The following is a 144,179-nucleotide window of genomic DNA, read 5'->3' on the forward strand; positions in this document are numbered from 1 at the left end:
AACAGCTCAAAGTTGCCTTAAATTGTGGCTTTATGCATATACTAACAAACTCCATGCAATAGAGACGGTTAGAGAAAAAGTCTGTCTGTCTGTCTGTCTGTCTGACTGTCTGTCCGTGTGAGAGTGTGTCACATGTTTTTGATGTACTGTTTTAGGTAGTTAAAATCAAACTACCTAAATAAGTTACAGTCTCATAGTGATGTTTGATTTTCATAAATAATCACTTTTGATAATTAGATAATGCAATGTCAGAATGCAGACTTTTAATTACATGTCATGATGTGTCCTTTAAAGCTTGTTGATGTAGCTTATAATTTTGATGGTTAATTTACATAATTAATTATTTTTCGATAATTATGCAATATGTTAACTATGCAATCTCCAAATTTAATTTCATATCGTTTATAATTAATTTTTCAAATTAAGGTGCATCATGTATAATACCCATTGCTCCGATTTTTGCATTTCAACATTGTGTGTAAGACCAAACATCTCTGGCTTTGTCCTTCCGGGAAGCAGCTTACCTCCCATAAGGGGAAGTTATGTTATGCTTATGTCTGTCTGTCTGTCTGTCTGTCTGTCTGTCTGTCTGTCTGTCTGTCTGTCTGTCTGTCTGTCTGTCTGTCTGTCTGTCTGTCTGTCTGTCTGTGGACACGATATCTCAAAAGCTACAGCATCGATTCTAATGAAACTTGCTCCACTTCTTCCACAAGATAATGAAAAGAACTGATTGGATTTTGGTAAACACCCAATGAACATTAATTAGTCGTTAGCATAATTAATATGTTTTAGTAATTAGGCTATATCTTTGAAACCCATACTTTAAATCCAATGCAATTTAATACATACATTAACCATAACAAAGGGCATATGTCCTGTAAAGTATGTTGATCTAGCTTGCAGTTTTAATGAACAACATGCATAATTAATGATTTTCGGTAATTAGGCTATATCTTAATAATGCATTACTTCAATTTCAATATAATTTAGTACATACGTTAACCATAACACAGCGCATATGTTCTATAAGATTTGTTGATCTAGCTTACAGATTTAATGAATAATTAGCGTAATTAATGATTAGGTTGCGTCTTAGGATTGCAAGCTTCAAATTTCATATAACTTGATGTAGTACATATTTCAACGATAATAATGCACACATGTCCTTTGAACTTTGCTGATATAACTTTAGATTTTAATGAATAATTTAAATATTTAATGATTTTCAGTAATTAAGCTATGCACCCATCAAATTCCATATAATTTGGCACATACATTAACCATAACAAAGCAGACATATCCAAGAAAGCATAGTTTTTTAGTTTTAATTAGTAATTTGCATAATCAATGATTTCTAGTAATTAGACTATATCTTAAGAATACAAACTTCAAAGTTCATTTAACTTGGTGCATCCATCAACCATAACAAATCGCACATGTGTGATGAGTTGTTTATGTAGTTTCTAATGATGATGTGTAATTTGCATAAATAGTCATTTTGATAATTAGGCAATATCTTTAGAATGCAAGCTTTAAATTTCAGATAATTTAGTACATGCATTTATGGTATAGACGTGCTCCCAATATACATGTATGAGAATGATATGCAAATAAGTATATGGTCGTTCCTTTTACCATGCTTGCGTCTGGCTTAATATATTTTCTGTAGATGTGCTTGAACTCAAGAATTTTGACATGATTGACAATACATACATCATTGCAGAAACTGGACAAGACACAGCAGCTAGCAAGTCAATCAGTAAGTATAAAATATTATATTTTCTTTGACGTGTTTCCCTTTTTAATGTCCCCAATGAAAGAGAGAATAATAGTATCAAAGTACAAGAAACAAGCCATCGTAGATGATATAATCCCACTGTTTGGCTGTTGATCCCTGTTTGGATTGTAACACTTCTTGTCTATGATAGGTGCAATCACAAATTGACGTGCATATGTACCTAAAAGTACGCTGCCCGTAAGACTGAAATTGATCATAGCAGAATGCTCAGCAATGACTAGTACACACGCGCATCGTATATACTCTGCGATAAAAAATTGGTGGTCCGCCCAAGGATGCATTGCGGCACAGTGACTATAATATAATAGCGTGCGACTCAGACTTACGCTATTTTAGCCAAACTGGCGACTCCAAATTTTGAATCCAACCATCCTCAACGAACGACAAACTAGTGAAAGTGTCAGAATTATTCAATGGTTAGGAGTTATCTCAGAGGTCGCCCCTATATACTCCATTAATACTCAACTATTTACAAAGATTAAATGTGAACTGACCACAACTAAACTAGCTATATAGCTGTGAATTACATGCCAAACATTATGTTGTAGACTTTCGACTAGCATTCTTCAACGACATCAAAAAATATAACAGCCTCATATACATTTGATAAATGGTGACGTTGTGTCCGATCATTAGTTTTCTGTTCAATCTTACTCTGTAAACACTTCTAAATAGTTAGTGGTTTGACATCGTGATTGAGGATGAAAACATCTATTTTCCAAAATGGCGGGCAGTGACATCACAAACTATCGCGAGGTTTTAGAGTCCTCAACAGTAAGGTACAGCAAGTCTCATGCATTATGATATTTCGTTTTTGAAACTGTACTAATTTTTTGATATTTAATTTGAAACAATTTTATTTTTCCTGAGAAAACTAATCAAAAACTGTGATTGTGCAAAGATTGAGTTTAGAGAGATTAAGAGATTTAGACAAGGGTTACAATAAAGAACTGTGAACAACAGTCTCATTCTAGTTATACTAATATTAAGGCAAGATATTGGACTTTTGCTAACAGAAAGTCCACACATATCAACTTATTGCATGATTTATGATGATGAAGTAAAAGGGTCACCAAATACAGCCATTTCAATTCTAAAATCGTCAACTTCAACCCAACAGCCCCTCCCCCTGGACTAGTGACTTTCATTTTGGCTAACCATTATTGTTGTGTCATTTATAGCTAGAGTAACTAACCCCCATACATATATCTAGAGCTAACCCTGTATATATAATCATTGTGAGGCAGCCGGTCACAAATGAATCTACCCTGTGTGAGCTTATGGGCTGTGCCTAGTTATGATATTAGAACTTTGTCCTTTACAACTTTGATTGAGAGCTGTTCAGGCATGTCTGCGTAATGGCTTTGGACATGAAAAATTGATAACAAAATGGTCGTCTGGCGGCCATATTGGATCGTATCACAAAGGAAATTGCATATGTATGCCATAGTGTGTTGTCCTTGTACCAATTTTGAGAGAAATCGGTCCAGTCATTTCCGAGAAATGACTCCGGACGCACGCACGCACACACGCACAGGCGGAGCCCAGTCTATAAGTCAACCCTCCCCCCCCCCCCCGGATTTCGTCCGGCGGAGATTAATAAACTATACAATTCCACGCCAATTCTGTATAATGAAGAATCTTCTGAGCCAGACATACATCTAATTTAGAGAAGTCACGCAGAGAGCTGCAAAATTAGTAAAAGTGACTTTTGTTGGTCCCTAAGCGTAACCATAATGAAATGCAACATTAGCCTATTAAGAGTCCTACCCGTATTTCACTTTAAATGATCTCTTTAAATTGTATTGTTTCACTTTCAGATGACAGCATACCTTTTAGTAATACCCCTATTGATTTGGATACAATCAGTTTAAGTGATCTTGGTAAGTGATGAACAATATTTATGTATCATAACAGTATTTTTGTTGTGTTCACTTACAAACTATGATCTAAATGTCGGTACTTACAAATCTATACGAGCTCAATATGACATGGACAGTACAATATATTCACTAATTAATTACAATACGGCACAAACCAACTGTAAACTGAAAAATCAACATGAAACAAACATTGACTAAGTCTCAATTGGTAACTCAATACACTGAAAAAAGGCTACAATATTTGTCAAACGTTTGTTCTTATTAACATTTTACACATTTATTAATCTGCTAAATTTATTGAGTTGCAAACAAGGACTTGCCATATGTTGTTTCATACTGATTTCTCAAGTAGAAAGCCATGAGAAAATTGTTTTATAAATTAAAAATCCGAAATAAATATCCAATCCTCATAGATATGGTAATTCTAATGATTCATTAATAGTCACATCATATTTATCAAAAGCTAATCAGTTCTTTTATAAATACACAGACAGACAGACAGACAGACAGACAGACAGACAGACAGACAGACAGACAGACAGAGACAGGCAGGCAGGCAGGCGGACGGACGGACGGACGGACGGACGGACGGACGGACAGACAGACAGACAGACAGACAGACAGACAGACAGACAGACAGACAGACAGACAGATAGACAGATAGATAGATAGATAGATAGATAGATAGATAGATAGATAGATAGATAGATAGATAGATGGACGTAAGTTAAGGTGATCAGAATAAATAAAAGAAATAAGGCATATGAATTCACCAACAGAGTACCTTACATAAGCCAATATTGTAGTCTAGCACACATTGAAGTATCCTAGCAGACACTTCTTAAAATTCATTTATTTTGAACTTACGAACTGTAACAAATGCACCTGTATTTATTATAGTCAATTTTGATGTACAATTAAATACACTGGATTCATCAGTAGTTGGACCAGTAGCTCCGTCTAGATCCCAATCATCACAGCGAAATGATACAGGCAAGAAACTCAGAAGATCTACAGATACTGGCCATGGTAAAAGGACGAATGATGGTCAGTTTTGCGCTGTTTTCAGTGTATTGATTCTTTCAGAGATTCTCCACCCAATGAAGGGTCTATGATTCTTTCTACAACAAAAACTAACTTTAACTTTATTATTATTATTATTATTATTATTATTATTATTATTATTATTATTATTATTATTATTATTATTATTATTATTATTGTTGTTATTGAACTTTATGTTAAATATTCCAAAACAAGAGTCCCCTATATAAGAAAAATAACAACAATTATAAAGCAGAAGCCGTGTTGCTTGGGTTCATCAAGGAGAGTTCAATCGTGTAAGAAATCTCTAGCTGGCATATGGTAATTTAAGTGGTTGTATTGGATGTGAACTGAGTATGGAATTTAATCACTGTGGTGTTTTTACCTGAACGAAAAACAATATGAAACAACAAATCCAAGTCCACATGTGTAACTCAGTCAATAAATAACACACAATTGAATATAAAAAGGTTTGCTATCGTAAGTACAGAAGTTGGTTACTAAACAAACTGGGAAAACGAGTCACTTAAATCACAATTAAACACACCATTAATCAAACCCTGATCAAACCATTCATACACATTGATGTAAAATCAAATCATTCATACACACAGTGACGTAAAATCAAACTATTCATACACATTGACGTAAAATCAAACTATTCATACACATTGACGTAAAATCAAACTATTCATATCCAGTGACGTAAAATCAAACTATTCATACACAGTGATGTAAAATCAAACTATTCATACACATTGACGTAAAATCAAACTATTCATATCCAGTGACGTAAAATCAAACTATTCATACACAGTGATGTAAAATCAAACTATTCATACACATTGACGTAAAATCAAACTATTCATATCCAGTGACGTAAAATCAAACTATTCACACACAGTGACGTAAAATCAAACTATTCATACACAGTGACGTAAAATCAAACTATTCATACACAGTGATGTAAAATCAAACCATTCATACACAGTGACGTAGAATCAAACTATTCACACACAGTGACGTAAAATCAAACTATTCACACACAGTGACGTAAAATCAAACTATTCATACACAGTGATGTAAAATCAAACCATTCATACACAGTGACGTAGAATCAAACTATTCACACACAGTGACGTAAAATCAAACTATTCACACACAGTGACGTAAAATCAAACTATTCATACACAGTGACGTAAAATCAAACTATTCATACACAGTGACGTAGAATCAAACTATTCACACACAGTGACGTAAAATCAAACTATTCATACACAGTGACGTAAAATCAAACTATTCACACACAGTGACGTAAAATCAAACTATTCACACACAGTGATGTAAAATCAAACCATTCATACACAGTGGCGTAAAATCAAACTATTCACACACAGTGACGTAAAATCAAACTATTCACACACAGTGATGTAAAATCAAACCATTCATACACAGTGGCGTAAAATCAAACTATTCATACACAGTGATGTAAAATCAAACCATTCATACACAGTGGCGTAAAATCAAACTATTCATACACAGTGATGTAATCAAACTATTTATATACAGTGACATAAAATCAAACCATTCATACACAGTGACGTAAAATCAAACTATTCATACACAGTGACGTAATCAAACTATTCATTTACAGTGACGTAATCATACTATTAATATCGTGACGAAATCAAATTATCCATATACAGTGACGTAATCAAACCATTCATATGCAGTGACGTAATCAAACCATTCATACACAGTGACGTAAGCAAACCATTTGTACTCAGTGACGTAATCAAATTATGCATATACAGTGACGTAATCAAATTATGCAGTGACGTAATCAAACTATTCATAAAGTGATTTGATCAAATCATTCGTGTAAAGTGGAGTATTCTAACTATTCATATACAGTGGCATAATCAAACTATTCATATACAGAGACATAATCAAACCATTCAGACAGACAGACAGACAGACAGACAGACAGACAGACAGACAGACAGACAGACAGACAGGCGGGCGGGCAGGCAGGCAGACACACACACACACACACACACACAGACAGCCTTGTAACACATCCAAAATAAATAGCCAGTAAATACCCAACACTTATCCACACGATCACTTATAGACTAGCATGAATAGAAACAGATATATTAGAATTATGTATTTGTGTTTGCAAAGCCCGTTGCTAAATGTGCAAAGTTGCTTGAGTCTGTGGCCGGCCATTGCAAATAGATGTAAATGGCCAATCGAGAACTTAGTGATTGGATGTAATTATTATCTCTTTTAGGTCTCGTGGTACTACATGAAGACAGAGTAAATAAGAGAGTAAAACGCAGACATGCCCGTACAAAGTTGCAGTGACATTTGTAACAATTTCAATAGATATTAACCCATGCAAACACACAGTATCAATGTATTCAAATACAGCAGATAACGATTACTAAGACATTATAGGAAAACAATGATGTACCTTACTTGAGCTTAATTACAGTATTACATTTGTTAGGCTAGCACATCTGTGGAACGTGACACCATGGATACATTTCTTTGATGTAATGTCATAATAATATGATTTCTATTGCACCAGTATGTAGCCATCGTACAATATTTGATAATCTCGTTCGAACTACCATCTTGGAAACTTGTTTGTTCGAACTTGCTTGAAAATTAGACAATATAATCGGAACCTAACTCTAGCCGTGGTGGTATTGAGTAACGTGTCCTATGGTAGGATACATGTCTTTACTTCATAAAGTTAGAAATTCAAGTTCAATCTCGCTCTTCTTAGGGATAGGCTAGCTAGGGTATATAAAGTGACATTTAGACGATGTTCGAGGTTGATTGGTCGATGATGCCCTGGTCGCGGACAATTGAAGTCGTGATGTTTGAAGATCCATGGAATGATGGCGTGCTGTAGAACTGTTCAACCCGATACTGTAACTTAGGTATGAATTAGTATTCTAGTAATTTTAATATATCTAGATGTATTAAGGTCAGTTCTCCCATAGACAATAGAGAGGTCCCTCTCTATTGTCTATGGTTCTCCTTAGGCATTAAATTCATGATCAACGTAACCTCAAACCCTGACCAAGTGTGAGTTTATCCAGTGTGTGCCAACTTACTATTCTGTGTACCTCGACCTGCCAAATTGAGTGCTTCCCTCTACCACAAGCTATGACCCCGAATGAGTTTATTCCGCTCGACAACCTAATACTTTTACAGACTACAGTAGTGTCTAATTTACAAGATGTTGTGTTTATGGACGGTCATTGTAATGGGCAGGCGAGGGGTGTCTGTGTTTTGAACATGAACTATGGTTTACCAAAGTGACATCAATGTATATCATTTGTCAATACACATCCTAAATCAATGTGTGGTGTATATCATTTGTCAATACACATCATAATTCAATGTGTGGTGTATATCATTTGTCAATACACAGCATAATTCAATGTATGATGTATATCATTTGTCAATACACATCCTAAATCAATGTGTGGTGTATATCATTTGTCAATACACATCATAATTCAATGTGTGGTGTATATCATTTGTCAATACACATCATAATTCAATGTGTGGTGTATATCATTTGTCAATACACAGCATAATTCAAGTTATGATGTATATCATTTGTCAATACACAGCATAATTCAATGTGTGGTGTATATCATTTGTCAATACACAGCATAATTCAATGTATGATGTATATCATTTGTCAATACACAGCATAATTCAATGTATGATGTATATCATTTGTCAATACACATCATTATTCAATGTGTGGTGTATATCATTTGTCAATACACAGCATAATTCAATGTGTGGTGTATATCATTTGTCAATACACAGCATAATTCAATGTATGATGTATATCATTTGTCAATACACAGCATAATTTAATGTGTGGTGTATATCATTTGTCAATACACGGCATAATTCAATGTGCGGTGTATATCATTTGTCAATACACAGCATAATTCAATGTGTGGTGTATATCATTTGTCAATACACAGCATAATTCAATGTGTGGTGTATATCATTTGTCAATACAGCATAATTCAATGTGTGGTGTATATCATTTGTCAATACACAGCATAATTCAATGTGTGGTGTATATCATTTGTCAATACACAGCACAATTCAATGTGTGGTGTATATCATTTGTCAATACACAGCATAATTCAATGTGTGGTGTATATCATTTGTCAATACACAGCATAATTCAATGTGTGGTGTATATCATTTGTCAATACACAGCATAATTCAATGTGTGGTGTATATCATTTGTCAATACACAGCATAATTCAATGTGTGGTGTATATCATTTGTCAATACACAGCATAATTCAATGTGTGGTGTATATCATTTGTCAATACACAGCATAATTCAATGTGTGGTGTATATCATTTGTCAATACACAGCACAATTCAATGTATGATGTATATCATTTGTCAATACACAGCATAATTCAATGTGTGGTGTATATCATTTGTCAATACACAGCATAATTCAATGTGTGGTGTATATCATTTGTCAGTACACAGCATAATCCAATGTGTGGTGTATATCATTTGTCAATACACAGCATAATTCAATGTGTGGTGTATATCATTTGTCAATACACATCATAATTCAATGTGTGGTGTATATCATTTGTCAATACACAGCATAATTCAATGTGTGGTGTGGTGTGGTGTATATCATTTGTCAATACACAACATAATACATTGTGTGGTGTATATCATTTGTCAATACACATCATAATTCAATGTGCGATGTATATCATTTGTCAATACACAGCATAATTCAATGTGTGGTGTATATCATTTGTCAATACACAGCATAATTCAATGTGTGGTGTATATCATTTGTCAATACACAGCATAATTCAATGTGTGGTGTATATCATTTGTCAATACACAGCACAATTCAATGTGTGGTGTATATCATTTGTCAATACACAGCACAATTCAATATGTGGTGTATATCATTTGTCAATACACAGCATAATTCAATGTGTGGTGTATATCATTTGTCAATACACAGCATAATTCAATGTGTGGTGTATATCATTTGTCAATACACAGCATAATTCAATGTATGATGTATATCATTTGTCAATACACAGCACAATTCAATGTGTGGTGTATATCATTTGTCAATACACAGCTAAATTCAATGTGTGGTGTATATCATTTGTCAATACACAGCATAATTCAATGTGTGGTGTATATCATTTGTCAATACACAGCATAATTCAATGTGTGGTGTATATCATTTGTCAATACACAGCATAATTCAATGTATGATGTATATCATTTGTCAGTACACAACATAATTCAATGTGTGGTGTATATCATTTGTCAGTACACAGCATAATTCAATGTGTGGTGTATATCATTTGTCAGTACACAGCATATTTCAATGTGTGGTGTATATCATTTGTCAATACACAGCATAATTCAATGTGTGATGTATATCATTTGTCAATACACAGCATAATTCAATGTGTGGTGTATATCATTTGTCAATACACAGCATAATTCAATGTGTGGTGTATATCATTTGTCAATACACAGCATAATTCAATGTATGATGTATATCATTTGTCAGTACACAACATAATTCAATGTGTGGTGTATATCATTTGTCAATACACAGCATAATTCAATGTATGATGTATATCATTTGTCAGTACACAGCATATTTCAATGTGTGGTGTATATCATTTGTCAATACACAGCATAATTCAATGTGTGATGTATATCATTTGTCAATACACAGCATAATTCAATGTGTGGTGTATATCATTTGTCAATACACAGCATAATTCAATGTATGATGTATATCATTTGTCAATACACAGCATAATTCAATGTGTGGTGTGGTGTGGTGTGGTGTATATCATTTGTCAATACACAGCACAATTCAATGTATGATGTATATCATTTGTCAAGATACAGCATAATTCAATGTGTGGTGTGGTGTGGTGTATATCATTTGTCAATACACAGCATAATTCAATGTGTGGCGTATATCCTTTGTCAATACACAACACAATTCAATGTATGATGTATATCATTTGTCAATACACAGCATAATTCAATGTGTGGTGTATATCATTTGTCAATACACAGCATAATTCAATGTATGATGTATATCATTTGTCAATACACAGCATAATTCAATGTGTGGTGTATATCATTTGTCAATACACAGCATAATTCAATGTATGATGTATATCATTTGTCAATACACAGCATAATTCAATGTGTGGTGTATATCATTTGTCAATACACAGCATAATTCAATGTGTGGTGTATATCATTTGTCAATACACAGCATAATTCAATGTGTGGTGTATATCATTTGTCAATACACAGCATAATTCAATGTGTGGTGTATATCATTTGTCAATACACAGCATAATTCAATGTATGATGTATATCATTTGTCAATACACAGCATAATTCAATGTATGATGTATATCATTTGTCAATACACAGCATAATTCAATGTATGATGTATATCATTTGTCAGTACACAGCATAATTCAATGTGTGGTGTATATCATTTATTATATTATACCAGTATATTGATGGCGCAAATCGATCTGATTGGTCTAGACAAAAACTGACACGTCTAAAATAGTGATAATACACAGTTAGCGCAACTTTACCTTGGTCTACATTGGTTTACCTTGGTTTTGACCTGTTGACTCCATATACGCATTCGCTGACGCTCATGCTTATATGTCGTGAACTGGTCAAAACCTCGGGGTTTATCCCATCCCGGAGGGGGGGGGGGGTTATTGCTTAATCAAAACACAACAATATTCAATGTGTGATGTATATCATTTGTCAATGCACAACAATATTCAATACTGTACCGTTATTTGTGAAACCTTTTTGGGGGGAGAGGGCTAAGGGAAATCTTGGGTTCCTGAGGGCATGTAATTGTTTGATGTCGCGAATGGGGAGGGGATGCGGAAATTGTTTTGACCAAAATGTTTTCTCTTCGCTCCGCCCCCACCACCACAACCACCCGACGACCCAGCGTAAGTCTGCTCATTCCTTTTGAACACGATTAAAGATAAAATTTGCACTGAAGACCTTACTTACTTTGTAAATATCAAATAAAATGCTAGCTTTAATGTTTATGACTTTGTGAAGGAATGCGATTAAATTTGTCGATCCCTTTTCCCAACTTGTCTTATTGAGCCTTCAGTATTTACAGGAGGGGGGGCGGAGGAAATCACACATGGTATGTTAAGTAAAACATGACCCTCCCCATTTTCTATTTGTTGACGAATGAGTAAATACTCACAACAAAAGTTTCTCCTTCTAATATATACGTATTGACAGTTGTCAATTGACATTAGGTTGTGCTGCAATCTCAATGCACTGCCTCGCCAGTTTCGATGATACACATGGTCAACACTTAATTATTGTATTACACAATTAATTTATATCTTGTGAATATTGTAAAAAGAAAGGTAAAATTTGTTCACTAACTTCCAGAAAAAATATCGAAAACTACCCGCTTTGCCCACTGCCTTCCCCTTTCCCCATATCTTACAGCTGAAATACAAGTTGCCCGCTGAAATACCGAACCATTTTTCCCATCCCTCGAGCAAAGTTCGTATTTTCAGTGGGCGGGCAATTTCCAAGCTTGGTCGGAGGAGAAGAAGGAGAAACTGTTTTGTTGTAAGTATATCAAATAGCATCCTGAGTAAATTTAACATTAGGGCTTCAACGAATATTGGACAGAGGCAATATGTCTGGTAGCGGGTAGCGGAGAGAGGGGAAACCTTGGCGAAAATTGCGGGCAGTGGGCAGACAAATCTGGCGGGAGGACAGGTCGTGTAATATCACAGTGGGAGGGCAGATACGAACAGCTTTCACTTTCCCCTCCAATTTTGATTCAAACGTAAAATTATGTAAAAAGGGTTTATTAGCTATGTTTTAACATTCTGTAATCGGACTCATTGGCTGCACCTGACTTGTGAAGGTACAGAGGGTAAAACTCTAGTTGTGACGGTACAGAGGGTTACTCTATTTCTGAGGGTATAGAGGGTAATTCTACTTTCGAGAGTACAGAGGGTTACTCTACTTCTGAGGGTACAGAGGGTAATTCTAGTTTCGAGGGTACAGAGGGTAACTCTAGTTGTGAGGGTATATACAGAAGGTAACTTTGAGTTGTGACGGTACAGAGGGTAATTCTAGTTGTGACGATACAGAGGGTAACTCTAGTATTGGAGGTACAGAGGGTAATTCTAGTTGTGACGATACAGAGGGTAACGCTACTCTAGTACGCTGCAATCCTTCTTCTAACTTTAATATCGATCTAGTTGGAGGCTAGGTGATCGGCTGCGCATGATTGTTTTCACACAAAGCCTCTGTTTGTCTGCATTGGCACACGAGAAGCCATCCGATGTTAACGTGTCATGTGACAAATTGCTTCATGAATTAGTAATGAGGTCATTTTCAGCCAGTTAAACAAGAGAGTTGTGTTGTTAGGGACATTCTATTACCTATGTGTACGGTGTGTCCACCGTCTGACTCGTCAACACATTTACCAGGACGAAAACCAAACACACAGTAAATACACGTAAGTATGTTAAGTCTTGGCTAAATGAACGCTGAGCGATATTTTAAGACTGTTCCCGTGTGAGACCATTGTTGTGAACACTTTAGCGTTTGGCGTAACACCTGTTGACTTCCATTACACTGTCACAGTTTACCGTGTATGTGTATGTGTAGTAACGGTATATGTACAAATGAAACGAATTGCATACTGTTGTGTATTGAAAGGTAGATTTGCCTCGATAGGTATGTCATATCAATCCATGGTTTAAAGGTTGACCTAGCGAACGGCTTGAAAATATAGTCAACGTTTTATAGTGCGATAAAATAGGACGCTACCCTTACTAAATTGGCTCATGGCAACAACAGCAACGCTGTCAACGTACATTCAACTCGCGCCTTGTCTGTTCAACACTAATCTGTGTTAAGCCGAAGTCTATATATAAACAGCGTACAGCAGAACAGGAATTTCATAAACGTTACAAGAATTAATAACAATTTGAAGTGTATATAACTGTTAGAGATTAGATTGAGTTCAAGAGTAAAATATTGGTTTTCATATCTGATTCAACGAATTGAATAGCACATGACATTTAAGGACACGTAAACAATATACGTGTACAAAGGACACACTCGGGATGTATAGAATAATACAACAGAAAAGGCAGTGTCTCCAGTATGACGTTCCCTGCTGTTCTTTTAATATCATTCTCTCGATCTTTGTTGTGTTATGGTTGCTATTAAGTGTATGTGTGTGTGTGTGTGTGTGTGTGTGTGTGTGTGTGTGTGTGTGTGTGTGTGACAGACAGACAGACAGACAGACAGACAGACGTGTACACACACAGAGAAAAGTGATTGTGGTCCATAAATACCCCTATTTGTATTAAATTGAATATAAAGTCTATCAATATCGTCACTCAAAATTTGCCATACCAAGAGAATAAATGAGCTTTGATACACTTGACAGTACAGGTCGTATACCTATTTAGTACCTTGTTAATCATGCTAATTGAGTGAGAGGAGGAACATAGGAGGGGAAGGGGGGGGGGTCTAGGTAAAATGACAATTTATCGGCAACCCAGGTATATTTACCCACTCACCACCTCAACGCAAAAACACTGGCATTGAATAATAGAATTTACACTTGAAAGCCTTTACATCGATATTACATGTCGACTGACACACATCAACATAGAGATATAACATGTCGACTGACATACATCAACATAGAGATATAACATGTCGACTGACATACATCAACATAGAGATATTACATGTCGACTGACATACATCAACATAGAGATATAACATGTCGACTGACATACATCAACATAGAGATATTACATGTCGACTGACATACATCAACATAGAGATATTACATGTCGACTGACATACATCAACATAGAGATATTACATATCGACTGACATACATCAACATAGAGATATTACATGTCGACTGACATACATCAACATAGAGATATTACATGTCGACTGACATACATCAACATAGAGATATTACATGTCGACTGACATACATCAACATAGAGATATTACATATCGACTGACATACATCAACATAGAGATATTACATGTCGACTGACATACATCAACATAGAGATATTACATGTCGACTGACATACATCAACATAGAGATATTACATGTCGACTGACATACATCAACATAGAGATATTACATGTCGACTGACATACATCAACATAGAGATATTACATGTCGACTGACATACATCAACATAGAGATATTACATGTCGACTGACACACATCAACATAGAGATATTACATGTCGACTGACATACATCAACATAGAGATATTACATGTCGACTGACATACATCAACATAGAGATATTACATGTCGACTGACATACATCAACATAGAGATATTACATATCGACTGACATATATCAACATAGAGATATTACATATCGACTGACACACATCAACATAGAGATATTACATGTCGACTGACATATATCAACATAGAGATATTACATATCGACTGACACACATCAACATAGAGATATTACATGTCGACTGACATACATCAACATAGAGATATTACATGTCGACTGACATACATCAACATAGAGATATTACATATCGACTGACATACATCAACATAGAGATATTACATGTCGACTGACATACATCAACATAGAGATATTACATGTCGACTGACATACATCAACATAGAGATATTACATATCGACTGACATACATCAACATAGAGATATTACATGTCGACTGACATACATCAACATAGAGATATTACATATCGACTGACATACATCAACATAGAGATATTACATGTCGACTGACATATATCAACATAGAGATATTACATGTCGACTGACATACATCAACATAGAGATATTACATATCGACTGACACACATCAACATAGAGATATTACATATCGACTGACATACATCAACATAGAGATATTACATATCGACTGACACACATCAACATAGAGATATTACATGTCGACTGACATACATCAACATAGAGATATTACATGTCGACTGACATACATCAACATAGAGATATTACATGTCGACTGACATACATCAACATAGAGATATTACATGTCGACTGACATACATCAACATAGAGATATTACATATCGACTGACATATATCAACATAGAGATATTACATGTCGACTGACATATATCAACATAGAGATATTACATATCGACTGACATACATCAACATAGAGATATTACATGTCGACTGACATACATCAACATAGAGATATTACATATCGACTGACATACATCAACATAGAGATATTACATATCGACTGACATACATCAACATAGAGATATTACATGTCGACTGACATACATCAACATAGAGATATTACATATCGACTGACACACATCAACAAAGAGATATTACATATCGACTGACATACATCAACATAGAGATATTACATATCGACTGACATACATCAACATAGAGATATTACATATCGACTGACATACATCAACATAGAGATATTACATGTCGACTGACATACATCAACATAGAGATATTACATATCGACTGACATACATCAACATAGAGATATTACATATCGACTGACATACATCAACATAGAGATATTACATGTCGACTGACATACATCAACATAGAGATATTACATGTCGACTGATGTCGACTGACACACATCAACATAGAGATATTACATGTCGACTGACACACATCAACATAGAGATATTACATATTGACTGACACACATCAACATAGAGATATTACATGTCGACTGACATACATCAACATAGAGATATTACATATCGACTGACACACATCAACATAGAGATATTACATATCGACTGACATATATCAACATAGAGATATTACATATCGACTGACATACATCAACATAGAGATATTACATGTCGACTGACATATATCAACATAGAGGTATTACATGTCGACTGACACACATCAACATAGAGATATTACATATCGACTGACACACATCAACATAGAGATATTACATATCGACTGACACACATCAACATAGAGATATTACATGTCGACTGACACACATCAACATAGAGATATTACATATCGACTGACACACATCAACATAGAGATATTACATGTCGACTGACATACATCAACATTGAGATATTACATATCGACTGACATACATCAACATAGAGATATTACATATCGACTGACATACATCAACATAGAGATATTACATGTCGACTGACATACATCAACATAGAGATATTACATATCGACTGACATACATCAACATAGAGATATTACATATCGACTGACATACATCAACATAGAGATATTACATGTCGACTGACATACATCAACATAGAGATATTACATATCGACTGACACACATCAACATAGAGATATAACATGTCGACTGATGTCGACTGACATACATCAACATAGAGATATTACATATCGACTGACATACATCAACATAGAGATATTACATATCGACTGACATACATCAACATAGAGATATTACATGTCGACTGACATACATCAACATAGAGATATTACATATCGACTGACACACATCAACATAGAGATATTACATATCGACTGACATATATCAACATAGAGATATTACATATCGACTGACATACATCAACATTGAGATATTACATGTCGACTGACATATATCAACATAGAGGTATTACATGTCGACTGACACACATCAACATAGAGATATTACATATCGACTGACACACATCAACATAGAGATATTACATATCGACTGACACACATCAACATAGAGATATTACATGTCGACTGACATACATCAACATAGAGATATTACATATCGACTGACATACATCAACATAGAGATATTACATATCGACTGACATATATCAACATAGAGATATTACATGTCGACTGACATACATCAACATAGAGATATTACATATCGACTGACATATATCAACATAGAGATATTACATATCGACTGACATACATCAACATAGAGATATTACATGTCGACTGATGTCGACTGACACACATCAACATAGAGATATAACATGTCGACTGATGTCGACTGACACACATCAACATAGAGATATTACATATCGACTGACACACATCAACATAGAGATATTACATGTCGACTGACATACATCAACATAGAGATATTACATGTCGACTGACATACATCAACATAGAATACTACTTCGACATATTAAAATAGCACCAGAAAGTATTCTTTTATTCCTTGAAATTCAAAAATCTCCCGTACCCTCCCCCACTTGAATTTTTTACAAGCTGCAACCATTGTTAAAATTGCTGTCTCGATGTTCTCGAAAAGAAATTGCTGCCATGGTGGTTGAAAAATGTTGTTGGACCCGAATCATCCAGCAATCAAATGGTTTACCCCTTAAGTGTATAAACACTTGTCTCCTAAAGAACTCCAATCTCTTATATGCGATCAGTGTTAATGCAGGAGGAAACCGGATTTCCCTTGGAGAACCTGCGTTGTTTGGTAGAGTCAAGCTGACAGCTTGGTAAATTTAATCTTAGACCACTTCAATTAGTGGTCTGAGAATTAATCAAACCCTGACAGGTTCGAACCTCGATCGCAGTCACGTGGTAAGAGGCACTCGGTCATGCACCGACAACCCTATACATTTGTTTCTATGTCAGAAGTGAACTTTGTTTTAAGGTCACTAGTCGTCATACTAAGTAATTACATGACTGTACTGATGAATCATTATATAATGTACAGGATGTTAATGACGTCACATTGTAGACGTTTGGTGCCCGTCTATGGTTTAATAATGAACTCAATATGTGAAGTGGTGTTTTGTTTATGGCGTCATCTTTGTGTACATTACATTTTATTGGACTTATTTAACTCCATCCATCCCCCCTCTCTCCCTCCCTTCCTCCCTCCCTCCCTCCCTCTACCCCCCCCCTCTCTCTCTCTCTCTCTCTCTCTCTCTCTCTCTCTCTCTCTCTCTCTCTCTCTCTCTCTCTCTCTCTCTCTCTCTCTCTCTCTCTCTCTCTCTCTCTCTCTCTCTCTCTCTCTCTCTCTCTCCGTACAGACGTAGGTAGTGGTGATGTGATAAATAAAAAACGAGCAAACATTTTTGAGGGGGCTGAGGAGAAAACAAATATATCAAAGAGTAACAGACCAAGAGCAAATATTTCAATGTCCCTAGATTTTCAAGCTCCTCCCTCCCGCATTTCGCACCCCAAATTGTTTCAACCCCCACCCCACTTATTCTATATGATAAGTAGCGAGGTCAGTTTCAGCTTTCGATCAAGCATGGATGTATTGGACCCCCTAATACATCCATGGTTCAGGCCAGTGCGTATTAATGGACGTACTGTGTGTTTCCATTACACATATTCCCATGGGTGCAATAAACAATAATCAATTCAAAACTGAATTATTCTGTGTTATTCACCATCACAACTAGGTGACGTACTTGTACATGTAGATGTATATCACTTGAAAGCGACCATAGTAACATACCCTTGTTACATACTTAGCATGGGTTCTAGTCACTAGTCCACCACATCACAATACTTTTGTCATCGACATGGATATAACAATACCTTGATCGCCAAGCTGTGTGATACTTGTCATTCTCTCTCCCCTTTTGCGCAGAAGTATAAACAACACAATGTATACTGTGAAATCACTCCAATCTTTTGTCTGTTGCGTGCTTTGGACAAATATCTAGAGGCGAGCCAAAACAAAGTGTCTCAAGCATCATGAACATGTTATTTGTGTTTACAACAAATACAACCTTGTTCCAACGTAGCAGCATCGTGGGTAACCCAGTTACTCTGTTCTAGTCTAGTTCCTGACGACCGCATTCCGATTTTACACTACGTTATATTCATACATTATCATTACAATGTATAGCTTTGATAAGTAACGTTAATTTGACCCTGGAGTCATATCGTGACAGGTGTGTGTGTGTGTGTGTGTGTGTGTGTGTGTGTGTGTGTGTGTGTGTAGGGGGGGGGGCAATTACCCTAGAACCATGACTTATACTAACTATATACTAATATATACTAATAGCTAACTTTATTACACAACTGTATCGTCAGTGAATACAGTATGGTAAACAACAACAACAATAACAATAATAATAATAATAATAATAATGATGATGATGATGATGATGATAACAACAACAAAACAATTCTCTTTCTCTAACACTAACACATTAATAACTTTACAAGTTTTTTCAAAAATTTGGCAAGAGGAAGATGGTATTGCAGAATTTTTTAAAAAGATAAATTTCTATTAATACTACTGATTGTTATATCACATTCTTCAAACAATTGTTTTCTTTGTAAACTGAAAATTGTAGTCTAAATAAAATAAAATGTATCTCATCATCTACTAAATTTAACTTACATGTTCTACTAAATCTTAAATCAAACACGACCTATTCAAAATAAACATAATTTGAATATGTAAGCAAATGATTGAAAAGACCGTGATGTGATAACAATCACTTGTATTAAAGCCAAGATTCAAATTCAAGTATGATCTGAGCAAAAACATTGGTGTCATTAGACAATTACGAACATTGACAAATCATCGCCCAGGGTGGAGGGTCTATGGACAACTATAGAGTCATCGTCATATGTTACTCTGACAACTATAGAGTCATCGTCACATGTGCCTATGACAACTATAGAGTCATCGTCACATGTTACTCTGACAACTATAGTCATCGTCATATGTTACTATAACAACTAAAGTCATCGCCATATGTTACTATGACAACTATAGAGTCATCGTCATATGTTACTATGACAACTATAGAGTCATCGACATGTTACTATGACAACTATAGAGTCATCGTCATATGTTACTATGATAACTGACAAGTAACAGTTTACCTTGGTATGTATTATCATTATAATTAATGTTTATATCGTGACAGTAACCATGGTAACTGGTGGCAATGCTTTCATGTCAGTTATGTTTACGAAAACAAAACAAACAAACAATAACAAAAACAACACATAAATACTGACAAATATGAACGACAGCGTAAATACATATCAATATCAGCAATGTTTCTATGACAACAAGAATTACAATATGTTTTCCTATCCGTGAACTGGTCACAATGGACATCCCACTAAAAGGACGATCCCTACCGAATGCCAGTACTATATTTTTCAAGTCGTAAAAAAGTACCAATTTGACTTCCGTCATGACAGTAAAACTCCGTCTTTGCTAGAACAAACATGCTAAGAACTCCCTTAAACTGTGTCTGGATCACAACATAACATATTCTCCATCGGGTAAAGGCCGGCCACGTTGTGTGCCCGTACAACTTCTGTCGCATTCAGGACAAGCATCAGATTAAATCTACAGCCTTCGAAATAATAAAAGGTGTTTTAATATGTCCAGTTTATCGTCTGAATAAACTGAAATGCTTTGATAGCCCAATGCTTTGTGTCCATAAATTATACACACTGTCTTTTCGCAATCAAACGAAACTTTGACATAAAAAAAACTGATAGGCTAGCTATAAATCATAATACTAGTATTACCCCCCAAGGTACTTGGACTATAGTTAAATTATTATTGGTAGTATATTTCACTGTTACAAATCACCGTACGCCGGTACATTAAAACCTGGAGAAAAGCCAGAACGAGATAAAAACAAAACAAACCGTTATGTGATGTGTTTCATGATTTAACGATCTAATATTTGTAGTATATATTGTGTGCACATGACATACTGTATATGTGTAGTATATATTATGTGAACATGACATACTGTATATGTGTGTAGTATATATTATGTGAACGTGACATACTGTATATGTGTAGTATATATTATGTGAACATGACATACTGTATATGTGTAGTATATATTATATGAACGTGACATACTGTATATGTGTGTAGTATATGTGAACATGACATACTGTATATATTTGTTGTATATATTATGTGAACGTGACATACTGTATATGTGTGTAGTATATATTATGTGAACATGACATACTGTATATATTTGTAGTATATATTATATGAACGTGACATACTGTATATGTGTGTAGTATATATTATGTGAACGTGACATACTGTATATGTGTGTAGTATATATTATGTGAACATGACATACTGTATATGTGTAGTATATATTATATGAACATGACATACTGTATATGTGTAGTATATATTATATGAACATGATATACTGTATATGTGTGTAGTATATATTATGTGAACGTGACATACTGTACATGTGTGTAGTATATATTATGTGAACATGACATACTGTATATATTTGTAGTATATATTATGTGAACATGACATACTGTATATGTGTAGTATATATTATATGAACATGACATACTGTATATGTGTAGTATATATTATGTGAACGTGACATACTATATATTTGTAGTATATATTATGTGAACGTGACATACTGTATATGTGTGTAGTATATATTATGTGAACATGACATACTGTATATGTGTAGTATATATTATATGAACGTGACATACTGTATATGTGTGTAGTATATATTATGTGAACATGACATACTGTATATATTTGTAGTATATATTATGTGAACATGACATACTGTATATGTGTAGTATATATTATGTGAACGTGACATACTGTATATGTGTAGTATATATTATGTGAACATGACATACTGTATATGTGTAGTATATATTATGTGAACATGACATACTGTATATGTGTAGTATATATTATGTGAACATGACATACTGTATATGTGTAGTATATATTATATGAACGTGACATACTGTATATGTGTAGTATATATTATGTGAACGTGACATACTGTATATATGTGTAGTATATATTATGTGAACGTGACATACTGTATATATTTGTAGTATATATTATGTGAACATGACATACTGTATATGTGTAGTATATATTATGTGAACGTGACATACTGTATATGTGTGTAGTATATATTATGTGAACTTGACATACTGTATATTTGTCCACCACATTCAGTTATACAACTGAAGCGTTATGCTGTGTGACGTCACTATAGAAATTCCTGAATCGACACAACGATATGGCGTTACGGTTCGACAGTTACTGCCAAGATGTTTATTGTGCATTTAAACAGATAGTGGCAGGGGATAGGATTATAAGTGTTTTGTACCCATAGCAACGGTTTCTCTCACCTCAACTATTTGTACTGCCAAAGTCGTGTGTGTTGACGACAAACAATACATGTACTTTATTCACGATAAGCTGGGATCTTTTCCAACAAACGAGTAAACCTATTTTCTCTGATCGTTAAAATTGTTTTCTTGTTTCAGGAGCTGCTCTATTGGTCAGAATGACGTGAAATTTCAGAATGCATTTTAATATTCAAGGAGTGATTTCTGCTGATGAATCTCGTGAAGGTGGTCATAGTCCCATGAAATGTCACCCTCAGTCGAATAGTAACATGAATATAATGGACAGTAATGGACAAGTGCCGTCCGATGATGGCGGCGAGATGTTTGACGGCAGGAGGAAAGCTTGGGGAGCACAAGACATCCCTAATGGCGAACTAACTCCTGACGATCAATCCATTAGTGATGATACAATACAACAATACGAAAGAGAGAACGGTTTCTATGGAGATAACCAATATGATGCAGACGACGAAGAGGACACGTTTTCTGAACATGAACATGATATGTTACTTGAAAGATACCAGAAATTCTTCGATGAGAAACCTCCCTATCAGCTGAAAACCATCCTACTAACTGAATCTAGTTATCTGGGTGACTCCGACTGCCTCGTAGAGGCGTCTGAAAACGTTGATGTTGATGTCATGTTCGTCTTGGACAATATTGCATTCACCGAGGAACAACAGGAAGATGTTTTCCTTGAAATCAGTGAGGATTTTCCAGGTTTTGCTCAAATCCAAGTTAGAAAGCACAAGGTGGCGCAGTGGAAAGATTTCGTGGTATACCTCACTGATGATGATAGGAATTCTTTCTACTTATCGTCGGCTAAATTACAGAAACGTCTTTTGGATGTGTATCAATCTGAATCAGCTACATCTCGACTTGATCCCGACGCTCTATCCGCATTCATCTCCAGTCATTCGGGGTTCCGAATGCCCGACGATTCATCCGAAGTACATGCCGACCTTGTACTGGGCATCCCATGCGAAGGTTGGCCGACAAGTGCAAACGACTGGTTTAGACGGAAACGAAACTGGCCATCACGTCGATCGTTGGAACGCCTTCATAAGGTTGGATATCATCTTACAGCTAAAGGTCTATCCGAAGATCACGACGAACACGGTATTCAGTTCCGTATATCCATGGCGCATGTTGAGAAAGAATTAATGCGCCTACTTAATGACACGCAAATGTATGTTTACCAGTGTCTGAAGTCGATTATTCGTAAAATATCTGACAGCAACAAAACCATACGACTAGCACTACATCCATACCATCTGAAAGCCATATTTCTGTGGGCATGTGAGAAACACAAAGCTGTATATTGGCGTGAAACACCAGGAGCTCTCTGCGTTCTTCATCTTCTGGAAGATTTACTGAACTGTCTACTGAAAGGTTTCTGTCCCAATTTCTTTATCCCATCGTATAATTTGTATAGCCATGTAAGTAGAGAGTGCCGATACGAAGCAGCCAGAGAAATCCAGTGCTTTAGACAACATCCAGAAATTCTACGCGATTGCTTGTCAAGTTATGGCTTCTTAAACAAAGATATGGATGAGATGCTTGAGCTACATCGTCCCCGGGGAACGCTACGATTGTCAGAGTTTCTCCTTTCACTCGATCCACTACTCGTCATCGAAAGTTCAACAGGGTCAGATATGACGACAGAAAGCACGGAACGACTTGACGACGACTCATTTGACAAATCACTGGTCGATCAACAAATGGAGGAGACAGTTCAACCTGACCCAACTTTTCAAGAGACAGAGCAAGAATGGAAGAGGTTGTTCCAAAAACAATATCAAAGACCACGCCCGCCATCTCCTGGCTTGATTTGTCAACCTAACCGTCCGCTATCAAACTACAGTACTCGTAGTCAGTTGTCGCACACTGAAAGTATCACAACCCGAGACGATTGGGCTATGATATACAGAACGTTTAATCCTTACAAAAAACACCCAATACAATTGTGTCGACCAACAGCAACTAGCCGAATTTTCCAACCACCGACGAAAGCACAGGTGTACGAACAACTGCGGAAGGAACTTCATAGGAACACCACAGTGTTTCTTGGCAGAAAACCAAGTAAATTCACAAATCCTTCTCCTGATCGATGCCAGTCACAAATGTACGACTTGCACAAATCATCCACGTTCAAGTTAGGAAACATGAATGACTCTATGTCGTCAATCCGAAGTTTAAACTTTGATGTCTCTAGAGGGCGCCATAGTCGTACCAGTATCACATCGGCACCTCCTCCTCGTATAGATCCAATGACGGGCAGAGCGATGTTTCCAACACTGCGGCCAAATTCAGCACCAGCTAAAACACGATGGTCCAGAGTTCTGATCGGCACACAAAGTCATTCCATAAACCGATCAATAACTTTCTTGCCAGAGAGGCCGACATCGTCTCTGGACTACGGGTTTACTCTAAGTAAAACAGATAAGGATTGGTAGATAGATAGATAGATAGATAGATACACTGATGTTGGTTCAAATGTACACTGTATTGGCTAAAGTATCTATTAGTCCTTGGTGTAAACTAGCATGATGTCCATATGTAAACAGGAACGAGGATCGGACCGTTTACTCATTCGTCAACAAATGATACATTTCTGAAATGTAGATAGTATTTGATCAACATGAGACCACACATTTAGTAAATCAAGTACAACACAAATGGAAAATATAGTGTGTACCAGCTAGTCAGACTGTAAAGTTGCTATAGTGTGTACCAGCTAGTCAGACTGTATAGTTGCTATAGTTGTACCAGCTAGTCAGACTGTATAGTTGCTATAGTTGTACCATCAAGTCAGACTGTATAGTTGCTATAGTTGTACCATCAAGTCAGACTGTATAGTTGCTATAGTTGTACCATCAAGTCAGACTGTATAGTTGCTATAGTTGTACCATCTAGTCAGACTGTAAAACTATCAAAGTGTCCCCCTACACTGTTATCAGCAATATTGTTAGGGTGAAAATTTTCGTATATATAATTATCAAAATGAAAGTGCCATAATAGTAGAGAAATTGAAGTTCTCATCCACACAAGACAAAGTACTACTTTTTTATCTTTTCACTCCCTAACTTTAACTAACTGTGCAATTTTAAGACAAGATTTGTCAATCTCCATAATTATATGGATTGTTATTAAATATGTTCTAGAATAAGGAGGGGGTGTGATTGCGGGATGGGAGGGGGTGTTGGTGGTGCAAATTCTGGGTTTTCAACTATAACATTACAAATTGAGCTCATACTATAAAGTCATGGTATACTAGTAAATTTAGTCATCAAGAAAGCACCAGCCTCTTACCAAATCTCTTTGTACATATTTAACCAGGGTTTTCTTTAATAACATTTTTTTTCAAAAGTATGAGTTTCAATAAATAGCTTGTTTTCCACTAACTTGTTTAAATGATTCAACAAACTTGCCAAAACAAACATCTCTTTAATTGTAATCAATCTATACTGTACCATAATGAGAAAGATTACATTGTCCAATTTTCTCTAACAAAATTAACCATCCTTTTATTCAGAGCTGATAAAATTAACATTTATTTGTATATATTTTGATAAAATGATAGTAAAATGAGACATTAGTTTACATACACAGGTCAACTTTGTACACACCAAATTATGTATGTTGAAGATTAAAGATAAGATGTATGAAGCACCAAGTCAAATCATAATATAATGAAATATTCACCTCTATTTTCCATTTGATATTACATGTATAATACACAATGCTATACAATGGAATTACCCACCTACTTAAACTTGAATTTAAAATGATTTATCTAAATGTTGAAGCATTTACAGTATATAATCTATAGTTGTTGGATTGTAGGTGTGTTCTAGCTGTCATTTCCTTTACTTTTAATAGAGCAAAGTGTCACATTTATTAAGATTTTATATAATAGCGCTCGAAAACTAGTGAAGTCTTTACGTACAAGGCAAGAGTCAGTGTCCTCACTAAGTTCAATGTCATCTCTGGCTAGTCTTTCCATCCGACTCAACTCGGTCTCAATGTCAGATGTCTTGTTTTTGGTTGGTGTAGCAGATCATAACAATTTCGATCCCCCTTCCACGCCGACTTCTTGTCATCCGAGTACTCATCATAACAGATCATTGAACAGCTAGAAAAACTAACACTTCACATCCAAGTTTGTTTCAAAAACTGCCACTTGATCACGTAACTGAAAAAGTGCATGACATCATGAATAATAATGAGCTCATTATAATACTATAAGCTTGGCTTACATTACCCAATAGTACACCATGACTGTTTTACAAATATTCTGATTGGCTGAATAAATCATGAATTAAGAAACAGCCAATTGATGGAATGTGTATTGATTGGTTGAGGCAAACCTCCAATCGATGACATAGCCTTCAAGGTGTATTTTATGGTGAAGTTATTGTGCAAATTTGAATGGTGTCTCTAGATACAAAACGTAATAATTTATTGACCAATTTGCTATTTGACCTTGAATATGGTAGTCAAAGTCAAAGGTCAAGGTATAAAAAGAAAGCTGACCATTGGGTTATCGACATTTAAATGGTGTCTTTGTTTATTCAACTCCTTGAATTAACATAAATAGGAACATTTAGGTCATTTCACCTTGAAAATGTGTCAAGGTCAAAGGTCATGGTCTCATTAGAAGAGTCCTGATTGATAATGTGATAGTAGTAGACACTTGAATGGTGTCCATAGGTATCAGAACCTTTGGAGATAACAGGCAAAATGTGATTTTTTATCACAAACATGGTTGCCATTTTGCTATGCAGGTCAAGATCACAAAATTAAGTGACTTGCATAATTTATGCCTCAGTCAAATGCAAGTCATGATTAAAATATTGTCACTTGAAAGTTTTATTCAAAAAGCTATGAAGATAGCCAAAATTTGATTATTTGACCTTGAAGAAGACGTTAAAGATCAAAGTCTTAAAAGAAAGCTCACGTTTCATAATATAGGTGTAGACACTTGAATAGAGTATTACACCTACAAAGCATATTGTGAAAGTTAACAACAAATATGGCCGCCATTCAGCCATATTTGATTCAGTCGTAAAACAAAGAGTCAGGCATATGTCTCACATAGTACATGTATGTGACCTTTATGCCAGGTTTGGTTGAATCAGTTGGTGCATGCCAGAGATGAGGGTGAATGCACACACATACATGCATGGGGGGGGGGGGGGACGCTAAAACATGCTTTCTGAAGGCTATTCCATATTAATACCAGACAAATTGGCAAGTGGACTGATACACCAATCAGTACACAGATACCATACAAATTGGCAGACTGATACACCAATCGGTACACAGTGGACTGATACACCAATCAGTACACAGATACCATACAAATTGGCAGACTGATACACCAATCGGTACACAGTGGACTGATACACCAATCAGTACACAGATACCATACAAATTGGCAAATTGATAAACCAACCAATCAGTACACAGATACCATACAAATTGGCAGACTGATACACCAATCAGTACACAGTGGATTGATAAACCAATCAGTACACAGATACCATACAAATTGGCAAATTGATAAACCAACCAATCAGTACACAGATACCATACAAATTGGCAGACTGATACACCAATCAGTACACAGTGGATTGATAAACCAATCAGTACACAGATACCATACAAATTGGCAAATTGATAAACCAACCTATCAGTACACAGATACCGTACAAATTGGCAAGTGGACTAATACACCAATCAGTACACAGATACCATACAAATTGGCAAGTGGACTAATACACCAATCAGTACACAGATACCGTACAAATTGGCAAGTGGACTAATACACCAATCAGTACACAGATACCATACAAATTGGCAAGTGGACTAATACACCAATCAGTACACAGATACCATACAAATTGGCAAGTGGACTAATACACCAATCAGTACACAGATACCATACAAATTGGCAAGTGGACTAATACACCAATCAGTACACAGATACCATACAAATTGGCAAGTGGACTAATACACCAATCAGTACACAGATACCATACAAATTGGCAAGTGGACTAATACACCAATCAGTACACAGATACCATACAAATTGGCAAGTGGACTAATACACCAATCAGTACACAGATACCATACAAATTGGCAAGTGGACTAATACACCAATCAGTACACAGATACCGTACAAATTGGCAAGTGGACTAATACACCAATCAGTACACAGATACCATACAAATTGGCAAGTGGACTAATACACCAAATGCCAAAAGCTGTTGAAGAGTACATTTTGTGTTTTGTGTGATATTCTGTTGTATTCGGCAGTAGTTTTCTCTTTCTTACATTCACACACTGTATAAATATAGCAATAAAGCAGCACTTTTAATCTACTTTCTTTCTGTATCAAGTGTATTATTTCAAATTGTATCAAAATCAAGAACAAGTCTAATTTATTTATTTTATAGTTTTACTTTATTGACAATGAGTCCCATGCTTACAGCTGTACAGAAGACAACTACCACTAGTAGTAGTAGTAGTAGTAGTGGTGGTGGTGGTAGTAGTAGTAGTGGTGGTGGTGGTAGTAGTGGTAGTAGTAGTAATGGTGGTGGTAGTAGTAGTAGTGGTAGTAGTAGTAGTAGTAGTAGTAGTAGTGGTAGTAGTAGTGGTGGTGGTGGTAGTGGTAGTAGTAGTAGTGGTAGTAGTAGTAGTTGTGGTGGTAGTAATAGTGGTGGTGGTAGTAGTAGTAGTAGTGGTAGTAGTAGTGGTGGTGGTGGTGGTGGTAGTGGTAGTAGTAGCAGTAATGGTGGTGGTGGTGGTGGTAGTAGTGGTGGTGGTGGTGGTAGTAGTAGTAGTGGTGGTGGTGGTGGTGGTAGTAGTAGTAGTAGTGGTGGTGGTAGTGGTAGTAGTGGTAGTAGTAGTAGTAGTGGTGGTGGTGGTGGTAGTAGTAGTAGTGATAGTAGTAGTAGTAGTGGTGGTGGTGGTGGTGGTAGTAGTAGTAGTGGTGGTGGTAGTAGTAGTAGTGGTGGTGGTGGTGGTAGTAGTAGTAGTAGTAGTGGTAGTAGTAGTAGTGGTGGTGGTGGTGGTGGTGGTAGTAGTAGTAGTAGTGGTAGTAGTAGTAGTAGTAGTAGGTGTGATTTCAGTCATTTGCAATTGCAAGTGGTGGTTAGGTGTGCTTCAGTAGGTACAATACTGTGAGAACCTTTTTCAATATACAGCAAAAACTAAGTCTACAAACATATACACTCAGTTTGTGCACCTTTAAAACAATGTACATGTATTATTGATGACACTGTAGTTACATTACTAATAAACTCAATACAATGTAATGTAATTTGATGACACTGTAACTGTTTGACAAGTCTTCATAAGATACACATCTCCTCAAACACTTTACTTCTGTGTTATTAAAACTGAAGGTCAGGGTCAAGGTCAAATATACTACCAGATAGGTCATATCATACCTGAAAACATCATATGGACAGGTACTTGTATTAAGTGTAACTATTGTATACATGGTCTTATTTTACATCAAATATGCCCTATCCCCCCTATCACCCCCCACCCCACCCCCACCCCCACCCCATTAAGAATAGAAAATTGTAGCAAAAGGACTAGCAAGATTTCTATTGGTAGATATATTGTGGTCAAAAGGGTGCTAACCTGAAAGTGCAGTATAGATCTGATCTATTTAAATGTCAGTCAGTTTCAGAAAATGCTTTAAAAACTAGATGGTTGACTGCAAGCATAACTACTGCCACATGATAGTGTGGTGAGGCTTGTGTACACAGTGGGTGGCTTACATTCACAGTCACTTTGGTGATACCATTTCAAAACGTATGTACTTGTACAGTGTTATGAATTTACAATCATAAATAGTATCATTTGGATATGGATATTTTCGTCAACATTTCTTTGTTTTGAAAATTTCTTAGTGTTGTGACCATAAGCAATATCCCTAACTTCAACATCAAAGATCACCCACCATTTTGTTTAAAGTTTCTTTATATTCTGAACATGTTTTTTGTCCAATCAGAGGGGTGTTTTCTGATGATGTTTAACATGAATATCATGACGTTTAACATGTCATGTCAAAAGTTATATTTCACATTAAACATCGTCAAGAATGATTGATCTGGGCATAGGTACATGATAAGAGGTCTGTATCTATGGCTTCACTGTACAAGTCCAATGTCTATAGTTGCAATAATAAAGAAGTCTGTATCTATGCTTCACTTTATAAGTCCCATATCAAGTCTGTATCTATGGCAACTTCACAATAACTCCTATCTTATAATGGCTCCTTTTAGACTTTTCACTTTGATAATACCAAGTTTTGTCATAAATGGTGACCCCTTCCACTCTGCAACAAGCTCTGATGTGGTTCTGAAATCCACCTACAAATAAAGCAAATTACAGACATTTAACAAGTGAAATCCACCTACAAATAAAGCAAACAAGTCTTTGTCAATGACAAAGCTCCCAAACACTAAATGTCCTTTAATGGTTTTCTGAAATGGTCCTACAAGTGGCTCAAGTCTACTCATGAGTGATGTTATTTGACCCAGACAAACGACAAGAGATAATGAACATCTAGTTGATAAAGACTTTCTTATATGATTCAAAGGTCAGTCTGACAAGATTGGGTTAAATACTGGCTAGATTAAAAAACTTTCAACATTATTTAGCAAATCAGTATTTGAGTTACAAGATCAATGGTCAAGGTCATAGGTCAGAATGCTCGTCTCTACAGTATGGATGTATAAAACTGACTTGTGTCTATACATAGAATACTTCAAATGTATGGAGTAAATTGCTAATTGACCTTGAATATGGAGGTCAAAGCTTAGTGTCTAGCTTGAAAAACCAAAGTGCAGACATGTGTCTCTTGATATGAATCTTCATCAATAATTTGCTGTTTGACCTCAAACCTGGAGGTCAAGGTTATAGGTCAAGATATAAAAAGAAATTTATTTAGGTGTATATGCTTCTCTGTGTATTGAACTTCAAGAGTAATGGAAGAAAAGAAATTTATAGGCCGTTTGACCTTGAACATGTCAGTGGAGGTCAAGGTCAATGTTCATTAGAAAGCTTACTATTGATAATGTGGGAGTACACACTCACATGGTGAGACATGTAATGACACCCAAATGACAATGACACCCAAACCTCTGCTATATTCACAGTACACCACATTGACAACCAAACCTCTGTTATATAGACTCACCTGTACTTTTTCAAATACTTTCTTCTTTGGTTTGAGTTCTGCATCTGGTGTGCCATTCTCGTACCCTTCTATAAATACCTTGTCACCTGGAGCACTGCCCTCTGGTGGCTCAAGTGGTTCTACAATAGAAGCATCTTCACTGCAGAAAGAAAGAAAGGAAGTGTTGTAGAAGGGTTGCTATAGAAGAAACAGGGTTGCTGCAGGAGAAATGTATACACTGAATACATGCTTACAACATTTTTAACTATTTTATGAACCTTTTTTAATAGTGAGTGGATCACTGTACTGGTATACTAAATAGTGAATGGATCACTGTATATTAAATAGTGAGTGGATCACTGTATATTAAATAGTGAGTGGCTCACTGTGGATCACTGTATATTAAATAGTGAATGGATCAATGTATATTAAATAGTGAGTGGATCATTGTATATGAAATATTGAGTGGATCACTGTATATTAAATAGTGAGTGGATCACTGTATATTAAATAGTGAGTGGATCACTGTATATTAAATAGTGAGTGGATCACTGTATATTAAATAGTGAATGGATCACTGTATATTAAATAGTGAGAGGATCATTGTATATTAAATAGTAAGTGGATCACTGTATATTAAATAGTGAGTGGATCACTGTATATTAAATAGTGAGTGGATCACTGTATATTAAATAGTAAGTGGATCATTGTATATTAAATAGTAAGTGGATCATTGTATATTAAATAGTGAATGGATCAATGTATATTAAATAGTAAGTGGATCACTGTATATTAAATAGTAAGTGGATCATTGTATATTAAATAGTGAATGGATCAATGTATATTAAATAGTGAGTGGATCACTGTATATTAAATAGTGAATGGATCATTGTATATTAAATAGTAAGTGGATCACTGTATATTAAATAGTAAGTGGATCATTGTATATTAAATAGTAAGTGGATCATTGTATATTAAATAGTGAATGGATCACTGTATATTAAATAGTAAGTGGATCACTGTATATTAAATAGTAAGTGGATCATTGTATATTAAATAGTGAATGGATCAATGTATATTAAATAGTAAGTGGATCACTGTATATTAAATAGTAAGTGGATCACTGTATATTAAATAGTGAGTGGATCACTGTATATTAAATAGTGAATGGATCAATGTATATTAAATAGTAAGTGGATCACTGTATATTAAATAGTAAGTGGATCATTGTATATTAAATAGTAAGTGGATCATTGTATATTAAATAGTGAATGGATCACTGTATATTAAATAGTAAGTGGATCACTGTATATTAAATAGTAAGTGGATCATTGTATATTAAATAGTGAATGGATCAATGTATATTAAATAGTGAGTGGATCACTGTATATTAAATAGTGAGGGGATCACTGTATATTAAATAGTGAGTGGATCATTGTATATTAAATAGTGAGTGGATCACTGTATATTAAATAGTGAGTGGATCACTGTATATTAAATAGTAAGTGGATCATTGTATATTAAATAGTGAATGGATCAATGTATATTAAATAGTGAGTGGATCACTGTATATTAAATAGTGAATGGATCATTGTATATTAAATAGTGAATGGATCATTGTATATGAAATAGTGAGTGGATCATTGTATATTAAATAGTGAATGGATCATTGTATATTAAATAGTGAGTGGATCATTGTATATTAAATAGTGAATGGATCATTGTATATTAAATAGTGAGTGGATCATTGTATATGAAATAGTGAGTGGATCATTGTATATTAAATAGTGAATGGATCAATGTATATTAAATAGTGAATGGATCAATGTATATTAAATAGTGAATGGATCAATGTATATTAAATAGTGAATGGATCATTGTATATTAAATAGTGAGTGGATCACTGTATATTAAATAGTGAGTGGATCACTGTATATTAAATATTGAGTGGATCAATGTATATTAAATAGTGAATGGATCAATGTATATTAAATAGTGAGTGGATCATTGTATATGAAATAGTGAGTGGATCACTGTATATTAAATATTGAGTGGATCAATGTATATTAAATAGTGAGTGGATCAATGTATATTAAATAGTGAGTGGATCACTGTATATTAAATAGTGAATGGATCAATGTATATTAAATAGTGAATGGATCATTGTATATGAAATAGTGAGTGGATCACTGTATATTAAATAGTGAGTGGATCACTGTATATTAAATAGTGAATGGATCATTGTATATTAAATAGTGAGTGGATCACTGTATATTAAATAGTGAGTGGATCATTGTATATTAAATAGTGAATGGATCAATGTATATTAAATAGTGAATGGATCATTGTATATGAAATAGTGAGTGGATCACTGTATATTAAATAGTGAATGGATCATTGTATATGAAATAGTGAGTGGATCACTATTTGAAATAGTGAGTGGATCACTGTATATTAAATAGTGAGTGGATCACTGTATATTAAATAGTGAGTGGATAAATGTATATTAAATAGTGAGTGGATCACTGTATATTAAATAGTGAATGGATCAATGTATATTAAATAGTGAGTGGATCATTGTATATGAAATAGTGAGTGGATCACTGTATATTAAATATTGAGTGGATCAATGTATATTAAATAGTGAATGGATCACTGTATATTAAATAGTGAATGGATCAATGTATATTAAATAGTGAGTGGATCATTGTATATGAAATAGTGAGTGGATCAATGTATATTAAATAGTGAATGGATCACTGTATATTAAATAGTGAATGGATCACTGTATATTAAATAGTGAGTGGATCACTGTATATTAAATAGTGAGTGGATCACTGTATATTAAATAGTGAGTGGATCACTGTATATTAAATAGTGAGTGGATCAATGTATATTAAATAGTGAGTGGATCACTGTATATTAAATAGTGAATGGATCATTGTATATTAAATAGTGAGTGGCTCACTGTATATGAAATATTGAGTGGATCAATGTATATTAAATAGTGAGTGGATCACTGTATATTAAATAGTGAATGGATCATTGTATATTAAATAGTGAGTGGATCATTGTATATGAAATATTGAGTGGATCACTGTATATTAAATAGTGAGTGGCTCACTGTATATGAAATATTGAGTGGATCACTGTATATTAAATAGTGAGTGGATCACTGTATATTAAATAGTTAGTGGATCATTGTATATGAAATATTGAGTGGCTCACTGTATATGAAATATTGAGTGGATCACTGTATATGAAATAGTGAGTGGATCACTGTATATGAAATAGTGAGTGGATCACTGTATATTAAATAGTGAGTGGATCACTGTATATTAAATATTGAGTGGATCACTGTATATGAAATATTGAGTGGCTCACTGTACAAAATGTATATGAAATATTGAGTGGATCACTGTATATGAAATAGTGAGTGGATCACTATTTGAAATAGTGAGTGGATCACTGTATATGAAATAGTGAGTGGATCACTGTATATCAAATAGTGAGTGGATCACTGTATATGAAATATTGAGTGGATCACTGTATATTAAATAGTGAGTGGATCACTGTATATTAAATAGTGAGTGGATCACTATATATTAAATAGTGAGTGGATCATTGTATATGAAATAGTGAGTGGCTCACTGTATATTAAATAGTGAGTGGATCACTGTATATTAAATATTGAGTGGATCACTGTATATTAAATAGTGAGTGGATCACTGTATATTAAATAGTGAGTGGATCACTGTATATTAAATAGTGAGTGGATCATTGTATATTAAATAGTGAGTGGCTCACTGTATATTAAATAGTGAGTGGATCACTGTATATTAAATAGTGAGTGGATCACTGTATATTAAATAGTGAGTGGATCACTATATGAAATAGTGAGTGGATCACTGAATATAAAATAGTGAGTGGATCAATGTATATTAAATAGTGAGTGGATCATTGTATATTAAATATTGAGTGGATCACTATTTGAAATAGTGAGTGGATCACTGTATATTAAATAGTGAGTGGATCACTGTATATTAAATAGTGAGTGGATCATTGTATATTAAATAGTGAGTGGATCATTGTATATGAAATAGTGAGTGGATCACTGTATATTAAATAGTGAGTGGATCACTGTATATTAAATAGTGAGTGGATCACTGTATATTAAATAGTGAGTGGATCATTGTATATTAAATAGTGAGTGGATCACTGTATATTAAATAGTGAGTGGATCACTATAATATATTTTAATGTCTATCTACTACACAATTGTAAAGTTAGTATTTCATACACACTGTATTTTAAAGTAGAAATGTTGGTATTAGGATCAGATAAGGATTCTTATCAATATCATAAACACTTGTTACAAGGGTACCTATCTAGATAAGGATTCTTATCAATATCATAAACACTTGTTACAGGGGTACCTATCTAGATAAGGATTCTTATCAATATCATAAACACTTGTTACAAGGGTACCTATCTAGATAAGGATTCTTATCAATATCATAAACACTTGTTACAAGGGTACCTATCTAGATAAGGATTCTTATCAATATTGTAAACACTTGTTACAGGGGTACCTATCTAGATAAGGATTCTTATCAATATCATAAACACTTGTTACAGGGGTACCTATCTAGATAAGGATTCTTATCAATATCGTAAACACTTGTTACAGGGGTACCTATCTAGATAAGGATTCTTATCAATATCGTAAACACTTGTTACAGGGGTACCTATCTAGATAAGGATTCTTATCAATATCATAAACACTTGTTACAGGGGTACCTATCTAGATAAGGATTCTTATCAATATCATAAACACTTGTTACAGGGGTACCTATCTAGATAAGGATTCTTACGAGATTTCTAAGCACTTGTTCCAGGCGTTCAACGAAGAAATAACTATGTATATTGTATACCATATAATAATAATAATAATAAATATAATTTAGAACTTACTTTGAAGCACACATTAACATAGCCTTAGACTCTATTCCTCTCATTTTCACTGGTTTCAGATTACACAGTAAAACTACTATTTTATCTTGAAGTTCTTCCATTGGTACAATACCAGCCAAGCCACTAACCACTGTCCTACTTTCTCCCCCGATATCTATCTCTTCAATGTATAATGTATCTGCATCTGGATGCTATAAAAGATAGAATTGACATCAATATCTTGCACACGTGTTACTGTATATTTTAAATTACTACATATATTAATTATATCTACAAATAATAAAAGACACATTAACCCCTCTCTTTCTCTCCCTCCCTCACATTTTAAAAGTGCTTTTTGTTCCCTGCATACCCCTAGTCACATTAACCCCTCTTTCTCTCCCTCCCTCATATCTTAAAAGTGCTTTTTGTTCCCTGCATACCCCTAGTCACATTAACCCCTCTCTTTCTCTCCCTCCCTCATATCTTAAAAGTGCTTTTTGTTCCCTGCATACTCCTAGTCACATTAACCCCTCTCTTTCTCTCCCTCCCTCACATCTTAAGTCTTTTTGTTCCCTACATACCCCTAGTCACATTAACCCCTCTCTTTCTCTCCCTCCCTCACATCTTAAAAGTGCTTTTTGTTCCCTGCATACCCCTAGTCACATTAACCCCTTTCTCTCCCTCCCTCACATCTTAAAAGTACTTTTTGTTCCCTACATACCCCTAGTCACATTAACCCCTCTTTCTCTCCCTCCCTCATATCTTAAAAGTACTATTTGTTCCCTGCATACCCCTAGTCACATTAACCTCTCTCTTTCTCTCCCTCCCTCATATCTTAAAAGTGCTTTTTGTTCCCTGCAGACCCCGTCACATTAACCCCTCTCTTTCTCTCCTTCCCTCACATCTTAAAAGTGTTTTTTGTTCCCTGCATACCCCTAGTCACATTAACCCCTCTCTTTCTCTCCCTTCCTCATATCTTAAAAGTGCTTTTTGTTCCCTGCATACCCCTAGTCACATTCACCCCTCTCTTTCTCTCCCTTCCTCATATCTTAAAAGTGCTTTTTGTTCCCTGCATACCCCTAGTCACATTCACCCCTCTCTTTCTCTCCCTTCCTCACATCTTAAAAGTGCTATTTGTTCCCTGCATACCCCTTGACACATTCACCCCTCTCTTTCTCTCCTTCCCTCATATCTTAAAAGTACTATTTGTTCCCTGCATACCCCTAGTCACATTAACCCCTCTCTTTCTCTCCCTTCCTCATATCTTAAAAGTGCTTTTTGTTCCCTGCATATCCCTTGACACATTCACCCCTCTCTTTCTCTCCCTCCCTCATATCTTAAAAGTACTATTTGTTCCCTGCATACCCCTAGTCACATTAACCCCTCTCTTTTTGTCTCCCTTCCTCATATCTTAAAAGTGCTTTTTGTTCCCTGCATACCCCTAGTCACATTAACCCCTCTCTTTCTCTCCCTTCCTCATATCTTAAAAGTGCTTTTTGTTCCCTGCATACCCCTAGTCACATTAACCCCTCTCTTTCTCTCCCTCCCTAATATCTTAAAAGTGCTTTTTGTTCCCTGCAGACCCCGTCACATTAACCCCTCTCTTTCTCTCCCTTCCTCATATCTTAAAAGTGCTTTTTGTTCCCTGCATACCCCTAGTCACATTCACCTCTCTCTTTCTCTCCCTTCCTCATATCTTAAAAGTACTATTTGTTCCCTGCATACCCCTAGTCACATTCACCCCTCTCTTTCTCTCCCTTCCTCATATCTTAAAAGTACTATTTGTTCCCTGCATACCCCTAGTCACATTCACCTCTCTCTTTCTCTCCCTTCCTCATATCTTAAAAGTACTATTTGTTCCCTGCATACCCCTAGTCACATTCACCCCTCTCTTTCTCTCCTTCCCTCATATCTTAAAAGTACTATTTGTTCCCTGCATACCCCTAGTCACATTCACCTCTCTCTTTCTCTCCCTTCCTCATATCTTAAAAGTACTATTTGTTCCCTGCATACCCCTAGTCACATTAACCCCTCTCTTTTTGTCTCCCTTCCTCATATCTTAAAAGTGCTTTTTGTTCCCTGCATACCCCTAGTCACATTAACCCCTCTCTTTCTCTCCCTTCCTCATATCTTAAAAGTGCTTTTTGTTCCCTGCATACCCCTTGACACATTCACCCCTCTCTTTCTCTCCCTCCCTCATATCTTAAAAGTGCTTTTTGTTCCCTGCATACCCCTAGTCACATTAACCCCTCTCTTTCTCTCCCTCCCTCATATCTTAAAAGTGCTTTTTGTTCCCTGCATACCCCTAGTCACATTGACCCCTCTCTTTCTCTCCCTTCCTCATATCTTAAAAGTGCTTTTTGTTCCCTGCATACCCCTAGTCACATTCACCCCTCTCTTTCTCTCCCTCCCTCATATCTTAAAAGTACTATTTGTTCCATGCATACCCTTTGTCACATTCAAGCCCTAAAATATTCACTAACTTGTTCTGCATTTCTCTCAGCTTCCCAGACGTAACTCTCAATCTCTCTAGTTATTTACCTTTTTCACTGACATAATTTTACCAACTCTGAGGTCAAGTCTAGCTGGTGTGACATCAGCCTCTGTAGCAGCTGCACCACCTTTGCCTGGTTCTGTGTAGCAAATGAAAAAGATTTCAATTCTTTAGGAGGGGGGGGGGGTATCAGAAAAGATATGAGGCACTAAAACTGTAGCAAGCCATCAACGAGATTGCATGTGTGTTGGAAATAATTAAAGATAACATCAGTGAGTCTATAAGAGTATTCAACATAATTTATTGCTACCAATTGGGTCAGAAAATCATTGACAATAACCTCCAACAGTACTGTCAGGGTACATTTCAATAGGATGACATCACATGTCTCACCAGGCAGTATTTGGGTCATTTGACCATACACTGTCTATTTGACCCATACACTATCTATACATTGACCCATACACTATCTATACATTTGACCATACACTATCTATACATTTGACCCATACACTATCTATACATTTGACCCATACACTATCTATACATTTGACCCATACACTATCTATACATTTGACCATACACTATTTATACATTTGACCCATACACTATCTATACATTGACCCATACACTGTATATATACATTTGACCCATACACTATCTATACATTTGACCCATACACTGTCTATACATTTGACCCATACACTATCTATACATTTGACCATACACTATTTATACATTTGACCCATACACTATCTATACATTGACCCATACACTGTATATATACATTTGACCCATACACTATCTATACATTTGACCCATACACTGTCTATACATTTGACCCATACACTATCTATACATTTGACCCATACACTGTCTATACACTGACCCATACACTGTCTATTCATTTGACCCATTCACTGTCTATTTGACCCATACAGTACTGTCTATTCATTTGACCCATTCACTGTCTATTTGACCCATACACTGTCTATTCATTTGACCCATACACTAGCTGTTTACAACATGTTGCTATCCACAATATTTATCTTACTTGTCTTTGGTGGTGGTGGATAGGCTGAGCTGGACAGTTTTTTCATCTCTTTGTCATCAAACTTCTTTCTGATTGGGTCTAATAATCTATTAAGGTATATTTCAGCAGCTGCTTTCAGATCGCCAGGGTGGATTTCTTCTTTTGCAAATGCCTGCTGAAGGGATTCAAAGTCACCATACTCTACATCTCCTCCAAACTTTTCATCTCTTTTGATAACGAACTCTACCAAAATAAAAACAAACATTACAAAATTAAAATACAAGACTTTAAGTGTATTTCTATTTGGTCATTATAAGTTGGTAGATCTAGTAGAAATATTGGGCGACATATACAAATTAGTCAAATACACAGTGTCAGTCTATGTTTATCCAGAGATTATGGCTATTTGACCTTGAAGGTAGAGGTCAAGGTCAAAGCTTCATTAGAAAACTCATAAATAATATGCGTCATACTTTGTACAATTATATAGATTGCCATACTGTGTATTATTACATACTAGATTGCCATACTGTGTATTATTACATACTAGATTGCCATACTGTGTATTATTACATACTAGATTGCCATACTGTGTATTATTACATACTAGATTGCCATACTGTGTACCATTACATACTAGATTGCCATACTGTGTATTATTACATAGATTGCCATACTGTGTATTATTACATACTAGATTGCCATACTGTGTATTATTACATACTAGATTGCCATACTGTGTATTATTACATACTAGATTGCCATACTGTGTATTATTACATAGATCGCCACACTGTGTATTATTACATAGATTGCCATACTGTGTATTACATAGATTGCCACACTATGTTTTATTACATAGATCGCCACACTGTGTATTATTACATAGATCGCCACACTGTGTATTATTACATAGATCGCCACACTGTGTATTATTACTTAGATTGCCACACTGTGTATTATTACTTAGATTGCCACACTGTGTATTATTACATAGATCGCCACACTGTGTATTATTACATAGATCGCCACACTGTGTATTATTACATAGATCGCCACACTGTGTATTATTACATAGATCGCCACACTGTGTATTATTACTTAGATTGCCACACTGTGTACCCTTACATAGATTGCCATACCTGTGTACCCTTACATAGATTGCCATACCTGTGTACCCTTACATAGATTGCCATACTGTGTACCCTTACATAGATTGCCACACTGTGTACCCTTACATAGATTGCCATACTGTGTACCCTTACATAGATTGCCATACTGTGTACCCTTACATAGATTGCCATACCTGTGTACCCTTACATAGATTGCCACACTGTGTACCCTTACATAGATTGCCATACCTGTGTACCCTTACATAGATTGCCATACCTGTGTACCCTTACATAGATTGCCATACTGTGTACCCTTACATAGATTGCCATACTGTGTACCCTTACATAGATTGCCATACCTGTGTACCCTTACATAGATTGCCACACTGTGTACCCTTACATAGATTGCCATACTGTGTACCCTTACATAGATTGCCATACCTGTGTACCCTTACATAGATTGCCATACCTGTGTACCCTTACATAGATTGCCATACTGTGTACCCTTACATAGATTGCCATACCTGTGTACCCTTACATAGATTGCCATACTGTGTACCCTTACATAGATTGCCACACTGTGTACCCTTACATAGATTGCCATACTGTGTACCCTTACATAGATTGCCATACCTGTGTACCCTTACATAGATTGCCATACCTGTGTACCCTTACATAGATTGCCATACTGTGTACCCTTACATAGATTGCCACACTGTGTACCCTTACATAGATTGCCATACTGTGTACCCTTACATAGATTGCCATACCTGTGTACCCTTACATAGATTGCCATACCTGTGTACCCTTACATAGATTGCCATACTGTGTACCCTTACATAGATTGCCATACCTGTGTACCCTTACATAGATTGCCATACCTGTGTACCCTTACATAGATTGCCATACTGTGTACCCTTACATAGATTGCCACACTGTGTACCCTTACATAGATTGCCATACTGTGTACCCTTACATAGATTGCCATACCTGTGTACCCTTACATAGATTGCCATACCTGTGTACCCTTACATAGATTGCCATACCTGTGTACCCTTACATAGATTGCCATACCTGTGTACCCTTACATAGATTGCCATACCTGTGTACCCTTACATAGATTGCCATACCTGTGTACCCTTACATAGATTGCCATACTGTGTACCCTTACATAGATTGCCATACCTGTGTACCCTTACATAGATTGCCATACCTGTGTACCCTTACATAGATTGCCATACCTGTGTACCCTTACATAGATTGCCATACCTGTGTACCCTTACATAGATTGCCACACTGTGTACCCTTACATAGATTGCCATACCTGTGTACCATTACATAGATTGCCAAACACTGTGTACCCTTACATAGATTGCCATACAATGTACTTTATTTTTTGTATCATACTTTTGATTGACCCTGGCTGGTAAAATAACTTACCAAACACAGGTATAATTTACTAACTTGTACTGCTCTTAACAAAATACATTTATATACCCAAAGCATTAATTTTGCTATTACACTTACTTTCATCTTCTTTGAATAAGGGATATATCACATGTTTAGCAAATGCCAGTACACCATTTTCTTGTATATTGCCAGGTTCACAAAAAGCTTTCTTTAATTTCTTCTTCACTAAAGCAGGATAGTCTAACAAGTCAATCTTGGATTCCTAAGAAGAAGAAAATAAATACAATACAATAATAACATATCAACAATATTTAAGATAACGGTTAAGATGTCTATTTATACATGTACATAGAGTTAAGGTGTCTATCTATACATGTACATAGAGTTAAGGTATCTATCTATACATGTACATAGAGTTAAGGTGTCTATCTATACATGTACATAGAGTTAAGGTGTCTATCTATACATGTACATAGAGTTAAGATGTCTATCTATACATGTACATAGAGTTAAGGTGTCTATCTATACGTGTACATAGAGTTAAGGTGTCTATCTATACATGTACATAGAGTTAAGGTGTCTATCTATACATGTACATAGAGTTAAGGTGTCTATCTATACATGTACATAGAGTTAAGGTGTCTATCTATACATGTACATAGAGTTAAGGTGTCTATCTATACATGTACATAGAGTTAAGGTGTCTATCTATACATGTACATAGAGTTAAGGTGTCTATCTATACAAAGTCATGTACATAGAGTTAAGGTGTCTATCTATACAAAGTCATGTACATAGAGTTAAGGTGTCTATCTAATAATATGCAGTTTACTTAAAATCTCTGATTTACAAGCACATACCTCATCTGATGAGCTCATTTTGCCTCCAGTTAAACCAGGGACTACAAAAGAGAAGTCAAGTCAATGTGTTACTCTCAATAAATCACTTCATACATTTATTTTCTGACTTTTTAGACATACAATAAATCATTGAACTCAGCCAGGGTTGTTCAATAAAAGTAAACTCTGCTAGGGTTGTTTAATAAAGTAAACTCTGCCAGTGTTGTTCAGTAAAGTAAACTCTGCTAGGATTGTTCAATAAAGTAAACTCTGCTAGGGTTGTTCATAAAGTAAACTCTGCTAGGGGTGTTCATAAAGTAAACTCTGCTAGGGTTGTTCATAAAGTAAACTCTGCTAGGGTTGTTCAATAAAATAAACTCTGCCAGGGTTGTTCAAAGTAAACTCTGCTAGGGTTGTTCAGTAAAGTAAACTCTGCTAGGGTTGTTCAGTAAAGTAAACTCTGCTAGGGTTGTTTAATAAAGTAAACTCTGCCAGTGTTGTTCAGTAAAGTAAACTCTGCTAGGGTTGTTCAATAAAGTAAACTCTACTAGGGTTGTTCAATAAAGTAAACTCTGCCAGGGTTGTTCAATAAAGTAAACTCTGCTAGGGTTGTTCAGTAAAGTACAATACTAACAATTTCAAGACTTACCCATTGGATTCATTAGATGAATTCTCTTTGCATAGCCTAACTGTGGTAGATACTGTAAATGAAAATTTGACAGACATTTAATGAACAAGTCTTTTGTATTCAGCCATAGTTCACTGTACAAGATTTTACCCACAACTCTCCCTGATTTGTACTGTTGGACATCAGCTCATTGAAGTCAGACAAATCTCACCTGTGTACAGGATTTTGTATGAATATTTTTGCCATTTTCAAAACGTAGAATTGACACTGATGAGTTTCTGAATATATATTTTCATTGGTTTTGGTATCAATGATTTATTGTATAAGGAGTAGCAATTTTAGAAATTTGTCAACAGATTTTCTTGAAAGACATGCAAAATATTTTCCACAAAACTAAGGAAAATATATGCACCTGTTATGACTTTGCCAAAGATATAGATTTATTTGAATAGGTATGACAAAAGAAATTTACATAAATTACTAAAACACATCATACACACTGTCTACCCAAGTTATTGATACTTTGACATTGAAAAGTGTTTTATTTACAGTACATGTTTCATTTACTTGTTAGCACATTTTATGCAAAATTTAGAACTTTATTTTTGATTCCCCAAACGTACTTTTGTTACATATTAATTAAACGTAATTACTATGCTTAAAATGTTGGCAAATATGGGTTATTGAAGAAGTTATAAAATAAGGAACTTCCAAGCATACCAATCAGAGAGAGTTGTGGGTAAGATATTGCACAGTGTAGTTGCCCAACATAACATGTATTGTGAAATATGGAATTACAATCTTATCAGAAAGGTTACCCCTCATCATATTAGCATAGACAATTTATACAGGGATCCTATAAACAAACTGTCAAAATGATATAAATTTGACCTTGAGATGAAGGTCAAGGTCAGAAGACTGTCAGAAGAGTAAGCTTCAATTAATCTCTAACAATGAGAGAGTACACATTTCAATCATGTCTCTATGTATAAAACTTCCAAGTTTACAGATCTATACCTACCATTGCTATGGGCGAGATCCTGGGGGAACCGGTTCTAACATTTACACCACCTTAGGTTTGAGGTCATGACCTTTTTTTTATGTCACTGCCTCATTCCGAGATGAAGATGACTGTCAGTCATTGAAATATTAGTATAACACTCTGATATTTTGTTGCACTGTTGATTGATGAAATTATGTTTTGTTTTGTTCTACACAGTGACTGAAACTATTTGAGCAAGTTATTGAAGAATTTGCTACTTGACTTTGAAGATGAAGGTCAACGTTAAAGAAGCTTAGTGTTCAGCTTGAAAGCTTACTTTGATAAACATGGGTGTAGACACATGAATGATGCATCTGGATACAAAACATCTTTACATTATTGAGCAATTTGCTATATGACCTTGAATATAGTGGTCAAGGTCAAAGTTTATGATAGAAAAAGAAACTTTAACTTTGATAATAAAGGTGTAAACACTTAAATTGAGTTTCTCTGTAGTCAACTTGAGTTATGGTAGAAAACAAAATTTATTGCAGCTATTTGACCTTGAAGTGTTGATCTTGCTATCGATACTATTGGGTAGACACTTGAAAGGCTTCCTTAGGCAGTTTACTATCGACGCTATTGGGTACCCATTGGAAGCTAATAACATGGAGGAGGACAGGTGCATTATGAATACACTTTATTAGCACTATTGTAGTAATAGTAGAGCTTTTGTTCATTACTAAAATACACAATATAATAAGTAGTTGGAAAAACTGAAAGCCATACATATGAATGTTCTCGTCCACCTTCCCAATATACATATAACAAATTGTTTATTACTTATCATACAATTTCAACTCATACCACCAACATACACATACCCCCCACCCCCACATACATACCCCCCACCCCCACATACTATGTAAATAGTGTTATAGAACCATAAGTTCAATTGTGCTGAAGTAACAATCTACCATTTCTCAATCCAAACCTCATTACATTACCTTCTCTGCAAATGTAAAAATCTTTCTTTGATCCACACCACCAAACTGACAGTCTACTTTGAGGTATTCTTCATCTAATGCTTGTAACCCTGGATACAGGAGACCACTTAGCAACGGATGCTCTACTTGTTTGACAACTTCAGCTCCAGCTTTCCTGGCATCATGCTTTGGAGAAATTGTATTGAGTCAGATTGAAGTCATACAGTAACTATAAATCAATTTCAAACAGAACAGGTTCACCATACTGAGGTATTTGTATACTTTTTATATGTCTTGAATTACATAGTGCATCATTCTATAAATCTACTGTGCAGTTTCAAAGTAATGACTGACAATGCATGATCGCATACACTTCTCTATTAGACATTAGAAATGTGTTCCTGGATAGCCATGGTAACTATTTAATAGCCATGGTAACTATTTAATAGCCATGGTAACTATTTAATAGCTACGGTAACTATTTAATAGCCATGGTAACTATTTAATAGCCATGGTAACTATTTAATAGCTACGGTAACTATTTCATAGCCATGGTAACTATTTAATAGCCATGGTAACTATTTAATAGCCATGGTAACTATTTAATAGCCACGGTAACTATTTAATAGCCATGGTAACTATTTAATAGCCATGGTAACTATTTAATAGCCACGGTAATTATTTAATAGCTACGGTAACTATTGAATAGCCATGGTAACTATTTAATAGCCATGGTAACTATTTAATAGCTACGGTAACAATTTAATAGCCATGGTAACTATTTAATAGCTATGGTAACTATTTAATAGCCATGGTAACTATTTAATAGCCATGGTAACTATTTAATAGCCATGGTAACTATTTAATAGCTACGGTAACTATTTAATAGCCATGGTAACTATTTAATAGCCATGGTAACTATTTAATAGCTACGGTAACTATTTAATAGCCTCGGTAACTATTTAATAGCCATGGTAACTATTTAATAGCCATGGTAACTATTTAATAGCCATGGCAACTATTCAATAGCTACGGTAACTATTTAATAGCCACGGTAACTATTTAATAGCTACGGTAACTATTTAATAGCCATGGTAACTATTTAATAGCCATGGTAACTATTTAATAGCCATGTAACTATTTAATAGCCAAGGTAACTATTTAAAAGCCACGGTAACTATTTAATAGCCATGGTAACTATTTAATAGCTACGGTAACTACATGTATTTAATAGCCATGGAAACTATTTAATAACCATGGTAACTATTTAATAGCCATGGTAACTATTTAATAGCCATGGTAACTATTTAATAGCCATGGTAACAATTTAATAGCCATGGTAACTATTTAATAGCCAAGGTAACTATTTAATCATTTTGTGTAAAGTGGACTAAAACTAGAGAAATGACAATTACCTGTGTTACTAGGGAAGAGAGTCTATATACATCTAGTGTGTACTCCCTGGAACAAATAGTAATAATGGTAATGATCACATTCATCAGTGTCGCTATTCAGTGGGCTTTAATAGTCACATAGTATCACACCAAGTAGTCACATTGTATCACACCAAGTAGTCACATTGTATCACACCAAGTCGTCACATTGTATCACACCAAGTAGTCACATTGTATCACACCAAGTAGTCACATAGTATCACACCAAGTAGTCACATAGTATCACACCAAGTAGTCACATTGTATCACAGCATTGAAGTAGTCACATTGTATCACACCAAGTAGTCATATTGTATCACAGCATTGAAGTCGTCACATAGTATCACACCAAGTAGTCACATTGTATCACAGCATTGACGTCGTCACATTGTATCACACCAAGTAGTCACATTGTATCACACCAAGTAGTCATATTGTATCACAGCATTGAAGTAGTCACATAGTATCACACCAAGTAGTCACATTGTATCACAGCATTGAAGTCGTCACATTGTATCACACCAAGTAGTCACATTGTATCACACCATGTAGTCATACTGTATCACACCAAGTAGTCACATTGTATCACACCAAGTAGTCACATTGTATCACGTACACCAAGTAGTAAACAGTTCATACAAGTATAGCACCCCTCTTGTTATATACTATGGCTAGACTGACTTGGCCAATCAGAGGCCTTGATTTCGGTTGGTTATATGGAGCCATAACTCACTCTTTCTAAGGGGTGTGACCTATGTTACGCTCAGCACTCAACTTGCATGCAACAAATTACACAAAATTTTGAAAAAGATCCGTTTGAGCCAATCACACCTAGTATAAGTAAGATAGACAATTCGTTCGGTAGGGTTATGTGCCAAAAACTTGGGGGTTACACCCCCTCGTTTATTGGCACATAACCCTCCCAAACGAGTTGACTATCTATTACTTAATCCTCTTGAGTCTTTCTCCCAACTAGTTATAAGGGATATTCTGGTCATGGCGAGACCACCTAGCAATGGTGGCTAACCACGTTGGCCGACAGGTGTCATTTAAACACTTGAAAACACTGTGGAAGCCCACAAATAATACCCCCTTGGGAGAAAGAGGATTAATTAGAATAAAGATTACACAGCGCCATCTAGTGGTAGTCACATAACACCACCTCCTTCTCCTCTCCCCTGCCTCCAAACCTACTAAATAATACTTATGAAAGTAAAGATTACACAGCACCATCCCCCATCTACCTAATAATACTTATGAAAGTAAAGATTACACAGCGCCATCTAGAGTCACATAACACTACCCCCATCCCCACCAACCAAATAATACTTATGACAGTAAAGATTACACAGCGCCATCTAGAGTCACATAACACCACACCCATCCCCACCAACCAAATAATACTTATGAAAGTAAAGATTACACAGCGCCATCTAGAGTCACATAACACCACCCCCATCCCCACCAACCAAATAATACTTATGAAAGTAAAGATTACACAGCGCCATCTAGTCACATAACACTACCCCCATTCCAGTCCAGCCTGAAGATTTGGCGGCCCTGCTGAAACAGCTCTTCTTAAAGTCCATGACATCTGCACTTCACTTGATGCTGGCAATAGTGTTCTTCTGGTTCTCCTCGATCTCTCAGCTGCCTTCGACACAATTGACCATGACATATCACCATCCAGATTATCTGACATTGGCATCACAGGTATTCAAATCGTCACCAATCCATAACAGTCAATGGCATTCTTTCTGCATCTCAACTTCTTCAGTCAGGTGTTCCACAAGGATCCGTACCAGGTCCTTTGCTTTTCTCCATCTACATCTCTCCAATTGGTCAGCTTATCCGACTATACCTAGCCTTTTCTCAGTCACACATCTTTCTTTCTGTCAGCATTATGGAAACTGCGGTTTGCAACATCAAATTGTGGATGACCAAGACTAAGTTAATGTAGCTTTAACGATGACAAAACGGAAGTGTTTAAGTTATATATCAGATCTAAATTCAGTCACCTTCCATGTCCAATTGATAACATCACTATTGGCTCAAGTACCATTCAACTGACACAATCAGCATGTAATATTGGAGTCATATTTGATAGCCACCACTCATTTCGGAAACACATATCCACTACACGTTGGTCAATCTATCATCATCTTCGCAAAATTGGCTACATTCCTCATTATCTCACCAAATCTACCTGTCAGAAACTGGTTCAAGCAATACCCTCTTCCAAACTCGACTACGGAAATGCATTATTTCATGGCCTACCAAATCATAAATGAATATTTAAAACCACTACAAGACACACAAAACACTGTAGCAAGGATCATCATGCAGGCCAAGATGTGTGACCATATAACACCAATCCTTAAAGAGCTCAACACACTACCAGTACAGGATAGAATTAAATTTAATCCATTATTGATCACCTACAAATCTCTGAATGGACTATCACCAACCTACATATCTGACCTAATGCATGAAGCCAACAGGCCATTCACACACAGGTCATTCCTATTGGTCTGTGGGCCCCTCTAGACACTCAGACACATCATTCCTATTGGTCTGTAGGCCCCACTAGACACTCAGACACAGGTCATTCCTATTGGTCTGTAGGCCCCTCTAGACACTCAGACACATCATTCCTATTGGTCTGTGGGCCCCACTAGACACTCAGACACATCATTCCTATTGGTCTGTGGGCCCCTCTAGACACTCAGACACATCATTCCTATTGGTCTGTAGGCCCCTCTAGACACTCAGACACAGGTCATTCCTATTGGTCTGTAGGCCCCTCTAGACACTCAGACACCTCATTCCTATTGGTCTGTAGGCCCCTCTAGACACTCAGACACATCATTCCTATTGGTCTGTGGGCCCCTCTAGACACTCAGACACATCATTCCTATTGGTCTGTAGGCCCCTCTAGACACTCAGACACATCATTCCTATTGGTCTGTAGGCCCCTCTAGACACTCAGACACATCATTCCTATTGGTCTGTAGGCCCCTCTAGACACTCAGACACATCATTCCTATTGGTCTGTAGGCCCCTCTAGACACTCAGACACATCATTCCTATTGGTCTGTGGGCCCCTCTAGACACTCAGACACATCATTCCTATTGGTCTGTAGGCCCCTCTAGACACTCAGACACATCATTCCTATTGGTCTGTAGGCCCCTCTAGACACTCAGACACATCATTCCTATTGGTCTGTAGGCCCCTCTAGACACTCAGACACATCATTCCTATTGGTCTGTGGGCCCCTCTAGACACTCAGACACAGGTCATTGCTATTGATCTGTGGACCCCTCTAGACACTCAGACACAGGTCATTGCTATTGATCTGTAGGATCCTCTAGGCTGTGCCTATTAGAAGCTGACTGATCTACTTACTTGCTTAGTTGGTAGTCAGTACCTTGAATAAACCTGAGTTTTTCTAAAGGTACACCAATGGATTCCAGCATTCCTTTGATCACTACTTCATAATATTTAGTTCTAAGTTGTAATAATTCCCATGGTGCTTTCATATTGTCAAGATAAGCATGCAAATCAGCAAACAAGATTGTCACCTGTAAAAATAAACAACAAATTATACTACAACATGTACTTTTGTCCAGGCTTGGAAACCCTGTAAAGTGGGGACACCATACATATTGTAAAACTTGTAGAGATTTCTGTATGATCATGTACTATTATTTTGCTGGGAACCTCGCGCTTTGTCTACTTTATGTTATTCTAAATTAAAAACATGACATAAGTTATTCTGTAGTATTGTCGAATTCAATGTGTAGCACAGGGTTTACACACAAGCACAAACATAAACACAAACACAGACAAACACAAACAAAAACAAAAACAAAAACAAAAACAAACACAAACATACAAACAAACACAAACACAGACAAACACAAACAAACAAGCACAGACAGACACAAACACAAACACACACAATCACAAACAAACACAATCACAAACAAACAAACAAACAAACACAAACATACACAAACATACACAAACACACACAAACAAACAAACACAAACAAACAAACACAAACACACATACATACATACATACATACATACATACATACATACATACATACATACATACATACATACATACATACATACATACATACATACAAACAAACAAACATAAACAAACACAAACGTATACATACAAACAAACACATACAAACAAACAAACACAAACACAAACACAAACACATGATACACTTAAAAGTAGAGTATCTATGACAAAAATGAGAATTACTTACATGACATCCTGCCCTTAGAAAGTCAGCTATCTTACTCATAGGAACAAAGTAAGCTACATGTGGTTTACCAGTAGTAGCTGTACCCCAGTATATATTTATATCTTTACCATCTTTCAATAACTGCAGAAGACGATCATCACCAAGAACTTCCTACAAGGTGATCAAAATGACAGAATGGAATTCACAAAATGTCAACTCCTATATGTTTACTACCTACAGATGACAGAATGGAATTCACAGAATAACAACTCCTATATGTTTACTGCCTACAGATGACAGAATGGAATTCACAAAATGTCAACTCCTATATGTTTACTGCCTACAGATGACAGAATGGAATTCACAGAATAACAACTCCTATATGTTTACTGCCTACAGATGACAGAATGGAATTCACAAAATGTCAACTCCTATATGTTTACTGCCTACAGATGACAGAATGGAATTCACAAAATGTCAACTCCTATATGTTTACTACCTACAGATGACAAAATGGAATTCACAAAATGTCAACTCCTATGTGTTTACTGCCTACAGATGACAGAATGGAATTCACAAAATAACAACTCCTATATGTTTACTGCCTACAGATGACAGAATGGAATTCACAAAATGTCAACTCCTATGTGTTTACTGCCTACAGGTGACAGAATGGAATTCACAGAATAACAACTCCTATATGTTTACTGCCTACAGATGACAGAATGGAATTCACAAAATGTCAACTCCTATGTGTTTACTGCCTACAGATGACAAAATGGAATTCACAGAATATCAACTCCTATGTGTTTACTGCCTACAGATGACAGAATGGAATTCACAAAATGTCAACTCCTACATGTTTACTATCTACAGATGACAGAATGGAATTCACAGAATAACAACTCCTATGTGTTTACTACCTACAGATGACAGAATACAACTCCTATGTGTTTACTACCTACAGATGGTCATAAATAAATATTATTCATCTAATGCATATGCAAGTCTATTGAATCCATCCTCGCAAGCCAGAGCACACATTTCTGCTGAAGCAATGAAATACGTACTCTGGTATCTTTCAGTGCCCTTGTCGGATGAAATAAGTACTCTGGCATCTTTCAGTGCCCTTGTCGGATGAAATACGTACTCTGGCATCTTTCAGTGCACTTTTCGGATTTCATTGAAATTATAAATATTCATGAGCAATGACATCATGACGATCCAACTAATCGAAGAACCTATATATTCAAAACACAATTCCCCCATATGTACCCAATGCAATGACATCATGATGATCCAACCAATCTATGTACCCAATGCAATGACATCATGATGATCCAACCAATCTATGTACCCGATGCAATGACATCATGATGATCCAACCAATCTATGTACCTGATGCAATGACATCATGATTATCCAACCAATCTATGTACCCAATGCAATGACATCATGATGATCCAACCAATCTATGTACCCGATGCAATGACATCATGATGATCCAACCAATCTATGTACCCGATGCAATGACATCATGATGATCCAACCAATCTATGTACCCGATGCAATGACATGATGATGATCCAACCAATCTATGTACCGGATGCAATGACATGATGATGATCCAACCAATCTATGTACCCAGTGCAATAACATCATGATGATCCAACCAATCTATGTACCCGATGCAATGACATGATGATGATCCAACCAATCTATGTACCCGATGCAATGACATCATGATGATCCAACCAATCTATGTACCCGATGCAATGACATGATGATGATCCAACCAATCTATGTACCCAGTGCAATGACATCATGATGATCCAACCAATCTATGTACCCAGTGCAATGACATGATGATGATCCAACCAATCTATGTACCCAGTGCAATGACATCATGATGATCCACCAATCTATGTACCCGATGCAATAACATGATGATGATCCAACCAATCTATGTACCCAGTGCAATGACATGATGATAATCCAACCAATCTATGTACCCAGTGCAATGACATCATGATGATCCACCAATCTATGTACCCGATGCAATAACATGATGATGATCCAACCAATCTATGTACCCAGTGCAATGACATGATGATGATCCAACCAATCTATGTACCCAGTGCAATAACATCATGATGATCCAACCAATCTATGTACCCGATGCAATGACATCATGATGATCCAACCAATCTATGTACCCAGTGCAATGACATCATGATGATCCACCAATCTATGTACCCGATGCAATAACATGATGATCCAACCAATCTATGTACCCGATGCAATGACATGATGATGATCCAACCAATCTATGTACCCGATGCAATGACATCATGATGATCCAACCAATCTATGTACCCGATGCAATAACATGATGATGATCCAACCAATCTATGTACCCAGTGCAATGACATGATGATGATCCAACCAATCTATGTACCCAGTGCAATAACATCATGATGATCCAACCAATCTATGTACCCGATGCAATGACATCATGATGATCCAACCAATCTATGTACCCGATGCAATGACATCATGATGATCCAACCAATCTATGTACCCGATGCAATGACATGATGATGATCCAACCAATCTATGTACCCGATGCAATGACATGATGATGATCCAACCAATCTATGTACCCAGTGCAATAACATCATGATGATCCAACCAATCTATGTACCCGATGCAATGACATGATGATGATCCAACCAATCTATGTACCCGATGCAATGACATCATGATGATCCAACCAATCTATGTACCCGATGCAATGACATGATGATGATCCAACCAATCTATGTACCCAGTGCAATGACATCATGATGATCCAACCAATCTATGTACCCAGTGCAATGACATGATGATGATCCAACCAATCTATGTACCCAGTGCAATGACATCATGATGATCCACCAATCTATGTACCCGATGCAATAACATGATGATGATCCAACCAATCTATGTACCCAGTGCAATAACATGATGATGATCCAACCAATCTATGTACCCAGTGCAATGACATGATGATGATCCAACCAATCTATGTACCCAGTGCAATAACATCATGATGATCCAACCAATCTATGTACCCGATGCAATGACATCATGATGATCCAACCAATCTATGTACCCAGTGCAATGACATCATGATGATCCACCAATCTATGTACCCGATGCAATAACATGATGATCCAACCAATCTATGTACCCGATGCAATGACATGATGATGATCCAACCAATCTATGTACCCGATGCAATGACATCATGATGATCCAACCAATCTATGTACCCGATGCAATAACATGATGATGATCCAACCAATCTATGTACCCAGTGCAATGACATGATGATGATCCAACCAATCTATGTACCCAGTGCAATAACATCATGATGATCCAACCAATCTATGTACCCGATGCAATGACATCATGATGATCCAACCAATCTATGTACCCAGTGCAATGACATGATGATGATCCAACCAATCTATGTACCCAGTGCAATAACATCATGATGATCCAACCAATCTATGTACCCGATGCAATGACATCATGATGATCCAACCAATCTATGTACCCAGTGCAATGACATCATGATGATCCAACCAATCTATGTACCCAGTGCAATGACATCATGATGATCCAACCAATCTATGTACCCGATGCAATGACATCATGATGATCCAACCAATCTATGTACCCAGTGCAATGACATCATGATGATCCAACCAATCTATGTACCCGATGCAATGACATCATGATGATCCAACCAATCTATGTACCCGATGCAATGACATCATGATGATCCAACCAATCTATGTACCCAGTGCAATAACATCATGATGATCCAACCAATCTATGTACCCGATGCAATGACATCATGATGATCCAACCAATCTATGTACCCAGTGCAATGACATCATGATGATCCAACCAATCTATGTACCCAGTGCAATGACATCATGATGATCCAACCAATCTATGTACCCGATGCAATGACATCATGATGATCCAACCAATCTATGTACCCGATGCAATGACATCATGATGATCCAACCAATCTATGTACCCGATGCAATGACATCATGATGATCCAACCAATCTATGTACCCGATGCAATGACATCATGATTATCCAACCAATCTATGTACCCGATGCAATGACATCATGATGATCCAACCAATCTATGTACCCGATGCAATGACATCATGATGATCCAACCAATCTATGTACCCGATGCAATGACATCATGATGATCCAACCAATCTATGTACCCAGTGCAATGACATCATGATAATCCAACCAATCTATGTACCCGATGCAATGACATCATGATAATCCAACCAATCTATGTACCCGATGCAATGACATCATGATAATCCAACCAATCTATGTACCCGATGCAATGACATCATGATAATCCAACCAATCTATGTACCCGATGCAATGACATCATGATGATCCAACCAATCTACCGTATGTACCCGATACAATGACATCATGATTATCCAACCAATCTATGTACCCGATGCAATGACATCATGTTTGTGAGGCTTATGGTGTCCATATGCATAAAACTTTTGCAGGTAACAGGTAAAATGTGCTTGTTTATCACAAACATGGCCGCCATTTGTTATTCAGGGCAAGGTCATGAAATTAAGTGACATACATATGCCTCACATAGTAAAAACCAAGACATGATTAAAATATCACCATCACTTTAAATATTTGATTTAAAAAAGCTATGAAGATAGCACAAATTTGGCTATTTGACATTCAAAAGATTTTCAAGGTCAAAGGTCACATCTTAAAAGAAAGCTCATATTTGATAATATGGGTGTAGACACTTGAATGAAGTCACTACATATTAGACATTCAAAGTTATGATGCATATTGTGAAATTTAACCACAACTATGCTATATGGCTGCCATTTGGCTTTATTTGATTTGATCATAAAACAAAGTGATATGCATATGTCTCGCATGCCATGCCAGGTTTGATTGAAATCAGTTGGTGCATGCCAGAAATATAAGGGTGAATGCATGCACTCATGGATGGACGAACGGACAGATGGACCCCAATGTATAAGTGCCCATTGGAGACTGAAAACTTTTCCAAAATGTTGAATTTACCTGTAAGTTCCTTGTTATCATAGCATGTTTCCTTTTAACATCCTCTTCATTTGCCATGGTGATCAAATAGTTATATTGGATACTGTAATTTAACAAATGAAAATATGACGTCAGAACATGCCTGTAAAGACTTCCAACATCTATGGCAAACTATTATGTTTCTAGAGAATGACCAAAAGTTAAATATACTATAAAGTTTTATTTTCAACTCTTCAATCCACAGAATGATCCGGAATACTTCGTCCAGTAGCACATTGGCAATTTGGAAGTGATCCTTGTTGTTTGTTTGTATGTATGTATGTATGTATGTATGTATGTATGTATGTATGTATGTATGTATGTATGTATGTATGTATGTATGTATGTATGTATGTGTGTATGTATGTATGTGTGTATGTATGTATGTATGTATGTATGTATGATGTATGTATGTATGTATGTATGTATGTATGTATGTATGTATGTATGTATGTATGTATGTATGTATGTATGTATGTATGATGTATGTATGTATGTATGTATGTATGTATGTATGTATGTATGTATGTATGTATGTATGTAATCACTATGTATGTATGTATGTATGTATGTATGTATGTATGTATGTATGTATGTATGTATGTATGTATGATGTATGTATGTATGTATGTATGTATGTATGTATGTATGTATGTATGTATGTAATCACTATGTATGTATGTATGTATGTATGTATGTATGTATGTATGTATGTATGTATGTATGTATGTATGTATGTATGTATGTATGTATGATGTATGTATGTATGTATGTATGTATGTATGTATGTATGTATGTATGTATGTAATCACTATGTATGTATGTATGTATGTATGTATGTATGTATGTATGTATGTATGTATGTATGTATGTATGTATGTATGTATGTATGTATGTATGTATGATGTATGTATGTATGTATGTATGTATGTATGTATGTATGTATGTATGTATGTATGTATGTAATCACTATGTATGTATGTATGTATGTATGTATGTATGTATGTATGTATGTATGTATGTATGTATGTATGTATGTTTGTTCTCTGTCTGGGAAAACTCTCTGAAGACATCTAATTATGTATGCAGTATGTGACCTGATTGCATAAATTAAATCTGTAATTATGTATTTGTCCAATCACGCTCTATATAGGAATGCCTTTTAAATACTAGCAATATATGATTATCAGAGTAGACGGTAACAGAGCCAAAATTCAAAAATTGAAATGCAGAATAGTGTAGCAATAGCTGTTCTCAAGTCTACTAGGTAGGCTACATGTATATGTGCTCTGACTTGCGAGAAAGATAACATTTCTGGATCCTATCAGGTGTTGCATAAGGCCCAGAAAGTTTTGACCTAGTCCTGTTTGCAGATGGTGGACATGTTTCACTCAACACAAGCCAGCCCTACAATTAGTATGTTGAGTGTGCCAGCAAAATGCTTTGTCACAATTACAAAAGAATTACATTTCCAGCAATCAAAGATTAGCAATCTATCGAATAATAGTAGTCGCTGGTAAGATCACAAATAGTGTCCAAATCAGAACTTTTCCAGTTCAAACTGTAACTTCAAATGTCCCACCTTACAAACGGCACCATATTTCATCGTGACATACGATATGGCATCTTATGTAAGGAGGAAGCCCTGAAATTACGAGGATTTTGTGATTTGGGGATTTTTGGTCATCCAAACTGGGACTTTTCTAGCTCTGGATGTATACGCTACACGGTTCAATACGTCTTCCCTCTCCACTATGGTTCCTCCCTTTCTGTAACAACAAGACTGCAAGCACATTTCATTTGCACGGATTTTGGGAATAAAAGCAACTCATACCCTCACTAATGACTATATAAAATGCAGAAATGAACCTTAAATCACTAAATCCATGCGACTGAAATCTGTTGACAGTCTCATTGGTAGAGATTGGAAGGAACCATAGTGGAGAGAGAGGACGTGTCGAACCCCATAGCGTATACATCCAGAGCTACAGCTTTTTAGCCAATTATTTTTCCCTGTCTTTGGCTGTCGACTAGCTGCACTAATTGTAGCATTTGTTGTGGTTTAGTTGGTATTTTCTGCTTTGTGCTTTTTGTCGTTCCAATGTTTATCTGGAACAGTTAACATCGGAACAAAAAAGCACAAAACAGCAGAAAAGACCCTCAAAACCACAACATATGCTACAACTACTGCAGCTAGCTGGCGACAACTTTTTTTCTAGAAAATCCTCAAGGCCCCCCCCCCCCCCCCCCTATTACATCCATGTGCTCACTAATAACTAGCAGTCCTTGATCACACAATCATAAACCGTGTCAACAGAACAAATTGTCCTTCTCGGTTGAAAATATTTATATATTTGATATGTTATGCTGTCGGGCCTAAAAAAAAATCGTTTGGTTCTGGCTCAGACCACTAACAACCACTATTTTTAGTGGTCTGAGGTAGTGGTTACCCGACCCCCACCTAGTTTTTCACACTGATCCCAAACTCTTCTTTTTTTTTTACATATTCAAGAAAAAATTGTAAAATCGAAATAATTGTGAAGTCTCGCAAGGGCTAGTGGATCCGGAAACTGACATCAACTTAAAAGACAATATAAAACTCTTCTTCCAATCTGTAGTGGCTGTACATCTAATGAGAAGAAACCAATAATACAGAGACCATATGGAAAACAACGAAAAACATAACTACCTGAACTAGAAACTCACATATTAAATACATATAAATATAGGAATAAAAAAAATAATCTACCTATCCCACATATTCTAAAATTTAATGTAACCGGAACCACACAATTTATTTTTATTAGGCGTTACCAGAAATATTGATGGGGGTTGTTGACCTGTCAATCACTGGTTTCAAGCGTTTGTACCAAGGCCTAAAAAAATAATTGTTTAGTTCCGGTTACCGGACCCCCACCTAGCTTTTCACTGCCGACCCTTAACTTTTTTTACGTATTCGAGAAAAAAAATCGGAAAAATAGTGAAGTTTCACGATCGCGAGAAATACATAGTGGATGCGGAAACTGATATACAAAATAAACTGTTCTTGAACATCTTCCAATCTGTAAATAATGAATGACTAAGTAACAGGCTGTACATTTGGTAAGGAATACACAACACAGACCATTTGGAAAACAGTGGAAAACCTGCACTTGACACTCACACAGAAAAAATATATATAATAAAATTAAATACAAAATCCACTTACCCAACCTATTCTAATCGAACCACACAATTTTGTTTATTAGGCCTAATGGGTCGAACAGCAACACTCGTGTCTTGCATCAGAAAAAAGACGCCTTAGGGTGTTGAAAATAAGTCATACAAGTTCTATGGAAAGATAAACGTGGTGTAGGCAAGAAATTCCATATAGTTGTGTGTATCTACAAGGCGTCATTTCAATAAATCGTTGTTTTGATTCTATCAACAACAACAACAACAACAAATAAAAACGATTTTAAAAAATCAAATATACAGCCATATGAAAACCAAAAATGTAAGTAGGTAGCCATAATATGATGACACTTTCTTGCGGCTGTCGCAAAACTATTTTTGCGACAAAAACAGAACTTTGAAATACTTACACATTGATTGAAATCAGTTGGTCATATCATGGATCTATTATTGAGATCATAATAGTTCCATTGTCATATGTAAATGGCCATATCCATCGTGATGATATGGTCTATAAATATTAGTATAGTACAGTAGGACGTCGATGTTAATGTTGTCGCTACTCACGTCACGTGACTTTATTCGACCTTTGACCGGCCGACAACTTACAACAAGGTTAACTGTGCGATGGAACAGCGTCCATACATCATTTGAAATATTGCGATCATTTGGCTTTTGACAGCCGGTAAGTAGCGTTGTTTTCCACGCAAAACATGTTTGGTTTTCTATCGTAATTTGAGCGTAATATACCTTCAGTAAAGCACAGAATTCACAATGTAAGAGATCTGTTAGTGTTAGTACACTCTCGTGTTTTAGTGTTACTGTTAGGAATTTTTTGGCAGGGACGCGACGATACCGACTGTCCCTCAAAAAGAAGGGAGGGACGATCGTTAGAATAGAGTCCCTAATAAGGAAACCCTTCTGAAACATTTCTCATGAAATATCACACGAAATGACCACCAGTCCAGTAGGATTACTCCGACTCGTGTTGTATTTCATTGCCCGTCTCTTCCCAATGTTTTATCATACTGAATATGATACGTGTACTGTACGGACCATATGAACAGTGACCGAGGAAAAATTACATTTATGATATGATTTGAATAGTAAATTATTAAAAACCAGGGTACCGTGTTTACAGTGTAAACGAAAATAGATTCCGACATCCACACATGTGTACATGGAAATCTATGTGGCACTTAACGAATTAAATAGTAGATCATTGATCCACCTTTATAGGAAATCTTCGTGGCACACTTATCAAAGTACTAGTAGATCATTGATCAGTTCAGAATTCAAAACTTTGGAGAGTAACTGTTTTATCATTGCAAAACACAATGGTAACACCATGGTAACACGTTTTACCTTATTTCTCAATATGTTGTATTACTCTGAACTACAGTCTGTAGTCAGCCAGTCGTGTATAGGGACTATCCTACATGTGCAATGCATTAATGTAGCTATCATTTTAAGCTGTTGTTTCATCTTACACACAATGTGGTTACTGATAATATCTGTGAACAGGGTAACTGAACTTTGAGGTACCTCTTTCCATGAACCCATTTCAATATACACAAATTGTGTTATTAAAACTTGAATGACTAACATGTCTACATGGTGTTGTAGGTATAAATCAGTAATGTAACAGTATGTAGGTCATTGGATGTATTCATTTGCCTTGTAAATGTGGGATTAATATTTTTAATCATTCTTCAATGACAAAAGCCATGATACCTGTAACCGTTCAAAGTTCAAAGTTCACTGTAGTGGATCTTCCATTCTGTACAGGTCAACATGGTAAAATGATCACGATATACATCCTTGCATAAATTTCTCAGTGATACATGTCAGACTAAGTGGCAGTCACAGTCTATTCAAGCATAGACAGTGGAGGGGCCCCTCCACTGTCTATGATTCAAGGATGGTCATAATACAAAATAATGCCATTATTTTGTATTTAGGAATATGAAGAAAAAAAAACGTCACCAGTGCAAAAAACTAAAGGCTGGAAAACCTGTACAAGTTCATTTCAAAAATGATCAGTTTTACATGTAATTCCAAAATCAGCAAATATCACCAAAACATAACCACCCAATGGCATTGCAAGAAATCATTTATCCATACCTAACAACTAATCTACAGCGATTGCGATTCACTTCGTCCCATTTTCAACTCGTCCCATTTCAACTCGCCCCAACAACACTAGGAAACGTTTATAAATCTAAACAATACATGGACTCGAAGTACGGGGACCGAACAATTTACATGATTTTACCTACATAGCCAGTTGAAGCGTAGCAAATGTAACATTTCGTAGCAGAAAGTGGTGTGGGTTTTGGCTAAGTGTTTGCTAGATCTATAACATATACTAGCACAACAACTTTCCTCAGTCATGGAATATCACTTTTCACACTTTTAGGACTTAGTGTTTACAAGCCAAATAAGAAATAATAATGATAATAACCAGGGAGAATATTAGTGACTGACATGCTTACGACTTACCTATGATAACAATGCAATCATATTCAAAAAATAGAGTGATATATATTTGTTAATTCCATCTTTTAAAGAAATGAATATCAGCTTGTTTTTTATTGCAATTGTTTGTGATTCTTAAACAATTTTTCAACCATGTTCCCAAATATTACATTTCTCTAGCGGTGCAATAAATTATTATTATTATTGATTGTATTATTTACTTACTATAATTACATTTGTATTACATTCATTGTGTAACTTTGCCATGAATATTGTATGATTTTATCAGGAGTACGTACATTCATAGTAACAAAGTGGCATTGACATCCTCAGGAATTTTTTCAAGTTATCCAATTGAATTTCAGTATCCATGTAACTTTTGGAAACACTTGGGTGATTGTCATCAGTGTGCTAGAGGAATTATCATTTTTACATGTCATTGGTTGAAAATCATTACTTCTATGAAAGATATTCTTCAGCCAAATGATCACAGATATTGCTAAGATAAGAGAGATTAGTAGACAATTGAATAAACATTCAAAAAATGTATGTAAATGTGCCTAGCAACAAGACCACGCCCATAGCAACAGCTAAATGATCGCACATATTGCAAAGATAAAAACCAGGATTAATAGAGAAATGAATAAACATTCAAAAAATGTATGCAAATATACCTAGCAACAAGACCACGCCCATAGCAACAGCCAAGTGATCATGTATATTGCAAAGATAACATCAGGGATTCATAGACAAGTGAATGAACATTCAAAAAATATATGCAGTTATGTCTAGCAATGTGACCACACCCATAGCAACAACCAAATTATCACGTTTATTGCATAGATAACAACAGGGTTGGATAGGCAACTGGATAATCATTCAGCAAATGAACACCTATTAAAATAGCATGGATCAGCATGTAGTTAAACATTTTTAAAAACTGTACAGATGTGCTACAACACCATTGGCGCTATTTTTATATCTTGACCTTTGTCCTTGACCTCCATATTCAAGGTCAAATAGCAAATTGGTCAATAAATTATGAAGTTTTTATCTAGAGACACCATTCAAATTTGCACAATTACTTCTCCATAAAACACAAGTTGGCCACTATGTGTTTGATTGACAGCTTGAAATACATATAGAAAGTATCAATATTAAAATTCTTTCATTCTGTTCTCTCGAGTAAAGTTTCGTAATAAATCAAAATGTACATGTCTATCTGTTGTATTGTTTTTACAGATTCAATACGTATCCTGTGACCAACCAGTACATAGTCATGATTTTGGGTGTGTTAAAGACCATAGTTCTGTGCTCTGGTCTTCTTCTCTTTGGCTATACATTTATTGTGAGTGGTATCGTCATAAACCTACTGCAATGCTGTTCATTGGTACTATGGCCATTTAATAAAGACTTGTATCGGCGTATTAATTGTACCTTGGCACACTACCATTGGTCCCGTAAGTTCAGTCTATTCTTTGCATGGAACAATGTTGGTTGTGAATGAATTATACATGTTAGTCTAATATTTACACTTTTTGTGGCTTGTGAGGTAGCAAGGTAAATATGACAATTCAATACTGCCCTCTATCATGCCTTGGAAGTGTCAGGATGCTTTCGATATGAATTGCGCCCTCTATGGTTAAATCCTAATTTGTACTGGCAATGCATAGAGTAATATTTAGTAGCATGCATGGCAGGTATGCTTCATAAGAGTTTTAGACACATTGCTCCTAAGTAACTTTTGCTGTATATGATATCTAACCTTATGGTCTTTTTGTCTAATCTGTGACTTCACAAGGTGCATCAGAGAAAGTCCCACATACATGTACAGGATTTCTCTGATCCACCCAACAACATGTATGGTTGCCCCTTGCATTGCCTGCCGAGTTGCTAGTATAACCAATGTGTTGCTAAGGAGCACAAGCTGAGTTTACATGTGTTTGGGCATATACATGTATTTGTACATGTAGTTCATGCTGCATTTTTATGAGGCACTCACAGTATTGTACTTTAATACTGGAGCATGCTTTGCCACATGCTTTGCAATTGATTGAACTCCAACCTGGTAAACTATTAAGATATAATTTATAAATGATCAAATGACGTAATTTATCATACATATCAAAAATGTTTTTGAAGTCCCAACTTACTGTATGCCATCAACTGTTTTAACAATGCCAGATGACAAGCATGCATCAACATTAAACTTTAATAGAGGTTATCATGCAAATATTTTCACTTGAGTTCAAAGTTTCTAAACTCAGCTTGTGCCACTAAAGCAACTGCCAAATTTTGACCCATAGCCACACAATACTCATAGCCACACAATACCCATAGCCACACAATACCCATAGCCACACAATACCCATAGCCACACAATACTCATAGCCACACAATACTCATAGCAACACAATACCCATAGCCACTCAATACCCATAGCAACACAATACTCATAGCCACACAATACTCACAGCAACTCAATACCCATAGCCACACAATACCCATAGCCACACAATACCCATAGCCACACAATACCCATAGCCACACAATACTCATAGCCACACAATACCCATAGCCACACAATACTCATAGCCACACAATACTCACAGCAACTCAATACTCATAGCCACACAATACCCATAGCCACACAATACTCATAGCCACACAATGCCCATAGTCACACAATACCCATAGCCACACAATACTCACAGCAACTCAATACCCATAGCCACACAATACCCATAGCCACACAATACCCATAGCCACACAATACTCACAGCAACTCAATACTCATAGCCACACAATACCCATAGCAACACAATACCCATAGCAACACAGTACTCATAGCCACACAATACCCATAGCCACACAATATCCATAGCCACACAATACTCACAGCAACTCAATACTCATAGCCACACAATACCCATAGCCATACTACATTGTCTACCCATGCCCGAAAACAACAGTTTTTCAATTATTGACACAAATGTCAATGTACATGTAAAGTGTAAATATGATCATGATTTTTTGAATCACTGTACATAGACATAATTTGATGTGTATGTACATGTAGGGTCTATGGTTTGAGTGGTTTTAGTATTGTACATAGACATAATTTGATGTGTATGTAGGGTCTATGCTTTGAGTGGTTTTAGTATTGTACATATACATAATTTGATGTGTATGTAGGGTCTATGCTTTGAGTGGCTTTAGTATTGTACATATACATAATTTGATGTGTATGTAGGGTCTATGCTTTGAGTGGCTTTAGTATTGTGCATAGACATAATTTGATGTGTATGTAGGGTCTATGCTTTGAGTGGCTTTAGTATTGTACATAGACATAATTTGATGTGTATGTAGGGTCTATGCTTTGAGTGGCTTTAGTATTGTAAATGTAAATGTAAACATACTTGTCATTTTATATAAAGGTGTTACAACTTACATAAATGTGTATTACTATGTTACAACTTACATAAATGTGTATTACTATGTTACATGATTTCAATCATTAGGTTGTAACTTGTATTAATATTGAAGTAAAGTTTAACCCCCATCCTTTTGTAATGTAATCACTTCATTCAATTAATTAATTAGAATCAAAGTTATTGCATTCACTATTTCATTATTTTAAATCTAATCATTATTAACTCAGTAGTATTAATTTATAATTTTATTACATGTTTATGATGTAGCCCTAAATGGGCACAGCCCAAGAAGGGCAATCTAAAAGATTGCTATACATGTACATTGTTTATGTACATGTGACAAGTTCATTTACCAGTTGTAGTACAACACCATTGGCAGTATTAGGTACAGGTTGTTGACTGTCAATTAAATGTACATAGCTGACTAGATTTTTTAGTTTTGTCACCAGTTAACAGTACATTAGTACATTAGTGATGGGATCTATGTCTTTGTTGTATCCTACCATTGTCATGTCGTATATGTAATTTTATTCAGTTTGGATTAAAGATAATTTGTTCTTTTGTTGAGCCCAATCATTATAATAAGTATTATTTCATTTACAAATAAATTACAAGTTTGTACTGCACTAAAATACTTTGATAAATCCTAGCTTTCAACAAATATAAAACTACATTGTTTATGTATGCGTGACTTTAGAATATTGTCCAAGACAGGTGGTATAGTGTAGTGGCCCATGGCCTATCTCTAGTATTTAGAGATGGTTGCAATGTTCTGATATATGTATACATATGACTTCTTTGATTCCCCTAACAAACCAGTCTAGTCCCAAATCCAGGATGGAAACATTCTCCTTGTCAATTTTCTGTCCGGGACCCTCTCTGTGGGTATCTTTGGAAACATTCTCCATGTCAATTATGCCGTGAGTGTAAACATCCACTGATCCCACTATTATAAATGGAGGTAACAAGTGTACTACCATTAGTTGGATCAGTAGATGTTTACACTCACGGCATAATGCGTTAATTTGGGCAAATTGTGAGTTTGTTCTAGCAAGCTACTAATTAATTGGATGATGCCATAAAAGAGGATACCATGGTTTACGTTGATGTCCAATAGCACAAGGAGTTGTTGATAATACGTTCCATTGAAAATGGATGTGTAAACTTCACATCCTTGAAGAGGTGGAATCAGGTTGAAAGCTCGGGTGTATCTGTAGACCCTCCATTCACTAGTATTTATCTATAGACCCTCCATTCACTAGTATTTATCTATAGACCCTCCATTCACTAGTATTTATCCATAGACCCTCCATTCACTAGTATTTATCTATAGACCCTCCATTCACTAGTATTTATCCATAGACCCTCCATTCACTAGTATTTATCTAGTGAATTATCCATAGACCCTCCATTCACTAAACCCTCCACTCACTAGTATTTATCCATAAACCCTCCTCTCACTAGGAATTATCCATAGACCCTCCATTCACTAAACCCTCCACTCACTAGTATTTATCCATAGACCCTCCACTCACTAGGAATTATCCATAGACCCTCCATTCACTAGGAATTATCCATAGACCCTCCACTCACTAGGAATTATCCATAGACCCTCCACTCACTAAACCCTCCACTCACTAGGAATTATCCATAGACCCTCCATTCACTAAACCCTCCACTCACTAGGAATTATCCATAAACCCTCCACTCACTAGGAATTATCCATAGACCCTCCATTCACTAAACCCTCCACTCACTAGTATTTATCCATAAACCCTCCACTCACTAGGAATTATCCATAGACCCTCCATTCACTAAACCCTCCACTCACTAGTATTTATCCATAGACCCTCCACTCACTAGGAATTATCCATAGACCCTCCATTCACTAAACCCTCCCCTCACTAGGATTTATCCATAGACCCTCCATTCACTAAACCCTCCACTCACTAGGATTTATCCATAGACCCTCCACTCACTAGGAATTATCCATAGACCCTACATTCACTAAACCCTCCACTCACTAGGAATTATCCATAGACCCTCCATTCACTAAACCCTCCACTCACTAGGAATTATCCATAGACCCTCCACTCACTAGGAATTATCCATTCATATTTTGGTGAAGTACAAAGTTTAAATTTATTTGTAACTATTCACCTGCATAGATGAGTTTTCATAATGATTATTTCTGAATCATTAGTTGGAATTAATGATAATTTGTTTAATACCATCGTTGTTCATTCCATCAAGAGTTGGTATTCACAGCTGAATATTGGTCAGGATCAGACTGCATTATCTATGAAGAAGATGAAGATTGCAAATTGTGGGGTACAGAAAAAGCCTTGTGTATTGTAAACCACCATGCGGAAGTCGACTGGCTTTTCTGTTGGGTTTTGTGTCAGAGATTTGGTGTACTTGGTGTAAGTATATGATTGCACACACATTGTGTAGTGTGGGATATATACACATGTAGGTGTGTAGGTACTCTATGTCTTCAGGCATTGTTTTCTTGCATGTAAGGTATGGAAGTTGTGTAAAAACACATGTACATGTACATATCAGTAGTTAATGAAGGCCAGCACATTGTGAAACCTAACAATACATAACAGTTGTGTACCATCAATACAGATATACACTAGAAATGTACAGATAGCAAAAATCAAATTTTAGTCACTTTTAAATCGTACTAGCTACATGTACCTTCAGGTAGTGTGTTCCTCACATTGTTTTAAAGCCAAAATCCAAAAAGTTATCTTCACCTAGGATTGCATTTTTCCACAAAACTACAAAATGTTATAAGAAATAGAATTGATGGAAAGTGTAGACCAAATTTGAACAGCAGTTATCCCCAAACATATCTTATATTCAAATTATCATAAGTAGTGACCAAAAAAGAAACTTTATTGTTGCCATAGTTGTTGACATGGCAACCATACCTTACATTCTGAAAAAGAAGGCCTGTAAAAAGTTGTAGTTTTGATAATGAGAAATGTGACTGTTTTCCTTGTTGTTTAATAGAAATGGTATACTTAGCTGAGTTTTGGTCGGGGAGTGATTGTATTCTGTATTGTGAGCCAAGTTTCTTTGACTACTTGGGTAAAGAAAGCAGTCTGGTGATCTTAAACCATAAATGTGACGTAGACTGGTTAATGGGTTGGATTATATGTCTACGATACAACATTCTAGGGGTGAGTACATCTCATCAAAATACATTCAAATACTCATCAAGCAAACTTAGTCCTTATGGGTGTTTCTCCGTCAAAGTAAGGCATACATATCTTCTTGTGTGATAATACAGATATTTTGGACCTGACGATTTTTTCATACAACTGTACACTTTACAAGCAGTCATACACTGTATGTGCAGTCCAGATTTGTAAGCATTAAAAAAAAAACATCATTATCAGAGAGTGTCATAAGCATCCATACATGTACATGCATGGTTTAAGTTCACCATTGTAGTACCAATAGTTTGTAACCTTTGCCAATTTCAAATAACGATGAAATGAATCAAGTGCCAGCATATCAGTATGATCAAACTATAATGAATACATCCTAACTCACAAAGTTATTAGTATTACCATATTACTAATTAAAGACACTGTGTATTTGGCTTTTTTTGTATTTTTTATGCAAATTTGATTTTAGCTATAGTTAAATGAGCTATGATGAATTGCCATGTTCCGTTACGTTCTGTTATGTTATATTATGTCATGATACGTTCTGTTATGTTATTTTCTGTTCATTTGGTTTTCTTTTCCTTGGTTGTAATTTTTACAAAAATCAGCCTTTGTGATAAAGTTCATTCTAAAAGAAGTATGGAGTAATGGTACCTTGCAGTGTAATTTTTGTAATATCACCAAAAATCCATTTATGTCACTCATTTTCTGTTCAAAATAAACTATAGAAATATCCCCCATGTTAATTCACACCATACAAAAGTCATAACCACTATTATAAGTATATTTAACATTTGAATAAAAATTAATAGTACATGCAAAGGTTGATAATTAATTTAAACATACACAGACAGACAGGCAGGCTAGGCAGACAGACATACATACATACATACATACATACATACATACATACATACATACATACATACATACATACATACATACATACATACATACACAGACAGGCAGGCAGGCAGACATACATACACAGACAGACCAACAGGAAGACATACACAGACAGACAGGCAGACATGCATGCATGCAGACAGACAGACAGACAGACACACACACACACACACACACACACTCACTCACTGACACACACACACACACACACACACACACACAATGAATGGTTGATACATCTCATGCAATGTGTATCCTTGTTGCAGCACATTTTATCAGCTTTGAATAACAATATGCCATTATATTCCCAGTACTTTTCACAACTTTTACACTTTTCATAAATCTTAAAGAACAATATTGTCAAGAAGGAAAGGTCCAACAGCACTGATATGATTTTCAGATTATTAAAGTGAGAAGCACACACATTGCACCATAAAAAGAAAAAAAAATACTTACATGGAGAAATACTTAGAAGGATTAATATTATTGTTTTTGCTTCTGTTACATAAACATCCTTTTGGTTACTGCAAACTTATCATCTAATGTAGGTAATGTCACAATGTACCCAGTAATAATAGTTAAATGTAGGTAATGTCACAATGTACCCAGTAATAATAGTTAAATTGTAGGTAGTGTCACAATGTACCCAGTAATAATAGTTAAATTGTAGGTAGTGTCACAATGTACTCAGTAATAATAGTTAAATTGTAGGTAATGTCACAATGTACCCAGTAATAATAGTTAAATGTAGGTAATGTCACAATGTACCCAGTAATAATAGTTAAATTGTAGGTAATGTCACAATGTACTCAGTAATAATAGTTAAATTGTAGGTAATGTCACAATGTACCCAGTAATAATAGTTAAATTGTAGGTAGTGTCACAATGTACCCAGTAATAATAGTTAAATTGTAGGTAATGTTACAATGTACCCAGTAATAATAGTTAAATTGTAGGTAATGTCACAATGTACCCAGTAATAATAGTTAAATTGTAGGTAGTGTCACAATGTACCCAGTAATAATAGTTAAATTGTAGGTAATGTTACAATGTACTCAGTAATAATAGTTAAATTGTAGGTAATGTCACAATGTACCCAGTAATAATAGTTAAATGTAGGTAATGTCACAGTGTACCCAGTAATAATAGTTAAATTGTAGGTAGTGTCACAATGTACCCAGTAATAATAGTTAAATTGTAGGTAGTGTCACAATGTACCCAGTAATAATAGTTAAATGTAGGTAATGTCACAATGTACCCAGTAATAATAGTTAAATGTAGGTAATGTCACAATGTACCCAGTAATAATAGTTAAATTGTAGCATTATCACCTATGATTAATTGTTGTCAGATTTCAACACCTGATAAATATATTTGTAGAGGCAAGACAATATTGGCCCCGAACTTGTCATTGAAATACTGTCAAATCAGTTTGATACAGGTCTGTTTTATGTCCATGGTTTATTTCAATACCTACCTTTATGTCTCTAGTCCATAGACCCTCCACCCACATAGACCCTCCACCCATCATGGAGGGTCTGTGTCTGGGTGGAGGGTCTATGTCTAGTCTAACCTGTAACACTGTTTGATCTACTTGTTTGCTATCATTCTGTCTAACCTGATAACCCAAACCTTTGTTCCCCATGTCTATATTACTTAATCACAGTGGATTCTGCCATCCAATCCATTCAATTAAACATGTACACCAAGATGGAAAGTGGGAAACCTGCAGTTTATGTTTCAATGGGAATATGAGATATGAGCTCCCTCTCAACCCTCCCCAACCACCAACCCATTGTTACCATCCAATAGGAATATATCTGAGCTCCCTCTAACCCCTCCCCAACCACCAACCCATTGTTACCATCCAATAGGAATAGACATGAGATCAGTCTAACCCCTCCCCCAACCACCAACCCATTGTTACCATCCAATAGGAATATATCTGAGCTCCCTCTAACCCCTCCCCAACCACCAACCCATTGTTACCATCCAATAGGAATAGACATGAGATCAGTCTAACCCCTCCCCCAACCACCAACCCATTGTTACCATCCAATAGGAATATATCTGAGCTCCCTCTAACCCCTCCCCAACCACCAACCCATTGTTACCATCCAATAGGAATAGACATGAGATCAGTCTAACCCCTCCCCCAACTACCAACCCATTGTTACTGTTCTATAGGAATAGACAAGGATCTAAAAACAAAATAAATAAAAGTTCAAATTAAACAACAAAAATCAAGAAGAAATGAAGCCTGCCACTTCATGACTGGTAGATAAAGTTTGACCTCCAATAATCAAGTACCTATGTCTTTTTGATCATATCCTAAATTGTACCCCCAGCCACCCATCCCCCTAACCTACCCCCACCCGGGCCCCACTCAACCCATCAGTGACTTAGTCAACAGATAATAGAAAAGACATGATGATGATGATGATGATGATGATAATGATGACGATGGTGATGAAAAGTTTGCAGTGATCAATTTCATTCTCCATTTGCTTCTTCTCATTCTTTCATGTTAAACTTTGATTGATTAGCTTGTTTAGTTTACCTGTGATTATCTGTTGTTTAGTGCTCATTAATATGCATAAGTTGATCAGGCAGGTTACATGTGAATGATATATTTGAGATTCTACTGTGTCAAAATGTCAGAAAAGAACTTTTAAATGTTGAAAGCTTCTTATTCAACTTATGATTCAGGACATGACAAACCAGAACAGGGGTTAGAAGAACATTTTACCTAGTTACATTTTGAATCCATCCCAGACAACTACAAATAAATAAAACAGATAAACCAGAGATTTTGATAAATTGCCTTCTGTTTGACCTTTGACCTTCAGGTCAATAAAGGTACTCATTGCAGGCTTTCAACCACTATACATTTATTGACAGAATGTGTAGTAAATATAATTACAAATGTTATATATGAATAACTGAGCCAAATACCACTAGCATACCTGGAGTAGGTCATTTGAATAGAAGTATCTAGTTGAAGTTGAAAATATTTCCCTGTTCAGTTTATACTTAGTGTTTTAGCTGCAGTTCTTTCTCCTTTCCTCTAAGTTTCTGTCAATTTTCTTTATCAAAGTATTTTAACTTTTCTTAATTTAAAAATCATTAAGCACAATTTGGACATTTGATGTATATTGCCTGTCATTCATTTACTGTACTTCCATGTATAACACTGACAAATTATGTTGTTCTTCTTATCTGTTTTAGACCTTGTGTCTTGATAGAATTATTAAATGTGGATTACTTATTGCTAATTGTAATCTGTATGTTATATAAATTGCTACAATAGCTAATGTAATAATTGATACCTTCTCCCAATACGTTCATTACTAATATTTCATTTGTAAGAATTCTGAAAACTAACATTCAAATTCCTGTTTAAGGTGGAACCATGTCAGAAAACATTGTCAATATTAAAGTGTACATGCAAAGGTACATACTTTTTTTCGTAATTATGTTTATTTTGCCATAAAAATAAAGGAAATCGGGTTTGTAATAGTACAATATAATTCTAACACGAGAAATTGCGCGAAAAATGAGGCACTCTTGGCTCAGCCACAGAGCACCTTCAGGTAAGTACCTCTCATTTGCATATGGATAGGACAGGATTTGGAACTTTATGACGTCACTTCGGGAACACAAACGCATTCGTCAGTGTATCTTTACATGCAAAGCCATTATGGTCGAACCAGGAGGTCAACTTCAAAACCCGTTTTCGCCAGAACCCGACGTTGAATATTAATCAGATTCCTCAAGCGTAGAGCAATACACTCCAGCATTAACATCTGATGGTGTGATTTAGCCAAATTCATTCGAACCGACCGCTAGCAGTAACGATAGTTCCTCTGGCAGTGAATGAGTATGTCCTAGTGAAGCCGTGTTGTTTACATAAAGTGGATGCTGTTATCAGCGTCCTTTGTTGACATAACTATTCAATGGGTGGAAAACAGCTCCTGCAGACAATGTAATCGAAACGAAAATTATGTAATATTTCCATACCCATACAGAGAATGAGAATGGCTTCAAGAGTTCCCCATAATATTCTCTCAAGTTGTTCAAATGTAGCGTGTTGTAACAGTACATTCAATCTATGACCATTCAAAATCTTCGCGAAAGTAGACCCACAAATTCGTTAGAGCATAACGTTTTGTTGGATAACCATCCCTCTTGAAAGCTATGTGTACACGTACTTTATTTCATTTTTTACTGCGTTCATTACCATCCACACAGTGACATGAAGTGGTTTCATCTTCTTTCAAAGCACGGCCCATGTTCACTGAAGCCGGCCGTACTGTGGTGTATTGTCTCCGACCATTTTTGTTTGAGTTTTTTTATGGATAGACATGTCTTACGTTGTGGACGTTATTTGACCTGGGAGTGTGAAGCTTTATAGTGCTGACTGTACTTTGCTGTGTCCGTCCACTTTTGACATGTGATTGGCATGACACAGTAATTGTTCATGTAGACAAAACAATGGAAACAAAAATAGCAACATTATAATGAGCGTTGCGTCTTTTTACTTTGATATGATTCCGACGATGTATGTGATGTATCACAATGAAAACAATCGACTCCCAGCAACATGGATATCAAAACATACAATCGGACTACGCATTGTTTAAAAACAAATGCTATCGTAATGAAAATATTTTATGAAGCTAACTTGCTTTCTTGAAAACATCATTTCAAATTATTTTATTTGTCTTCCTTTTTTCGCTTTGATCATGGCTACACCGGTAGCGTGGAGAACCCCGGCCCCGGTAACATTTACCGACTTTCACTGTATGGCGTCACTGTCCAGTTTTTACGTGATTTCAACTGCCTTCACCCATTATTACCTACTCAGTTATATCACTCGGAAATGTGTGTAGGGTGATGTTTCACTGCGGGTGCTGCCGACAAAACACCAAGGAACCATTGTTGTCAGAAGACTAAACTGGTACACCACAATATGTACAGTTACAGATAATACTATATGGCAAGCGTAATTAGTAATTCATAAGTAAACATTACACAAAGGCTTTTGTAACACGTGGGACCTCGGCACCTTTCGTGAGCTGGTTGCGGTGCCGAAGTTAGTCGAAGCACAGGGGATTAAGGGGGCAAGTATTTTTGCGACTTTCTTGCCAATGCGCGCAATATTTAGAGGTATGAATGCAATTTCATTTATTTTTATGGCAAAATAAACATAATTACGAAAAAAAGTATGTACCTTTGCATGTACACTTTAAAGTATTACTTTGTATTTTATCTCCATAATTCAGTGGCACATTCAGGGGGTCTGCAGGAATGACCCTGGTCCCTTTGCATGTCTGTCTGTCCATAGACTGCCATATACCCACAACTCTAGACTCTCACTAGTCCTTGGGAGCATCACTATTAACTGTTTTGTATGTACTGATATCTAATGCATAATTGTACTTCAATATCCTTGTACTGTGGGCCCTCATCGACTACATAGGGCTAATCAGTTGTTGACGTATTACTGCGATGCTCTTTGGCACATGGCAGTAACAGTTTAACAAATGATTACCCTTATGTAGTTGAAGAGGGCCCACAGTACAAGGATATTGAAGTACCATTATGCATTAGATATCAGTACATGCAAAACTGTCCTTTTAGCAATGTGACGCTCGGAGGATTGTGAGAGAGTCTACCACAACTCAGTTACAACCAAACCTGGCACAAATGTCAGATACATGTTTCATTGCTATTGGATACATATACACTCAAATTATTTACGCTCAAGTTATTTCCAGACTTTCACCACTGGTCAGCAACCATAAGTATTCACACTATAACTCATAAACAAATTTAAACTCAAAAGCTACTAGACAAATGAATTTGAAGATTTGTTCGGAACGTTTCTAGGAAAGTGTGGATGAAGAATTGATGAAGACAAGATGATACCATTGTTCATATGCAAATACAGCTTTAACAAGTTCTGTGTAGTTTTTGTTTGAAAGCTTATCCCAAGATCTCTTTATAGTCAGATTATCTAAAGATACAGACCTACTTTTGAAGATGATTCCACAGTTCGTCTGCAAATTAGGTCTAAAAGGACATGATTTTAAGTAAAAATAATCTATACTAAAAAGTCCTGATGAAATTATTCTGATTTTTACTTATTGGGATGTCTCTAGAGTTGTCCAAACATAGACATTAAAGCATTGTTTATATGCAAATGATTTTGGTCGATGTCAAACTCAAAGATTTGCTAGGTAAATCAGTATGATATTTGGTAAGGATGTTTCTGGAGGTGTCCAGCTGAAGACAGTAATTCTAAGCAACCATGACCAATGATAGGGATTTCAGTGAATGATCATTCAAAGATTATAGACAACTTTGCCTAGCAACCATGGCTATGCCCCTAGCAACAACCAAATAAAAATGTCTTCTGCAAAGTTAATGATACCAGATTCCAATTAATCCACCTATTCTAAATGATGTCATATTTTTCAACCCTCCTGAATATGTGCTTAGTATGCAGTTGTGCTTCAATACCATTGGCATAACTGGTGTATATATTATATAATACAACTCTATGTCCTTCAGTGAAGATATAACATTAGTTTTTTACAAACAGTGGTAAATTTTTATTTGGTTGTTGCTATGGCATAGCAATGGCCGCTAGACAAAGTTGTCGATAATCTTTGAATGCTCATTCACTGAAATTCCTATCAGTACTGCCACATTGGTAATAGTGTAATTTGACTGTTGCTATGGATGTGGCCTTTGTTGATAATTACATTATTACCTCACTCCTAACCTCTGGTGCTTATTTTGGCAATATTCTCTGTCATTGATGGTTGCTATAAACTTGGTCATGGTTGCTTGGAATTACTGTAGTCTTCAGCGAGACACCTGCAGAAACATCCTTACCAAATATACTGATATCCTTCAATTTGAAAATTTAATGAATATAGCCATGGTTCCACCTTATAACAAGAAACACAGTCAGCCATTAATACATGTACAAATAACAGTTAAAACGAATTACTTCTTGCAACTTAAATTACTTGAGAGAAACTAATCATTACAAAGTGGGTTTCTCCCAAGCAAAGGACAAAGTTTAATTTTAACAGCTAATCTTGTCTTCTCATGCTTGTTTCATTATTATTTTCATTTGCTAGTTTTCAGTGGTTGTCATCAGTTCTAACATTCATGCTCTGTGTGTCATAATATTTTTTATACTCTTCACTGCATGCAATTCATCATATTCTCTTTGCACTGCTGCCATTGGTCAATATTTGAAATGTGACTCTCTGATTGGACAATCCAGGTAGGTGTATGTGTATATGTTGACAGTTTTCAAGTATAGTATATGTATTCTGTTCTGTTGGCTCTTTACAGAGATGGTAAGTATTCACAGTTGACGTCTAATACAGGTAGTTTGCTGTGTTTTCAACTATTTGTTTATTCTCTTTTATGAGAATGTTCTGTGCATTTGAATTTGTTTGAAATTTGAAATGCAAATCTTGAGTTAAAGGTCTGAAAGTGAAGACAATGGGACAGCATAGTTTACATGAAGCAATAGTTTCAGTAATAAAGATTGTAAGTCAGTACATGTCACATGTCACATGTCACGTGTGTGGCCAGGATTCAATACAAGTCATTGAGACAAGTATTTGTGTGTTCAATCCATACAAACCTTTGTCAATTCTAGCACTATGACTGAGTTGTTCTTCCTAGCATATTCTCACAAAATGACTGAAAATTTGGAGATGACAGGGAAAAACATCCTTGCCTATAAGACTATTGCTTCATATTAAGCTTTTTCAGATTACAATGCACCTACAAGCCATGTCTACTATGTCATATGTAAAGGCATTTCTTCTCATCAACTTTTTCCTTCTTTTCTAAAATCATGTTTGTTTTGTGTTATGTTTAGACGTAATGATATTTCATTTTGTTTGTTATTTCATCACTGTACTGGATGATTTTGCAATTGAGTTTTTTATTGTCCATATGAAATTATTCCATCACTATGATAATACGTGATATGTATAATTGTTTAGTAGTCATTATCATCAATATAGGTTTAGCTCTGCTTCACAAATCAATTACTAATACCAATGCAATGTTTGCTGTGTGACCATCCATCCATAATGTCATTTCTCAGACATGCAATATGCAATTTCATTCTGCACATAGGTGACATATCATGTGGTACATATGCACTTCTTTTTGGTTTGCAATATATACAAATTTGATCAAATGGGGGCCATATTTGGATTGAAAAATCAATATTTGTTATATAACTCAATCCTTGTAATAATAATCCAGAAATACGATAAATGTAAGGTGATAAATGCATGCAAAACAGTTGGCAGACCCTAATGGGTTTACAACGTACATGCTATGCTTGCAGATTTTCCATATTCATGCAGTACACATGCACCATAGCTTGACAGCAGTATCAAAAGTAGTAGACTGTTCTATCCAAATATTGCACGCTTGCACACAGCAGTATAGTTTATTGTAAAAGCTGGCATACAATGTAATATGTATGCATACATTTTTTAACTATAGTTAGAAACAACTTATAAAAATTCAGACTGAAAAAAATTGAGTTGAGATGTTTTTAAGGAAGTATAGATTAGAAATTGTTCATATATACAAATTAGATCTAACTAGATTTAAACTGAATGCCTTCCATAAGGACCTTATATTGAAGTGTGCATAGCCTAATATAGCTTAATTACTGAAAATCATTAATTATTCACGGACTCCTTAAACTGAAAGCTACATCAACAAGCTTTTAAGGACATGTGTGTTGTAAGATGTTTGAAGTATGTACCAGGTTATACTGCATTTGAAATGTGCATTCTTAAGATATAGCCTAAAATCGTTAATTATGCAAATTACTCATTAAAACTAAAAGCTTTTAAGGACATGTGACCCTTGTTTTCTTTGATGTATGTACCAAATTATATTCAATTTGAAGTGTGTATTCTTAAGATATAGACTAATGACCAAACACAATTAATTATGCAAATGACTCGTTAATATTCATGGAATATTTGCCAAAACCTAATCAGTTCTAGCCATTACACCATATTTTGATTGAATTGAGCCAGCTGTTAGTGTTTTTGAGAAATCGACACAGACAGGCAGACAGACACACACACACAGAGTTTTCATCCCTAAATTATAACCTCGTCCTTCCCTTACGGAAGGTAAAAATGTGTCATTCTGGTCAAATATCTTTACATGAAATTTGGTAACAATTTTTCTTGGGATAGGTAGATGAGCGATCAGTCAGGATATGATGAACTCATCAGTGATATGCGAAATTAGGTCCACAAGTATGAATTTTTGCCAAAAAACTATTTCTCAAAATTGTTTAGGTAGATGAGGCTAAATTAAATATTTTGAGGGTATGTCTAGAGGTGTTGTTCTGCTGATGTTGTTCAACTTCTAGGCTTTTTGAAACAAATGGCCCTAGCAACCATGATCATGCTCTTAGCAACAGCCAAATGCTGGTGTATATGGCAAAAATAACAACAGGGATGGATAGGCAAGTTGATAAACATTCAAAAAAACTACCACTCTAAGGTAACAAACATAACAATGAAATGATGGTGTATATAGCAAAGATAACAAAAGGAAGGGGTCAGTATGTGGATAAACATTGACAATAAACTGTACTGTTGTGCTATATTGCCATAGAGCTGGAGTAACTTTGGTCACCATCAGATAATTATGGATTCATACCTTAAGCCAACAAAATGTCTTTAAAATTTTCTTCAGCGTTTCCTATATTAAATGTATTAAAATATAGCTATGTTATATCCATTTGTATCTACTAGTATATATATATATAATATATATATATATATATATATATATATATATATATATATATATATATATACACTGGTGTGTGTGTGTGTGCGTGCGTGTGCGCGTGTGTGTGTGTGTGTGTGTGTACATTAAAATCAGCAAACTTTTAGTACCATGTCTAATCAACAAATTACATTCTCTCTTTACAGTCATCAAAAGTGTTTGCTAAGACAGAGCTGAGATATGTCCCATTTATTGGCTGGTCTTGGGTCTTACTTGAGATGATTTTTCTACGCCGAGATTGGACCAGAGATAAACCATATCTCATAAAATCTCTGAAGATTTTAGCAGAATACCCTCTAAACTGTTGGGTAAGACAACCCCTATCCACAAATTACATGTTACTACTGACACTGTGATGTGTACCCTAACTATACTCAGTCTGTTGGGTAAGACAACCCCATTATTATATGTCACGTATATTGTACCACTCCATTATGCATTGTTTTCAATGGAGAAAGTGATGATGACGTAGTGGTCCATATATTACGATACTGTTCAAATCTAATAATCCAATGCTGTTTTTAACATTAAATGTAAAATCATGTAAAATCACAGTTCTAGTACAGAATTCAGTTCTATTTATCTATAAAGTTCCCAACATGAAATTCCTTGCATGAAAATGAATTCCCAGGTGACATATAATAAAAATATTATAGCCTTGATATTGGATTATATGCCCTCTGTGCAAGGATTCACAGTGCTGATCATATCCTTGCACCTCGGCCATATAACCCAATACCAACACAATACATGTAATATGTAATCTTCAATCTACATGTTACTACTATGCAGTGTGCCTTCAAGTTACAGAGTAATCAGCAATATTCAATGTTGAACATTACTCATGTTACAGTGTAATCAGCCATATTCAATGTTGAACATTACTCAAGTTACAGAGTAATCAGCCATATTCAATGTTGAACATTACTCATGTTACAGAGTAATCAGCCATATTCAATGTTGAACATTACTCATGTTACAGAGTAATCAGCCATATTCAATGTTGAACATTACTCATGTTACAGAGTAATCAGCCATATTCAATGTTGAACATTACTCAAGTTACAGAGTAATCAGCCATATTCAATGTTGAACATTACTCAAGTTACAGTGTAATCAGCCATATTCAATGTTGAACATTACTCAAGTTACAGTGTAATCAGCAATATTCAATGTTGAACATTACTAAAGTTACAGTGTAATCAGCAATATTCAATGTTGAACATTACTCAAGTTACAGTGTAATCAGCAATATTCAATGTTGAACATTACTCATGTTACAGTGTAATCAGCAATATTCAATGTTGAACATTACTCATGTTACAGAGTAATCAGCCATATTCAATGTTGAACATTACTCAAGTTACAGAGTTATCAGCCATATTCAATGTTGAACATTACTCATGTTACAGTGTAATCAGCAATATTCAATGTTGAACATTACTCAAGTTACAGAGTTATCAGCAATATTCAATGTTGAACATTACTCATGATGCCCGTAGAATTGTTTCCCTAGAAGTCAACTTGTAGTCAGACTCTGTCAGTTAGGAAAATGACAATAGTTAAAAATGAACAATCCAAGGAAGACCTTGAAATTCAATGACAGTGGAAGTGTTAACATTGTTGATAATGATTGCTATAGCTGTTAAGAGTACACATATATGGGAAAAATTGTGAAAAGAAATACTAAATTTGATAAATGTATCAAATATCATTTCCAGATATTACTTTTTTGTGAGGGAACCAGATTCACCGAAGAAAAGAAAATAAAAAGCAATGAAGTGGCAAGACAGAAAGGACTTCCTGAACTCAAACATCATCTATTGCCTAGAACCAAGGGGTTTATTGTTGTCATGGAGGCATTTAAAGGAAAAGGTATTATTAAAGATAAATGTATTTATAGTTTATTTGCAAGCAGTCCTTAATTTAAAGGATTTTAAGTATTATTATACTAGAAATAGAAATAGAAATAATCTTTATTGTCCACAGTGTATATATGGAAAATCGCTTTCAGTCACTCAGGTCAAAGATTGACATACAATAATCAAAGAACATAAATAACAACAAGACAGGCTAAAAATTACGGAGACAATGCTGATCAACAGCTAGTTAAAATGGGAATTGGATGAGATAACAGCTATAAAGACGACATAAACGTGAAGTTAAAATTGAAATTGCTTATGGAATAAAAGAACATTTATAAAAATTCCTGTGTGCTTTGGTATGCGAAATCTGCGACCAGAGGGGAGTTTTTCAAAGTATTGATTAAGGGGATGTGTCTTGTCTTTAAGTATCCCACGTGTTATCCTGTTGATGGCATTATGGTATAATTCTGACAATTGAATTTGCCGAGTTCCTATGAGTTTGGATGCTGTATCTATACTAGAAGTATATGGGTGTCTTTTTAGCAAAAATAATAAAGTTTTGTATTGATATTTTGTCTTTGATATGATTTATTACAGTTCCTGCCATTTATGATTGCACTTTAGGGTGTTCCAATGACCATGCTGAACCAACTCTTTACAACATTGTCATGCGTAAGAAATGCTTGGCTCATATGTTAGTTAGGTAGGTTGCACAAATATAGATGTAGTCCTTGAAATTTACAGAGATACATATACACACATACATTTACCCATGCATGAGATCAAATGTTAGGATTGCTTATTGGTATCATTTGAACATAATGAACTTTTATTTAGGGTCATGAATCTATAATTGTTACACCCAATATTCTGTCTGCAAGGTACATCAATACATTTTACTATTTGTCATTAGAGTGCCCATTCTTTGATGGAGTCACTATATTATCTAAATCAAATCTGAATATTTCATTAAAATTTTAAACTTGGAAAAGAAAGTAGGAAGGTGCATAAACCGGAGTTGAATGCCATGCTTTCTAAAAGTCTTGCGACGAATCTGAAAATATTCAGAAAAACTATGTCTTCATAACGAGTGAAAAAGGTGAAATTTCAAGTATACAAAAAGGAAATGATCATCACTGTTGACAGTTTACTGCACAACATGGGAGTGTCATGTATGTGACATGACGTGATGTTGTGTGATCGGGTCAAATTAACTCAACTACCAATTTCATGAACTATGCAAGAAAGTCCCAGTACAAGTTAGGTGTCAAAAAGTTGTTCAAATGCCTTGTAGCTATTCTCAATACAGGAAAGATTGTAATCCTCTACTTCACTCGGCCTTCATGATCCCCTAATACATACGCGGGATACGCACTCTTTTCCATGGCAAATAATAAACAAAATTCAAGTCCTCATAACATCACTAGTACACATCAAAAAATGTACATACTTCATGGTAAGCATGATACAGGTCTATACTTTGATTCTATACAACTCGTTTACAGCAACACCCTTTATATGTTACACTCAGTTCAAAGAATTTTGTGATGCATGCCGCAATGAAGTGAATTTTCATGACTCTCAATTACTTGGGTTCTTGAAATCTAAAAATCAAATCTGGACAGAAACTTATCAATATACATTTCGATATACGTACCTTTTAATACAAGCAACCCAAATACTTTGAACAGTCTAGAAGGAAGCCACTCAACATCAGAAAATTGACCCAATTCAAGCACTGAGTACAGAGCTTAATATAACATTTAATTTTCTCATTTGCATTGTCATGATTATGTTTATAAATGCACTGCATTCTGGCAGTAAACTCGCTCCTCAGTTTCAAAAATTTATATATATATATATATATATATATATATATATATATATATATATATATATAAAAGATTTCCAATTTTGATCAAAGAAGTGATCGCATTAATTTATCTTCACAAATTCTCCAGCAAGATTGCCCACAGATGGGGTTTATTTATCATAGTGTTTGATATGTAGCTCATTAGGTCAATATTCAAATTGGGATAGGTCAAACCGTAACAAGAGTTTCCAACAGTTGACATCTATAACGTAATTAGCGAAAGCTTAAATTATGTAAATCACTCATTAATATCCATGGATGCTTACCAAAACCTATTATATCAGTTCTAGCCATTACCCTAAAGAATATGTGTACTAAATTTTGATTGATTTGAGCCAGTTGTTTTTTTAGAAAATGGTGACAGACAGACAGACAGACACACACACACACACACACACACACACACACACACACACAGACATGCACACACACACACGCACGCACACACACATGCACAAACAGACTTTTTAAGGTAAAAACTGCTGCATCAATTCTAATTCCACACATCTTCCTTATGCTAATTTTAAGAACTGAATAGGTTTTGGTAAGTATCCTGAATATTGATGATACATTATTGAACAATCAATGATTTTAGCACAACTGAACTGATAAGGTTCAGTAGTGCTATAGGCACGGTGTGGTATCTGTCCTGTGTGTGTGTGTGTGTGTGTGTGTGTGTGTGTGTGTGTGTGTGTGTGTGTGTGTGTGTGTGTGGAAAACTTAAACTCAACCAGATTTAAACTGAATGCCTCCTCGTAAGGGCAAACCATAGATTTTTTGGCCTGTCAGTTAATCCTGAGTATGTTGATTGATTTACAGACGTATCCCACTCAGTGATGTACCCACAGATTCAGAAGAAAACACTGCTATGGCCCTTCACAAAATTTACCAATACAAGGTAAGCTATACATTGTCTTAACTAATTTACCAATACAAGGTAAGCTATATTGTCTAATTTACCAATACAAGGTAAGCTATATTGTCTAATTTACCAATACAAGGTAAGTTATATTGTCTAATTTACCAATACAAGGTAAGCTATATTGTCTAATTTACCAATACAAGGTAAGCTTTATTGTCTAATTTACCAATACAAGGTAAGCTATACATTGTCTTAACTAATTTACCAATACAAGGTAAGCTATATTGTCTAATTTACCAATACAAGGTAAGCTATATTGTCTAATTTACCAATACAAGGTAAGTTATATTGTCTAATTTACCAATACAAGGTAAGCTATATTGTCTAATTTACCAATACAAGGTAAGCTATATTGTCTAATTTACCAATACAAGGTAAGCTATACATTGTCTAACGCCAATCTAAATCATCAGTACTCTTCACTGAAAGTGTCAATATTTTATTGACAAAATCTCATGTGATGAGTTGTAGTTAATTAGTGCATTTTGTATTGGGCTGGTAGGTAGAAGATTTAGTTGTATTTATTGTCTCCAATGATACACATGTATGAAATATTACATATTTGTTGATATCCATGTATCTTGTGAAAGATACATATCTGGGCCATATAGGTTTCATTTTATTCCTCATGAAATGGCGAAATATATTTGTAATAAATAATTGTGACATTTTTGGAAAAAATACTAGACATGGTATGGAAAATTCATCTCCAATCAAGTGAATCAACATGTGTAAAGTTCAGGTCCTGGTTGGTTGTAGGCTACAGACATTTATTTACACACCTATACACAATGTACAAAATGAAGGATTGTTCATTGGACAAGATGAAATTACTGATCTCATTGTTCATATGCAATATAGGTCTATAAAATTAAATTATATTTTCTCTTACTGAGAAGCTTCGGACGAAAATTAGCAAGGATATTTACAGGGAGGGATTTCTATCAAATGAAGATGTACAAGATGATCCTATTATTGATAGGCAAATTTGTTGTGAATAGATGGGAATTTCAATCAAGAACCTAAACTTAAAAATTACTGGGCAGATTGGTTTGGTATTTAATGAAGTGTTTCTGTGTGTTGAAAAGAGGAATTATTCAACACAAGATGACTCCATTGTGGTCAAAAATTGTAACCTTGAAAACTACTTGGTTTGATATATATAATTATATATCAAGTGTCTACCTGCATACTAGTATCAATGATGAACTTTCTAATGAGACTAGACCTTTGACCAGGATTTTTTTTTGAACACACAAAGACTCCATTTAAATGTCTTTACCCAATAATTTCAGCTTTCTTCTTATACCTTGGCCTTTGACTTTGACCTCCATGTTCAAGGTCAAATAGCAAATTGGTCAATAAATTATGAAGCTTTGTATCTGGAGACACCATTCAAATTTGCACAATAACATTGCCATAAAACACACTAGTGGGGGGGGGGGGGGCTATGTCTTCTCTGTTGAAGGCTTTGTATTCTTGACGTAACTATTATAAAAGTCACTAAGTTAATACCATTATATTGCAGGATGCTGCCTATGAACATTTTGTGAACCATCAGACATTTGAGGGTTACAAGGGATACCGTGGTCGTAGAGTACCACGAACATACAAGTCACTGATAAATGAGTTATTCTGGAGCATTACTCTATGTGTACCAACAATTTATTACGTTGGTAAACTCTTAGTGAATGGACCAATATGGTACACAATTACAGCTGTAGGTGTTATAGTGCTTGGTAAGTATCCTCTTCCACACTTATATATACTAGACAGGACTGTTGAAATAATTAGGGTTATGGGATTCACATGTAGATAGACTGAAAACGACTTACTGTAATTACAGTTATGGAATATACACTTAAATATAAAATAATAAATAATAAAAAAAGGTAAAATAATTCAAATTCTGGTGTTTCTGGTAAGAGTTAGTGGGGCAAAATAATTCAAATTCTACTCAGTGTAAGTGGGGTATGGTAATTATCTTCTCCATTTCAACCAGTGCTTGTCTCTGAAGGATTTTGTGTCAATTATTAGTCAGACAATAGTTTATTTGAATTTCTTGCATCTATTAAAGATTGTATGCTAGCATCTTTGATTTCATTACATTTTTCAGCTATATTATTGGTTCGTGCAATGATAAATGTAACAGACACTAAAAGAGGATCATCGTATGGTGCCAAAGCTGAAGCTGTGCAAAATGATAACAAGAAACAAGATTAATTTACAAGGTCAAGTTGGCCAATTGCAATACAAGGACAAATATCAATCTTCAAGATGACCACCACTGCAATGCAAACAACCAGCAAGATGGCCACCACTGCAATGCAAACAACCAGCAAGTATGGATTATGGGAAGAAAAGGCTGCATGTAGAATTGTACATGTTTTTTGTTTATATGATCTATGCAAGTATTTTAACAAAACTTTTGATTGACCTCAATTGGATATTCATAGATTTTACTTATTGTCAATTGTATAGAGCAGGAAAAAGAATGCTGAATGTATATGAACATCTTAACCAATACACACAACATACATTGATAGGCTAAAGAGCTTTTGACTGCAAAGTCAGTCTTGTTCACTCGTGATAGAGGGCGCTGTTGATGATCACTTACTTGAATCATGGCAGTATTTGACTGTGTGTATTGCCACAGCTTGGCTACACCACAAAGTATCATACATTGAACTAAATCATTGATGTTAAAATTATAATAGGCAGGGTGAACTATTCATCACTGCAAAAAATGTCTTTTATTGCTGTGTGGGGTGTGATGACTAATATAACTCTCTTTCTAGCATATCAACAAAGTTATGACATTGAAAAACGATATTCATGAATCAAACTGCACCAGTAATGATTTCATCAAACCAAATACAGATAAATGTGTACCTTAATTGTGTTTCATTCAGTACATCCTGTGCTTCCTGCCAGCTTGTACCATCACATGTTACATGGTTGTAACACGTGTACCACTTCATTGGGTCAGTGTATATCGCCCTCTAGAGGTGTCAGTTTAAAAAGTGTAGATTTTATGTTCTTATACACTTGAACTGTACACATGTACATTGGCTTGAAGGACATGTATTTTAAATAGTTTGGACTAGAATGTCTTTTTAGTGTGTTTGCTTACTTTGATGATCAGCTCTTTGAACACGTGAAATTACAAAGCTTGTGAATGTACTTTGCTTGTAAAACCATATTGTATGTTGATAAAATCGTCCTTTTTTCCATAAATGGAAGTATAATCATAATCTTTATTTCATATAAAGTGCATTACATTAAAATTAATCACAATACGCTGAACAACTGACACACACAAAAAAAAGACAACAAAAATACACTAGTATGATGAAAGCTCTCTCTGTGGAAGAGTTCAGTCTAAATTAATATGTTTAACTTCATACTGCACCAAAATTTAATTAGCTAACCAAAGCTGTCACCAGGTATCCAGAAAACACTGACGAAGCCAGGGTGGATATCTGGCGAAAGCTTTGGTGAGCTAATTGAATTTTTTTGTGCAATACGAAGTTAAACCTGTTAATTAATTTAAAAATACATTATTTGAAAAACTGTTAAAACTGTCCAGATATAAGGAAGAAACTAGTAATATGTAGACAAACGTAAATGTCAAAAATATAACATGTCTAATGATAAAACGACCTAAAAAGGTAAATTTTCAAACTGCTTTTAAAACTGTTGAATGAAGAATCGGCTCGGATTGGTGATGGCAAGGCATTCCATAGACGAGGAGGGTACAGATGGAAAAAGCTTGATTACCATAATACATAGTGTGCCAATAGGATGGTGTAAATTAATGTCACCATTGGACTGAGAACGAAGGGTACGACCAGTGGCTCCTTTTGTCAGCAGGTCACTTAAATAAGATGATGCAATTCCATTTATAACTTTAAAAGTAATACATAAAATTTTTGAATTCATTTGTTGCTGAACAGGGAGCCAGTGTAAATCATGAAGAATTGGAGTAACATGGTCACATTTTTTTCTTGCTGATGACAAGGGTCACCAAGTTTTGAATGATTTGGAGTTTGTGAATCTCATATTAGGGAAGACTGTGAAGTAAGCTATTACAGTAATTTAATCAAGATGTTATGAAGGCATAAACAAGTTTCTGTGTAGAAGTTCGATCCTGTATGTTGCAAATTCTTCCAATCCTCCAAAGCGCAAAGGAGGCAGCTTTGCAATCATTCACAACGTGACATGGTAGCAGCTGAATCCATGGAAACACTAAGATGTCACTAATGTCAGACGGATGTATATTGACCTCACCAATCACAGCGAGGGACTGGACCTACACCTCCAAATTTAGAAGAGAAATGCACAACCTCTGTTTTCTCATCGTTAAGACAAAGTATACTGTCTCACATCCATCCCCTGATCTCATCAACACATAATTCAATCATGGTAGTAGGAACCCGATCACCCTCACAGGTGAGATACAGTTCAGAATCATCAGCATACATCATGCAATTTAAACCATGCCTGATTATGATGTCCTCCAGAGGTGCCATATAAAGACTAAACAGATTAGAACCAAGGACTGGACCTCTTGGGGACACCAAAATCAAGAGAAAATATGTGCCTTCGACACAACAGATCCAACATACACAGATTGGGTACACCCTCTCAAATAAGAACTAAACCATTCTACATCTGTTCCCATTATGCCTGTAACAAAATCTATGTAACAAAATGTCATGGCCAGTTGTATCGAAGGCAGCAGAAAGATTGGGTTAAAGTAAAATGACATCTTTCTGTGTATCAAGAGTGTGCAGTACATCATTTTGAACTCTGAGGAGAGCAGTTTTTGTGCTGAAAAGTATCTTGCATATGCAACCATGTTTGGTGGTGATGAAGCCAATCTAATTTCCATATGGCAACAGTCCAAGAAATGAAGCATATTAAGGTTACTCAATATTTACATACAATTCCAATAGAAGATTATATTTTTAAGTTCAAGTTGATATTGAAGTGCTCATGCAATATTTTAGAGATGTTTTCATATGTTTTAGTTGACGTTTCCTTCGTTCAACTCCAGGTGAGTAGCATCAGTGTGTAACATTATTATTAATTAGCCCCAGAAGGGAGTGCTATTACAATGGGCTCCATCCATCCGTCATTTCTCAGACATGCAATATCTGATTTCTTTCAAACCTAATACAATGGTGACATGTCATGTGGTACATATGCATGTCAATTTGTTTTTTGATATCTGCCAATTTGACAGAATGACAGCCATATTTGAAGTAAACAATGACTATATTTTAATACTGCATAACTAAACAACTCTATTCATAGACCATCAAATTAAGCTATTACTTACATTTTGCAGACATTGTATAGCAATTATGTGTGGCTAATGTCTTTATCATGTCTGTAGATAATGCAGAGCCAGATAATATATAATATACATTAGTTTTGGTACTCAAAAACTGTAATACACGGAGACTACATTCAAGTGTCTACCCCTATGTTGCCAGGTTTAAACTTTCTCTTTAGACATTGAACTTTGACCTAGACCTAGATCTTCAGGTTCAATTACTGAAATCCAGCAATTCCCTTATTTGTTGCTACCAATTGTTTTAAGTCAAGTCTCCATTCAGTCACATTTGAAGGGGGGGGGGCTATGTCTTCTATAATTTACATGTGAAATTGGTCTGTGGTTGTGTACCCTGTCTGGTAGTAGAGTGTTGTGTACCCTGTCTGGTAGTAGAGTGTTGTGTACCCTGTCTGGTAGTAGAGTGTTGTGTACCCTGTCTGGTAGTAGAGTGTTGTGTACCCTGTCTGGTAGTAGAGTGTTGTGTACCCTGTCTGGTAGTAGAGTGTTGTGTACCCTGTCTGGTAGTAGAGTGTTGTGTACCCTGTCTGGTAGTAGAGTGTTGTGTACCCTGTCTGGTAGTAGAGTGTTGGCAGATTACAGAGAAGTAAAAGGTAAATTAGAATTATATATTATAAGTCCTCTTACCTATGCCTGATTGAGCTTACAGCAGAAATATTGAAGGTTTGTTGAAAGACTGTGCATATCATACACATTTTATGTTCCCCAAGAACAATTTAGATAGAAAAAAACAGGCTTCCCACAAACAACTCATTACAAATATAAACAACACCATTCACCCCAACTGATACACACACACACACCGTCCTTGGAACAAAGAAGCTATTTAATGTCATCACATTGCATGCTCAGATTTTGACACTTACAAATTGAAACTATCAAGAATTTGAGTCTGCTTGCATGGTTCACTGTGGTGATGTGTGTGTACACATATACAGTGCCTGCGTGTGGGTAGGAGTGTGGTGTTGTTTATATGTGCAATGGCTGGTCTGTAGGAAACCTGTTTCTTATCTATCTAAACATGCCAGTGTTCTTGGAGAACATAACATGCATGGTAGCACAGTCTTTTGTTGACCCTTCAATATTTCTGCTGTAATTAAAAATCTTTTTAGGGCTTGCCAAAAATAAAGATCTGTTGCATGCCATGACAGTTCCATGTTTGTTGTATGACATGCAAATACTCCTTTATTATACAACTATGCAGAAAAAATGATTTACAGTGAAAATAATATTGTGATATTAAGTATGACGGGTATCAAAATATTGTTTTAGCACAACTGAACTGATAAGATTCAGTAGTGCTATAGGTATGGTGCAGTGTCTGTGCGTCTGACTCTGTCTGTCTGTCTGTCTGTGTATGTGGATAACTTAACTCAAAAACTGCGAGACTAATTACCTTGGTATTTGGTGGGGAGATTACTTTTGGTGTCCAGTTGGGAAATTGTCGAAAGCAAAATGATCGCATCACAGGTATGTGATTATGTAAAAAAAATGTCTTTCTTTTTTCTTTTCTTTTTTTTGGTCAAAAAAACTTAAACTCAAAAACTAAAAGATAAATTGGTCTGAAATTTGTTGGGAACGTTCTTAAGGGTGTGTAAATTGTTCATGACATGATTCCATAAGCAATATGCAAATTAGGGCTAAAATTGTGTCTTTTTAGTCAAAAATATTAATTCCAAAACTACTGAGCAGATTGGGCTAAAATTTAATAGAGATTCATCTGTGGGTGTATAGATGAAGAAGTATGAAGCATATAATGATCTCATCCGTGACATGCAAATTAGTTGTGAAATGTAAATTTTGGTCAAAACTTATCTCTAAAAGTACTTTGTCAGTGAGACAGAAATTTGGTGAGATGTTTCTAGAAGTGATATTCTACAGATTTTGTTCAAAACATTTTGACACAATTGGCCCTAGCAACACCACCACACCCATAGCAACAGCCAAACAATCACATGTATTGCAAATGGTTGCATATATTGCACAGATAACGTGGCTGGATAGGCAATTGGATAATCATTCAGCAAACGAACACCTAAAACCTAGCATGGATCAGCATATGGATAAACAACTGTACAGTTGTGCTACTATGCCATTGCCACAATTATTGTGGTATATCTGTGTTTCTTAGTCATACAGTCCAAAAAGATATAGAGAGGTGATTACAAGTTTCAAAAGTACCTTTTGCCACCCCACATTGTAAAATGCAAGATTGAGTGGTTGCTAGGTGTAAATTCGGTCCATTTTGATTGAGTGGTTGCTAGGTGTAAATTCGGTCCATTTTGTAGTTACAGGGGATGAAGGGTAGAGAATTGAATCTATTTTCAAATAAAGTGATATAGTAGTAGTTACAGTTTGTCTTGGAATATTGTGGATGCATTGCCTAGAAGAATGAGGTTTTTTTTATAGATTTTATGAAAATACAATGATAACAGGGTAATTTTCCTGCAGTCATGCAGTATGTGTAATTATCTGAAATTATTTCCTTGACATAAATGCAGTTAGACTGTAAGTTATGTCATGTCACTCTGTCCTCACCAGCCTACTCTAACGGGATTGACCGATGTGTGAGGGTGCCCTAACATGGCATACCTTACAGACATAAATACAGTGTGCATAAAGCTATTAGCTGGAAATTGATTTGTCAGTAAATTGTGTGAATTGTACAGTACTCTATATGAATATTTGTATATGTAAATGAATTACAGTAATGTTTGAATCAGAGCTTAGAAAGTAGCTGATCTACCTCATACATTTGACTGTAACAATTGTAACCCATGTCATTTTTTGTTTTCAAAGCACTCAGCAAAAATGTAGATTTTTTCTTCTCATGAAATGAACACAAATGACCATAGTTCTATTAATGACAGTCTTTATAACTTACTTATAACTTACATGACTATCTTTTAAGCTCCTGAATAATTTGATAACACATATTTTCTTTGTATTGTTACTGCTACATTTAATGCTTGATAAGAATTAAAGGTATGTTGTCAGTATCCAAAGTGTGTCACTACGTTTTCATTTCTATGTAGCAACTGTGTTGCTATATTTTTATTTCTATGTAGCAACTGTGTTGCTATGTTTTTTATCTGTGTTAGTAGCCAATTGTGTTGCTATGTTTTTAGTTCTGTGTTAGTAATTGTGTTGCTATGTTTTTAGTTCTGTGTTAGTAATTGTGTTGCTATGTTTTTATTTCTGTTAGTTACAATTTTGTTGCTATGTTTTTATTTCTGTGTTAGTTACAATTTTGTTGCTATGTTTTTAGCCCCTGTTGGATGTAGTCCGGGATGGGGGTTTATAGATTGGGTGCCGTCCGTTTGTGCATGAGTGCTTTAGTCCATCAGTTCATGCGTCCGGAGTCATATCTTGGACATTCATCGATTGATTCAGACACTTTCTGACTTGATTTTTGGTCAAAAAACATAAACTCCAAAACTACTGGGCAGATTGGCCTGAAATTTGATGGGAATGTTCTTAGAAGTGTTATTCTGCAGATTTTCTGTAAAACATTTTGGCCCTAGCAACAATAACAACACCCATAGCAACAACCAAATGGCTGTGTGTTTTGGTCAAATAACAAACTCATCAGGTAGGCGAGTAAACATTCAAAAAATTTATGCAAATATCCTTGACAACCATGACCACGCCCATAGCAACAGCCAAACATGGTGTTTTTTACAAAGATAACAACAGGGATTTTTAGACAAGTGAACAAACATTTTATAAATGTATGCAAATGTACCTAGCAACAAGACCACCAAGATAAATAACATTTGAATACACTACTTTTGGTGAACAATCATGGTTTATCACAGAATTCAAAAATGTTAATTAAATACATACAAACTACACTGAAGTGTCTACCCTAATATTTGCCAGGTTTAAACTTTCATATGAGACAATGACCTTCAGGTTCAATTATCAAAATTCATCAATTTCTTACATTTATCTCCATTCAGTCACTTAGAAGTAAAGTATACGAGGGCCACTGTGTCTTCTCAGTCACTAAGAAGTATAAATACAAACAAATCTGCCAGAGGTCACTCATGCTTTCAACCAACAATCAGATGCACCAACCTTTTTACTGTCATAATGGTATTAAACTTTTCTTAAATATTTTCACCCTATGCTAATTTGAGATGATATTGTATTTTAAAGATGTGAAATGTTTGCCAAGATAGTCTAAAATTGCCTTAAAACTCCAAATCTCCCCTACCAGTGATACTACCATTATAGATGTGCTGACCTTTACTACATGTATATAATGATGCCATTTAAACTTTTTAAGAACATATTTCAACCCTATGTAAGTTATAAAGAATAGTTTCTGATACTAGATGGAGACCCCTAGGACCCCCCCCCCCCCCAAGAGGTGGACATATCCCAGCCTCAAGCTCTTCCCCCTACCTCTTACTATCAAGATGCTATTAAACTTTATTTTTAAAATATTTCAACTCTATGCAGTTGCCTTTTACATGTTGGTGCTGTCTTGTAAAGCTTGGAAATTATTGTCAGAAAGTGTCTGAATAGTCTCAAAATTGACTTTTCAGAATAAAAAACCTTCAGGGCTAATCTAGCTTCTAGGGGGAGACTCCCTTGGACCCCCCCCCCCCCCCCACACACACACACACACACAAGAGATGGAGATATCCTAGCCTGAAGCTCTTCTCCCAAGGTAAGTGTACTAAAAGTGAGTCTAATATTCATCAAGGCAAGTGTACTAATCACTTTGGTCTAATTAATGTATGTGGGACCAGGAACAAAGTATCCAATCTTGTATATGTAAATGTAACAGTCTTCAACTGTTTAATTTTGTAAAAGCTAGTCAAAGCTGGTTTGATTACAAAATGTAACAAACATAACTTGGCTGGGTCCTGTCTGAGTCTTCTCATGATGTCATTTTATGACATTGACTGGAATCTAGAACACAATCAATTTAGACTCATGACACACTCAACTATTGACAGCTGTAAGGTCTACCATTGATACCATTCTCATAACCAGATAAATTGAAGTATGCTATGAAAAGTACACCAAGTCAATGACCTCTTTCCAGGTACATATAACCTGTGCGCTGTATCCATGGCAACAATATACCATGAGTTTTGGACAGTACTAGTAGAAGGGGCCAATATTACATACAAGTAGAAGTTTACATGTTCAAATATTTATGTAACTATTCTAGTTAGTGTATTTGTGTTTATTCTTCCATTGTAATTGCTTCCAGGATCTACTTACCTCCATTAACATCACAATGCAATCTGAACAAAGCAATCAATGAATGTGGTGACCAATACTTTCTTTCCAAGGCAACAATCACTAAACTCAAACCTATTTCACAAATAAAATTTCTCACCCATGGAAGTAGTTTTCTTTAATTTATGGTTGTCATGGTAATAATAATACACAATGAAATGCACATGTTTATAGCTTTCATTATTTCAATAGAAAACATTGCAAATGTAAATGCGTTCAATAATTAACATGCCAGTATACACATAAAGGTTGTTTAGAAATACTTAGTACGCTTTCCTTTGTTATCAGAGTTAACCAATGCATACAAATCGTATGGATTTTCGGGTTTGTGTAAAGTTGCTTATTTACGTTTCAATAATGGAAATACGTCTGCAGTCAATTAGAATACATATATTTCATTTCAACTATTCCTGTTGATCAATGTGATGGAAATAGACATTTAGAATTTATCTCCACATCAACATAATAAATCAATGACAAAATTAAGATTTGGAGTAACTTAATTCAAAATATACCTGACATTATTTTTCAAAGTTTTCTTAACGGGTTGAGTTCATATGATGGGGGGTGGGGGTGTAATATTGACTGCATATTATGTTGTACTTATGAATTTCACTGTGCATTACTGTGTAAACATGAAAAAAATTAAGAAGACGAGATGAATACTTGGCCATTTTATTTAGTTTACAGTCGCAGTTACTTAAATTTGATAATCATTCTCTATTTAAGTACATTTTTTCATTTGTAGATGATACTCTAGCAAGTGTCACAGCTAGATATCTCAGTGATATACTTAATATTTTCAAGACATTGTAAACATCAGTGTTTCTTTTGGTATATTTCCTTGCCACTTCTTGTGTACACGGCTTAATAAATAAATAAATTAAATATTGTATTCTAGTGGACCATTATTATTTCACAATTTGTAATATTTCAGTAATTGTATCTCCAGAAGTGTTTGTATTAATGAGATGCAACAAGCATCAACCAAATGATATCTGACTTATTTTTCTTGATTTTCTGACTAATTACTATAATTTTGAAATATTTCAATGTATATCATGTCAGTTTTTACTTAAATCAAACGAACCCTCCTCTCCTCTGTCACAAACTATGTGATCACTTTGGAATAAAAATTTCAAAATTTAGATTTGGAGTAAATTAATTAAAAATATGATGAATATATAATACGTATGATGTATGGTGTATGGGGTATGGTGTACAGTGTAATAATAATAATAATAATTCTTTATTGTATCTTTATCCAAATCTGGACATCAGACCTATGGGGTATGGTGTACAGTGTATGGTGTACAGTGTATGGTGTACAGTGTATATGGGGTATGGTGTACAGTGTATGGTGTACAGTGTATATGGGGTATGGTGTACAGTGTATGGTGTACAGTGTATATGGGGTATGGTGTACAGTGTATGGTGTACAGTGTATATGGGGTATGGTGTACAGTGTATGGTGTACAGTGTATATGGGGTATGGTGTACAGTGTATGGTGTAGTGTATGGTGTACAGTGTATGGTGTACAGTGTATATGGGGTATGGTGTACAGTGTATGGTGTACAGTGTATATGGGGTATGGTGTACAGTGTATGGTGTACAGTGTATATGGGGTATGGTTTACAGTGTACAGTGTATGGTGTAGTGTATGGGGTATGGTGTATGGTGTACAGTGTATGGTGTACAGTGTATGGTGTATGGGATATGGTGTACAGTGTATGGTGTATGGGGTATGGTGTATGGTGTAGAGTGTATGGGGTATGGTGTAACTGGAACCAAATGACTATTTTTTTTAGGCCTTACCTAATTTACATAATTTATCGATGCCTATAAGGTTTCCCAAGCAAAATGGAAATCTTAGATCAATTTATAGACAAATGTGACCTGCAACTCCCATGATGCAACAGAAACCATGTGATCTACCAAGCTGGTGAACACTTTGAGTTTATAATCCAAATTTTACTCATCAGGAAAATCACTGCATTCAATCTGAAAATTGCACTGTATAAAGAAAGCAACCTTCATTTGTACTAAAAACATTATCTTAATTTTAAATAAAACACTGATGACCTCGCTCTTTTCCAAAATGTAATTTAATTTGCAAGTTCCTTAGTGTTATGTGCGGAACATGTCGCTTGACTGATCTGTGACCTTTGACCATATAACCAACAAAACTTCATAGAGAGAGGAACCTAGTAAGTGCTTTTATTTTTCATAAATTCATAACAGAGAAATCACCTTCCTTCCTTGATTTCAGTCTGACCACCTTTCACGCCAACCAAAGGTCAAAGGTCATTCATTCACTAAGCAATCACATCAAATCAATAAACATACAAATTGAATAGCTTTGAAGGACATATGACACACTAGACTGTAGACATTAAATTACTGACTTCAATATTGTAAAAAAACTAAAGGTCAAAATACCTATTATTATGTAAATTGCATTGATCAAACATATTAATGAGGGGGGTTAATATAATGGAGGGGGTTAATAGTTCAGTATTAACATTGATCATGGAGGTATCTCCCTCATACCTCCATGCATTGATTATCTTCAACAGAGTATAACTGTAATGACATTAATCATGGAGGTATTACCCCTTACACCTCCTAGAATGCGTCTATAGTGAATAATATAATATAAAATATATTGGTAGCAATGACTCAAATGAGAGCTAGGGCAATGCAAAGCATAAACACATCAATCTATACATGTCTATTACCGACTGTTGGGTCGTCATAGTAACACTCAAAAGAATGAAAACAAACCACAGACACAGCAACCCCGCTGTTACAAGGGAGGACAATTGAGATACATAAACTCTAAAGAAACCATTGTTACTGGAGTGTACGTAGCATATATTCCCAAAGAAGACTGTCTTTTTTAAATGCAGGTAAATAAAACTGGGTCAAGTCATTGACCCTTGCATTGTGTGCTGCTACACAATACACAGTCTGTGCTTAATACAAGGAACAATAACATTGACATGCAAACATCAAAACTGATTTGTCTTAATTTAGACATATTGGGTGTATCTACAGCCTGCCTTGTAAGGACTGTTCTTTAGACATATTGGGTGTATCTACAGCCTGCCTTGTAAGGACTGTTCTTTAGACATATTGGGTGTGTCTACAGCCTGCGCTGTAATCACACTCCTTTATCATTGATTGTTACTTATATGCTAGGCAAAGATTCAATTCAATAGTTTGTAAACATATCAAAGGCCATATATATAATACTCAGACATTGTCAGGTAAATCCTCATAATTCACAGAGTACACAGCATACATCTCATTCCAGTGTTGCGGTGCAACACAATTATACTAGCATATGTCCCTGAGGACCAGACATTGTACATATTACCGTGTTTCTTTAATGAGACCACCACACATTGCAGTGGAAAACGTACTACCACATTTCTTTAATGAGACCACCAGACATTGCAGTGGAAAACGTACTACCACATTTCTTTAATGAGACCACCAGACATTGCAGTGGAAAACGTACTACCACATTTCTTTAATGAGACCACCACACATTGCAGTGAAAACTTAAACGTACTACCACATTTCTTTAATGAGACCACCAGACATGGCAATGTAAAACATACTACCACATTTCTTTAATGAGACCACCACACATTGCAATGGAAGGCTTGTCATTAGCTTTCTAATCTAGTGATCCTACATATATCAATGCTAAGCTCTTTCTTTGAAGCATAGAAATCTGTTTTGAATTTAAAATCAATACCAACTAAATCTAAGCGTATCTTGTTTGTCAATCTATAATGTAATTGCATCCCACATGAATTGAATTCAAAGAGAAGCTGATTACAACTTATACAAGTACATGTGTCAATATATGATCCACATAAACTGTAAGATTGTTGGTGGTAATTAAATTTCAAAATCAAAACATTTCTGTATTTCAGAGGACACAATTCTCGGCATTGATGTCGGATATTAGAAAGCTGTCAACAGGTCTTTGGGCTAGTGGAAAAGATGCTACCATAATTTATGTAATAAGAACACCAAACATTTAAGTGTCGTTAAGTCTCTATTTATTCTGTACTTGTTGACATAAAGCAATACTATTAAACCTGAATAAAATAAAACAAGAAACATGGAAGTCAAAAATACAGTTTCCTTCAATTTTATCTTGCGTTCTGAAATTCAGAGTTGTTGGCTTTCCAGATATGTATTATTATGAATTTCTTCTGAAACACACATACACAGAAAATTGTCACAAAAAGTTTCTTCAAAATTTCAGACCTTCAGTACGTGAATTGTCTCACAAACAAAAAAATATGTTGTAACGAATATTAAATGGCTGATATGTTTGTTAGTTTTACAATCTCTTGAATATTTACTCCACTTCTGCTTCTAGGTCAATGACCAGTTAAAGATAAAACAAGACTTGTAAATATCAACACTTAGTAATCTATTATGCCTTTACAGACTAGACTTTTTCCAATCTAACATGAAACCATTTTGTTTGCTTTTGGGTGCATAGGCTCCCATCGTATGATATCTTCATTGCGTTTTTCTTTCATGGTGCTGTACTCTCTGCCAGAGATGGTAACAGCCCTGGATGCATTTCTTTTTTCATTCTGCACAGCTATGACACTCTGTCTTAGCTGTTTTTGGATTTCACGTATGACTGTCCTCATATCCAGTGCAGGCCAGCATGCTCTACGCATGGCCTCATTTGTTGGAAACGTCAGGATGAAATCACCAACTTTTGGGATGGGTGGTTTCCTGCTAGTGCTGTGGGTATTGTAATGTGATGTTGACACGGGTTTATACCTTTGATTTGGTTTCTTTTTGGCACCAGTTTGAGCAGAACCCGATTGGTTTTCTGGTTTTGTTTTCCCTGATAATGGGTTCGCTTGATAGGCTATCGTTTTTCGAGCGATAGTTGCTTGAGTTGACGTTGACATACGCTGATATCTACTTCGTAGTTGTGGTCTGTTTGGAGGATGTGGTACAGCGCCATCAACTACAGATGATGCTGATGTACTCTTTTTTGGTTGTGGCATACTCTCTTTATTTGAGTTGCTATACGATGACGGGATGTTTTGGGAGGAAGACAGTGATGAACTTGTAGCTACATGTTGCTCTCCACGAGACCGTATCATCTCTTGTCGGTGTTCTACTTGTTGGCGTGATTTTTCTATATCTGGCAGTGACAATGAGCTTGTAGTTGTACTACTTTTGATGCTAGCACCACTATCAGAATTTATTGACACTTTAGAATCACTATGGAACTTATTTCTACCAGATACAAAACACCCTGTGCTTCTCATGGCTCTTTGACCCTTCATACCACTACTTCCCGAAGACCTCCTTGATGCAGCCATTCTCTGAATGGCTGATTTTATTTGTGTTTTATGTGGATGCCTTCTTTCTTCACTTTGCTTGTCATCTTTCTGTGTATCCTCCATTCCTTGAGGATCACTATTACTCTCACCTGTCTTAGTGTTGTGTGACTGTTTGTCTTCCTTTACAGGTTGCTGCGCCATGCTACTTCGGTTAATACTTGGCAGTCTATTCAAAGAGCTGACAGACACCTTCTTGTGGGGGCTGCTGTGTGTACTGGATTTCCGTATACTAGGATGACTACTGCAACTGCTGCGACTATAAACCTGACGTAGTACATTCGGTCGATAACTTTGCCCTCCTCTTTCAGCATCAGAGTCTTTGAAATCCAGCATGTCAATAATGTCATTCAGCATGGGTTTCTTTACATTGACATCAATTTGGGTATCAAGACCTAGAGCTGGACTGAAGTTGACCTCTAACAACCATGGCTTCATGTTATCATCAATAAGGATGTCATAACCAAATAATTCAAAGCAATTGGGGCTTTTTGGCACAGACTGAGCTTGTGGAAGTGTGGTTAGAGTGACAATATTACTGATACGTTGCCATAGGAGACTATCATCAATGTTTTGTTGGTGGAAGTAGTTACGTAGGTTTGTCAGAGTCCATTTGCAGCCTGGACCAACCCTCTCCTTATCAGTTGTATATGATGGACTCAGCTTATTGATGCTGGTGTTAGTCAAATGGGAGAACCGATTATCAAGTGTAGTCAAGTCAAATTTTTCAGTACTAAATCGTACCAAACCTTCCTTGTAAATGTATATAGAAAGTGGATGAAAGCATAGGACGATGACATAGATGCGTAGATCAAATTTGTACCCCGAGATGAGTAGTGGATTATTTATGTACTGTTGTATAACTGCTGGACTGTCATACTGTAAATCCTTCAAATCGCGAAAGATGAAGATTCCACGACCACGTGATAGATCAGCAGGTTTACAAATCCAAAAGTTATCACTACATTCCACTTGTTTCATCTTTGTGTACTCAGCAACAAACTTGGTGTAATCATTTGGTAGGTTGAAAGCCTTGGGACTGAAGTTGTAAATATTGGCACCATATACACCCTGCAAACGCCTCATATTACGTGCCAGGCAATCTTTCTTTGTAATTGCAGTGGCCTTGGGGAAATGATTCACGCGTTGCCATGGCGCTATATGATCATAATCAGATGTTCGAAAGCGTGATGTTTTCCACCAAAGATTCCATTCATGTTCTTCATGCTCATCGTCCTCGAATTCCGTCCACCCTCTCTCCAACAGTACCATTCGCACTGCCTCAGGCATATTATCAGTTAATCGGAAGATGAGTTCATTCTTAGGTTCAGGAGATGTTGTTAGAGACTGGACTTCATCTTCAGAGTAATCGCCAACATCCTGCAGGTTTAACATTCCTGTCGAGTGCGGTCTGCTGTCAATTGAACACAGCTCTTCTAGGATAATTGATAATGTTCATTCTGGTTCTTGAATAAAGTAGAATTGTGTGAACCTGAAACACACAAAATAACATGACTGATTTCGATACTACAAGACTAAACTATTTTTAAATGATTTTAATGTCAATGTATACCTTCTATAATAACATTATAATTGTCTCCTGTCAATGTGAAAACAGTTGACAGTATAAGTAGGAATTTCTACAACATTTTGATATGCACTAAATCATATGCCATATATCATATCTTATATACCAGGTTTGTAAGTGATGTGCTTCAGTAAGTACAATACTGTGAGTACTTTTCTTTTTAAGTATGCACCATAAACTACCCCCAAATATATACATATCAACTTTTAACTTGTGCCCTTTATGTACGATGGCACAATATCATAAACAGCAAGATAGTGTTGTGCAGTGATTTAATTTCATAGTTATTTTGAATTTAAAATGACTCCGATTCTGGTAACATTTTAGGAAGGACAACTTGTCTATACACTTCCCTTATGCACAGATAATATCAAATTGTGGATTACTCCCATTTCATACATTCAAATGCACACTACTTGGCTTTGCATCTACATCGCAGCAACAACACAGTGTATTCAAATAAAGTTTAATTGCAAACACATTTCAAACTACTGATTGAGTGTTGTAGCGGTAATCAGAATGTCAACAAAACTACTAGTATATCACAACATTTTGCTGTGTCATGGTTAAAAATAAACAATAGACAAGAAACAACATAATAAAAGCTATCTCTATGTCTGGGTGCTGCATTTAACGGGCTTCGTGAATAGAGATTAACAGTTATCTTGAACTTGAATGTAATTCGCTACCCAACCATGGCTTCGACATTTCTACTTCGATATTTACGAATGTAAATTACGTGCGAATTGCTTTATGAACAGTTTAAGATAAGCTATCAACTGATCACATACCTGCTACACACTGTGACTAAAGGAATTCAAATCAAAGCGTATAGCACAGGGACATAACACCTCTGTTGCTATTGTAGTTTGTACGGGGTCTGTCAATACTTGGAGTAATTATACTGACGCGTACGTTCTCCCTAAATGTAACTGTTTCCAACCTACTGCTTAAAATCAGTATCGTTAGACGCAACGGACAACTATCAACCTTCAACAGAAGGCCAACATGTACACGGTCGACTGACCGGTTCGAGTTCAAGCAATCGTAGATAGACTAGACGGACAGGTAGGAAACAACGCCACATTTGCTAAAACTTTACTCCGCCGCGCGTACACGTCTGACACTTACCGGTAGCAATCATAACGCCGTCCTTATGTAATATGTCGATATGGGTGATGAGTTCAGGTTCCGACGTGCTGTCTCACTTGATAATAATATCTGCGTTGCTACTTTAGAATGAACATGGTCCACCGGCTAGCTGGCGGCGATCGCGGTTTTTGACGTTGTGATGCCGCGCTGGTTTTGTTGATCTATGCTGTGTTCGCGAACTGAGTGTAAATTAGCATAACAATACGATATATATGCTAATCACATACGTTGGTAACCATGGTAGATCGAGGTCATTGTGGTGTCGCTTTAGATGCATAAATACGTACACCATGTACTGGAGTGAGCTGCTTGCAGCAATTCATACATAAAGGCGTGTAGTATTGCTTTAATGTATTGTTGTTTTATTATCTACATGCTCAACCATGTAAATATATCATAATAACGTTACGTTTGACTTGAACATATTTCCCCTACCTCTAAATTCATATATTTGTAGTTGCAGGATTCGTTTGATATTTTCTTGGAAAAAAATAATAAATACCATCGTCGCAAACCACGGCATGTTTTACGGCACCGTTCACTACCAGAGAGTGTGGTATGGTACAGATTTTGAAAAACAAGAATGAAATGTAAAAGATTCATCGTTGGTAAAAAGTAAACAATCAACTTACTGCATGGAGCTACTGGCGAATCAGAACATATCAGTGTTTTTAAAAAATAAAGCAAGGTCAAGATAATTATGTTTCATTATCATTTTTAGGATTGTTTCTTTTTGTGATATCGTGAAAAAAGTAGAAATATTAAAATTACAGTTCTGGAAAAATATAATTCTTACAGATTTGTGTGCCTTACATGAAAATAATAAGCGGAAACTCGTCATCTTCAAATTCTTTCATTTAAAGGTAATCTCTGTTTACTTTTTCTTCCTACTTCTATACCCAAATTATGATTACTTAATCTAAATTTTGACAAATTTCTACGTAGTGAAAAGATCTTATACATTACTTATAAGTAGTCTTCAAACTTAAATTTATTCTTGAAAATTCTATAAATACGTAATTTGTTACCACTTCCATCTTTCCTTGTATGGTAACGGTTGAATAAATTCGTTCTCCAAGCAATCAAATATTCATTAGATAATTTCTGCCTTATTTTCTGGTTTAACTGATGATATAATTTAACTCCAAATGATTTGAACACTTTAGTATGATTGTATTTCCTATATTCTGATGAACAAAATTTGTCCAGGGTGAATTTATATCAGTATTTACTTTACGTGCTTCTTTCAGAATATGATAACTTGGTAAACTATTTAATCTACTCCAAAATTTAAATACAGACATATGAAGACTAATCTTTTAATGGCAGTCTATCTAACTCAGCTCTAATACCTTCAAATGTAGAATGTTTATTCACACCTAAAATAAACCAGTAATAAGACATGTATAATCTTTCTAGACAGTTACTAACATTTTTAATTTCACTTGCCAAAATACGAAGAATTTGTACGATTAAACTATCAAAGAGATGTAAACAAAATGTTAGATTTCACATTTTTTCATGTAATACGGACTTTTTGATATTATTAAACATTGCTTTCATTGCGTTATCGTTCAGGTTTACTTGATTTGGAGTAAATTTTCCATTTGGAGTAAAAATTACACCTACATAATTATGTATACTGCCTAACTGCTTCAATTACATTATTCTCAAATAAAATGACCGATTTGCAATAAGAAGATTACCCTTATTAAAGATCGTTGTTTTTGTCTTTTTAGTGTTCACAGAAAGACCCCCAGTTTTTACTAAATGAGTTTAATTTATTCGGACAATTCTGTAAACCATCTGCAGATTTTGACATCAGAATAAAATCATCAGCATATAACAGTTTACTTTCAAACCAGCTATCTCAATTGGAGAATTTGAAATATCACCAAAAATATCTGGAAAATCATTACAAAATATATTAAAAAGTGTAGGTGAAAGATTGCAACCTTGTTTCACCCCACATGAAGAAAGAAACCCATCTGAAATCCTATTTGCCAATTTCACTTTATACTGAGTGTTACTCTACATAGACTTCACAACATTATAGAAACCTCCTGTTATCCCTAACCTCTGCATTTTCAGAAATATACAATTGCAATATGTTTAGGACAAGAATGTATGGCTTGGCTAAATGAAGTGACAATTGCTCGTTAAAGAACAAAACGTCTTGAGGATATTAGTCCAAGTGCATCATCCCCGAAGATAAATAACAATCTAGCAGGTGACTCTGTTTCACGACTGGAAATCTGTCACCCCCAGCTCAGAGGGTAAACCTTAATATGGCAGTTTGCAAAAAAAATCGATAAAAACGGCGTGAAAATAATGCATATGTCCTAATTTTTTGTTGAGATGTCATGTTTACGTAAGCGCGTTCCGGGTGAAAAGGTCAAAGGTTATTCAATGGGCGATATAAACAGTCCTTTGTTTGTAATAACAAAATATTTCAAAGTTAGCCTTATATTTAATCTCTTTTACATGTAAAGGAATTTTCAAATTTACGCTTTGATATATATTTATACATATACATAGTCTTAGTTACCCAGATTAACATATACGTAGTCTTGGTTACCCAGATTAACATATACGTAGTCTTGGTTACCCAGATTAACATATATGTAGTCTTAGTTACCCAGATTAACATATATGTAGTCTTGGTTACCCAGATTAACATATACGTAGTCTTGGTTACCCAGATTAACATATACGTAGTCTTGGTTACCCAGATTAACATATACGTAGTCTTGGTTACCCAGATTAACATATACGCAGTCTTGGTTACCCAGATTAACATATATGTAGTCATGGTTACCCTGATTAACATATACGCAGTCTTGGTTACCCAGATTAACATATATGTAGTCTTGGTTACCCAGATTAACATATACATAGTCTTGGTTACCCAGATTAACATATACGTAGTCTTGGTTACCCAGATTAACATATACGTAGTCTTGGTTACCCTGATTAACATATACGTAGTCTTAGTTACCCTGATTAACATATATGTAGTCTTAGTTACCCTGATTAACATATACGTAGTCTTGGTTACCCAGATTAACATATATGTAGTCTTGGTTACCCAGATTAACATATATGTAGTCTTGGTTACCCAGATTAACATATATGTAGTCTTAGTTACCCAGATTAACATATATGTAGTCTTGGTTACCCAGATTAACATATACGTAGTCTTGGTTACCCAGATTAACATATACGTAGTCTTGGTTACCCAGATTAACATATACGTAGTCTTGGTTACCCAGATTAACATATACGTAGTCTTGGTTACCCAGATTAACATATACGTAGTCTTAGTTACCCAGATTAACATATACGTAGTCTTGGTTACCCAGATTAACATATACGTAGTCTTGGTTACCCAGATTAACATATACGTAGTCTTGGTTACCCAGATTAACATATATGTAGTCTTAGTTACCCAGATTAACATATATGTAGTCTTGGTTACCCAGATTAACATATACGTAGTCTTGGTTACCCAGATTAACATATACGTAGTCTTGGTTACCCAGATTAACATATACGTAGTCTTGGTTACCCAGATTAACATATACGCAGTCTTGGTTACCCAGATTAACATATATGTAGTCATGGTTACCCTGATTAACATATACGCAGTCTTGGTTACCCAGATTAACATATATGTAGTCTTGGTTACCCAGATTAACATATACATAGTCTTGGTTACCCAGATTAACATATACGTAGTCTTGGTTACCCAGATTAACATATACGTAGTCTTGGTTACCCTGATTAACATATACGTAGTCTTAGTTACCCTGATTAACATATATGTAGTCTTAGTTACCCTGATTAACATATACGTAGTCTTGGTTACCCAGATTAACATATATGTAGTCTTGGTTACCCAGATTAACATATATGTAGTCTTGGTTACCCAGATTAACATATATGTAGTCTTAGTTACCCAGATTAACATATATGTAGTCTTGGTTACCCAGATTAACATATACGTAGTCTTGGTTACCCAGATTAACATATACGTAGTCTTGGTTACCCAGATTAACATATACGTAGTCTTGGTTACCCAGATTAACATATACGTAGTCTTGGTTACCCAGATTAACATATACGTAGTCTTAGTTACCCAGATTAACATATACGTAGTCTTGGTTACCCAGATTAACATATACGCAGTCTTGGTTACCCAGATTAACATATACGTAGTCTTGGTTACCCAGATTGACATATACGTACGCAGTCTTGGTTACCCAGATTAACATATACGTAGTCTTGGTTACCCAGATTAACATATATGTAGTCTTGGTTACCCAGATTAACATATACGTAGTCTTGGTTACCCAGATTAACATATACGTAGTCTTGGTTACCCAGATTAACATATACGCAGTCTTGGTTACCCAGATTAACATATATGTAGTCTTAGTTACCAAGATTAATATATACGTAGTCTTGGTTACCCAGATTAACATATATGTAGTCTTAGTTACCAAGATTAATATATACGTAGTCTTGGTTACCCAGATTAACATATACGTAGTCTTGGTTACCCAGATTAATATATACGTAGTCTTGGTTACCCAGATTAACATATACATAGTCTTAGTTACCAAGATTAATATATACGTAGTCTTGGTTACCCAGATTAACATATACGTAGTCTTGGTTACCCAGATTAACATATACGTAGTCCTGGTTACCCAGATTAACATATACGTAGTCTTGGTTACCCAGATTAACATATATGTAGTCTTAGTTACCCAGATTGACATATACGCAGTCTTGGTTACCCAGATTAACATATACGTAGTCTAGGTTACCCAGATTAATATATACGTAGTCTTGGTTACCCAGATTAACATATACGTAGTCTTGGTTACCCAGATTAACATATACGTAGTCTTAGTTACCCAGATTAACATATATGTAGTCTTAGTTACCCAGATTAACATATATGTAGTCTTGGTTACCCAGATTAACATATACGTAGTCTAGGTTACCCAGATTAATATATACGTAGTCTTGGTTACCCAGATTAACATATACGTAGTCTTAGTTACCCAGATTAACATATATGTAGTCTTGGTTACCCAGATTAACATATACGTAGTCTTAGTTACCCAGATTAACATATACGTAGTCTTGGTTACCCAGATTAACATATACGTAGTCTTGGTTACCCAGATTAACATATACGTAGTCTTGGTTACCCAGATTAACATATACGCAGTCTTGGTTACCCAGATTAACATATACGTAGTCTTGGTTACCCAGATTAACATATACGTAGTCTTGGTTACCCAGATTAACATATACGTAGTCTTAGTTACCCAGATTAACATATACGTAGTCTTAGTTACCCAGATTAACATATACGTAGTCTTGGTTACCCAGATTAACATATACGTAGTCTTGGTTACCCAGATTAACATATACGTAGTCTTGGTTACCCAGATTAACATATACGCAGTCTTGGTTACCCAGATTAACATATACGTAGTCTTGGTTACCCAGATTAACATGTACATAGTCTTGGTTACCCAGATTAACATATACGCAGTCTTGGTTACCCAGATTAACATATATGTAGTCTTAGTTACCAAGATTAATATATACGTAGTCTTGGTTACCCAGATTAACATATATGTAGTCTTAGTTACCAAGATTAATATATACGTAGTCTTGGTTACCCAGATTAACATGTACATAGTCTTAGTTACCCAGATTAACATATACGTAGTCTTGGTTACCCAGATTAACATATACGCAGTCTTGGTTACCCAGATTAACATATACGTAGTCTTGGTTACCCAGATTAACATATACGTAGTCTTGGTTACCCAGATTAACATATACGTAGTCTTGGTTACCCAGATTAACATATACGTAGTCTTAGTTACCCAGATTAACATATATGTAGTCTTGGTTACCCAGATTAACATATACGTAGTCTTGGTTACCCAGATTAACATATACGTAGTCTTGGTTACCCAGATTAACATATACGTAGTCTTGGTTACCCAGATTAACATGTACGTAGTTTGGTTACCCAGATTAACATATACGTAGTTTGGTTACCCAGATTAACATATACGTAGTCTTGGTTACCCAGATTAACATATACGTAGTCTTGGTTACCCAGATTAACATGTACGTAGTTTGGTTACCCAGATTAACATGTACGTAGTTTGGTTACCCAGATTAACATATACGCAGTCTTGGTTACCCAGATTAACATATACGTAGTCTTAGTTACCAAGATTAATATATACGTAGTCTTGGTTACCCAGATTAACATATATGTAGTCTTAGTTACCCAGATTGACATATACGTAGTCTTGGTTACCCAGATTAACATATATGTAGTCTTAGTTACCAAGATTAACATATACGTAGTCTTGGTTACCCAGATTAACATATACGTAGTCTTGGTTACCCAGATTAACATATATGTAGTCTTAGTTACCCAGATTAACATATACGTAGTCTTGGTTACCCAGATTAACATATACGTAGTCTTGGTTACCCAGATTAACATATATGTAGTCTTAGTTACCCAGATTAACATATACGTAGTCTTGGTTACCCAGATTAACATATATGTAGTCTTAGTTACCAAGATTAATATATACGTAGTCTTGGTTACCCAGATTAACATATATGTAGTCTTAGTTACCAAGATTAACATATACGTAGTCTTGGTTACCCAGATTAACATATATGTAGTCTTAGTTACCAAGATTAACATATACGTAGTCTTGGTTACCCAGATTAACATATATGTAGTCTTAGTTACCAAGATTAATATATACGTAGTCTTGGTTACCCAGATTAACATATATGTAGTCTTAGTTACCAAGATTAACATATACGTAGTCTTGGTTACCCAGATTAACATATACGTAGTCTTGGTTACCCAGATTGACATATACGTAGTCTTGGTTACCCAGATTAACATATATGTAGTCTTAGTTACCAAGATTAACATATACGTAGTCTTGGTTACCCAGATTAACATATATGTAGTCTTAGTTACCAAGATTAACATATACGTAGTCTTGGTTACCCAGATTAACATATATGTAGTCTTAGTTACCAAGATTAACATATACGTAGTCTTGGTTACCCAGATTAACATATATGTAGTCTTAGTTACCCAGATTGACATATACGTAGTCTTGGTTACCCAGATTAACATATATGTAGTCTTAGTTACCAAGATTAATATATACGTAGTCTTGGTTACCCAGATTAACATATATGTAGTCTTAGTTACCAAGATTAACATATACGTAGTCTTGGTTACCCAGATTAACATATACGTAGTCCTGGTTACCCAGATTAACATATACGTAGTCTTGGTTACCCAGATTAACATATACGTAGTCTTGGTTACCCAGATTGACATATACGTAGTCTTAGTTACCCAGATTAACATATATGTAGTCTTAGTTACCCAGATTAACATATACGTAGTCTTGGTTACCCAGATTAACATATACGTAGTCTTAGTTACCCAGATTAACATATACGTAGTCTTAGTTACCCAGATTAACATATACGTAGTCTTGGTTACCCAGATTAACATATACGTAGTCTTAGTTACCCAGATTAACATATACGTAGTCTTAGTTACCCAGATTAACATATATGTAGTCTTAGTTACCCAGATTAACATATACGTAGTCTTGGTTACCCAGATTAACATATACGTAGTCTTAGTTACCCAGATTAACATATACGTAGTCTTGGTTACCCAGATTAACATATACGTAGTCTTAGTTACCCAGATTAACATATACGTAGTCTTGGTTACCCAGATTAACATATATGTAGTCTTGGTTACCCAGATTAACATATACATAGTCTTAGTTACCCAGATTAACATATACGTAGTCTTGGTTACCCAGATTAATATATACGTAGTCTTGGTTACCCAGATTAACATATACGTAGTCTTAGTTACCCAGATTAACATATATGTAGTCTTGGTTACCCAGATTAACATATATGTAGTCTTGGTTACCCAGATTAACATATATGTAGTCTTAGTTACCCAGATTAACATATACGTAGTCTTGGTTACCCAGATTAACATATATGTAGTCTTGGTTACCCAGATTAACATATACGTAGTCTTGGTTACCCAGATTAACATATACGTAGTCTTAGTTACCCAGATTAACATATATGTAGTCTTAGTTACCCAGATTAACATATACGTAGTCTTAGTTACCCAGATTAACATATACGTAGTCTTGGTTACCCAGATTAACATATATGTAGTCTTAGTTACCCAGATTAACATATACGTAGTCTTGGTTACCCAGATTAACATATACGCAGTCTTGGTTACCCAGATTAACATATACGTAGTTTGGTTACCCAGATTAACATATACGTAGTCTTGGTTACCCAGATTAACATATACGTAGTCTTGGTTACCCAGATTAACATATACGTAGTCTTAGTTACCCAGATTAACATATATGTAGTCTTAGTTACCCAGATTAACATATACGTAGTCTTGGTTACCCAGATTAACATATACGCAGTCTTGGTTACCCAGATTAACATATACGTAGTTTGGTTACCCAGATTAACATATACGTAGTCTTGGTTACCCAGATTAACATATACGTAGTCTTGGTTACCCAGATTAACATATACGTAGTCTTAGTTACCCAGATTAACATATACGTAGTCTTGGTTACCCAGATTAACATATACGTAGTCTTGGTTACCCAGATTAACATATACGTAGTCTTGGTTACCCAGATTAACATATACATAGTCTTGGTTACCCAGATTAACATATACGTAGTCTTGGTTACCCAGATTAACATATACGTAGTCTAGGTTACCCAGATTAACATATACGTAGTCTTGGTTACCCAGATTAACATATACGTAGTCTTGGTTACCCAGATTAACATATACGTAGTCTTGGTTACCCAGATTAACATATACGTAGTCTTGGTTACCCAGATTAACATATACGTAGTCTTGGTTACCCAGATTAACATATACGTAGTCTTGGTTACCAAGATTGGCTAAACTCCACAATTATTACTGAAGAAAAAGAATACTATTTTTAGCCTGTACTTCTTGGCATGGAGGAATGAGGAATGGCTTGAACTTTTAGTGATATAAATTTAAATGAAAGACAACAAAATTCCCAAACATCTGAATTAATAAATCTAACTTCACAATTGTCACCTTTGTAATTTTACAAGGCTAATTTTCACAAACAAGCAAGAGGCGAAGGTTTTACTTTCAATCTTTAATCAACGAGTGCGGGCGCTGTTCAATGTATGGTGAACACTGGGACTGGAGACCCAATAATATTAGTGTTTTCCTAAATGACATGGATCATGCTACTAGTACTACAGAAGTATCAATATACGCTCTATACTAGAAGACAACTATAAAGGTAGGGGAAATATAGACAAAAAGTTGTAATATTTATCCTGTAGACAAGGAATGCAACAAATTATGAAATACTATACGGACATGAGCACACCATGACGACTGCTCGAACACATTTTATTAGTGTTCAAAGATCTTTTGAAAGCGACAGATGCCTGGCCTGACGAAACACTTTTCAAAGATGCCAGACTGTTTCTCCAATTCACCAGGGTGAGACTCGGGGACAGCAATCCATGGATATATATATTCTTCCATTTCCAATGCGAAATGTAGCTATAAACTCCAGACGACAGTACTGCAGGCAGCAACGGATAAAATTCTTCGAAAATGTCATCGCTTTATGGTAAGGGAGCGATCAGTTTTTACGGCCGGGGGTGAGCCGGTGACTTTTTGTTCGTGTTGGACTTAAAAGTAGTGACCCCTCCCCCCCCCCCATCTATTGACAAAAACATTCTTCTTGTTCTTGCAAAAGACACGGTCATCAAAGCATAATACCACATAGTTAACTTTACTATAATACTGCATAGTTAACTTTACATGTTACATTTGCAGTAATTTTAAGTGTATCTGGTAAATTGCTAACCAAATTCCATTACTTCATATGTATAAAGCTCTTTAGACAGGAACATTAACCCTATGAGAAGTATGATTGTCTGTTCACAGACAAAATATTCATGGTCTAGTAACCAAAAGTTCTACGATATCTCTCTGACTGAGTGAACTATTACCATATATTAATCAGCTAATTATCGAATACAATATTAGAAATGGAGTTAATATAATTGTAAACCCATGTCTAGTACACGCATTGACCAGTTTGCACTCTTCATGAAGGCACGTGTTTGTCCTTCATAATTGTTCAGTTTATGGCACTGACTCCAAACTCGATCCCCTCCCTTCATTGACCAAACTGCTTATTTTGAACAGGTTTTGGGTAATGAAGTGTGATAGATTTCAAAATAGAAATTGTCATAAAAAAGGCTTTATTTACTACAACTGTTTCAGAACTAGATACTGTTAATTCAATTCACGTACTGTTGGCTATGTTGTCCAGTATATTGCTGACAACATGATAGCCTTGAAAATAAATACATTTTAATACCAAAGAAATGTAATATTATGATTAATATTATCTGCTGACAAAATTTTACTCGTAGTATACAGTCACTCAATGATGGATACTCAATTTAACCTATTCCCGATGAGATGTAAAATCAAATTTAGAAGTCCTAGTTACAGTAATCAAGTATCCCTTTACTAGATAATCATTAAACAAGTCTGTGTTTATAACTTTGTTTATCAGTCATTTATAACAATGTAATCTCCAAGAATCCTGAATAATATTGCTTTCACCCTGGAATATATTTCATTCTTGGTAGTTTATGGTGTAAAACAATAGCACGACAAAAGTGGGTTTCACATTTAACCTGGCAACATTTAACCTGGCAACATGTATTAAACTTGGTGATGGCCACAGGTATCAGAGAATAAGTGAAACACAAACACAGAAAGGTTATTATTAATAAGAAGACATGTAGATATAGTTCATACAATAGTTATGCCACGTAACAGTTCAGTAATTTGTACATGTATGATAAATCAACACATTAGGGGTGAGATCAATAGTTTAAAAAAAAACTAAATTCTTTTAGTAAGGTATCAGAACACCTTTGCCCCACCCCCTTCTAACTAAATTGGTCAAAAATTATAATTGTTGCACACAACACACTCAATTTCAAAACAGTGTGTAGTACTATATAGTGCTATGAATACAAAGCCGGTATGTAGTGAGGAAAAAATAGCTCTTTTATTGGCACTAATGTATTTTACTTGTGCCATGCATTTCATGTATAACAAAAATTCTTCCATTTTTCAATTTGACATTTTTAGAAATGTTTGTATTTCAAGTAAATGTAAACAAAAGTGAAGCCATGTGGATTGAAAAGAACAGAGGGAGAAAAGAAAAACCACTGGATGTGAAATGGCCAGATTGTCGTATCAAAGTAGTGGGTATTTATGTATCATATGACATAAAGAAAGCACTTGAGTTAAATTTGGCAGTGCCTATAGAAAAACTGATATGTAGACTAAATATCTCGAAATGTAGAGGTCTAACCATGCTTGGTAAGATTTAAATAATTAAGAGTATGGCTATCAGTAGAAATCAATATGTGATGAATATGGTTGATGTCCCCACATAGTAGTTTGAAGGAAATTAACAAGTTACTTTATAATTATTTGTGGAATGGTCCATATAAAATAGCAAGACAAATAAAAGGTGGAATATCAATGCCTGATATAAAGGTGGAATGTCAATGCCTGATATAAAAGGTGGAATGTCAATGGCCAATGCCTGATATAAAAGTGGAATGTCAATGCCTGATATAAAAGCAATACATATAAATCCCATCATATTAATTGGATAAAAATATATTGTGATCCCCCAATATAAGTTATCCATAGAAATTGTTTTTGGAGAGTTAAACCATGATCATGACGTCACACTATTCAAACCTGAAGTTGTTCTCTCCAAGATCGAGCTCTTAGACAAAGAAGAAGATTGTACCAGATGTCGACCAGGAGTTTCTGGAATCAACTTGAGGTAGTTCTCAAACTCCAATAGGAATATCCAGAACTACCTCATGATAATTCAATGAAACCTGGTCCATTTTTCAAACAGCTGAGGAAGACATTGCACAAAACTGTTGATTGAATATTCAATTTATTTGCATTAACATAAACACATTGCAATTACAATTCATTTACATACTAATATTTATGGCAGATGCGTTGTTTTTCACGCTTTCTGTGTGGTTAGCTTTTAACTGGTCTTTCGTCCGTTCGTCTGCTCGATCGCAGGTGCCTGATTCTGCTAACGAAAAGCTTACACTTTTCATCGTTGGATCTGTTATGTCACCTGAAATATAAAATGAGACATTCCTAAAATATAATTATGTACATTCATATTGGAGTATAATATCGGAGTGATGTCAACCAGCAAATCAGATTCGTTATTGTATTTTCTAGCGATAACTAAGCATGTGGTCTGGCACAGGCTATGCAATTACACTGACTGTACATGTAGAAGTTCCCTTTGTTTGTTAGGAATAAATTGTATATGCTGTTCTACGAATGTATCAAAAAGTGTTCTATGGCCTCTGGCAAATTTGCTTATTTGGTGAAAAAAAATTTGAACTTGCAAATAAAGCACACTCATTGAAATGTCGGAAAATGTGCCTTCTTAAAGTTTAGAATGTCTGGCCAGCGTTCATATTAATTCATTGCCTACAGTAAGTGATAGTACCTCGTACTCTAGCACCATCATCAAAATAGCCTGAAGGAAACCAAGTTTAGCGTTTCGCACTGACCTTGCAGGATTCGGCTAACTTTTTGTTGTTGAATGTCAGATGTTCGCTTGTAGTTGATTACATCATCACTTCTGTGGCCTGTCTTCTCACACATTAATTGTTCATCGGCTTTGGCATCATACAGGCGTGTAGCCGCAGTTGCTATCAATGAGTGGTTAGACCGGGTAGCCCAGCTTCTTTACACAGCCGTGCCACAGTGGCGTGCAGAGCATTGTGTCCCAAGCTTTTATTCCCATACCAACAAGTAGTAGACGGATTTGACAGTGGGTAAAGATAGTAACTGTTATCAGGTCGATTCGGTGGACTGGAAAAAGTAAAATGTCATTGTTAAAACATTTAAATAAAACCCAGAGAAAGAGTATCAGTTGACGAGTTGACTTTAACATAGGTCAGTGATGATGACACTAAACTGGATCTTTCTCAGTGTACACTTGTCTTAAGAAAATGATGGCAAGTACCAACATATTTAATGATGGAACCAAAATGAGGATCACAGTTTAATGACCTTAATGCGTTGTAGCATTCATATATAAGCGAACTATACACCGTTCTGGATTGGCTGTATTTTAGTACACTCGGGTCACTTTCGGCTGTATTTTTCTACTCTGCAAACCACCCTGATTGGATTTACTAACATCCTCACTATTTTCTAAATATCTCTTGCCACATGTGTCGACTTTTAATTGAATTTAGGAATTCTTGTGAAGAAGGTTTCTGTGCTCCATACCGTCACGAAGGGTGAAATGTAAACCAAACAGGTAAATCTTTGAATCAAGCAGTGACTGTGGCGTGTACTCTCCCAAAAGTTTTTTCTCCCAAAGTAAATTTTCCTCAGCCATGACTGTATTACACTGTGATGTAAATCAAATTTCCTATGTATTTAGGTACTAAGTTCATCCTCAAGCTTCATCTTCATCTTAGAACCGAATTTGAAAGCAGACGATAGATTGACCAATCAAATTTTTCGTCAGTTTTGATATGGTGTTGATTGATACTTGCATGTCACCTAGAAATTCGCTTATTTTGATTTTGATAATGAAACCGAGTTAGTCACTCTTGCCGTACTGTATACTCAGTATGTGATGTCTTGTTTATGTTTGTAATGTAACCAAGTTTGAAATTTGGCAGTAGATTTATCAATGTTGAACACTGAATGAGATAACTATCTCAATCAGAAATAAGGTTATAAAATAACTTTTATTCATGTAACTACCGTTATATCACTCTAGTAATGGTTGAGTTGTTACAATGTAGACAAGTATCAGACGGTGATAGGTCACTTTGTCCCAATTTCAACTCGTATATATAATCACATTTCTGAAAATATGTAGTTTCAGATAGTTACTATCATTATTTACTGAGCATCTTTCGACACACAGTCTGCGTGGTCTTGGTTGATACTTCTCGAATGAATCTCAGTAGAGCCATTACCAGTAGTTACTCTTCCTGTTGTTGTGTTGTTGTCTGTATTCAAGTCTATTCTATAGGTAGGCTAAATCGGACTTGTCTGTTGTCAAGTCTACAGGTAGGCTAAATCGGACTAGTCTGTTGTCAATTCTACAGGTAGGCTATTTTGATGAAGACTCTCTCAAGCAACAAGACCGATATCGTTCTCGTCTGCAAAGAAACAATATATTCTATATTTCACCTCTTTTACTATTGTAACGTAATAACTGTAGGCTAACCAGGGCCTGAAAAGACCACAAACGAAGGTTATTTGAGTATTGATACCCGTATCATTAGACAGTTTGTGTAAGAAGTGATAGCTTGCAGGTGATTAACAGGACGTGGACAATGGTGGCGGTGTGTGTGTGGTGTGAATGAGAGATGAGACAGCGTTGTCACTGGTGTCAAGAGGTACAGGTAATCATGTTAACTTTTGTACGGCCCGTAAAGTTTTAGACAATGATAATGACATTGAACCAACCAGACACACCTAATAACTGTGAGCCAATCAAAAGAATCTTTAATTAGGTGAACGATAGACATCACGGCTTGTCTAACATTATGGCAATTGAAGTCCACTGCCAATGGCAGATAGTGTGATAGAACAATGTTATCACTTATAGTCTTTGAACAACGCCGACAATTCATCTTAATGAATTCATGACATAATACAATAGTAACAATAATCGTTTAAAGTATTCAAATGAACTTGAAATAGCATCATTTTTTTCAATTTGTTGTTAATTCGTGTTATATCCCGATCGAATCAGTTCATGGTTACAGCATTGCATTATGGGAGACAACCATCTTGGTGTTGTTACTGTAACTTAAATTCGGTATACGACATTAAAAGTACAATCCAACCAATTAAAGTTAACAGTTCAAATTCCATTCTCAAACGATCCCATCGCCTTTAGCTTGCTATATGTAGTTTCAAGAAGTGTTATTTCAGTTTCAAAAATAATTACCAACATGCATGTACACAAATAATTGAGTGTTGTTACAGAATGTATTGATCGCGTAATTTGATTTAACAAAACAAGTTTTGGTAAAATCAAATCCATACATTTCATTCCTATATGTTGCTGAATGACGTCACGGTAGGGGGCAAATGACCGGTCCAGGTTCGACGACTTCTTATACACTGTAGTTATCCATGGTAACATGCCGGCCCTTTGATAGCGCATGAAACAGAGGTCTTCTATTTGCAAAAATGGACAACTTCAAACAATAGAACGCGAAGTGAAACAAAGAAGGGAACTGAATAGCAGAGAGTGGGATGCAAAGAAATAACGATATGTTGACATTACGGTTGGCTCCCTCTTATCCAGTGTCAACATAAAATGCTTTGCCTCCTCACCGTTAATTTTGATAGATAAATATATCACCTTACATAAAGTCATCGGCCAAGAAAGCCGAACACATAGTTGTTGTTCTATATTGCCACTCGTACAACCAACTTGATCCCTTCGTTTATTTAGTGATAGTAGTAGTACTCTCAAGAATTGTCAACTAAAACAGCACGGTACGTTGTTCTGTGGAAAGGATTACACTTGATTTGAGTGAGGTTAACAATACTGCAGTGTCTAGTTAATCATATCCAGTCAGTCCATTAATCTGACATAGTTTAGAAGACTATACCCTGGGACCATACTGTATTTCAACACACTGGCATGTCTCTCTCTCGTGTGTATGAAAGTTTGACCACCAAGCTAGAACGTCCACAACGTTTAAATATTTTCATCATTGTAGTGGAAATATGACAGGGAGGGTACAAAAATTAAACTACAAATAAAATAAAGAACTATTCCAGTATTAACTGTATTATGGATCGGTGGCATTAATTAAATCACTGACACAATCCAATATTTTCATATCAAATTTTCCTCCCCATCAATTGTTGTTCCCGGATTCCGTCTAACGAAATGAAAACGACAATTATGGCACAATGAAACATTTACCATTGAACTAAAATAAATGGGTCAACGCTCAGGAGGTTAAAGGTCGAAGTGGCCAATCTTCCAGTCGTCGGGGTAAATATGCTTTTTTATCATAAGAAAGAATGATAATTTTTACCCGTGAAGTTGGCCTTTGGAATTCAACGGCAGGAAACATTTCGCCCCTATGCGCACATACGCGTGCGGTTTTTGACCAGCAGCGCTTTATTAGCGGCTGTGGGAGAGGGTAATGATTTTTGATTGTTTATTTTCATCATCTACCGCTTTTCTTATTGTTTGAAGGTTGATAATGTCCAAGAAAATACATCCCTGGTGATATTGTGTGTGGTGATATGGGTTATAAAGAGAAAAAAACCTGAAACAAAACATATTTGTATAGTCGTTGAAACAGACAGGAAGACCCAATGTGAAGTTTAATAGATGAACTTTGCCAGAGGGGTTGCTAATGGTAACCAGGAATACATATATCAAATCTTTGGTTGTTGTGTGGTGTGTCATGGCACAGTATGTCGGCATCATAACAGATCACACGAGTATTTAATTTACTGTAATTAAAATGTGCAAAGCCTGAGGTGTCCTTAATAAGTAAGAGCTAGTAATGTCTATGTGACATGCCGCAGTTTACACAAAGTAACAATGAGAAGACTGCAAGACCAAGCCCCCGGCACCTTGCAAAAAGACCCGATCTTTTGACCAATGGAGCCGCTACGTTAGAAGCTTTGTCAAGCCAGCATACACAAACGACATCAAGCATAAACCTAACCCTTTCACGATTTCCATTGGTCCATTGTCACTTCACCCCGCTCACACATTATATTATCTACAATGTTAATTTTTCTTCTGTTTTTCGCCGACTGGAATAAATTGGACTGTTAGGTATAAAAGTGCGTGTCAGTCAGTTTGTGACCATCACAGCAGACGTACGCTGATCGATCGATCGAAGAGTAAACTCGCTCAGCCTCTTTACGTCGGTATATAAGTTTTCTAAAGGAAACAACAAGGTCTCGTGGCAGTGGTTAAGGTGAGTCTATTCATCATTTTAATTACTTCCCTTCTTGGTTAGACCACAAAAACCTCAACTTATGTCGGTCAGATGATAGTGAACAAAGGAAATGTTATAAACTTTGAAAAATATGTTATTACGTTATATAAAAGGAAGAATATGCGATACTTGGATACTATATGAAATATTATGCACAAAGGTAGCAATAGTCAGTCAGAGAGAGAGAGAGAGAGAGAGAGAGAGAGAGAGAGAGAGAGAGAGAGAGAGAGAGAGAGAGAGAGAGAGAGAGAGAGATGGAGAGAGGGAAAGAGAGAGAGAGAGAGAGAGAGAGAGAGAGAGGGAGAGAGAGAGAGAGAGAGAGAACATAACCAGTCTTACATCATATAACTAATTACAGAGGTAGAAATGGTATTGTCGTGACAATGCAATTTTACAACAAATCGTTGGTCTCAAAACGTACAATTATGACCTTTTGATGGTATACACGTGTAATATATAATTCACTTACACATACATGGTGGAGAGTAGTAATACGAAGTCAAATACTCGGCGATAATAACAAAACAAAAATAAATTGAGCTGTGTATCTGTGATTACAAGCAGAGAAAGATGTAGCGGTCAATTCCGGATTGACAAGATAATGTATATGATACGTAATGTTTTCACAACTTGTGTAGACGTCTGGTGTTAAGATTCACAGTCATTACTGAGTGATATAGGTATGCAATGCCATTCGTTTTAAAACACCTTTCAGGTGTGATACCATAGTAGTCATAGTAACCATAGAAAGTCGGTGGCCGCGTGGTTAAACCACTTCCATCTTACTACTGTGGTTAGGGTTTGAACCCATTCAAGGTTGTCGTTGGCCGGGTTGTTAAACCACTTTTCTCTTACCACTGCGGTCGGGGCAAGAACCCCATTTCACGGTTCGATTAAATTTACCACGCTGTAAGTAAGAAGAGTGTCGTTCAGTTTGACTCTACCGAACAACGCAGGTTTTCCCCGGTACTCCGGTTTCCTCCTGCATTAACACCGAGTCCATGGGGGATGACCCTCACTGGACTTCTTGGGAGACAAGTGTTTATATACTTAAAGAACTATCCAGGATAAAAAAAAAAAGATTATTATTATCATTATTATTATTATTATTGTACTGTAATTAATACTAAGAACATTAATCTAAAAAAAGATACGAAAACGGTGTTTCGGAAACCCCTTTCTCTGAGTAGATTTTGTGTTACAATATCTATCCCTTGACTACGGCCACGTCTCAACTATTTGAGCTCAACAGCAAGTATAAAATGTCTCATTAAGAGGACAATTTGGTGAGGAGAGGCTAGGTCTGAAGTGGCATAACACCGAAAAAAGTCACATGACATGATCAGGAATTACGTCATCGTATAGCGAGTACTCTACAGCATGTGAAGGCGAGACCAGACCAAAGAAGTTGATAGGCTGATGGGCTCAACACATGAATATGCTATGACGATGGAGCATAAATTATTCATGTAATTATCTGTACCCAATCAAAGATTAGATGCCTTCAAATCTCAAAAAGTTACTTTTCATTCTAGAATAGTTCAGTGTAGCTGATGTTAGGACATTTGTGTTTTCACCCAAAGATAGAGCTGCTACTTGGGCTAATCTTCGAAATTCTCATATTTGAAAGTCAAACAACCATAGCCTGTAAAGTAGGTAAATTTGGGGAAACCTATCCAGAACACAAACTATTTCACAAGGCTTCGGAGTGTTTGGGGGATGTAAATAATGGACATATATGTTGCTCTAGTAACATTGCATAAATAGTATATTATAGAACGTGATTTTGGCCAATGTTTTCGTGAAATGTGTCACTAGAAGTTGCCGATTTTAAAAGATGAGCTATCCATGCCAAATACACGCCATCCTATCCACTAGCACAGTTTGCTAGAAGGTGTATAGTCCATACCATATTGGCAATACACGTGAACAATGATGTAATAACAACCTATGTGGGTATAGTAATGATATTAACGATAATGAAGTAATTACAGTAATTACTATGAATTGAAGGGATGTGTAGACAACAGTCAAAAATACAATGCAAACGTTTAAAAGCTCACCACGTGTATATTTCATTAGTAAAACCGACTTTGCAGCATTCATCGTTGTAAATCTTAATGTCTAATGGCGAACTTATGTACCTTAGTAGATTTAGTTAGATCATAGACAATGGAGGAGGCGCCCTTCCCTCCATTGTCTATGGTTTGACCAAGCTTCGTACGTGAAAGCCTCATGTCTGATACTATCAACGTACCCACACTTCTCCATCGTCTATGTAGGAATGAATAAACTTACATATGGTTATACAAATCGTCAGGTGCTGTCAACGAAGCTGTTCTTACTTAGTAGGCGGGCATTGTTTTCGAATGGTCGCGGGAGGGGAGCAAACAAGGAAGAATTCCGGGGGTCAATTCCTGATTTAAATACAGCGGGAGGGGGATGACATAATGATGTATATGCACATTGTGTACGGCAAAATGAATTGTTGGTATAGTGGATAGCACAAACGTTTTCCTGATGGGGAGTGGGTAAATCATTTACAATATTTGGTGCGCAGTGAGCTGGCGGGCAAGTTGAAACCTAGTGGGAGGGAGGGTATACAACATGTATATCTTTCACCACCGGTGGGAAGGTACATAAGAACAGCTAAACACCCCTACCCACATTTTGTTGGGGATGATTTTATGATTAACAACATCATTGTTGGTCTTATTAATGAAAACCACAAATATGTCTGTTGGATTCACCTGAATCGTCACACTGTTGATATATACATAATTATGTATCCGTACATGTACATGGATTGCATTGGTTATTTCAATCATAGACCCTCCACCAACTGTGTACCCACTGACTGCATGTACTGTGCCAAGAAATTAAACTAACTACAACCACGAACTCTTAATTTGTTAGATATCGTCATAAAGTTGGTGATCGGACCGAGCAAAGGAATATCAATTTTGGAAATATGAATTGTAATGATAAGCAATATCATCAGAGGACAAATGGATAACTAAATGAAAACAAAAGTTACAGATCCATTAAAAGTAAAATATATAGTTTTGTAGGATGAGAACTAAAATGGTTCCCCCCCCCCCCCATCTTCAAAGTAAAAGATTTTAATTGTTTATCCTATACTGAATTATCGATTTCGTCCTTTACTGAGAGGTTACGGCAACGGGAACACAACAAACATTCCATATCAACCAGTCTTTGAGTTAGTATCTGATAACCAATATTCAAAAAGACACTTCAGTGCAAAATCTACTTTGCTTGGCTTTGTGAAATCGATGACGACAACTTTCTCAGTTGCACAGAAAAAACAAAGCGATTAAGAACTTTTAATAGAAGCTATTTACCATATTTTATGCCTTCATTTCTATCCCAACCACTCCTAATGCACGAAGGTTAAAAAAAGTTCAAAGAACACCGCCCAGTTCCATAAAATTCAAACGAGAAGAACTACGCAGGGTCTGTAAAGCCTGAAGACGTTGCAGAAAATGGTCTCGGCAAAGAGGAGCCGACATCTGACATATAGCGTTATCAAGTACAGTAACACAAACGTAAATATTGTGAGAATAGTATAGAGTTAACAACGACAAGGTCTAACGCCATGCGGCCAATGACTGAAATGTGTACGACTCGCCTAACAAACATGTCGGTCACCAAACAAATAGAGCATAACAGAAATATCTAATGTTAGTAACGGAAAAATTGAGAAACTTTTCCCGTGTAATCATTCAGTCAGATCAGTCATTCATATACTTATTTACATCGCACCAATTAAGTCGAGATAACCAATCAACCAACCAACCTCCCTCCCTCCCTCCCCCCTCCCCCCCCCCCTCTCTCTCTCTCTCTCTCTCTCTCTCTCTCTCTCTCTCTCTCTCTCTCTCTCTCTCTCTCTCTCTCTCTCTCTCTCTCTCTCTCTCTCTCTCTCTCTCTCTTTCTTTTCCTTTTTCTCTATCCAGCTATCAGCCAGCCAGCCATCTATCAATCTTCCCTTGTTCGTCGGTGAGTCTGTCAGCCAATCAATCAATCAATCAGTCAATCAATCAATCAATCAATCAATCAATCAATCAATCAATCAATCAGTCAGTCACTCAGTCACTCAGTCAGTCAGTCAGTCAGTCAGTTAGTTAGTTAGTTAGTTAATCAATCAATCAACGTATCGAGCAATTCGCCTTATTAGGAAATCGAGCAATCAGGCAATGGTTCACCCTTTTATACATTTTCCCGTCGAATCAATCACTTAGTCACAAATTGCACATCACAAACTATTGTAGCAAGTTGTGAACTGGCAGTAAAAAGGAACCGGCTTTATAAAATATATATGCCAAATATGAGAAACAGTGTTACACTGGTAACGGTCATACAAACATACTCTAGAACTGAAGTGTAAGTGTTACTGGTTGTTCTGATACTCGGGATACAGTATTAACCATTTTTATGAAAAATGCTAACATATAGACGATATAAAGTGTCAGGACTCTACCTTGAGACATGTATATTGACCAGAGTCATGTAACTAAGCCTGCAGTTAGTTAACCCAGGGTTGTGTTTATGTTATAATTGTAAGTATCTCGTCAACCCACACACAGTAACATGCACTTTCCCCTACCCTTCAACAATACAAACAGAGATTGTGTGTTTTCTTGTGTCGTCATAATAACACATACTAACGTTCAACAGTTTTTTTTATGAGTGTCAAGTATTTCAAAAAGCGTTCCAGGCTAATATCTCCTCATAAAAGAAAACCGTGTTCGGCCTTTTTAAAATTTCAATCGACTCCGTGACGCAGACAGCAACGAAAGAGCAAACATTTCTCGTTATTTCGGACAAATTTCAACTGAACAACCATCACCTTCTACGAAACCCGTTTTTATTTTTCTATTCAATTTAAGTGAATGTATAAAAGTAAGATGAATATCTCATAAGAAAATACAAATGGTAAAAGTTGAAACAAATAAAAAAAGTACATGCAGTATGTGTTGTGTCGATCAGTATTCTATGAATAAATTACCAGGGACCTGTGTAGTGGTCAAAACAGGAAGGCTAATGTACTTCAAATAAAAACGAAGTCAGTACCATTAAAATCACTGCCCATACATATATGTCCGGGTGAATCTGGGGATAACACATACACATACACACACACACACACACACACACACACACACACACACACACACATACACACACTTGTATCCCGATATATGTTTCAGAATGTTGCCGAAATATCGATAATATTGACATATTTGGCAGGTAATATGTGAAAGGGGTAAAATAACACGGGTTTCTAGGATCACGTAAGTCCACACACCGCGGGTACACGTACACATATCCTCGGTGTGTGGACTTACGTGATCTTAGAAACCCGTGTTATTTTACCCCTTTCATATATTATCTGCCAAATATGTCAATATTGTTAATGTTTTATTGATATTTTCTTATATTCTGAAACATTTCTCAAGAAACGAGTGTTTGTGGGATAACATAAAACACAATGTCAGGCAAATTTGTAAACAAATGAATACACTTTATACATAGAAGGCAATAGAATCGTTGACACAGTTCAGTCAACTTTATTTAAAGTTCGTGTCGACTTGGATTCGTAAAGGAGTGTCATGAATACAGAAATTTAAGAATTAAGATGACTATTGCCATGGTTTTTGGAATCTATAATTTTTATTTGCATATCAATCTATCTCTTTCATTTAGTATCTAAATCAAGTTACATGTATTAATGATTTGACGACTAGCGAATAAAGTCGGTCCTACAATTCTCTATTATTTAGTTATTCTTTTGTGCAACTATTGATACGATACATCATACAATGTTACTCGTTAAAAATCCCCTAGTCTTCAAATTGGAATAGTGAACAGGCGGTTGTAATGTTGAGAGGAATGAACCCCCTAGGCTAATGCAATTTAGTTTGTTTAATACTAAATGAATCCATGGCAACTCTTATTTTCAACAACTGTACCCAAGAAACTGTAACTTTTCCAAACATTGTTAAACATTTCTTTTTCAATAAATTCGAAAGTTGTTATTATAACGGAGACGCCATATCATTATTTCGATTACATACAAGTAGATAAACTAAATTTGAGACGATAGTCTGCTATTTTAAAAAAATCTTTAGTGATGTTTTTCCCCGCTTAATTCAAGAGAGGTAGTATTTTCCGTGCTAAGTACTTCTACATTCATTTTAAAAGCCTCGGGTTTATTAAATTCATGCCGATCTAAATACAATATTGAATTAAAACATCGAGGCAAACTGTAAAATATGATGAAAAAACACGAATGTGGATCAACATACTATCATAGTAAAAACAATATTTTGGAAGTATCCATGTGTGATTAGAATGCAACTCATTATAGAGGTCATTGAACGACTTGTTTTCATCCTAAATCACTGACTTTTATAGCTTTGTAGAATTCTACACGCCGCTAACAAGCGAATGTTGATAAAGGACCGCGAAAAGGGCACCGGGTGCTCAAGGCCATTTAGTAGTTGTATCGTCAGGCCTATTTCATAGTCCTTGGGGTTTTATTGACGTTTTTACATTGGTTTGCTGACTTTCGGTTGGGTGTGTGATAACTCTACCAATTGTCACCTGATTACTAGAAGTCTGAATATACGTCAAATTGACAAATTTACCTAGTAGGTGTCAATCGATGGAACTCACGAAGCAGAGAAACCATAACAATAAACAACAACATCTAAAGTGGAAAAAGTAATAAAAACTAGTAAATATTCGGTAACGTGAATTTTGCAGTTCCCTTTGGAAATCCGACGTTGTGCGTAGTGTCAACATTATCTGTACGTATTCTTGAGCAAACTACCCAAATTATTTTTACATTCGAATTCATAATTGCAAACAATGGTTTGACAGCAAGCACACGGGTACGTAATCTCACATTCATAGCCTAGACCAACTTGACATACTGTAGTACTACTACATACAAAGTGACCGATAAAACAAGACATCTATCTCCACAGAGTCACCATGACAACCGATAACCCAATTCACATATCAGATTGTATGTCATCGGCCGGCCACCATGATGGTTCAGACAAGGTCGTGAAGTCACGTGACTTCTGATGTTGTTTTTTTTAATTTGACTTTTATATGTTGACCTTGAGGGAATCATCCCCTGCCAAGGGATGTAAGGGACGAGTCGGCAAAACATAGCCATAAAGTCATAAAAAGTAAATATTTGAAGTCATCCAACATGTCTTGGAGTGAAATATCTTCAAACAACATGACTCATGTCAAAGACCTTATAATTTGTTGGGAAAGCAGAAAAAAAACAATGTTATGATTATAACGAAAAATAGTTTGTATTTCAACTGTTATGCAGAGATAGAGAGGGTTAAAGGTCCTAATAATAGGTGGTTTCTGTGGTGTGATTGGTAGAATGACTTCCTTCCTGCATTCAAACCACCGTGAAATACAGTGATACAAACAAGTCAATTGCTTTAATACAATTTGTGTCCAAAACTGGGTACTAGTACTTTCAATGTTGACATTTTTTAAAATGATAACATATTTCCTGGTGAAGTATAATGAACACAGTTTTCAATGACTTTTTATTCGATAATCTGTTTCCTTAAAACACTGAGTTTTCATACACTCTATCTGGCGTTGACTGTTAAAATACTTCGTAGGTATAGCCTTAGATACGATTGTTTTGCTCAAAGTGATAGCTATCTAGCCCTATTGATACGTCTATAAAATTACCCCTGCAAACCAACTTGACGCATTCACCGATACCACATGACGATCTTAACTAAATGTAAAATAAAGGAATGGAGATTCCGATAAGTTGTTATCTTCTACAGTACGTTGCGGTTGTTTTATTGTTGTAAACGCTGTTTTAATTAACATACTTGCATGTATATAAAACACGTTTTACGAGTCATAAAATGTTGGCACTTTGGGGGAGTACTGATGAAGTTGCTTACTCACGCCAATATAACAAGAACTCGACAAACACCGTCAAACTTTTAAAAGGGGAAGTAAGTAAACAAGTCGACATCACTTTCACTGTTGGACTTTGAACCGAACGTACATCGAACGAAGCTTGAAGTACGACTGTTCCCCGTACCGTAAGATTGACAGTTTCTGACCAACAACTTTGCTGTAACCTTCATTTGGTAAGCCCTGATTTTAAAATACCATTCGAATGTATTGAATTTTTTGTTTAAATAATCTCATCTGATTTGTCAACTCGATATTGAATTTTGTGATCTAAACAAAATCCATTTCAAACATGAATTACTATAAGTGATGCTGCAATTCCGTCGTAAACCACAGCCTCTTTTGCGCCACCGTCCAAGAGGGTAAATATTTCGCAGTGTTGAATAAGAGATACCAGATCTGGTTTGCCAATGCTGCAATTCGTGATCGTTTTCCCTTGAGATATTCGCACCCGAAAAAATTTGTATTCGTAAAGTTTGAAGAAAAGTTTTGTTTAAAAATAATTTTTCCATTTATCTTTCACCTAGGATTAAGAATAAGCAAACTGAATCCATAGAACATTTATTCTCGCATCAAACGTCCAATGTTTCACCCATGACGACATGCAGAATCCTTGTTTTTACTATTTTATCTCTCTTCCTATATTTGACATGGTTGGAAAATTACACAATCTATGAACATCTATTCTCGCCTCAAACTTCTAGTGTATATGCTTAAGCTATGATGACGTATACTGATCTCCTCAAATTGGCATTTTTTTCTTAATTTAATAGTTAGCACAGCACTCTGTAGTATGTGTCGTCGTAGCACCCCGTGTCGTAGCACACCATGTCGTAGCACCCCATATGTCGCAACACACCGTGTCGTAGCTCCCCGTGTCGTAGCACCCCATATGTCGTAGCACCCCATGTCGTAGCACCCCAGCATCTAATTTAGTTGAGAATGTTTTATTCACTGATTGAATAAAATGGAAACACCTACAGTAACGTTAACAGTCTACCCAGAACTGACAGAAATCCTGTACAACTCTAGTACTAACAGACTGAGCGTTCGCTATTAAGAAATTAGGAGTCACGTGTGTTAAAAAATAACCTGTGGCAGAGTTTTAAAATAGTGTTGCAATGGTAATATGACATTGCTGTGATTACTGATGTGTAACTTGATTGTTCACCTTTTGTAAGAGATTCTGTTTTTCACATCTGTCGTACATGAAAATTATTGTAACCAGCTGATTATTTTTCAACATAGCTTAAACTCTTTGAGAAACTTGCCGACCGTCTCTGGTTCACTTACAACATCGTCTTTCACATCCAGGGACTTGCTATGTCAAAGTAGAACAGATCTAGAGAACGTTACTTGTATTGGATGATTTTGAAATATAACCTCGACAGTTGTTTAGAGAAAAAACACATCAACTTAGCACTTCACTTTACTTCATTAGTTCAAAGACAGCCGACACTTTAGAATACTCTATATACATATCGTTGAGGGTCAATTCATAGTTTATTTAATTCATCGTTATTTCAAAGAAGAGGGTGGAGTGTTAGGAATCTACCGTTTACAACCCCTCCTATCAAAGATAACAGCGATTCAATGAGAAAACAGATACTGGTACGCCAAGTCGTAAGTGTATACTTGCGATACTATGATGTACATGTTAGACATCGGAAAAGTGCCGATCGTACTGTGATGTATGTTACGAGATTTTGAAAAACGCCGATCGCACAGTGACGTATGTTACGAGATGTCGAAATACGCCGGTCGTACAGTGAGAAACATGACGGCCGTGCTTTGTACATTTCAAGGTCGGATAGTGATGACAAGTTATATCTGGCAATACTGACAGCTACATTAAGAACAAGAGGAAACTGTGAGGTAGATTGCCTTGAATACTAAACCAAGTACATTTCAGCAAAAGAAAGCACAAAACTAATATTTATTTTAAAATCAAACAAAATAACTATATTTGTATAACCGTGATTGAATAAAGTATTATGGGAAATGGTTACTCTGTCCAAGCTAAGGCCATGACCTCACTAAATATAATGATACAACCTAGTAAATAGAAAGGAAAATGTGGATATTATATTATTAAACTTTAGACAAAACCCGGGGTCAGAAATCTTTGAATTTAGGCGATCCTTAGCTGGCGTGGTTTGATAAAGATCGCGGCACATTTTGAAGTCAAAATAAGTGAAATATAGGATATAAAACAACCTGACAAATATCAAAACTAATAAATTATAAACACAAACATATTAAAAATAATAAAGTGACGTATACAATCTATAGGAGTAATGTATTGGTACTGTAAAAGACTGCAGTCATAAATGGATGTTGTGTTATTAAAATGATAAATCATATCAACATTATCAAGTTAAATGATTTCGATCAACAAAACTTAGACAAAATAACACAGGACCAATGACATACTATGAAAGGTTAACACTTCAATTTATTTTATAGTACCGTGGCCGGCTTTATGCTATCATATTATGTTTATGTCTTGTGCAATTGCCTGTCGTTTTGTAGAGTGTGGTAGCCTGGAATCTAGTCATTGGCTTTCTAATCTAGCAGTGATTTCCAACATGTAACGGAAAGAGTGTGTTAGACTGCGTTACTTTGAGTCTAGCAATCATTTCCAATATATGTAACCGGTAGAGTGTGTTAGCCCATAGACCCCGTTGGTTGGTGGACGGTCTATGGTTAGATTGTGCGACTTCAATTGTTACCCCAATCATAAATTATGACAAATAAAAGGCTTCAGTCATATGTAACATTTTGGAAATATAAACAAATTATTGTCACCCAGTTAAGTTTGTTGTTGTTGAACTTTGACAAATGAATAATTAAAACGATGATTGTGGTGATTTTGTCCAATCTTGGCACTTATGTATGTATGTATGTATGTATGTATGTATGTATGTATGTATGTATGTATGTATGTATGTATGTATGTATGTATGTATGTGATGAATTGATTAATTGATTAATTGATTGATGAATTGATTGACTGATGAATTGATTGATATCTAATTCTCGTAGTTGTGAAGATGAAGTCCCTGCTTGTTGTCGTGATAACTCTAATAACTCTGACGTCATCAATGAATCCTCATCGCACTGGTGGCAATTCTAATGAATACGTGCTTGATCTGAAGAAGATGGATGATCCAGAGAACTTAATGACACAAATCAAGTACCTGGCAACGGCATTACATGGATGTGGATTCGAGGCAGAACTTCCCACCATGAAATTGAAATATCTACAGAATACCTCTATTACCTGTAATGACGGCTCGTCAGCTGGGTAAGATTCCAAATGCGATTTCAGTGTCTCTCTTCCGAGATTTACACAAATACGTGGGTTACATGGGGAGTGATCGAATTGACTGACAGTTCAGTTGGGAGTTGTGGTACTGGGTTACATGGGGAGTGATCGAATTGACTGACAGTTCAGTTGGGAGTTGTGGTACTGGGTTACATGGGGAGTGGTCAAATTGACTAACAGTTCAGTTGGGAGTTGTGGTAAGATGGGCTGTTAAATGAAACATGGCAAAGTTCAACCAGCTCCAGTTACTCGATCTTCCGATTAGCTCTATATCAGTTTCGATGTGTAACTTTTCTATTGACAGACGTATTGGTAACAAACAGTGTAGCTGGAAAAGTAGCTCCCAGTATAGGTAGTAGTCGGCTTATTCCGTTATGAATTCCCCACAGTATACCATTAACTATATATATTCAATGATGTCGATGCAATATAGTTACACACACTGTCGATGTCAATTTTAATTGAAACATTATTGTCCAAATCGTGTTCAAATCGTATGAATATGTGAACAATAGTACGACTGTAGAATGGTGTATGCTGACACGTCATTCGTTTGTATTCATTACAGTTATTACCTTAGGAAGTCGTTTGGAAGCAAGAGATGGCTGATATTTTTAGAAGGTGGGTTTTTTCTTTATAAACCAATGGATATTGGAGGTGAGATATTTTCGATGTAAAACTGCTCGAAGTAAAATAATGGCAAGGTGAAATATCCAATAAAAGAGATAACAGGTACAGCGAATACATCCAGTCGAAAATACAATGTGTGCGTTCCCAAAGAAGCGATGTTTCTTTTTATCATGCATGAATGACCGGTGTTACTTTTTTGTTTTACTGCCGTGACGAGAGTATCCGCATCACAAACCTATCGCCCAGATATGTCTCCACTGACAAAAATATTTCTCGAAGATTTTTTCAAATAATGCTAACAGTTCATCATCGGCTCCCCCGTGTAAACTTAATCTATTTGTTTTCATATCGATAGGTGGATGGTATTGTTTTGATGATGACAGTTGTCGAAGTCGTTGGCAGTCGTCCATGCAAACACTGATGAGCTCTAAGGGATGGCCTTACACAAAAACAGGTAATTTTTGACTACCACTGCTGAAGCTGTCATCGCCCAAAACCGCCACCGCCACCACCACCACCACCACCACCACCACCACCACCACCACCACCACCACCACCTCCACCACCACAACCACCACCTCCACCACCACCACCACCACCACCACCACCACCACCACCACCACCTCTACCACCACCACCACCACCACCTCCACCACCACCACCACCACCACCACCACCCCCACCTCCACCACCTCCACCACCACCACCTCTACCAACAAATCAGAACTATCACTCTAATCATCATAACCACCACTACCGCTGCCATCACCAATACCACTAAATCCAGTACCCCCATCATTACCACCAAATCAACCACTACACAGCTAAACCCACCTCTCCCATTACCATCGTCGTTAAAACAACCACATCCTACGTACACACCAACACAAACACAACCATTAACACCGCATCGTGTACACCATCTAATAAATCGTCAGTATAATTTAACATTGATAATTATGTTTGTGTGTGTGCTAAAACTGTGGTGAATATATTCTGTAATATGTTTAGATATCAATCTGCTTTTGATAGCCAGCAGTGCCGCCATATTCATTTATCAAAGTCTTATCTCATATTCTTTCTATCTATAGGCTCTGGTTTGTTGTCAGCTGACCCAGAAGAGAACCCTCATTGGTGGAATGCAAATACAGTGTAAGTTACCAGTGGTTTTTATTCTACAGTAATCAAACAACACTTTCTTATCTTAATGCGCCATGTCAGATTAGGGTTAAAATTTTGATTTAAAAAAAAATAGTCCTGAAAAAAGAATTGTGCTATTAATCCGTAATGTATCCACTACATTGTCATGAAACTATGCATTTCTAGAACAAATATTTCGGGGTTGGCTGGAACTGAGCCTCGGCCTCGTCTTCAGTGGGTCAATGGTAATATTCTCTGATAAGCTAATATTGTGAGAACCTGGTATTGGACCACAGAATAAATTATGGTCCCTTAACATATAATCAGTCGATAGAAGTACAATTCACAAATTCACCACAAAAAAATTAATGTATCAATTGCGACTCTGTAACATAATTATTTATATGAATATAAAAAGTTTAACATATACGTCAATGTTGTTGATTTTAGGTTCATTCCGTATTGTTCCAGCGATGTATGGAGTGGCAATGCACAGAAAACTGACCAAAGTAAGTACATATCACCTAATCATTACAACCTTCTTGAAAGAATTGGTGACGGTCTGTAAAGTCCATATCGGTAATTTTCATCGTGTCTAGAAGTTGAACCATTAAACAGTGATGAGAAATATATATTAATGGTACTTCCCGGTAATTGAGTACAAAGAGGATTGAATTGTCGACCATTGTTGCATAAACGTGGGTTACTTCAAGTTTAGGATATTGTAAGATTTTAATTTAATGATAAAAAAACGAATGAAAACTGATATTTATGCTTATATTTCAGGTCACTATTCCTTCATGGGTGCCCTCATCCTAGAAGAAGTTATCAGAGAATTGTTGTCTCAGGGTTTGGCAGTTGCTAATAAAGTGTTATTGGCTGGAAGCAGGTAAGTTGGTTAGGCAATGCAAACAAAAACGTTTTGTTTTGGAAAGAATGGAGTTCACCCTTGATTGACTGAATTATCACAGATATAAAATATTGACTAGGTTACTTTTACTTCAACGGAGCAAATCTACAGCTATTACAAATGAAAAATATCGATTGACCAATAGTTGCTACACTGACCAATATCGATTGGCCAATAGTTGTTTCACTGACCAATATCGATTAACCAATATTTGTTATGCTGGCAATATCGATTGGCCAATAGTTGCTACACTGGCCGATATCGATTGGCCAATACATGTAGTTGCTACACTGGCCAATATCGATTGGCCAATGGTTGCTACGCTGGCCAATACTGATTGGCCAATAGATGTTACACTGACCAATATCGATTGGCCAATAGTTGCTACACTGGCCAATATCGAATGGCCTATAGTTGCTACACTGGCCAATATCGATTGGCCAATAGTTACTACACTGACCAATACCGATTAGTCAATAGTTGCTACACTGACCAATATCGATTGGCCAATAGTTGCTACATTGACCAATATCGATTGGCCAATAGTTGCTACACTGACCAATATCGATTGGCCAATAGTTGCTACACTGACCAATATCGATTGGCCAATAGTTGCTACACTGACCAATACCGATTGGCCAATAGTTGCTACACTGACCAATACCGATTGGCCAATAGTTGCTACACTGACCAATATCGATTGGCCAATAGTTGCTACACTGGCCAATATCGATTGGCCAATAGTTGCTACACTGACCAATATCGAATGGCCTATAGTTGCTACACTGGCCAATATCGATTGGCCAATAGTTGCTACACTGGCCAATATCGATTGGCCAATAGTTGCTACACTGACCAATATCGATTGGCCAATAGTTGCTACACTGACCAATACCGATTGGCCAATAGTTGCTACACTGACCAATATCGATTGGCCAATAGTTGCTACATTGACCAATATCGATTGGCCTATAGTTGCTACACTGGCCAATATCGATTGGCCAATAGTTGTTCCACTGACCAATATCGATTGGCCTATAGTTGCTACACTGACCAATATCGATTGGCCAATAGTTGTTCCACTGACCAATATCGATTGGTCAATAGTTGCTACATTGACCAATATCGATTGGCCAATAGTTGCTACACTGACCAATACCGATTGGCCAATAGTTGCTACACTGACCAATACCGATTGGCCAATAGTTGCTACACTGACCAATATCGATTGGCCAATAGTTGCTACATTGACCAATATCGATTGGCCTATAGTTGCTACACTGGCCAATATCGATTGGCCAATAGTTGTTCCACTGACCAATATCGATTGGCCTATAGTTGCTACACTGACCAATATCGATTGGCCAATAGTTGTTCCACTGACCAATATCGATTGGTCAATAGTTGCTACATTGACCAATATCGATTGGCCAATAGTTGCTACACTGACCAATACCGATTGGCCAATAGTTGCTACACTGACCAATACCGATTGGCCAATAGTTGCTACATTGACCAATATCGATTGGCCTATAGTTGCTACACTGACCAATACCGATTGGTCAATAGTTGCTACAAATCATAATTATTCTTACATTGTATTTGCAGTGCTGGTGGTACAGGTGTTCTCTTGAACTTAGACAAAGTGTCAGACATGTTGAAGTCAGCAGGCAGTACAGCCCAAGTCCGCGGTCTTTGTGATTCGGGATGGTTCCTGGACTCTCTACAAAATAGTAAACGACAATGTACCAATACTCTATCGTGCGCACCATCAGAGGCCATCAAAAGAGGAATTAAGTAAGAAAGTGTTTTTATGTGATTATCACGTGTTTGTCATGTGATCTTTGATTAAGCCAATCGATATCCAATATGGATATGGCTTAGTATGTCTTAGTTTAGATGATGTTTCGGCCAGAAAAAGAAAAATTAGGGTGAAAAAGAAAGGATCTGACGAATAAACGAACGAAAGAAATAAACTTTTTAAAGAAAGAAAATAGTCAATGTTAAAATTACTAAACACCAGGACCTGTGCGTTTCCTTCAGACCAGACTCCATTCATTACGTCGACTGGACTACCGTTTCTACTTATACGTCCCTTGCCTTACATCGATTGTTTCATTATCTGTTTCTCTCTCCTTCCTTACATTTCCAAGGTTGTGGAATGGACAAGTCCCTGACCGCTGCCAAGCTAGTCATGATGCTGATGAAATGTGGAAATGTTTCTTGGGGTATTTGATCTATCCCACAATGCAAAGTAAGTGGCTAACAATGGTCACGTGAGCCAATCACATTGTTTGTTTATGTTTGTCTGAATAAACCCAATAAAGCCATCTATGAAAAAAAACATATCTATACACTGATGTATCAAACAATGTCGGATAACGTATAGAGTAATAAGTATCAATGTACTATGATTGGTTTATAGAGTCCCTCAGTTTACGTAAATGGTGCATGATGCAATTAATGCCATTGAACGAGTACCACGAATGACAGTATAGTAAATAAAGATAAACTATACCATCTCAAAGCAAATAGTTTCTAAAATGGAAGTCTGGCATACAGTAAAATCTCTTGAATAAATTAACATTACAATATGACACTATTTTTATCATCTCTGTAAAAATAACTTCTAGGCAATTCCTTTTAATGAATTCAATCTTATGAACCTACTGGTGACTAGGTATAGAATTACTAAACGTAAAAAAAACTAACCGTCATATCATATTCTCGATCTAATTCCTCATACTTATTTGATTATTTTAGCACCTGTATTTATCTTCCAATGGTTATTTGACGAAGCACAGCTGACAGTGGACATAATGGGACCACCAGTCCAGTTGGAACATTGGAACTATATGCAAAGATTGGGAAGACAACTCCGACATTCTCTCAGAAACGTCTCGTAAGTTGTATTATGTGGAAACAGTACTCATAGTTTGTTATCATCTTGGGTATTGTAAACCTCACAAAGCCATCGACAATGACCCTCATGTGTTTTGCATCTGCAAAAACCTTTTAGAATCAGCTTTTCAATATGAATCAAGTAAATACTCAGAGTTGAGGATGACGGTGAAATTCAAAACAAATCTCAACAAACATTGAATCTCTGAGAAGCTAATTTTCTGGATAGTATGAGATATTTGTAATCTAGTTGGTGTAAATTGAATTGAGTGATTTCAAACGTTAGACATGTCATCTAAATACTTCAAAATACAACGTGTAGGTATGGAGAGTGATGAACCAGATTTAAACTCATTAAGGTGGAAGTCTTCAGATGTCTAACATCAACCACTATATCATATTGTTATTCCATTAAGGTAGAAAACTTCAGATCCAATAAATTTAATAATGTTTGACTTTCTCGCTACAGTAATCTGCTGCAACGATTCAAGTCCATATTCTAATCTTTTTTCCTCAGAGCCGTATTTGCACCATCCTGTTATTCTCATATTGTGATCACACAAAGGTAAGAATAAAATAGTCTTTCTCTAAAACTTCCAACCCCCACCCCACCCTGCCCCCGATACTTTGTATCTATAAATAGTCAGACTTATGAATAATTTAGACAATCTAACACCATGTCAGATAGCAATGTGGTTAATCGTCAAAACTATATGTGCAATGTATTTCAAGATAATGAAGGGAATTCTATAAGTTGAGGATAAAGTAAACCCTTTACCGAATGTTTGTTGTTGTCAATTTGGTAAAACAGAAATGGCAAGGAGTTCCTTATAGAAAGGAGTGTTCAGTTCAGTCCAGTTCAGTCCAGCTCAAGTCAGTTCAGTTCAGTTCAGTTCATTTATTTTCAGTAACAAGGCCTCAACCTATCATACAAATACATGGACAGTGACAGCAAAGTATTTTAACAAATACATGGTAAATAAATAAATAAATATATAGAAATGAATAAAGTACATGAATAGGATTAACAATATCGAACCCTTGTTACAACTTGAAGAGAATCTCTCCGTTCGAATGCCTGTAATAAATACAAAGATAGTTGCGAAATAACAGTTTTATTTCTGAGGAAAGGACTTCAACAAGCTTATGTTCATACATGTATGTTCTCTCTCAGTAATAGAAAGAACACATCTCTAATATCATTATATAGAGGACATACATATAGAAAGTGAAATCTCGTAGTAGCAAATCGAAAGGTGGGAAAACAACTAAGAAATTTACTACTAATAAATACAACTATATATATTATGCATTATACAAGGTGAAATGAGTACTCATAACAAACAAACAAACAAACAAACAAACAAACAAACAAACTTACACAAATCAGGGGAATTAATCTTCTTCAACCTTCATCAACATGTAGAATCATGGAAACAAGATAGGTTTGGAGGGTCAAATCGAAAGAACTTAGCGATGCTAGCTAGTTTTACGTTACGTCTCCACCAATCAGTTGTGTTAGGATTTATGTAAACAAACTACATACACTGTTACATAACATTTTATCTCACTGCAAACAAAAAACATTAATTTTACTGCTACATTCAAATCAGACTAAAGACAAGACAAACTCAGTGTGTTGTATATGAAGTTTATTGTGTTAGACGTAAAAATATCGCACTGTCTAATTGACTATCGAAATCTACCTCATTTCCGTTGATAATACAATTACACCGTATAAAACGTTCTCCTCTGTTTTGGTTATCAGAAATTGGTTAAATATCCACGTCAAGGGTAATTCTTTACCAAGGGCTTTAGAATGTTGGATGAACAGTCCTGACGAGTTTAACCATCCCCCAAAGGACATAGATGATGATGATGAAGAAGAACCCCTAGGTAAGTTTGGAATAAAAAGTATCACTGTGATTCTATAGCCGACTGTATAACTTTACTTTGAAAAATTCTAATTTATCTTTAATTTCTGCAAATCGCTCATCTTCTTTTATGTTAATCTTTGTATGGTTGCCATGGTTATCGTCATGAGCTGAATGTCTATTTTCATCATAATTACTGTCTAGTAAGAGCCGTCCCTCTTGACGTTACTTTTCTACAAAAGAAACTGTTTATTACTCTGTAGTTAGGCGTTTACTTTTATTCTCTTTGTTGCTAAGTAGTCTTCATATACGTGACTGTTCTTGCTATATTTCAACTTGGATCTGATCTTTCTCTTCTTCTCCTTGTCAATTCTTCTTCATCATCTTAACAGCCGATGATCCTAATGGCGACCTCTTGTACACTTATTACGACACTGAAAACACAGACACGGGTAGTGGCTCTGATATTCAGTTTAGTTCTGAGTCTGATCAGGCTTTCAAAGATGATTGGAAGATATATGAGAAAGGTAAGATACACACAGTGTAGTGTTGCACCCCCGGTTGCACCCCAGAGGATATCATACACTGACTAAAAATTTAGCGAACACAAATAAAGAGACCGGGGATAGAGAGACCTTGCAGAAGGACAATATAACTTGCAGATAGATTTTACCTACTTACCCCTAACAAAAACATTGATAGGGAATCCGTGAAAGCTGCTGGTAAATGAATGGAAAAATCAGGTAGATTTTACCTGCCTACCACCCTTAACGAAATCACTGGTAGGGAAATTGGTAAACTTACTAGATACTCAGGTAGATTTTACCTGCTTACCACCCTTAACGAAAACACTGGTAAGGAATCCCCGAAAGCTGGCAAAGTGAATGGGAAACTCAGGTAGATTTTACCGAACGGAAACACTTCTAGAGAAATTATACCTGGTAAAAATCACTTTAAGAAGTCAGGCAGATTCTTCCTACTTGCTGCTTTTAGTGAGACTGGAATACAGGTAGATTTTACATACTTTTAATAAATTAAAGTGGATTCTACCTACTTGCCACCCACGGCTGTAGTCTTTTAGTCTCGGTTACGCAGACTCTCATCAACCTCTTTTGGGGAGGTCTCGTAGGCAGAGCCCCCTACGGCGAGAGTCTGGGTAACCGAGATAAGTTTCCAAATCTACCAGGTGGTCAAAATACATGAACGACTTTGGATATTAGACACAATTGTCAATAAAAATCCCCTCAATATTTGATATACACATATATATGATAGCTATTTCAAATAAAAGACAACGACACAAATTAATGAATTACTTTTTTTATTTACAGCCCATCCTCTCAGCAAGGAAGGTCGACAACAAAGGAATCAGTTCGAGTCAAATGCAGACAGCCACGATAAACATCAATATTTGGTTCACCATAATAGATGCCACCACCACCTGATAGACAATGCACCATGTCCACAGTGTAATCCCACATGTCCTAAACTTATCAATCCATTTACAGGTTCGTTAAGTCTTTCCTCCAACTATTTGTCGTTTGTTGTCGTCTTTACATGAAGTGTATACATCATTTAAAAAAAATAAAAACAACAACAACTTAGCATCATCACAACAATACAGTGCTTTCCAACACAATGTTGTTAAAGAGTTTTTACAATTATTATCCCTGGCGTAGATATGTTCTCAATGTGTGTATTCTCTCAATTTACTACGTTGGGAATGGTGAGTGGATAGAGTAAACATGTTAAATTGTTCCTGTGGGCACCAGTGAGGCATCAAATGTTGCTAAGTATTCCTAACAACTTTCCTTACAACTGAAATACTTATTAGTCTGGTGCACATTCCATAATACATGTATATTACTTACAGAAATCTTGATATATATAATGTCATATTATATTTATCACTGATTTAACAATGCACATATTTTATATTACTTTAATAATGTCATATTTTATATTATTTTCACAGAGGAAGAGATGGAATTTCTGCCATTTTTGAAGTTAATGGGTTTTGACCTATCAGGACTTGCCAGACATCTAGGCTTGGACGCACACACTCTGGCATTGATGGATCCTAGCGTTGTCATGGAAATGATGGCTGGACGTAACTAAGTAATTGCTAGTCACATGACCAGGGTTTGTGTATTGAGGACAGCGTGAAGCATTGGTCAGTTAAAATGGTTCCCTGTGACAGACATGGAAGAAAATTGACTCTACTTGATATGCAAATGATATGGTAATGAACCACAGAAGACAGTGCACTATTTACTTTGTAAACAATCACATTTGATGGATGCAATGACAGATTTCTAGTTTGTCAGGATATATTTATATTTGTAAATAAGTGAGTGGTACAGTTACACTTTGTACTTTTCCACTCAGTATGGCTACATGACGGTCACATGGTGGATGACCCTATATGACCTTGTGTGACCCCATCATCACCTGGTGTAACCCTTTTACCTGTGGGATTGTCTTAGGACATCTTGAATGAGATTTACCTCATCTTATTATCAATATCAGAACTATAACGTGTTGGCATGACGATATTTTTATAGGTTAAGAAAGTAGATAAAAACCATGGTTACTGAGATTAATATGCAGGTGAAAAAGATTAAATGTAATCATTTATTGTACAGAGTTTTACTTTGGTATATAAACAGCTTTTTAAACCCAAGAGACTTGTCTTGGTGTTACTATCTCAAGAAGCTCTCTACATGGACAGTGAAACTTTCTTAAGAAACTGTACATTTGTCCAAGTAGAGAACATTTTGAGATAGTAACACCACGACAAGTCACTGAGTTAGACTTTGACTATAAACAAACACAACATTGTTGATGAATGAACTATGTTTTACTTTTCACTAAATGACATAGTTGGCATGGCGATGGGTTATCATCTCATGGAAAATGACAAAGTTGGCATGACGATGGTTATCATTTCATTGAAGTCATCAGAATGCATTGTCTTGTACAAAGATTATATTTTAAGGTTAACAGATCCAGAATTGTGTTATACTGCAGAACATAAATATTTTTGTTGAAGACAAATTTGTACTTATTTACTGGAGGAAAGAAAGATATCAAAGTGGCACAAGCCGAGTTTATAAACTTTCTACTCATAGTGAAAATACTTCCATAAAACCTCATCCTAATATGTTAATGTCAATGCATGTCTTCTACAACTTTACATTTGACTTCTAGCATGGTTAGAACAGTTGATTACATAGTGGAGACTGAACATTATTTGATATGTAAATGACGTCATTGGATTGTACAATATAGGTTATATCTTAATACCAGGTTTGAGTTCAATCAATTGTAAGTGATAGTTAGGTGTGCTTCAATAGGTACAATACTGTGAGTACTCTTTTAATATACAGTAAAATCTACACCTATACATGTATAAACTTGGGTTATGCCCCTTTAATAGTGTCTTTGTCAATTTAGTATGTGCCTTGTAAATAATAATCTGAAATGATTGCTATTATTACATTACCAGGTATTATAGAGAATTCATTGTCAATTTAAGAAAACAAATCACAAGTCAGCATAAAATTTTTGAAATATAGATTAAAGATTATTGATCAAGATTATTATTATAAAGATAAGTCAAGATCAATACCAAAATTGAGTCATTTTAGAATCCAATATGGCTGCCGACTACTGAGTTACTAAACCTTTCTATGGGAAAATAACAGATTATCGCTTTCCTTGAAGCGAGACAATAAAACATGATTTCCTTTTATTATTTCACAAGGACAAGGAGCTTTCATATGCAAAGTTTGGAGAGAATTGAAAAAATTAGTTTTCAGAGAATTATTCCTCAACTAAATTTCTATATTAAATAGTAATTGACATTTATACATTGCTATGCACTGGATTCCATGCTGTCAAAATTCTGTCATTGTATTTCAAATAATGAATGTTTTGAGATTAAAGAATATTTAAAATATTGTTTTTTTGAGCATCATATTCACAGCTTGTATAAAGCTAAGTTTATCAACTCACTATGTACACATTTTTATTTTAAAATAAAGTTTGTTTGGTTATCTTAAACATTTTGTCATTCATTGATCTTGCTCTGACTGCAACCCACCTTTGGATCAAAGGACATTTTTAAAATCAATTGGAAAGTACTTGTGTTTGA

The 144,179-nt window shown here is 35.8% G+C and overlaps 5 protein-coding genes across 7 annotated transcripts; 3 read left to right on the forward strand and 2 right to left on the reverse strand.

Moving 5' to 3' along the window:
* Positions 1-13,226: 13,226 nt before the first annotated feature.
* LOC144454015 (uncharacterized) lies at positions 13,227-29,390 on the forward strand. The gene is made up of 2 exons (XM_078145419.1): positions 13,227-13,347; positions 23,160-29,390. Exon 2 carries the CDS (start codon positions 23,198-23,200, stop codon positions 25,475-25,477), a length of 2,280 nt encoding a protein of 759 aa, XP_078001545.1. The 5' UTR covers positions 13,227-13,347; positions 23,160-23,197; the 3' UTR covers positions 25,478-29,390.
* A 1,212-nt stretch (positions 29,391-30,602) lies between these two features.
* Positions 30,603-60,819, reverse strand: LOC144432529 (tyrosine--tRNA ligase, cytoplasmic-like). Its single transcript, XM_078120755.1, has 14 exons — positions 60,746-60,819; positions 57,520-57,601; positions 52,384-52,533; positions 51,500-51,675; positions 48,076-48,121; positions 46,682-46,846; positions 44,714-44,765; positions 44,086-44,126; positions 43,343-43,487; positions 40,725-40,946; positions 39,718-39,809; positions 37,195-37,385; positions 32,242-32,380; positions 30,603-31,411 (listed from the first exon to the last, which is right to left on the reverse strand). The coding sequence occupies exons 2-14, from the start codon at positions 57,574-57,576 to the stop codon at positions 31,301-31,303; spliced, it is 1,587 nt and encodes a 528-aa protein (XP_077976881.1). The 5' UTR covers positions 57,577-57,601; positions 60,746-60,819; the 3' UTR covers positions 30,603-31,300.
* Positions 60,820-61,178: 359 nt separating this feature from the next.
* LOC144432620 (1-acyl-sn-glycerol-3-phosphate acyltransferase gamma-like) lies at positions 61,179-88,735 on the forward strand. 3 transcript variants are annotated; one of them, XM_078120882.1, is made up of 9 exons: positions 61,179-61,396; positions 64,432-64,649; positions 68,877-69,046; positions 80,728-80,889; positions 82,303-82,456; positions 83,044-83,149; positions 85,139-85,217; positions 86,770-86,980; positions 87,358-88,735. In XM_078120882.1, the coding sequence occupies exons 2-9, from the start codon at positions 64,469-64,471 to the stop codon at positions 87,462-87,464; spliced, it is 1,170 nt and encodes a 389-aa protein (XP_077977008.1). In that variant the 5' UTR covers positions 61,179-61,396; positions 64,432-64,468; the 3' UTR covers positions 87,465-88,735. The 3 variants fall into 3 exon arrangements, with proteins under 3 accessions (XP_077977008.1, XP_077977007.1, XP_077977009.1); XM_078120881.1 differs by lacking the exon at positions 68,877-69,046 and adding an exon at positions 69,645-69,814 and having other exon boundaries at positions 61,183-61,396; XM_078120883.1 differs by lacking the exons at positions 61,179-61,396; positions 64,432-64,649 and adding an exon at positions 69,645-69,814 and having other exon boundaries at positions 68,912-69,046.
* Positions 88,736-100,025: 11,290 nt separating this feature from the next.
* Positions 100,026-104,135, reverse strand: LOC144432771 (uncharacterized). Its single transcript, XM_078121050.1, has 2 exons — positions 103,973-104,135; positions 100,026-102,745 (listed from the first exon to the last, which is right to left on the reverse strand). The coding sequence occupies exon 2, from the start codon at positions 102,646-102,648 to the stop codon at positions 100,351-100,353; it is 2,298 nt and encodes a 765-aa protein (XP_077977176.1). The 5' UTR covers positions 102,649-102,745; positions 103,973-104,135; the 3' UTR covers positions 100,026-100,350.
* A 28,158-nt stretch (positions 104,136-132,293) lies between these two features.
* On the forward strand, positions 132,294-142,141 carry LOC144432664 (palmitoleoyl-protein carboxylesterase notum1-like). Its single transcript, XM_078120928.1, has 14 exons — positions 132,294-132,547; positions 133,137-133,189; positions 133,554-133,652; positions 134,290-134,350; positions 134,789-134,847; positions 135,125-135,227; positions 136,857-137,045; positions 137,402-137,502; positions 138,012-138,150; positions 138,667-138,714; positions 139,918-140,045; positions 140,416-140,550; positions 141,355-141,531; positions 141,999-142,141. Exons 1-14 carry the CDS (start codon positions 132,294-132,296, stop codon positions 142,139-142,141), a joined length of 1,689 nt encoding a protein of 562 aa, XP_077977054.1.
* Positions 142,142-144,179: the final 2,038 nt, after the last annotated feature.

The sequence above is a fragment of the Glandiceps talaboti genome, chromosome 3, assembly GCF_964340395.1.
Source record: "Glandiceps talaboti chromosome 3, keGlaTala1.1, whole genome shotgun sequence".
NCBI classification, from domain to species: Eukaryota; Metazoa; Hemichordata; class Enteropneusta; family Spengelidae; genus Glandiceps; species Glandiceps talaboti.

What these genes read in the sequence shown, in the direction of transcription:
- LOC144432771 (XM_078121050.1), bottom strand. Translation starts at nt 102,648, where the DNA reads ATGTTAAACCTGCAGGATGTTGGCGATTACTCTGAAGATGAAGTCCAG.
- LOC144432529 (XM_078120755.1), bottom strand. Translation starts at nt 57,576, where the DNA reads ATGGCAAATGAAGAGGATGTTAAAAGGAAACATGCTATGATAACAAGG. An exon ending in TTCTAAGGGCAGGATGTCAT is followed by an intron (nt 51,676 to 52,383) that starts GTAAGTAATTCT and finishes TTATTTTTACAG; the next exon opens with GTGACAATCTTGTTTGCTGA. An exon ending in ATGTTAATGTGTGCTTCAAA is followed by an intron (nt 32,381 to 37,194) that starts GTAAGTTCTAAA and finishes TTCTTTCTGCAG; the next exon opens with TGAAGATGCTTCTATTGTAG.
- LOC144432664 (XM_078120928.1), top strand. Translation starts at nt 132,294, where the DNA reads ATGAAGTCCCTGCTTGTTGTCGTGATAACTCTAATAACTCTGACGTCA. An exon ending in ATGGCCTTACACAAAAACAG is followed by an intron (nt 133,653 to 134,289) that starts GTAATTTTTGAC and finishes TTCTATCTATAG; the next exon opens with GCTCTGGTTTGTTGTCAGCT. An exon ending in ACTTATCAATCCATTTACAG is followed by an intron (nt 141,532 to 141,998) that starts GTTCGTTAAGTC and finishes TTATTTTCACAG; the next exon opens with AGGAAGAGATGGAATTTCTG.
- LOC144454015 (XM_078145419.1), top strand. Translation starts at nt 23,198, where the DNA reads ATGCATTTTAATATTCAAGGAGTGATTTCTGCTGATGAATCTCGTGAA.
- LOC144432620 (XM_078120882.1), top strand. Translation starts at nt 64,469, where the DNA reads ATGATTTTGGGTGTGTTAAAGACCATAGTTCTGTGCTCTGGTCTTCTT. An exon ending in TTGGCTCATATGTTAGTTAG is followed by an intron (nt 83,150 to 85,138) that starts GTAGGTTGCACA and finishes ATTGATTTACAG; the next exon opens with ACGTATCCCACTCAGTGATG. An exon ending in ACAAAATTTACCAATACAAG is followed by an intron (nt 85,218 to 86,769) that starts GTAAGCTATACA and finishes ATTATATTGCAG; the next exon opens with GATGCTGCCTATGAACATTT.